Raw genomic sequence first — 144,179 nt, 5'->3', positions numbered from 1 at the left:
GCCACCGCGTTCTCCAATTTAACCTGTGTGGATTTTTTTTCTTGCGGGGTCTTATGAAAAGCCTGATGTACGAGAGTCCCTTCACATCTGAAGAAGATCTAGATGCCCGCGTGTCTGTTGCTGCTGGACATGTGACTGACGGACCTCGAGTCTTTTCTAATGTACGCTGATCCTTGCTCCGTCGCTGTGAATCGTGTATCGCTGTTGGTGGTCGCTCTTTCGAGCACCTGTTGTAAACTATTGTAACCTTCCCACAGAAATTTGAAAGGACAATAATTAAATGTTAATGGGAATAGAGCCAAGTGTAACCTTCCCACAAAATTGAAAGAAAATAATTAATTAAATGTTAATGGTCATCGTGCTAAACGTAACCTCCCACCAGAAATAAAAGAAAAGTCTATGATAATGAGAACGAGCCAAATATTTGGTCCCCACAAAAATTATAGAATAATAATGACCCAAATGTAAACTCGACACAAAAATTGAGAAATGAAATTTAATCACTAAGCCCACAATAATAGGGCAGCATCGCTGACATTAGGCCCTGTGCAATAACTAATGTGATAAATTGATTCTGGGATGAAAAGCATAGGAAATATTGTTTCAATTGGAATGATTCTTTTCTTAAAAAAGATTGCTTTGAAAACAAAATTATTATTGGGGCATTTCTTGAACAAATTAATTACAATTAACATACATTACATTATCAGATGTGCGCAATGCTGCTTCATTACCTTATTTAACAATATAGCTCGTCCCGAACCTTGACCAGAGACCCATGTCGACGCCCGCCGACTCCTCACACACAACTCCGACTCGCAACTGCTAATTAATTAACTTTACAATTACAGCATATATACAGATATAGAACATGAAGTAAATATGGTGCACATGCACCAAGTACAAAACATATTAAGCAATGACAAAATGTGAGTACAAAACATATTAACAAATGACATAAGTGCACACGCACTGAAAAAACATAATGGCAAAAAATCATGTTGACAAGTGACATAAGTGCACATGCACCGCAGTTCAGAACATATCAGCAAATCGAAATGTACCTACAACGAGTAGTAATCATGTTATAAAATGACAAAAGTGCACACCCACTGAAATTCAGAATATATCAGCAAATCACAAAATGTATATACAATAAGTAGAAATCATGTTAGAAAAATGACAAAAGTGCACATGCACTGAAATTCAGAATATATCAGCAAATCACAATAAGTAGAAATCATGTTAGAAAAATGACAAAAGTGCACACGCACTGTAGTTCAGAATATATCAGCAAATCAAAATGTACATACAATGAGTAGTAATCATGTTAGAAAAAGTGCACACGCACTGAAATTCACAATATATCGAAAAAAAATTTATAGGCCATGAATACAAATGATGTTAGCAAAAAAAAAAAAATTATTTTCGCTATGTGACAAGAATTAGGATAGGAAAGGGAAGGATTGCATCATGGTTGTAGCACTTTAGGTTGCACGCAGCTGCGCTGAAAGTCCATATCTTTCCACAGAAGTACAACACCAAGTGAGACAATCTGAAGTTCTTTTCCCAAGAGTATTAATCAGCGTACCCAAGACATTTTGGCAGTACATCAGGTACACCAAACAGTGGGACCATAGTAACGTCTCCACCGCTCACGGTGGTGGACAGCATGTCGTGTCAACACCACGCTCTTACAAGGCACACCAACGTAGAATTAGTGCAAAAACCAAATATAGTGCTCCATGATGAAGAGGATATACAGGACAAATGGATAATACAGTAATTCAGGGTAGTTAGGTCAGAAAGTGAAGGACATTAAGTCACATACTAGTCTTCATTGGGAATTACATTAGTAGTTTGCGGCATTCATAGCCCAGTTATTGAACATTTCTGTACCATGTATGTAGTATTACAGAAAAATGTTCATTAATTGATTTACAGACAACATTGTCATTGGTCATTTCAATACCGTAATCAGTAGCATTCATTTCCCAGTTACAAAGCATAATCAGTAGCATTCATTTCATTGTTACAAAGCATAATTAGTAGCATTCATTTCCTAGTTACAAAGCATTATTAATCATTGGTCATTTCAATACAGTAATCATCTTAATACAGTAATCAGTAGCATTCTTTTCCCAGTTACAAAGCATAATCAGTAGCATTCATATCTTTGTTACAAAGCATAATTAGTTAATCATTGTTCATCTCAATACAGTAATCAGTAGCATTCATTATTCAAGTGACATATTATTCATAGCTGATCAGCATTACTCAGAACTCTCTTAAACTGGTATCATTATTTGGGACTGGTAATACATTTTTTTGTTAGCAATGCACTGCTTTGGGTAATTATAGGGGAAAGCAAGAAGAAAAAAAAATTTTGCTTCTGGGTTGTTGCTGTAAATGAAAATGTGTAACGTCATTCGTCATGAGTCCGCTGTTGCAAGATTATGAAACAAGTAAAGTATATGTAATCACATTCATAAATGACATAGATTTAATGAACAACTGCTTATAGCACATTAATTTCATAAATAATTTCTCCTGCAAAAATATACAAAAAATGGATTATTAAGCTGAAAGAAGAAATGCATTTTATGCTGAAAAGTAGTGAACTTCGAATTAACAGGTAGTGAAATGTGTATAAAAATGTGTTCCATAGCTGTCCTTTCCAAAACCTTCCGTCATTATACTATGCAATATAACACCTGCTGTCAAAGCAAACTGCAACAAATACTTAAATAACTACATAGCATAAATACATAACTTCAACAATATCCTCATCTGTAAAGAAAAAACTTCATTATCCATCACTTCATTATCATAACTCCATTATTATCATCACCTGTAAAGAAAAACTTCATTATCCATAGTAGCATATTCTTCATCATTATTCATCAGCATTCATTATCATCTGCAAAAAAAATATCACTTCATTACTCATTATATAACTATTCCTTATCTCTAGCATATTCCATCACTAAAACTAAGATGTGTAGTTCTGTCTGACAGCCTACATCAGTCGCCTTGTATTCTGAAAGAAAAAATTAGTTAAGACTGCTATTCTACGATGTGTATAGTATATTCTTGTTAATGCTTGTTAATCCTGATCCATTTACTCTTCATCACGAGGTTTGCATCTTATTTCGTTCATTCCGAAGGTGAAACTCCCATTTCTGTTTAATTTATTTCCTTTACGCATCATTTCGTTCTGAAATTGATGAACAAAGATTAATGTCTTGCATTTACATCATATACTCACTAAATAATGTCTGGTTTATGATAACATAATTAAGCATACAGCATACCATGACAGAAAACGTAATATGAAAAAAAAGAGACAGTGTTCAAATGCAAAAATATACACAGAATATCACAATGCAGCAGCAAAAAATGTAAAACAGTCACGATGTTGAGATATCATAAGGCAAATGTCAAAGTCAACTGGTGTGTGTTATATCTTAATTATTTCACAGTGCATATAAACAAAATATGAAAACAATCGTATATACATAAAAAAATGATGACAAGAAATGTGACCTTCTTTGAGTTCACCTTGTATGTTGTGTAGTTAGTAGAGGCGAGAATTAAAGACTTTAATGGAGAGAGAATTTAATAAAATTAATATGTCACTAGATAAAATTGCATAATTATTCATAAGATACGTAAGTTTCTCTGGAAAAAAATGTGCACAGTCTGATATGTAACGACAAGAAGAGCGACCTGCTAACCTTACCTTGCCGGGCACTTGCCAAGAAAAAATACGATAATCATCAATAAGTAGTCACATAAATATAATTGCAGAAATAGTCCTAAATGTGCAAATTCATCTGGAAAAATATGCACGGTCTGATGTGTAACGACAAGAAGAGCGACCTGCTAACCTTACTTTGCCGGGCACTTGCCAAGAAAAAATACGATAATCATCAATAAGTAGTCACATAAATATAATTGCATAAGTGATCATAAAAATTAGTAAATGGCATCATAGTATGTTAAATCATAAAGTGTCTTCATTCAATAAAGGGTTTAATATTGGAGACATGGTGGTTCCCCTTGCTTTTTCTGGTTCTCAAAGTTTCGACGTGTACAACATTGGGGTGAGGAATGCTGCGAATCCGATATGGACCTGCGTATAGAAGTTCAAATTTACTGCACTTACCTTTTATTCTGCTAGATAAATAGTGTGTACGTACTAATATCTCCTGTCCAATGTGAAAGTCACGGCGTATACAAACTTGTTTTTGCTGTCTTCTCCGGCGCTCTGCGGCACGTTTGATGTTGTTCAGCGCAATGTTAATTATTTCATGGTGTCGTAGTCGACGAGATGTAGGAAAGTTTACTAATTCTGTAATTTTGTTAGGTGGTTCTACATTTTTCAGTATAACAGACGGAGATAGCATAGTGGATTCATTTGGTATGGAATTAATTACTTCCTGGAATGAGAGTATGTGTGTGTCCCAATCAATATGTCTTTTATGGCAGTATATTCTACACAGTTTACCAATTTCTTTCATTAATCGTTCACAAGGGTTCGAAGAAGCATGGTACCTGGATATATAGATCGGAGAAATGTTTCTAGTTCGTAACATACGTGTCCATATAGCAGAACGAAATTGTGATCCATTGTCAGAAATTACTTTCAACACATGCCCTACATGAAATAGAAAATGCTTTACAAATGCTTTCGAAACGGTTTTAGCAGTAGCCTTGCGTAACGGAGTGAAAGTAACAAATTTTGAAGTGAGCTCAACAGCGACAAAGATGTAGCAAAAACCTCTATTAGTTCTCGGAATTGGACCAAAACTGTCTACAGCGGCCATATGTCTCAATTCAACAGGTACAATTGGATGTAATGGAGGAATATGTGAAGTTGTGTCTGACTTAGCTTTCTGGCAGATTTTAAATGACGCTAAAACTCGTCGTATACGTTTCTCCATGTTGGTAAAATAACAGTTCTGTCTCAGTATAAGAAAACATTTTCTGGCTCCGTAATGTGCATAACTTAAATGAGTATACCATATTAATTTGTTCACCAGTTCGTCAGGAATGCATAATAACCAATTGTTGCTATCAGGATGAGAGCGGCGAAACAGAATGTCATTGCGTACAGTGTAATGGTTTCTAATCGTAACATTATTCTTATCTCGCCAAAGGTACTTAATTTCTTTCCACACGTTGTCTTTATTCTGCTCTTGTGCTATGTCCTGTAATGACGACGAAATAAAATTTTCAAATACAACTTGTTGAATGTACATAACGCTGAAATTTGCTTTGCAGAAGTTGGTTGCGATGTCTTGCTGATTGTTGCTGAGAGAACGAGATTGTGCGTCTGCTACAATATTTTGTGTGCCGGGAATGTGAACAATTGTGAAATTAAATTCCTGTAAATAAAGTTTCCACCTGCTTAACCTGTCGTGTGTAAATTTAGCTGAAAGTAAAAATTGTATAGCTCTGTGATCTGTGTAAACGGTGGTATGTCTGCCGTAAAGAAAATACCTGAATCTCGTAAAAGCCCAAACAACACATAATGTTTCCAGTTCTGTAACAGAATAATTTCGTTCAGCAGGTGACAGAATGCGACTTGCAAATGCGATGTTTTTAATTACTGTTGAGCCATCTTCTTCAATTTCCTGAAAAATGTGTACGCCTAAAGCGGTGTTAGAACTGTCGGTAGCAATGGAAAAATTTCTGGTAAGATCTGGGTGCGATAAAAGTGGTGCATTCAACAAAGCATGTTTCAGGTTCATAAATTCAGAATCCCAAGACCAAATAGTGTTTTTACCTGTCAGTTGGCATAATCTAGGTGTGTCTAAAGCAGAGTGATGAATAAATTTACGAAAAAAGTTAATTAAGCCCAAAAAACTGCGTAGTTGCTTCTTCGTTGTAGGAACAGTAATGTCACGTAAAGCTTGAAGCTTTTCCGGATCAGGCGCAATGCCTTCTGCTGAAATTACATGTCCAAGAAATTTTATAGAAGTTTTACCAAAGTGCGATTTACTGAGATTAACTGTGAGTCCTTGTGCACGAAAAGTTTGTAACAGTCGTTCAAGAATCATATTGTGTTCATACCAGTTAGCTTCTGCAATAAGAATGTCGTCTACATACGTCGTGATAATGTCTTTCATGCAAACGTGTGTCGGATGGCGTCAAAATTAATAACATTTTCGTGAACAAGATTCTGCATGTCAAAATTATTGCTTACGTTACTGGAATATGCAACCTGTACTGTATCTGGTCAAATTCTATCGTACGTGCTGTTATTTACGGGAGGATGCGGTGGCATATCCACTATTTGAACTGTTCTGTTATTTCTTCCTGACGTATTACGCTCTGGATGATACCTACTGTCGGGTTCATTCATAAGAATATGTTGTTGCTGATCATTTTGTTGTTCGTAAGACTGACTGTTATTGAACGTACGCTGAAAATTGTGCTCATTATTTTTACGTCTGTCATGGTAGTCATTTCTATACGGTGCATTGCGATAGGAATTGAAGTACTGTGTTTTCTGCACGTAGCTATTTCCTTGCTGTCGTGCGTTACTATTTGTTGGACCTGAGACTATACGTGCACGCGGCGAAACATTAAAGTTTGGTTGACCTTGTAGACCACATTGTTGGTTAGGTATGCTAACCGGCTGGCTTTGATGCTATTGCGGAGAAAACGTCTATTGTTATCAAAATATGGTTTGCTATTGCTGATAATTTTGACGATATTGATAATTAGAATTTTGTCTGTTATTAAAGTTCTGTTGGTTGTCATTCCTAAAGCGTCTATTACCTTTACTATTGAAATTACGTGACTGATCGTAATTACTGTGAGTTTGTTGGCCTTGGTTATTATATGAAAAATTTTTGTTTACAGAGGAATAGTCCGATTGCTGTACTTCCAAAAGCTGTAACAGATCTCTGAATGCCGAAATATTTTCTTTTTGCTGACTCTTAATGATCGTGGTAATTTAGAGATACATAATTGAATAAGTGCAGATTCACTGTACAGTTCACTTAGGTACTGGTTTTGTTGGACCATATGTTCAAAAAATTGTGTGACACTGGGAAAATTTGCGTTCTCATAATTTGGTAAACTAATTAGTTGATCTTTAATTCCACACTGTATCGTCTTCGACCAATACGCTGATAGAAAAGCATTCTGAAACTCTTCTACCGAATAGCATTGTCTTGCGATCGGTCTCATACGAGTTGCCGGTTCGCCTTCCAAAAAACTGCAAATAAATTCAAGTTTACGCATTACAGGCCAAGTCGGTGGAAAAGCAAAGCTAAATTGTTGTATCCAGTCCAGTGGGTGAATCTGTGTTCTGTCATTATTAAACACTTTAAATTTTCTCACTGACAGAAAATGTTTGTAATCAAAATTATCGTCTCTGTATGATGGAACAGGTTCAGGATTGTAAGAGAATCTATTTGTCTGTGTCTGTTCGGAATCTAAGTCCCGTACTCTCTGTAGATTACCCAAATTATACGCGCTGCATGAGTCTGAGAAATGTTCACAAAGTGGCGTCTGCTGTTATGTGTTAAACGCTGAAACATTTTTTATCTCTGTTACCTCTTGCTGTAAACTTGACAATTTTCTACGTAATGTGTTATTAGATGAATCGATCTCATTGATTGTCTGTTGTAGATTTTGAAATTCCGGTGTTTGATTAAATGAAACCGGTGAAGTATCGTCTGATTTGCTGTCATTATTACTTTCAATAACGTCAATACGACTGGTCAATTCATCATATTTTCAGTCAGTATTTTTACCTGATCATCGTTCTTAGTGTCAGAAGCATTAATCTTTTTTTGTAATTTACGTGTGGTTTCGTTCAATTTTTTAACGTCATCTTTGACGACATCGGAATCCTGTGTTAGTTCTAATTGTTCGAGTCTGTCGGTCACCGTTTGAAAATCTACTGAGTGTGTATCTGTTTTTGATTTAAGGTCAGAAATCTCATCACGTAATTCGGTGTTCAACTGTTCGATGGTATTAATTTTGTCCGATACTGTAGCAATATTGTTGTCTACATATGTTTTTCCCTTCGCAAACATTTTACGTTTGTCTTCTTGTCTCTGAGCAGTGATTGTTTCCATGACTTGACGTTTTACTTTATTTTGATCCTGAATAAATTTGCGGAAACGCGTATCACTGTTTTGTATGTGGTGATTAAAACATTCGTCAATCTGAGTGTTCTGTTTGTCGAATTTCGCGTCTATCTTTGCATCCATTGTACGCGAAAGTTCTGCTGTCATTAATTTAAACTCATCGCGTAATTGTGTAGCCTTTTCAGAGCATTGTTTACCGACTGCGCTAATTTCCTCTCTAAGTGTTTCTGTTGTAGCTGTTTGCATATCCCTTAATTCTTGAGCAACAGATCTAATTTCTTCGCTACTTTTTCTTGAACAAGCCTCAATCTCGTCGCGTAACTGTTCCTTAGTATCATGACACTGCGCGGCAACGTCTCTAATTTGTTCACTAAGCTGTCTGGAATTGTTGTCTAATTTTTCATTTAACTGTCTGGAATTGTTGTCTAATTTTTCATTTAACTGTCTGGAATTGTTGTCTAATTTTTCATTAAAGTATTGTTTGAGTTTTTCGTTATCTTGTTTGTTATCTTCACTCTGTTGTCTGACCTGTTCACTAAGCTGTTTGAAATTTTCATCATTGTTGTCTAGTTTTTCATTAATTTTATTAAATTTTTTCTTCTGTTCACTAAATTGTTGTTGTAGCAATCTTGCCATAATTTGTTCCAAGTCAATATTACCGGCTCTGTTCTCTGTGCTGTTCGATGACGTACCTGCAATTGTCACGTTTTGTGTAACCATTTGGTTATTCTGTGATTCTTGAAAATGTTTGCTAATCGGATGTGCACTGTTAGGCGCTACACCGGGATTAAATGAATCTGTCGTATTTTGGTTATCCTGTTCACTTTCATTAGAAAAATTTGTCTGTTCGTCACGTAAATTTAGCAAACCGGGTGTGTTAAGCTGGGCAGCGCTCATTACAACAGAACGCCCCGCGTCATCGATTGTCGTCAAATCAACAGAGGACATAACCGAGTTCGTTTGTTCATCATTAAGACAAAAATCATCATTAGTGGGTGGAACGCACTGATTGTCAGTGAACGCATGATTGTCATCATTACATTACGTGTCACAATTACTATCGATCAAGTTGTTTAATTCGGTTATTTCACTCATTATACCTCGCGATGCACTATTAATAGTCTTTCGCGGCATTTTTACAATAGTCACAATTATTCACAAATGAAATAAGCACAATGCAAAAAGCAACATACACAAATACAACAGAGAGCAACGAATTGCCGATGATCTGTGGAAAGAAAGTCACAAAATTAGTAAAAACGTTGTGCCAAATGCTAATTATCTTTTAGTAAATAAAAGCAGATATCTGGCTACTTTTCAGAAGATTCTCAAAGAAATACGATCCTGGACCGGATGTCGCCAAGTGTAACCTTCCCACAGAAATTTGAAAAGGACAATAATTAAATGTTAATGGGAATAGAGCCAAGTGTAACCTTCCCACAAAATTGAAAGAAAATAATTAATTAAATGTTAATGGTCATCGTGCTAAACGTAACCTCCCACCAGAAATAAAAGAAAAGTCTATGATAATGAAAACGAGCCAAATATTTGGTCCCCACAAAAATTATTGAATAATAATAACCCAAATGTAAACTCGACACAAAAATTGAGAAATGAAATTTAATCACTAAGCCCACAATAATAGGGCAGCATCGCTGACATTAGGCCCTGTGCAATAACTAATGTGATAAACTGATTCTGGGATGAAAAGCATAGGAAATATTGTTTCAGTTGGAATGATTCTTTTCTTAAAAAAGATTGCTTTGAAAACAAAATTATTATTGGGGCATTTCTTGAACAAATTAATTACAATTAACATACATTACATTATCAGATGTGCGCAATGCTGCTTCATTACCTTATTTAACAATATAGCTCGTCCCGAACCTTGACCAGAGACCCATGTCGACGCCCGCCGACTCCTCACACACAACTCCGACTCGCAACTGCTAACTCGCAACTGAACTACATGCTCTCGCGACTCGCTACGTACAACTACTGCACTCACGCGCGGTCAAGCGCAGACTAGCAACGATAAATAACTCTCTGGTCAGAGATTCTGTCATGCCTCGCCATCGCTGGTTGAAACGTACGCGTTTCACTATTAAAAATTTCTGATGTCATTTGTCTTTACATCCCTTTTCAGTTTCCTGAGATGAATACTGCTGCACAAGTTAGCGCTGTAATGCCATTACCGCAGACAGATTCTTGTACATTTTTGACGTGTAGTTTAGGACCACACCGTAGATGAGCTACACTGTCCTGAAATTCTTCCAATAAACTAAAGTCTACCATTCACCTTCCCTCTTTCCAACCTCAAGTGCTCGATCCATGTCACATCACTTTGCAATGTTACGCCTAGATATTTAATCGTTGTGATTTTGTCGAGGCAGTAAACCACCAATATTGTATTCTGACATTACAGGATTGCCCCTTCCTACCTATTTTCATTAATTTTCATATTCCTATATTTAGAGCAAGCCACCATTCATCACACCATATTGTAGTCCTCTCCAAGTCATCCTGGAGGCTCCTAGAATGGCATCCACCACTGCATCATCGGCAAACAATCGCCGATTGCTGCTCACCTTGTCCATCTATGTTTATAGAGAACAAGGGACGCTACTGGGGCGCTACTGACGAGACAAGAATATCGTCATTCTGTGTCCTTGTCTCTGATGAACACTTGCCGTCCAGAAAAACGCGCTAGGTTCCTTTACTTAAGAAGTCATCAACCCACTTACGTATCTGGAAACCAATTCAGTATGCCAGGACCTGTGTTAACAGGCCGAAGCGGGGCAGTGAGTCAAAACTTTCCCGTTACCGGGGAATATCGAATCTGCCTGTTGCTGTTCATCCATTGTTCGTAGGTTCTTTTTCTTTTAGTGTTCAACCCTGAGGTTCGTTTGCAGCAGAGTGCCATTCCTCTCTTCTGTCTGCCTTCCTCTTCATTTTCACGTGTGTGTTACATCCAACGTCATTCATGATCCGTTGCATGTATGATATCGTTGATCGCCCCCACCGATTCATTCCTTCAATTGCTCCTTCTTCTACTGTTCCAATGATGTTGTTATGTCGTAGGATGTGCCCTACAAGCTTGTCTCTTCTTGTTTGGATGTGTCTCCACAGAGATCTGGTTTCCTGTACTCTTCTAAGCACCTCTTCATTTGATACTTTGTCTCTCCAGCTGATCTTCATCATCCTTCTATAACACCACATCTCCAGGGACTCTAGCCGTCTCCTCTCTTCCAGTTGTCCAAGTTTCACATCCGTACAGGGCCACACTCCAAACGAAACCTTTCATGATACGTTTCCTTGTTTTCAGACTGATGTTGTTGCTGGTGAGTAAGTTCCTCTTCCGATTAAATGCAACTTTGGCCTTTTGTATTCTACTCGCAATTTCTTTCCGGCTTCTACCATCCCTTGTGATTTTATTTCCCAGGTAAGTATATTCCTCTGTCACTTCCAGCTCCTCTCTTCCCGTTCTCATTCTCAGAGGTTCATATTCTGCTCCTGTACTGCATACCATCACTTTAGTCTTTTTCTTGTTTAGTTTCATTCCACACTGATTGCATAGAATTTTTTCCATTGTTCTGATGACTTCCTCTAGATCTTCTTTTGTCTCCGTGACTATAGCAATATCATCTGCATAACGTAGCATGACTATCTTCTGCCCATTAATTTTGATACCCACCTCAGTAGGTTCTCGAACGTGGTCTATAGCTTCCTGGATGTAAGCATTGAATATAAGAGGAGAGAGAGCACATCCTTGTCTTACCCCTTTTCTAATATTTGCTTCTTTCTCCTGGTGACAGTTCCTAATCACTTCCACCTCATTCTTATAGAACCTGAGTATCGCACGGATGTCTTTGTACTTTATTCCATTTTCCTCAGCGCTCTGAACACCTAGGCAATATAAGTTGGTTTATTTTTCTGTAATTACTTTTAGATAACGAGTCTCAGTGCCATAATCGCCTCTCTTGTTCCCAATCCCCTTCTGAAACCAAACTGATCTTCACTCAGCATATCCTCCACCCTCTCTTCAATTACCTTCAGAACTATTTTTATGAGAATTTTTGATGCATGTGATATTAGGCTTAGAGTTCGGTACTGTTCACATTTTGTAGCTGCTGGTATAGGAACAATGATACATTTCTGGAAGTTTGTCGGTATCTCTCCTGTGTTATAGATGGACCTCATAAGTTCAAGCAGCATCATTTTCATGCTATCACCAGCATTCTTTATTAGTTCTGCAGGGATGTCATCAATACCCGTACCCGTTGCTTTGTTGTCCCATATTACTTTTAGAGCTCTGTCAAAGTCTTCTTGCAGAATGTCATCTCCCTTGTCATCTTCGTCTACTTGGTCTTCCCTTCTTATTACTTCCTCCGAAAGAGGTGTTCCGGCATACAACTCCTCTATGTATTCTTTCCATCTCTTCACTATGTCTTCTCCAAACAGCATTTTCCTCTCTTTATTTTCTATTGTGCATGAGACTGTTGTTTTACGTTTGTTAAAAAATTGATTTGCTGTTCTGTAGGCTAAATCAGTTCTTCCGTTTTGCATATTTTCTTCCACTTCCCTGCACATTTCTTCAAGAAAATTTTCTTTTGCTTTCCTAGCTTCTCTATTAAGTAATTCCTTATTCTTCTGTATTCAGCTTTTCCTTGTCCATCAGTTGCATTTTTGTTTAATCTCCTGTTTTCTATAAGCTCAATAATATTTCCTCTTGTTTTTGGGTTCAGTTCTTCCAACTATATTTTCTGCTGCTTTGTATACCAGATTTAATTTGATCCCAGTCTTTATTTACTCCAACATGTTGAAAATTCTTAGCTAGGTTGTCTGTTTCATGAGCATAGCGCTTTGCCAGTTCCTCAGTTTGCAGCTTTTCTAGTTCCCATTTAAGTTTTACTGGTTTCTTCTTCAAATGTTTGAATCTCAGTGAACTTTTCATCAGGACCAGGTTATGATCACTGCCTATGTCTGCAGATGGATAACTCCTGCAGTCTTATACCCGGTTCCTAAAACGTGCTTTCGCTAGAATGTAATCAATCTGTTGTCTCCTCAGGTCTCCAGGGGCCTTCCATGGGTATCTTATTCGTTTGTGATGTTGGAAAAGTGTGTTTGCAACAACTAATTGGTGCCTCGAGCAGAACTCGATTAGTCGATCTCCTCTTTCATTTCTTCTTCCAAGTCCATATTTGCCAACAATTCCTTCCTCCGGTTCTTCACCCACAATCGAGTTCCAGTTCCCCATGGCAATCAGGTTTTCATCTCCCTTAACATTTCTCATCGCATTACTTATTTCTTCGTAAATTGCGTCAATGACTGCATCTTCTTCTTTGGATGTTGGCACTTATATTTGTATTCGTAGGTTATCGTGTGAGAAAAGGGCAAGCTGGCTTTCAGACGACTGATGCTTTCCAAATCAGTCCTCATTTGTGGCCACAAGCTTTTATAAATGACGTAATATTAGACGTCGACTGTACTATTTATTAGAGAATTCACTATTACAGTGTTGACGTCATGTAATTTTCAAGTGTGTACAGGTGCTGAAAACACAGCAGTAATCACCATTTAAAAGAATAAAAATGACGTGAGCCTCTGTGACTCGTGCATGCCTTTATCACAAATGCCATCGGTATGTGACGGATGGCAGTACCTGTACCCATTTAAAAAGACTTAAGGCAGAAATTACGATGGTGGATATTGCAATAAATATTACAATCGATGGCGAGCAGGAAGTCATTTAAAACATTCTACGAGACTGTGATCCCACAGCAAATATAACCATTGGAAGCTTTTCTGCCTCGAGGAAATTCATTATATTCGAACTTGGTCAAAAATTCTGCAGCAAACGATTTCAAAATTCGCAGACAGGGTAAACACAGCGTAAAGAAGTCAGCAAAACGTTCACGCCTGTGCACTCACAAGGACTCCACGTGGCAGACTAATGATTGAAAAGAAATACTAGTGGCGCCTGGAGGCAGAAGTTTTACTGCTGATTGTGCGCAACATTCAAATCTCGAAAATTTTGGGCAGCCACTAATATCTCCACTGAACTTGCTACATGATGTCCCAGCGTTTCTACAGCGCTCATGTGACTAACTAGATCATAAATGATAACAAACATCAGGCAAAAGTCTGTGGATACAAAGGCCTGCATCACAATGTTTTGTTTTGACTTACGACAGGAGTCTACGGTTCACATTGTGATCGTACATGTTACGCAAGAGAACACCATGCTTCCTTTGTCTCTGCTGAAACTGAAGTACGTTTTCCTTTAATCGAAGAGTTTTACATCAGTAAATGTTTTTAGTCTCGCTTATTAAGTTAATCCGGTAAATGAATTGCTTAGCGTAACGCAGTTTAGCGGTCTAGAAGGTAATTAATTAGAAGGGTAAGGTTTTTACCGCGGTTTGGGAAGTTTAATAGCCACATTTTCGAAGTTTATGAAGATTATCGGACAACTTTAATGCGGCCTCTGTAGCTCCACGAAGGTAATTCGATTTATTATTTACATTAATTTCCTAACCGATGAAGGGAACAGCGGTAGCTGTTTCCACCCACGACAAAAAGAACACTTTCGGCTGCACTTATGGCCAAAGCGGATTAGGAAGACGCTTTAAAATATTCGTTCGCTTTTGCGGTAATTAAGCTGGTTAAAGCCTCGTAGCCGGTGAATCACATTAAAAGTTTCAGTACCTCAAAAGCAGTTTGTTTTAGCACTTGCCGACAGCTATACGTATCTCCATCATACTTAAAATTTGACGCGTTTTCATTCGGCTTCACTCTGTCTCGACCTAATTAGTATCACATGACAGCAAAGGGGTACTGCTAGAAGAGAAGGCCTCAGCACAGTGTACATTTCATTTAGTATAAAGATGTTTGTTTCCCTCGTCGTCTCCTGTCACTATACGCGGTGTTAGGGGTATAAGTGCAGATAATTCTAATGATGACTGGGATCAGTGTACTCAACAACATTACATCACTGTTCGCTTGCAAACTAATAGTTACAGGTATCAGATGTAGTATGTTTTTAGGTTGATTAGTACCTCTAAGCATGCATGCCGAGAGCAAGCCATTAGTGTTGTTCTTCCCTGGGTAGCAGGTCAGATATTGAAGTGCGGACGCGTGGATGCAAAACGTACAGTCTGTACTGACAGGCATAATCCACTTCGCAGCACAGCTACGACTGTGCAGAAAACATCAGCTACTAAATTATGTGATGTATTTGCGGAAAGACTGTTAGACGAAGAGAAAAAATAACTGAAGCACTGAAGTGGGTACACACTATACTAACGCACCAATGATCACAGTATCTCAACCTATACCCCTAAAACCCTATAGAAGAACCAGTAAAAAGACATCCATAGGCGATCTCAGTTAGTCGGTGTTCTTGGTATCGGCTAGTATTTCACTCTTTTATTAAACTAGCCTTTAAAAAATGTTTAATTTCATATTTGATACTGAAAACGAAATAGCACAAGGAAAAGTCAGCTAAAATATATTTATTGGAAAGAACCTTGACGATCATATTCGGTTCCCATTTCGTGTACCGCAACTTACCATCTGCTTGCCCGTAAAATTGAGTTAGCAACGCTCCGTAGTGGATGAGATGTCTAACTCAGAAAGAGGATATCGTGTGAGTATTATCCGTTGATTAACTTTACTGTAAGGGGTTAAAAAGAACGTTGTAATGTGAAAAACTGATGTGGGTGATAAATATTTTATTATTATTTTTATTTGCGCTGTATTTCTTACCAGACCCTAACTTGTTTAGGACTGCGCATGACCAGTATGTTCCAGAAACCCGAGTGCGAAAATTAGATTTTTCGGTGGGTCCTATTGATCATAGTGACAATGGTTCATGTGTTTTGGATGCCCTTGGCCTAACCTACGTTTGCATACCTATCAGAACAAACTGTAGCTATCCTACAGAACTGGGTCAAAATTTAAAAAAACTGTACACTTTTTCCAGCCCAGGCAAACTGACTAAATCGGTGTGGTGTAGAGTGGGCCTCAGGTGACTTTAAAAGCATCATTCTTCATGAGTGGTTCCTGAGAAAACCCCGAAAAACCATGATTTTTGGGTAACCAAAGTAACAGTTGCATTGATGGACAATCCTATGATTTCTATTCATGACTGATCGTAGAAACATTCACCGTATGTTCTTAAGATGATATCCTCGTAGAATTTCGTAACATTTTTAGTTGTCATTATCCGTCACCGAGATCCAGAAGTTCGAAGTTTACTTATTCAAAAAACAGCAAACGGCAAAAACAGATTTCACACGTTTTTCCACAGTGGACCACAATTATCTAAATAATTAACTATATCAAATGGCTCAAATGTTAACAGAACGTTCTTTGAGGATTTATCTAGAAATACCATTTTCCCGTTTTCGAAAATCTGTATCAGTTATCAATATGCACCAGAAAAACCACGATTTTTGTGAACCTGTTGTGGGGACGGCCTCTTCTGTAATTTCTATTCATAGTAAATAAACGGTCGAAATTTTTACCATATGTTCTTAAGATGATGTTCTCGGGGAACCGTGATACTTTTTCGGCATCATTATCCGTTACGGAGATCCAGAGGTTCGAAGTTACCCTACTTATCCACGTAAAAGCCGACCAGAGTGACCGAGCAGTTCTAGGCGCTGCAGTCTGGAACCGCGCGACCGCTACGGTCGCAGGTTCGAATCCTGCCTCGGGCATGGATATGTGTGTTGTCCTTAGGTTAGTTAGGTTTAAGTAGTTCTAAGTTCTAGGGGACTGATGACCTCAGAATTTAAGTCCCATAGTGCTCAGAGCCATTTGAACAGTTTTTTTTTTTTTTTACGCACGTAAATTATGCCTGTAATATCCGATCTGAAGTGTCGGTATAATCTTAGCTGATCTAGTGGAAACATCACAGCGGTTCAAGAGTCGTCAAAAGGGTCACCAAACTATGTTTATAATGCGAATAACTCTCTATGTACATACTAATACTTTTCCACTCAGTCCTCATGTTAACTGATCTATCTAATGCCTTTTGAACTTTGTGGCAGTTCGGGTTATTCTCGTTAACTTTACCTCAAAACTCTTATTGCATATGACTGATCTGCAATATTTCTCCTTCCGCGAAAATGGTTCAGAACCGAAGCCGGTTGCAAATATTATTATAGACAGCAGAGTGCTACGAATTTTTTGAAGTTTGTACGTGCTGTTGATTTTCGCCAAAGCAAAATGCTCAGTATAGAAATATGCCCAAAGCGGTATTGCAGTGACATACATGGGCTTTAACGTAACTGGAAAGAACTTAACAAAACTGTCAAAAATCATGTAAAACTGGAAAGACAGCAAACTCAGAAAAATGGTTCTAACAACATGTTTACTCCTTAAAATACAAATCGTAATTCGGACATTTTCGATGAGACAGCATCCAGAAAAAAATGTAAAGCAAACGATTTTGTGAAAAATAAAACACCTTGAACGGCTAGAGATAGGACGTTCGTATTCACAGGACACGTACATTTGTACGTTCTGCAGAAATGATTAGCCTTTCAGTCACCTCGGTTCAGCATGTCCTGCTACCCAGTAGGCACAGGGTTCATCATGGGTCCTGATAGCTTGTTCCATGCGTGATAGCATGGATGCGTAATCACCCGGTTGTGAAGTTCATCTGTGGTGGTTGGTATTGTGTCACAGATCTGTACCTGCCGTTTCACCAAATTTTCGGTTGGCGACAAGTCTGGTAATCTGGCGGGCCAGGGCAAAAGGCTGACATACTGTGAAACCAAAAAGACATGTGTTCGTGGAGCAACATGTGGTCGTGCACTGTCTTGCTAAAAAATTGCGTCTCTGGCGTTGTGCAGAAAGGGTATGGCTACGGGCGCAGGATGTCATCTGCGTAGGTCTCACTGGACGCAGCATACTGGACACACACCAACTATGATTTGTGGTTGCACCCAATAGTACCCTACACGATAAGGCCTCGAGTTGGCGCTAATGTCTTGTGCGAATGCAGTCACTGTGATGCCGCTTCCCCTGTCAGCGTCGAACCAAAATCTGGCCATCGTTTTAAAAGAAATGGAACGTGGATTCGCCCTAAAACTCTATCTGATGCCATTCCTGGCCCAGTGACGTCGTTTCGTATACCATTGCCGCCTAGCATGATTATGCACATTCGTCAAGGGTGGGTGCAGAAGTGTACGACGTGCACGTAACACAGCTCGCAATAAACGGTGACGGACTGTCAGCCATGATAGTGTGCGATGTGTTACAGTTTTCCAGTGTTGTGCCAGAGCTGAGGAGGACGCAAATCTGTCCTGTAATGTCATTCGGGTGAGGTGTCGATCTTCTCGTGGGTGGTGCGACCTAATCCATTTCGTCGTGTTCTACGGCCTTCCATTCTGCACACACCCTTGGCACTGCCGAAACACTTGGTCCCACATGAGCAGCAATTTCCCTGATGGATGTACCACATTCTCTCTTGCCAATAATGCACCCTCTTTCAAAGTCACTGATCTGACGGTACTGTTCGCGCATCGCATACACACTGATTCATTACCTTCGGTTTATAGCGACAACGAGAGCCGCAGGCACATTTTAAGGTAGGTGGTGCTGCGAAGCGATATCTCTGTTGACCTTGAACCCGCGGGCCAACATAATTCAAACGCTATCATTTCTGCATAACATACTAACGTACATTTTCTTTGAATATGAATATTCTATCCCATTTCTTCAAGGTATTCTGCTTTTTATGAACATGGCTATATTTAAATCTGTCGAAGTACGTAAATAAACTGTCAAAACTTTACTGACCGATAAAATTCGTTTTACACTACTGGCCATTAAAATTGCTACACCAAGAAGAAATGCAGATGATAAACGGGTATTCATTGGACAAATATATTATACTAGAACTGACATTTGATTACATTTTCATGCAATTTGGTTGCATAGATCCTGAGAAATCAGTACCCATAACAACCACCTCTGGCCGTAATAACGGCCTTGATACGCCTCGGCATTGAGTCAAACAGAGCTTGGATGGCGTGTACAGGTACAGCTGCCCATGGAGCTTCAACACGATACCACAGGTCATCAAGATTAGTGACTGGCGTATTGTGACGATCCAAGTGCTCAGCCACCATTGACCGACGTTTTCAGTTGGTGAGAGATCTGGAGAATGTGCTGGCCAGGGCAGCAGTCGAACATTTTCTGTATCCAGAAAGGCCCGTACAGGACCTGCAACAAGCGGTCGTGCATTATCCTGCGGAAATGTAGGGTTTCGCAGGGATCGAATGAAGGGTAGAGCCACGGGTCGTAACACATCTGAAATGTAACGTCCACTGTTCAAAGTGCCGTCAGTGAGAACAAGAGGTGACCGAGACGTGTAACCAATGGGGCCCTATACCATCACACTGGGTGAGACCAGTATGACGATGACGAATACACGCTTCAAAAATGGTTCAAATGGCTCTAAGCACTATGGGACCTAACATCCATGGTCATCAGTCCCCTAGAAGTTAGAACTACTTAAACCCAGTCATCACGAATACACGCTTCCAATGTGCGTTCACCGCAATGTCGCCAAACACAGATGCGACCATCATGATGCTGTAAACAGAACCTGGATTCATCCGAAAAAATGACGTTTTGCCGTTCGTGCACCCAGGTTCGTTGTTAGAGTACGCCACCGCAGGCCCTCCTGTCTGTGATGCAGCGTCATGGGTAACCGCAGCCATGGTCTCCGAGCTGATAGTCCATGTTGCTCCAAACGTCGTCGAACTGTTCGTGCAGACGGTTGTTGTCTTGCAAACGTCCCCATCTGTTGACTCAGGGATCGAGACGTGGCTGCACGATCCGTTACAGCTATGCAGATAAGATGCTTGTCATCTCGACAGCTAGTGTTACGAGGCCGTTGGGATCCAGCACGGCGTTCCGTATTACCCTCCTAAATCCACCGATTCCATATTCTGCTAACAGTCATTGGATCTCGACCAACGCGAGCAGCAATGACGCGATAGGTAAACCGCAATCGCGATAGGCTACAATCCGACCTGTATCAAAGTCGGAAACGTGATGGTACGCATTTCTCCTTCTTAGACGAGGCATCACAACAACGTTTCACTAGGCAACGCCGGTCAACTGCTGTTTGTGTATGAGAAATCGGTTGGAAACTTTCCTCATGTCAGGACATTGTAGGTATCGCCACAGGCGTCAACCTTGTGTGAATGCTCTGAAAAGCCAATTATTATTATTATTTATTTTATGGCCTTCATTGGACCACTGTAGTCAAAAATACAAAGTTCTAAACAATTTGTTAACATGGATACAATTTGGTTCGACAATAACTTAATATATTTAGGTAATATAATTATTAGAGGCTATTCTTATATGAAAGGTGTTTTGCTCTTCTGTCTGCCCAATATTTCTTCATTCTTTCAGATATTTTCTTTCTTTCTTCATCTGAGACAACTCTTCCTGTACTCCTTTTATTGATTTTCATTTGTAGTCTGGTTTGCGGGTCTTGTAGTATTCAGGTTTTCTCTGTCTTGTTTTTTAGGTCATCTACTGTAATTTGAAGTTCTTTTATATCTTCCTTAATTTCTGTGATCCATTTAATGTCGCTCTTGCTATTCCACAATTTTTGTATTATTTTTTTACTAATTCTGTTTTCTGGAGTTCTCATCAGATGTGCAAAGAATGAGATGCGTTTCTTCCTGATTGTGCTCATGACTGGTTCTATTTTCTCATATACTGTTTCATTTGATGCTATTCTCCAATGTCCATTTATTTTACGCTGTTTATTTATACATGTCCTAATTATTCTTCTTTCTATTTTTAGTATTCTGTCAATTTCTGCTGTATTAGTTGTTTTGAAGATAGTTTCAGCTGCATATATTATTTCTGGTTGTATAACTGTTTTATAGTGTTTTAATTTTGCATCTATAGATAGGTTTTTTTTGTTGTATGTAGTTTTGGTAATGTAATTTGCATAGTTCAGTTTTTTTATTCTATTTTGCCATGATGGCTTCTCATTTAGATTGTATGTTATTATTTCGCCTAAATATTTAAATTTATCAACAATTATGATTTCCTGTTCTCCTATTGTAATTCTGTTTGCAGGTGGTGGATCAGTTAGCATAATCTCCGTTTTCTCAAATGATATTCTAAGGCATACTTTCTCTGCTATTTCTTATAGTGATTTCACTTGTTGCCTGGCTTCTTGAACGGTGTTGGCTAGGAGAGCAAGATCATCAGCGAATCCCAAGCAGTTTAAGCTAATATCATCTTTTGCACTTCCAATTCTTATCCTCTTTGGATTGTCCTTGTACCATTCTCTCATTATGTATTCCAGTGCAGAGTTGAAAAGTTATGGTGATAGGCAGTCACCTTGTCTTAAGCCTGTTTTTATGAGGAATGGTTCCGAAATTTCTCCTCTAAACTTCACTTTTGATTTGGTGTTGGTTAGAGTGAGTTGTATTATTTTAATTAGTTTTGGATGGAGTCCTAGATTTCTTAAAATTTTTAATACCGAAGGTCTGTGGAGACAGTCATATGCCTTCTTAAAATCTACAAATGTTATTGCCAGAGATTGTTCCGTTTCTTGTATTACGTCATAATCAATTTTAAACTAATTATCTGCTCTGCACAGCTTCTCCATGGTCTGAAACCTCCCTGATATTCCCTTAAATCCTGTTCTAATTGCTCCTTGATTCTTTCTTATAGGATCTTGGATAGAATTTTATATGTGCAATCTAGGAGAGAGATGCCTCTGTAGTTGTCTGGGTTGCTCTTATCTCCCTTTTTGTGTAGTGGGTGGGTGATAGCTGTGGTCCAATGTTCGGGAAATTGTTCTGTTACCCAAATTTTTGTTAGAGCCATGTGTAAGGAGGTCTTGACTGTGTCACTTGCATATTTCCACATTTCAACAAAAACCTGATCTTCTCCACATGCCTTATAATTTTTTTGTTCTTTAAGAATTTCTTCTACTTCTTGGAAAGTTTGAGGGTCTAGTTTGTTAGGTTTGGTTTTTATTGGGGTATTTATGTTGATTTGTAAGGGTTCTTTGGGTTCCTCGCAATTCAGAAGTTTGTAAAATGCTTTTGCCATGATTTCTGCATTTTCCTTGTTACTGTGTGTCTTTCTTCCATCTTCATCTTTTAGTATTAGTGTAGGGGCCTCATATTGTTGTAGTTGTTTCCCAAAGATTTTGTAGTAGTTCCTGGAGTTGGTTTTATGATAATTACCTTCTATAGACTTTGTAATATCTTTATGAAATCCTCTCTTGATTCTTCTAATATTTTGAGTGAATATTTTCTTTCATTTTTTAGATTTATGGCATTTCCTTCAGTTTTATGTGTTTGAAACTTTAACCATGCTTGGTGTCTATCTTCATGGAATTTGTCACATTCTGATGTCCACCATGCATGTTTCTTTCGTGGATTCAAGGGAGCTAGATTCTCTGCTTCTTTTTTAAAATTAGGCACTAGTTGATCTAGATCATCTGTTAATTTGATGGTTTGTGTTATTTGTTGGTACTTATTTTTAATTAGCTGATGTGGGTCAAACCTCCTTTTTATTTTATTAGTTTTTCTGGTCCTATTCTTTAAAGGTGTGAATTTGATTTTAATTTTAACCATATAATGGTCTGAGCCTGTGTCTACTCCTCTCAGTACTTTAACATTGTGGATCTCCTTATGAAAATTTTTGTCCATACGGACATGGTCTAGCTGCCACTCGCCCTTCCTCCAATCTGGATGTTTCCATGTTTTAGGTTTACTTGGCTTCCTCTTAAAGTATGTTGATTTAGATATAAGGTTGTGTTCTCTGCAGAGTTCTACAAGCCTTTGACCGTTTTTGTTTGTAAATTTATGTGGACTCCATTTTCCAATTATATCTTTATATTTCCTTTCTTTTCCCAACTGAGCATTGAAATCTCCCAATAAGATTTTTACATTCTCTTTATTTACTCTGTTCACAGTTTGTTCTAGAAGGTCCCAAAATTTATATACCTCTTCCTTTATTTTTATTAGACAATTTTTTTCATTTGTTGGGGCATGAGCATTTATTATTGTACAGGTTTTATTCATTGTTATTTGCATATCACAGCATCTTCTTCCTGTCGGTTAGATTTCGCGTCTGTAGCATGTCATCTTCGTGGTGTAGCAATTTCAATGGCCAGCAGTGTATATAAGTAGCACACCCTGGTGTTGCTGGAAAGAGAAGGGAATCAGCAGAAAAATGGTTCTGTCGGATCACAAAATGAGCGAAAATGTTTCTTTTTTAAAGACTCTGACAGAAAAGGGACACCAAAAACTTCGGCACTCGAACACAATCACGCTTTTCTAAATGAAATATACAGATGAGTGGAAACCACTCATAGGCATGGAGTGTGGGGTGGGGTTGTCTAGAGCCTCCCAGGTCGGGGAGCTTTAACGTATAGGTATAGGGGTGGGCGCATTCTGGACTGAAATTTTAAATAAACACGTGAGCATAGGAGAAAAATAGGTTAGCGTCCCCCACCCCCAACCCCCTAGAATTTTTGAACTGCCAAGCTCTGCCAGAGACAGTGCCAGTGGGAAAGAAAAACAATAGGGAGAAAAAGTGGTTCAATAATGGTTCAAATGGCTCTGAGCACTATGGGACTTAACATCTTAGGTCATCAGTCCCCTAGAACCTAGAACTACTTAAACCTAACTAACCTAAGGACATCACACACATCCATGCCCGAGGCAGGATTCGAACCTGCGACCGTAGCAGTCCCGCGGTTCCGGACTGCACCGTCTAGAACCGCACGGCCACCGCGGCCGGCGGAGAAAAAGTGGACTGTAGGAGACTGTAATATACGGACAATGGCTGTGAGAGGGAGGTGCTGAGTGCGGAGGGTTAACTACAAAGTGAGGATTTAGGATCTTCTGTGTTAAATGAACTTAAATATGTTCGCATGTCAAAATTTTTGGTGAGGAGGGCGAAATGAGGATTCAGACAGCTGGTTCCCCACTGTCCTGTGAGAGTCTTTTAATACCGAACATATTCGCTCTTTTTGTGCTCCGACAGGATCACTTTTCCAAATGTCATCTAATGCTTCTCTGTATAAAATGTATTTTTAATTGGTAAATGTAATTGGCTATTTAAATAAGTTTTCTTCATTAATCTGATTAATCCCCCTATGTAGACTGTTCAACAATTTTATTACTTGGTAGAAAAGTTGTTATGCATTTTGTGTTCATTCTATCTTAGTAAACGTCTAGATCTTGTTGCATGGTGTAAGTAGGCTGTTTAGGTTTTTTATTGGTAACGCCACCTCTGTATGAAAATCACTGGCTGTGCTGTGTGCAGTCTGTGGCTGCTTTGCATTGTTGTAATACTCGCCATTGTAGTGTTAGGCAGCTGGCTGTGAACAGCGCATAGCGTTGCACAGTTGGAGGTGAGCCGCCAGCAGTGGTGGATGTGGAGAGAGAGATGGCGGAGTTTTGAAATTTGTCATGAACTGCTATATTTATATATGATGATATCAAGGTAAATACATTGTTTGTTCTCTATTAATATCTTTCATTTGCTAACTATCCCTATCAGTAGTTAGTGTCTTCCATAGTTTGAATCTTCTATTTAGCTGGCAGTAGTGGCGCTCGCTGTATTGCAGTAGCTTGAGCAGCGAAGATTTTTGTGAGGTAAGTGATTTGTGAAAGGTATAGTTTAATGTTAGTGAGGGCCATTCTTTTGTAGGGAATTTTGAAAGTCAGATTGCGTTGCGCTAAAAATATTGTGTGTCAGTTTAAGCACAGTCATGAATAATTGTTCAAAGGGGACGTTTCAATGGTCCTGAACGGAGCTGTTCGTGTAGGAACTACCTAGTGTTTTCTTTATGTAGATAAATGTACTCATATGAATATGTTAATTCCGCCAGTTTTTTTTAAACATATCTTTTCAAGGACTCCAAATACCATGGTTTGTTATTATTTTTTGGCCTTTTCCTGTAATTTTTTCCTGTGTTTATTTCATGTAGATACTTCATATTAGTTATAGTTATTTAGACGAAGTGAACGACTCAGTAAGTTTGTTGCAAATTTGTGGTAAGTTCCTATGGGACCAAACTGCTGTAGTCGTTGGTCCTTAGGCTTACACACTACTTAATCTAACTGAAACCAACTTACGCTAAGGGCAACGCACACACCCGCGCGGCTACCCTGCGCGGCCAATAAGTTTATAATTCGTCTTGTAATGGGATACTATCGGATTCTTCTCCTTTGTTACGGAAACTGCGTTTATTCACATTTAAAGAGAGCAGCCAGCCGAAAATTTGTCCAGGTGCATTTTATTAAGATTATCCAACGACGCTATCTTTCTGTCGGCAAAAGCAGCGTCAGTTTAAAGCCATGCCGACTGATAATCTACCGTGGTTTTTTCAAAAATATAAAAAAAGCTCTTTTAGAGACTGCTACGTCACGAAATTTGTTGACTGCTTAATCATTTAATGAAGCAACATGTTTCAAGGTATAAACCTCATCTTCAGGCTACAATGGCAATACAAAAACTCTCAGCAACGCTACGCATAGATATTAAGATTGTTTTGTACCCTCTTGGCGTGTGCTGTGGTCACCCTGTGGAGAAACATAACGATAAACCACTTCACATTAGAAAAATTAAATGATCGCTCACCTCGTTCACTGTTAATAAACTTGCAAAGGATGCTTCAAACGATGTATCACGTTGTCAGTTTTATCAACCGGTAATTTGAATGCGGGGTGTTTGAGAACAGTAATGAGACTGATTTTTTTATCTACCAGAGTTTTAATTTTTCAAACAACAGTGTTGTCCCCTTCGAAGCAGGTATACACCGGCGGAATCGTTGTTCCCAGAATTGGCAGTGGCGCCTAAAGGTTTCCACTCTTGGGGTCTTCAAACTGGCCACCTTCTTTTAAATGTTCCAAAGTCCCAAAATGAGACGTTTTTCAATTTCGGGAAAAGGAAAAGTCACAAGGACTCAGATCAAGTGTGGAACAAGAGGAATGCTTTTTGAAGTCCGGGATGGAAGTGGCCATGTGACACGGGGCGCTGTGTTGATGCGGCACCACTAGTCTGCAATGTATGGTCTCACTCGATTCAACCTTTTCCTGAGCCTTTCAAGGACACCTCTGTAAAACACTTGGTTGAGTGTTCGTCCTGGAGGAACAAATTCTCTATGCACGAGACCCCCCCCCCACTGTCAAAAAAGCAAATCAGCATAGTTTTGATTATTGTTTCGCTCAGTCGAACTATTTCGGTGAAGGAGATATTCCAGTGTACCACACCTGTGATCAACATGACTGAACCATTCGTACTCATTGTCAGTCCTCTCAAGGGATACGTTTCTTCAACTGTGTTGCTGTTCATCTACGAGATTTTTTTCGGCACAATTTTTCAGAAACCTCCCGCATGTGTAAATCTTCGGTCGAAATTTTATGTACAGAGAAAGTGCTTAACAGGTCAGCCATCATCCTTATTGTTAAACGTCGATCTGATCTCTCAAGAGAACACACACGTTCGATATTTTCATCAATTTTAAGTTGAAGACCTCGGTGAGCAAGGTTCATCTTCAGTGTGTTCTCGGCTTTCCAAAATTATTTGTGCCAGCAAAAATCTGTTCTTGATAAGGAATGTTCCCGATAGGCCTGATTTAACTTTTCAAAGATCACACTCGCGGATTCCTCAGGTTTGACACAAAGCTTGAGGGCATAACGTTGCTGTAAATTCCGCTGTTCCATTTTCGCGACACACAACAAAAACACAACTTCACTGAGGGTGCTCTGAAAAAATCACTTTATGTGCAAAGTATTTCCCATAAATACGTCCACCTGTATCTGGCTCTTCAAGACCAGTGCTTGGGCAACAGTAGCCCCCAACACTTTGCAATTCTGAACTGGCAACACTCGCAGTTTGTGCATTTGGCACAATTCCCTATAGAAACCATAACTCATCACATTAACTGTAGCTCCTGTATCAATCGTGATATTAACCGGTATACTAAGAACTTTAGCCTGAATCACAACCTGTATCCACTCACTGTCTACTTGGTTACATCTCTTATTCTCCGATAAAAGTTCCTCCTTCTTTCCAACACCATTATTATACACTCCTGGAAATTGAAATAAGAACACCGTGAATTCATTGTCCCAGGAAGGGGAAACTTTATTGACACATTCCTGGGGTCAGATACATCACATGATCACACTGACAGAACCACAGGCACATAGACACAGGCAACAGAGCATGCACAATGTCGGCACTAGTACAGTGTATATCCACCTTTCGCAGCAATGCAGGCTGCTATTCTCCCATGGAGACGATCGTAGAGATGCTGGATGTAGTCCTGTGGAACGGCTTGCCATGCCATTTCCACCTGGCGCCTCAGTTGGACCAGCGTTCGTGCTGGACGTGCAGACCGCGTGAGACGACGCTTCATCCAGTCCCAAACATGCTCAATGGGGGACAGATCCGGAGATCTTGCTGGCCAGGGTAGTTGACTTACACCTTCTAGAGCACGTTGGGTGGCACGGGATACATGCGGACGTGCATTGTCCTGTTGGAACAGCAAGTTCCCTTGCCGGTCTAGGAATGGTAGAACGATGGGTTCGATGACGGTTTGGATGTACCGTGCACTATTCAGTGTCCCCTCGACGATCACCAGTGGTGTACGGCCAGTGTAGGAGATCGCTCCCCACACCATGATGCCGGGTGTTGGCCCTGTGTGCCTCGGTCGTATGCAGTCCTGATTGTGGCGCTCACCTGCACGGCGCCAAACACGCATACGACCATCATTGGCACCAAGGCAGAAGCGACTCTCATCGCTGAAGACGACACGTCTCCATTCGTCCCTCCATTCACGCCTGTCGCGACACCACTGGAGGCGGGCTGCACGATGTTGGGGCGTGAGCGGAAGACGGCCTAACGGTGTGCGGGACCGTAGCCCAGCTTCATGGAGACGGTTGCGAATGGTCCTCGCCGATACCCCAGGAGCAACAGTGTCCCTAATTTGCTGGGAAGTGGCGGTGCGGTCCCCTACAGCACTGCGTAGGATCCTACGGTCTTGGCGTGCATCCGTGCGTCGCTGCGGTCCGGTCCCAGGTCGACGGGCACGTGCACCTTCCGCCGACCCCTGGCGACAACATCGATGTACTGTGGAGACCTCACACCCCACGTGTTGAGCAATTCGGCGGTACGTCCACCCGGCCTCCCGCATGCCCGCTATACGCCCTCGCTCAAAGTCCGTCAACTGCACATACGGTTCACGTCCACGCTGTCGCGGCATGCTACCAGTGTTAAAGACTGCGATGGAGCTCCGTATGCCACGGCAAACTGGCTGACACTGACGGCGGCGGTGCACAAATGCTGCGCAGCTAGCGCCATTCGACGGCCAACACCGCGGTTCCTGGTGTGTCCGCTGTGCCGTGCGTGTGATCATTGCTTGTACAGTCCTCTCGCAGTGTCCGGCGCAAGTATGGTGGGTCTGACACACCGGTGTCAATGTGTTCTTTTTTCCATTTCCAGGAGTGTATCTTAACACATTCACTACATCATGTTTCTCCTTACTCTCTTGTGTGCTCTCCCTCCGACCCACGGCCGACAGCGGAGAGCTAATTGCGGCCGTCTTAAGTTTGTCGAATCGGTCGATGTAGGACGATTGTCATTCGTCACATCAATTGTTCTCACACTTTGATTCTGATTCTGCCAAGCCGGGTTGTTTGAAGTACCTACTTGACAATGTTCGTTCCTATTGTTGCTATTGTTCGGATATCGTTCTGTGTTATTCTAACTATCCTGTCTCGGATACCACGGCATTGCCAATCTATTCTTCCACTGTGGCCCTGGGTCTCGCATCTGCTGTTGATTGCCACCTCCTGGGCCAAACCTTTCCTCGTACCTTCGTTTCCGTCTGTATTGGGGTGAACTGTTTCCTCAAGCCTGTCTATTGTTATTATCTTTGTCATTATTTGGATGGCTGTTAAACGACTGGTTTCCGTTCACAGGTTTACTATTGTCGTTTCGCCCATTAGAACAGTTCCCACAATTATGCCATCCATTTTGTCTATTATTGTTCTTTTCCTTATAATCGTAAGTATTTCCATTGCCACTTTGCAACTTTAAGTCTTCCAGTATTAAATCTATTGAATCCAAGACAGACAAGAAGTTATCTAGATCATTGTCTGGAACATGGATTAGTTTCTCTCTAATATTTGGGGGAAGTCTGGCCTTTAATAGCCTGATTACATCACGTATTTTAGATCGGTTCGTCCCAATATCGCATTTTGTTGATGTACTTGTCAAAATATTTTCTTAGGCTTCCTTGTTTAGGACTATATGCTTCTGGGCTATATACTTCTTTTCTAAGTCTTTCCTGAATACAAGGCGACCAGTATTTATTTAGATATGCCTTCTCAAATTGTTCACAGATGTAGCTGGTTTCAGCTGCATCTGTCGCTCATAGAGCAGCATCTCCTACTATGTGCGAAACAATAAACTGCATCTTTTGTTTCTTTGTCCATGCTCTGGGCAGTACGTTTCTAAAACTATAAATACAACCGGGTGGATATTTTTCTCGTCGGTAGAGAAGGTTTGGAACTGTCGGTGTTTACTTAAACTCTCTTCCATCATTATTGAAGATGCAGTGGGCACAGCCCTCGCACCGTTCAATGGTTCACTGTTAGGACTACACGTTCCTACCTGTACCCCACGAATTGTATTATAGGTGGCAGAGAACGGCGGATTTTCGTGTGAAACATGGGAAGTTGGTACATAATTGTCCTCCATTCTCATGTTATTTACTCTTTCCTGTTCTGTCTGATTGATCTGACTAGTCGAGTGAACTGCGCGAATTGCGCGTATCACTTCAGTTTGTATTTTATAATCTATCTGTTCCTCTTTATTAGTCATCCATTTTTCTACTTTTTCTTCGACTTTATTAGTATGTTGCGCGATGCAATTCTGTATTCTTTCCTCATTTAGTAGCACTATATTTTCTACCCTCTCGGTTATGTTCTGAATATCTTCCTTCATGCTATTCTGCTCTAGTCGCAGATTTTGCACGTCTGTTGATAAACTAGCTACCAAATCTGGCAATTGCTGGTACGCTTGTTTCAAACTGGCTATGTTTGCTTTCATGACTTCTAAACGTTTAAGTTGTTCACATATTCTGTTCTCCCTCTCTTTTTTCCTTTCTTCCCTCTCTCTTGCTCCCTCCTCCTGCTGTTTCTGGAATTGATCTAGCTTCATTAGAATTGCAGTTACGGCGTCGTAACCAGGCGCGGCGCACGTAACTGTTTAGTTATGGGCGCGGATGTTTCACCCCCAACAGTTGGCAACACGTGCTATCACCGCTTCGCTCAATTTCTGCGCGCTGATGGGCAGTTTCTTCTTTTTGATACGTAATATTTTCCTATATATTTCTACTGGATATTGATCCCATGGGGACTTCCTCCAATTCGTTGTCTCTAACCTCTCGTGGATCTGCTTCCATATCAACTTCTCTCCTAGTCTTACTAGGTAATCTCATTGACTCTGCACGAGACACTGTTCTATCACAACTATTTTCACACGGCAATCAACACAAAAAATAATAATAATACAATATAAAATTTCTATTTATACAAAAATTTACAGCAAATATAAATTTTCTTGTCTACTTGAGTTACTGTTTTGCAAGACACTATCACACGGTACGAACCCTGAATAATGGCAAACAACACAACACACGAAAGCAAGAGATATTTTCAGAATCCTTTACCTTCGTTTTTATTGTCGGCTTTGTTCTTATTCAAATCTGTTGTAGTTTCCAGTTCTTCCGTTTCTCTTAACATCAAAAATAATAATCCTAGTCCACATGAAACAGATTACATATTCAAGCATTAATTTTCTTATATTAATAACACATTCTTTCCACATACATAAATTTCCCGGAACTTCGAGCCCCACGTTGGGCGCCAGTTATGGCGTAATTTTAAATGATAATAAATGATTGATTGAATATTTCGTGCAACGATAACTGTGCAGTTATTCTTATTGTATGAACTAGTTTTTGAAAATAGAAATAATGAATCTTTTCTTTTTTATGTATGTTAAAAGCCACGTTTGATTTTTCTCAGTGTGCTATCGCCAACAATAGCATACATACCCCAACGTGAAGAGATCCGTCCTGCTCATGATGGATTAAAATGCTTTTTAATCATTACGAGATAATACATTTAAACAATTCTTAATTTTTTTTCTGAGGGGCTGGATGTTCCAGGATAGCTGCCTATTCGCAATGGCAGTGGAAGCATTTATTGATATTGTTATTAATAAAAACTGTTCCTCTGGTCTAATATGAATTGAAAAATATTGCAGGACGCCGTTTCCAGATTATTAAAATAATTATTTTTACACTTTTAGTATTATATGACCGTAGGAAGAACTTATGTAATTTTTGTCATTAATGGCTCGCTACAACATTGAGCCTACACAGAAATGGCCAGGGCACTATTTAATTATTACGCACTGAATCATATACAGGGTAGGTACTAGCTACTCACAAAAATACACACAACAATTATTAATCTCAAATGTATTCAACAAAATTATATTCCTACTACAAATAATTGTATCAGTTACAGATCGTGAAAATTTAACGTCCGTCAGTGATGACCGCAGAATCGACAAGACACTGAAACAAAAACCACTCATCCCTCTTCTACACAAAAAAAAAACAAAAAAAACGCAGATAATAATATTTGTAATTCTGATAGCACAGACAACTCTTTTCCACTGTTAAGGCTCTGCAATTTATTTCCACTATTTTTTACCGGAGGCAATGCTATAAAATCCAGAGCAGGGACATACAAGTTATCTTTCTTCAACAGTCTGTGACGAAATAATAAAGCTTCTTTCTGAACGAATAAAAAGAATTATTATAAGTGAAATAAAACAAGCCAAATATTTCTCTGTAATAGTAGATTCTACTGCAGACATTTCACATGTTGGTCAATTATCCTTAATATTAAGATACGTGAGTGTGAATGGTGAACCCGTTGAACGTTTCCTTCTGTTTTTACCAAACCTGGAACACAAGTCCGAAAACTTAGCTGAGCTCGTACTGGAAGTCCTGTCTACAAATTCCACTGATATTACTGACTAGAGACTAGTCATATGACAACGCAAGCAATATGTCAGGAACCTACACTGGTCTGCAGGCGCACATTACAGAATGAAATCCGAAAGCGCATAATATGCCTTGAGCAGCAGATTCTTTGACTTTAGTCGGCACTACTGCTGCAAGCTGTTGTGGGGAAAAATGTCTGTTTTTCAATGCAGTGCAAAATCTTTATAATTTTTTCTCTGCTTCTACACAGCGCTGGGATAAACTTCTTTCTTTCATGAACCCAGCAAGCAAAATGGTAAAAAGTTTATCGAAAACACGTTTGTTAGCATGTAAGTCTATATGAAAACTGGGAGAGCGTTATCAATGCCCTGACACATATTGCCAATAATACGTTTCAAAAACCACTTGTGCGAAATGAGGTCTCAGGTTTATTGAATCAACTCAGCAGACTAGAAACAGTATTCATGATGACAATTTGGAAGAACATACTCTAGAAATTTAATTGTGTAAATCTGAAAGTGCAAAGTGTAAATATTGATACTAAAATAGTGAATGAATTATATGAATCACTTGTTGGATTTATTGCATCTATTCGTGGAATGTTCCACTATTATGAAAATTAATCCATGGAGATGGTGACTGATATAGACTATGAGTGCACCTATAAAAGATCACGAAGACGCAAACTTCATGATGACGAAAACCTCTGAAGAGGTTTTTCTGACTAGAAGGTAAAAATTTAGAGTCGAAACATTTCTCCCAGTACTCAACAACTTGTACGCCGAATTGATGAGGAGGAAGGAAAACTATAGAACACTTTTGGACTCCTTCACAGTTTTCAGTAACCGTAAGAACAGTTCACCTAACGATATTGCTAAAGGTGCAGAAAAACTCCAAGCGTCATATGACTAAGATTTAGGGCCTTCCTTCCTTAGTGAATGTTTACATTTTGCAGAACTTTTGAAATCTTCTGAGATTAGTGATATACCAGTCGAAATGAGTAAATTTTTCCGAAAAGAGAGGTTACAGTCCGTGTTTCCGAATGTTGACATTGCTCTTAGAATATTTCTATGTTGTTCTTGTTGTTATGGCCTTCAGTCCAGAGACTCGTTTGATGCAGTTCTCCATGCTACTCTATCCTGTGCAAGCTTCCTCATCTCCCAGTACCTACTGCAACCTACATCCTTCTGAATCTGTTTAGTGTATACATCTCTTGATCTCCCTCTATGATTTTTACCCTTCACGCTTCCCTCCAATTATAAATTGGGATCCCTTGATGCCCCAGAATATGTCCTACCAACCGATCCCTTCTTCTAGTCAAGTTGTGCCACAAATTTTTCTTCTCACCAATTCTGTTCAATACCTCCTCATTAGTTATGTGATCTACCCATCTAATCTTCAGCATTCTTCTGTAGCACCACATTTCGAAAGCTTCTGTTCTCTTCTTGTATAAACTATTTATCGTCCACGTTTCACTTCTATACGTGGCTACACTCTATACAAATACTTTCAGAAAATACTTCCTGACACTTAAATCTATACTCGATGTTAACAAATATCTCTTCTTCAGAAACGCTTTCCTTGCCATTGCCAGTCTACATTTTATATCCTCTCTACTTCGACCATCATCAGTTATTTTTCTCCCCAAATAGCAAAACTCATTTACTACTTCAAGCGTCTCCTTTCCTAATCTAATTCCCTCAGCATTACCCGATTTAATTCGACAACATTCCATTATCCTCATTTTGCTTTTGTTGATGTTCATCTTATACCCTCCGTTCAAGACACTGTCCATCCAGTTCAGCTGCTCTTCCAGGTCCTTTGATGTCTCTGACAGAATTACAGTGTCATCGGCGAACTTCAAAATTTTTATTTCTTCTCCATGGATTTTAATTCCTACTCCGAATTTTTCATTTGTTTCCTTTACTGCTTGCTCTATGTACAGATTGACTAACATTGGGGAGAGGCTACAACCCTGTCTCACTCCCTTCCCTTTCACCCTCCTCGACTCTTATAACTGCCATCTGGTTTCTGTACAAATTGTAAATAGCCTTTCACTCCCTGTATTTTACCCCTGCCACCTTCAGAATTTGAAAGAGAGTATTCCAGTCAACATTGTCAAAAGCTTTCTCTAAGTCTGCAAATGCTAGAAACGTAGGTTTGCCTCTCCATAATCTTTCTTCTAAGATAAGTCGTAAGGTCGGTATAGCCTCACGTGTTTCAACATTTCTATGGAATCCAAACTGATCTTCCCCGAGGTCGGCTTCTTCCAGTTTTTCCACTTGTCTGTAAGGAATTCGCATTATTATTTTGCAGCTGTGACTCATTAAACTGATAGTTCGGTAATTGTCATATCTGTCAACACCTGCTTTCTTTGGGATTGGAATTATTATATTCTTCTTGAAGTCTGAGGGTATTTCGACTGTCTCATACATCTTGCTCACCAGATGGTAGAGTTTTGTCAGCGCTGGCTCTCCCAAGGCTACCAGTAGTTCTAATGGAATATTGTCTACTCCCAGGGCCTTGTTTCGACTCAGGTCTTTCAGTGCTCTCTCAAACTCTTCACGCAGTATCATATCTCCCATTTCATCTTCATCTACATCTACATCTACGTCCATTTCCATAATACTGTCCTCAAGAACATCGCCCTTGCGTAGACCCTCTATATACTCCTTCCACCTTTCTGCCTTTCCTTCTTTGCTTAGAACTGGGTTTCCACCTGAGCTCTTGATATTCATGCAAGTGGTTCTCTTTTCTCCAAAGGTCTCTTTAATTTTTCTGTAAGCAGTATCTGTTTTACCCCTAGTAATATATGCCTCTGCATGCTTACATTTGTCCTTTAGCCATCCGTGCTTAGCCATTTTGCACTTCCTGTCGATCTCATTTTTGAGACGTTTGCATCCCTTTTTGTCTGCTTCATTTACTACATTTTTGTTTTTTCTCCTTTCATCAATTAAATTTAATATCTCTTCTGTTACGCAAGGATTTCTATTTGCCCTCGTCTTTTTACCTACGTGATCCTCTGCTGTCTTCACTATTTCATCTCTCAAAGTTACCCATTCTTCTTCTACAGTACTTCTTTCCCCCATTCTTATCAATCGTTCCCTAAAGCTCTCCCTGAAACTCTGTACAACCTCTGGTTCTGTCAGTTTATCCAGGTCCCTTTGTGGGGCGGCGGGTGGAAATAATTGTTATTTAAATGTGCCTATTATTTATTTATTTAATGCTGTATTTGCCGTTCTCAACACTGGCTCTCTAACTACAATTTTGGCAACCAGAAAGTGATTAGCAAAACGTGAAGCCTGTAATTAGAATTCCTAGTGCCCACTTCATCTGAGAAATACATTTATAGCTACATAGCTCTGAGGAATTAGGAGATTGTCTGGGATTCACAATCAAAAACCATTTTCTCTAAAATGTTCACTATATTCTGAAAGTCACAGACCAAAAAAATCCACACAATTCAACTACCAGAGCAGTTCAGAGACTAATGCGCTGATGCAACTATAACTGCTCGAATTAAATGTTTAAGTGAATGCTCGCCATAATTTGATGATAATGTTCATCAAACGCCACGCTAAATAATGGTAGAATGTCTGTCCTGCGGCGGCACGTGAAAATACGACATACGCAAACTGAAGATAGATCATTAAAGTCATCCCAGAATTAACACTTCATTCGAAAACGATTTCATGGTTACGCGTAGCCCTAGTAACTTATTACGGCATCCGAGGCTGTTTATAGCAATGATACCGACGCGACGCGACTCCCTGCACAGGTGGTGCACTAATCAGCGTCTGGAGAGAACTGGGGCCTTTTTCCTCGCGCAGCGTTCTTATATATAAAGCCGCGGTGCGGACGGCTAAGGGAACGCCTGATCAAATCCGCTCTCCCGACTAGCCGCTGGGCTAGAAATGCACCACTTTAAGTAATCAAATAAATCATTGCTTCCTTTGCTGATGGCCGATGAAGCTCTCAATTTAAATGTGCAATCAGCACACAGGTAAGTAATCATAATATAAGTCTGACGTGGCTAAGTCAAATATTTTGGGCGAGAGAATTAATTTAATTACACTACACACAGTAGACGAGCTCTGAACTAGCCCTTTGGAGATACGCTATCGCTATAGTTTTATAGTTATTCGGTTGAAACTTCTCACATCTTTATGATTATAGCGGATCTCTATTCTACTTAAATTTAAACATCCTAGCCTTATTTATTCGCCTACTTAATCTACCTTGCTTCCCTAATTTTTAAGACAAAAACCAGAAAATCATGAATTTCAACTAAAATTTTAATTTGTAAGATCCAGAATACTGTTTCTACTAAATTATTATGCAAAAGGAATCTAAATATAAATTTTTAAGTTTCTAGCTCTTTTCTGTTGCGCCAATGATTTTTACAGAAAAACGTCCAAATTTCGAAAATGGTTAAAGTTATTGAACTGATATTCAACACATATTGATTTAGTATTACTCCTGACATGCTAGAAACGTTTCAGGTTATTTACTTGATTTTTAAAGTATTGCGCAACATTTATGACGTCAGAGCTAGTTACAGCGGACTGGCTGGTACACAATGGAAAGACTGTTTTGAATTTTATAAGGCGTGAGTATGCTGCTTCCCTACAACATCTTCTTAAATTCCCACCTTTTTGCAGTTTCTTCAGTTTTAATCTACGATTCATAACCAATAGATTGTGGTCAGAGTCCACATCTGCCCCTGGAAATGTCTTACAATTTAAAACCTGATTCCTAAATCTGTGTCTTACCATTATATAATCTATCTGAAACCTTCCAGTATTTCCAAGCTTCTTCCATGTGTACAAACTTCTTTCATGATTCTTGAACCAAGTGTTAGCTATGATTAAGTTATGCTCTCCGCAACATTCTACCAGGCGGCTTCCTCTTTCATTTCTTACCCCCAATCCGTATTCACCTACTACGTTTCCTTCTCTTCCTTTTCCTACTATCGAATTCCAGTCACATACGAATATTAAATTTTCCTCTCCCTTCACTATCTGAATTATTTCTTTTATCTCATCATACATTTCATCAATTTCATCTGCGGAGCTAGTTGGCATATAAACTTGTACCACTGTGGTAGGCGAGAGCTTCGTATCTGTCTTGACCACAATAATCCGTTCACAATGCTATTTGCAGTAGCTGACCCGCATTCCTATTTTTTTATACATTATTAAACCTACTCCTGCATTACCCCTATTTGCTTTTGTATTTATAACCCTGTATTCACCTGACCAGAAGTTTTGTTCCTCCTGCCACCGAAATTCACTAATTCCCACTATATCTAATTTTAACCTATCCATTTCCCTTTTTAAATTTTCTAACCTACCTGCCTGATTAAGGGATATGACATTCTACGCTCCGACCCGCAGAACGCCAGTTTTCTTTCTCCTGATAACAACGTCCTCCCTGAGTAATCCCACCTGGAGATCCGAATGGGGGACTATTTTGCCTCCGGAATATGTTACCCAAGAGGACGCCATCATCTTTTAACTATACAGTAAAGCTGCATGTCCTCGAGAAAAATTACGGCTGTAGTTTCCCATTGCTTTCAGCCGTTCGCAGTACCATCACAGCAAGGCCGTTTTGGTTAGTGTTACAAGGCCAGATCAGTCAATCATCCAGACTGTTGCCCCTGCAACTGCTGAAATGGCTGCTGCCCCTCTTCAGGAACCACACGTTAGTCTGGTATTTCAACAGATACCCCTCTGTTGTGGTTGCACCTACGGTATGGCTATCTGTATCGCTGAGGCACACAAGTCTCCCCACCAACGGCAAGGTCCATGGTTCATGGGGGTGGGGGTGGGGGGATTTCTATGCATGGCACTTACAAATTGTTCAGCAGATCGCTCGTTTTCGACTCTTAAAAACTGAAATCGTACCTACGTTCTACGTTCTCTGAGGAGAGATTGAACGCCCTGTCTGTTCTTCACATCGAAGCCGACCTCTCAACAGACAACCGTCTGAATTATGATGATATTATCAACGTGTTTTCTTCCGTCAAAGCCAGACACAAACTTTGCTGACTGGTTAGTTTGTTTATTCATTCATATTAGTTTTAAAAATTTAGGATTATAATGTGATTTTTATTATAACTTAGAGCACATTCATTGGATTTACAAACTACATATTACCCGTTTGTTTTACAATTGCCAATGGCAGAACGCGTAACTAAACCTCGTTTACCGAAGGCGCCTGACAATTCTATACAATACCCGAATGACCCAGGCCTCTCGGCGCTGCACAGTCAAGTCTTACTGATACTGTAGTATATTACAACTGATGTGTGTTCTTGGCGTCTGCTGAAATGTATACTTATCGCGGAAATATACGTTATCGGAGAACACCCTCAGATGAAAAAGTGTTAATAAATAACGTAGTTCAATTCTGTCGACAAATACGTAAAAGCTTTGCTAATACCGTTAGAAGGAGCTATGGTGAGAACAGTAGCTGCAGTATAAAACTGTTCAGCCCTTACATGGATTAAAGATATTGTGTACACTTACTGTGCAGCATCTAGCTACACACTACCCTAATGGTTTACACGTTAACTATTAAATTATGAAACAAATTTGATTTTTCCGCACTAGTCTGTAAAATTTCATAATAGCAAATCCAGTTTTGTGTTAGTTCGTCTGTATTTAGTTATTAGTTCGTGCACCGAAACCTCTGTTCCATTTTCATTTCTTACACTTTCCTATAGATTCACATATTAATACCGAAAGTAGGCTTTTTTATCTGCTACACATTCGAGTTATTAGATGGTAAAACGACAGTTTAATTTTAATTTTGAGCGCATCTCTGTAAAAGTACGTATTAATTTCTAATGTATGACACTTTCGCCTCAATTTTTAGATCGTGACACAACTTATTTATTTTAATTTTCAACAGTTTCGTGTAAAAGAACATATTAAAAGTTAATGTATAAAAAAATCCATTGTGTGCTGAATTTTTAGGCCATAAAAGAAAAGTTGTTTTCCTTGTGTTCGTTTCTGTTGTCTTTCGACAGAAGAATGTGTTAACACAATGCAGTTTTATGTTTTTTTTTTATCCGCTGCCGTACACCAAGTGCAGTTCAGGAGCCATATTACGAGGGTTGACTGAAAAGTAACGCCTCCACCTTCGCAACTGTTCAACGGTTGGCAGCATTGGTATGCGGCAGGTACTTGCTTGTTCCGTAGCCTCTTCTCTACAGCTCCAGTTGGCAGGAAGCCTTAGTTAGCATCGAACGGTTGTGTTGTTACAGTGTATAAAGTATGGAACCCCGCGCAGACGGTCGGTCAGTGCGAGTTAAGCAACATGCAGTCATTGAATTCTTGACAGCAGAAGGTGTCACCACAATGGAGATTCCTCAGAGAGTGAAAGCAGTTTATGGTGACTGTGTTGATGTGAGTACTGTGCGTCATTGGACGAGTAAGTTTAAAGATGTTGAGGCGGGAACATTTGACCTGCGTGACAAACAAAGAGTTGGAAGTACTGTGACAGCAACCATCGAGTTTCACAAGCAAAATATTGACCGATTCATTCAGGGCCATCGTCGTATCACTCAGAGAAAAATTGCAAGTACAGTCAACGTTACATTGAAATGAACAGCCTTAGCTGCTGACAGGTGTTGACATACGTCAACGGGGACAGATGAAAATGTGTGCCATGTAAGCAGGAGATCCCGGGTTCGAGTCCCGGTCGGGGCACACATTTTCATCTGTCCTCGTTGACTTATGTCAAAGCCTGTCAGCAGCTAAGGGTGTTCATTTCATTGTAATTTCATTCTAACGAGCTGTATGGTCACCGATGGTATCTGTTCTTTCAGACATGTCCGAAAGAACAGGTACCATCTTAGTATATACAATCAACATTTACAAGAACGTGTGGGTCACATTATTGCTTTGCTTGGCTATCGGAAGATCTGTGCACGATGGGTACCCCAGATGTTGACTCTTGAAATGAAAGCACAAAGACTTGAAATTTGCCAGGAACTCTTCTCGCGTTACGAGACTGAAGACGTACAGTACTCACATCGGCACAATTACCATGAAGTGCTTTAATTCTCTGATGGCACCTTCTGCTGTCAAGAATTCAATGACTGCACGTTGCTTGAATCGCATTGACCGACCGTCTCCGCAGGGTTCCATACTTTACAATGTAACAACACAACCGTTAAACGCTAAGGCTTCCCACCAGCTGGAGCTGTAGAGAAGAGGCTACGGAACAAGCCAGTACCTGCCGCATACCAGTGCTGCCAACTGTTGAAGAGTTACGAAGGTGGAGGCATTACTTTTCAGTCAACCCTCGTACATTTTGATTGAGCGTGACTAGACCGCTATCGCGTCCCTCAGAACAATGAATAGCAGAGTACGGAAACAGCTCACAGCGCTCCCACCCAAAACGGCAATTGTGAAGTGATCAGGTAATAGTTATTATTTAAAACACGTTTTTTGCGGGGGAACGCATATAATATGGTGTGTCCAGGGGCACAAATTTTTTGAATTCACCGCTGGGTGTAGACTATGGTTCATTGACAGGATGCTACTAAAACTGAAATGTGTCTACGGAGGAGACTAGTGAAATAACTACCGTACGACCCATCCAAGAATATTGCTCAAGGCTTTTTTTTTCTTTTTTTTTCGTCTCCACGGGAGAGTACCGGGGAACGAGCCGACAGGCGTGAAGTATACCGCGAAAGCCTGCCTACAAAATTTCAAGAAATAGCAGTACGTGAGAAATCTGGGAATATACTAGAAATTGTCACACCTATAGGATCTGTGAAGACAACATTATATACAGAACTGGGTAATTGAATAGTTTATTGAATGAATGGACAGAGTACAATGGTATTTGCATGTACTATCTCGTTGCCGTGTGGAATGCGTCAATTGATTGAGAAAATAATACATTAGCCCACTGAATATATGGATACACGCTGGCCATTTACAGGCGTCTCCTGTGTATGTTTGCATTAAATTTAATTCTAGATTTAAATATATTAATTAACATGCAATACTCGCGCTCCGTACTCACTCTCTATTTCTCTCTTTCTGTTTTTTGTGGCACTCTCCATCGTGTTCTCTCTCTCTGTCTCTCCCTCCCCAAAACACACACGCACACACACACACACACACACACACACACACACACACACACACACACACAAACGATTTAAAATTTCCTCTGTGGAGCAGAAGAGGTTGTGAAGCAAAAAATTGTTTTAGTTTCGATTTAAATGCATTTTTTTTTTACCATCCGTGCCATTAAATGACTTGGAGGTGATCAAATACTTTTATGTCTGCCTCATTTCCTCCTTTCAACGCTACTAAAAATTTATTCGTAATTGGTGACAACCATCTTGTTCTACAGAACTGTTGTTTTTGAATTCTCTGCGAATGTTAAATAACACGCTTCATAAGTGAGTGCTACCTATGTGCTGGATGCTGAGGCGGCTGGTTTCCACAAGAATTTAAAGCCTCCACCGCCTACTGTGTCCGCTCAATGAGTACCTTTTTACTACATATTAGCCTAACATAAGTGTATATTGTCACCAGAGTCTTTTCCTTATAACTTTAAACATGGCATCGGAAATCATGCCAAAACAGTTGAAATAACATCTATATCTACATCATACTCCGCAAGCCACTAATCCACTCAATGAGTACTTTGTACTACTTATTTGTCCAACATAAGTGTAGATTGCCACCAGGATCTTATGATTTTAAACTAGCACCGGAAATAATGTTAAAACAGTTGAAATAACGTCTATATCTACATCATACAACACAAGCCACCTAACGGTGTGTGACGGAGAGTACTTCTGGTACACAAACTGATCCCGCCTGCCCTGTTCCACTCATGAATGGCGCGTCGGAAGAATGATCGTCGGTAAGCCACTGTACTGGCTCTAATGTCTCTAATTTTCTCGTCGTGGTCATTACGCTGAATGTATGTGGGACGCAGTTGTCCGACTCTTCCCGGAAATTGTTCTCTCGAAATCAAATAGTAAATACCTGAGTGTTGCACAACGCCTCTCTTGCAACTTCTACCAACGGAGTTTGTTGAGCATATCGGTAACACTATCGGACCGACTAAACGATCTCGTGACGAAACGCGCCGCTCTTCGTTGGATCTTCTCTATTTCTACTAACAGTCGTACTTGATAAGGATCCCATATTTCTGAACAGTACTCAATAATCAGTCAAATAAGCACCTCAAATCCACTTCCTTCATGGGTGAATTACATTTCCGTAAGATTCTTCCTATAAATCTCAGACTGACGTCCGCTTTTCCTACTATTTGATATATGTGGTCTTTTCACCCAAGGTCACTCTGGATAGTAACCCCTAGATATTCTACGGTAGATACTGTTTCCAGCAGTTTCTCTCAATAGTGTAGTTTTACAGTAGTGGCATTTCTATTTATGAGCAATAACTTAAATTTATTTTCTTTCAGGGTCAATTACCAGAACCTGCACCATTCATCAATCCTCTGTAGGTAGTTCTGAAAATCGATACTGTCTTCTGACGTTGCTAATTCTTCTGTTCTCTGCAAATCGTTCTGCAAACCGATAGTCATCTGATGTTATTACTTTGTTGTAGGTAACCGCATCATCTGTGAACAGACTTAAAGAGCATCCTATGCTTTCTATTAGATCATTTGTACAAGTTGTTTCAGAAGTGGTGGTAAATATTCAGGGATATGATAGGAATGATAATTCGAAATAAAGAAGTCAAGTAAACATGGACTCTAAAACATATACTTTTAGAGCTAAGCGCAATTTTTAATCTTCGAGACTGTGAAACAAATCTCTTCCACTGCAAGCTCTTTGCTTTCCATATTTTGGGAAGTGGTAGTGTGGACCAAAACAAGAAAAAAAGTCCAGTAAACAAGGGCTCCAAAATGCACACCTTAAAAGTTATGAGCACTTATTCATTAGAAGAGTTGTGTCTCAAAGTAGCGAAGATGAATAAATGCTCATAGTTTTTAAGGTATGCATTTTAGAGCACATATTTACTGGACACTTTTCCTTGATTTGGTCCATACTACCACTTCCCAAAATATGGAAAGCAAAGAGCTTGCAGCAGAAGAGATTTGTTTCAGAATATCGAAGATCACATAGCTCTTAAGGTATGCGTCTTAGAGTCCATCTTTACTTGACATTTTCCTTTCGAATGATAGTTCCTGTCAAGTCCTTCAATATTGATCATCACTTCTGAAACACCCTGTACACATTGTAAAGAATAGCAGTCCTATCACACTTCCTTGGCATACTACGGAAATCACATTTACATCTGCCGATTTTGTACCGTTAAGAGCAACGTGTTGAGCTCTGTCTCAGGGAAGTCTTCAAACCAGTCACAATTCTGGTCCGTTACACGATAGGCTCTTTTTTTTTCACGAAACGGCAGCACTGGACAGTGTCAAATGCTTCCCTGAAGTCAACGAGCTGAAAGAGTCAAGTACTGTATTTTGTCCAGTTTCGATTCACAGAAATATGCAAATCTAGAGATTTTCAACTTTGCCTTTTCTTATTTGTTTTGCTTCTGACTGTTACTGAAATTACAGCCATCTCGTTTAGAAATTTCAGCTGACTTTAACGGTTGTGTGTTGCCAGGAAACAAGTAATACATACCAAGTTGAGAATACTTCGATTAGCATTTCCCCCATTGGTAAATCTCTGGAAGGCATACGTATCAGGAGAAGAAAAGTTTATTTGAGCTCTATTGATGTAAGATAGTCTGTGATTCGAGTTTAATAGAAATGTATAGTACTGAGTAGGATTGCTTCCTTTCCAAGGAACGCGAACGATTTGCTTTCGTAGCCGTTCCAGTCTCAATTTCTGTTCCTCCTATCTTCTGGTGACTTCGCCTGAAGACGGTGAGTATGACAATCGTCGAAAGATCGCGATATTCTGACACTGTCTTCCGGTTGGAAACCCGAATAGTTTTCACCAGTTTTGACTCCATACGGAATCGTGCACAGCGATTTTGTGTTAAAGTGGACAGCGATTGTACGTATATTATAATAAGGATGAATAGGAATACAGCAATCAGCCACAATCCGATTGGATTATTTTTGTTCTTGCATATCCAGATTTTAGCAATAAATAGCCATCATCAGCGCAATTGTTTGAGTTGTATTCCAACAAACTCTCAGCAGTAGAAGTCACAATACGGCTTTATTAGTGTACAGCCAGGAGGAAACTGAAGTCGTTGTTGCTTTTGCGAGTTTGTTAGATGACAACTCATTCAAATGCACCGAAGATGGCTATTTATTGCTGAAATCTGGATATGCAAGAATAATAAAAAAGCTGAGAATTTTTTTAATGTCCCATAGATGTCAGAGAAGTTTATTTTCCCTTAAAGCAGTGGTAGAACTTTTATATTCATGCTCCTCTCCTCTTCATTTGAGATTGAGTGGTACTTTGTAAAATAACGCCTAGCAAACGTTGAGCTGTGGCTGTTATTTCTCCTGGTCCAGAAAACCGGCATCAGCAAATAGGACGTCTTCACTGTTTTATCTGTTTCTCTCAGTTGGGTAGTCGAGAGGGTGCCAGACCCCCTCCTTTTAAAAAACGCCAAGCACAATTGCTAATGGCGGAGCGGAGGCTGATTTTTAGAGGAGTCGTGCAGCAGACTATGGCGAGGATGACCGTTCCTTGGGAACATAATGTCAGTATCACGCGGGATGCGTTTACTGAGCTAGGCCATTCCTAGATATTATCGGCATATCATTAATTAACTGGTGAGTAATGCTCGATCTTGTGTTCAGGCTTTGTCCGTTCATGGTAATTATCCATGTGGTGATATTATGTTATTTGTGGCAACTTTCACGTGCTGCGTCTTGCATTAACCATCCAATGGTATTTCATTTAACTAAAGTAAAACTCAGTCCGAACAAGTCTCGTAAGCACCAACAGTACCGTCCGCCCGCCATGTCATTCTCAGCCGATTGGTTCAAAAATGGTTCAAATGGCTCTGAGCACTATGGGACTCAACATCTGAGGTCATCAGTCCCCTAGAACTTAGAACTACTTAAACCTAACTAACCTAAGGACATCACACACATCCATGCCCGAGGCAGCATTCGAACCTGCAACAGTAGCAGTCACGCGGTTCCGGACTGAAGTGCCTAGAACCGCACGGCCAGCAGATTTGTGTCGTCGCGGGATGCAGATATGGAGGAGCATGTGGTTAGCACACCGCTCTCTCGGCTGTTTCAGTTTTTGTAACTGGAGCCTATACATCTCAGTCAAGCTGCTCCTGAACTGGCCACACAAGGGCGGAGTGCACCCTGCTTACCATCAGCGGTCGGCAGACCCGGGCGGTCACCTATCCAAGTGCTAGCCAAGCTCGAACAGCGCTTAAATTCGGTTATCTCAGTGGAACCAGTGTTACCACTCCCGCAAGGCCATTGGTTGTTATTTCGTTTACCGCAGTATAATCTGAATGAAGTTCCTGACTGGAAAGAAAATTTAAGGGGCTCCGGAAAGGCTCAAAATCATGAAAAGTTCAATTTTTACTTTTTTGCGCTTTCTGAATCTGCAGACTATTACCTTTTAATAGATATATAATTTATTCAATTCCGAAGACTACAACTATTTTCAAATTTTTTTTGAAATGTGTTCTACATGGGCGTGACCCACTGTGGAGCTGTTAAACTGCTGTCAAATGGTGTTATTATTAACGTCCGTGTTCATCAGGTATATTTTAGTGATGTGAGATAAAGTATGTGTTGTGGCTAACCTGTGATGGTTCAATATATATCGCTGGTGTGATTGTCGATTGTTTCATGTTTATTTACTCCTTCGTTATCTCGAAAATATTCGTAATTAATTCTGTTTCTTGAGTCTCTGTTTTGTTGAAGTATAATAATGAGTAAAAGTAAAGTTATTAGAAATCCTCTGAAGGCTTTTAAGAAAAGGAGAAATGTTGGAAAGCCAAAGGTATGTGATATTACTGTAAACAGTAAACCAAGTGAGTGAACCTAACCTCTCAAGTACACCTGCCCATAGCAGTCAAAGTGGGAAAGAAAATACTTCACAGAAGAAGCTTGGTTCAATGAGTGAAAACTATGAATGTTTTATGGGCGAATCGGATGTGAATGAAATATTTGATATGTCGGTTCTCAAAGGAATTTTTTCAAACTGTGTAAGATGTATTCATTGTAGTGAAGTTGGTCTGGAACTCTCCATAATAAAGCACGTAGGACTTGCTAGTGAAATACAACTGAAATGTGATAAGTGTTCATACATTACCACCTTTTGGAACAGTGTTGCAGTAACTGCAACTGAAGAAAATGGTAGCAGAATCTACGAACACAACAACGAGCGATGCTTGCTTTAGACAAGGAACGCCTTCGGGCTGCAGACCGAGCTGTAAAGAGTCTAGAAATACAAGCAAGAGTAAACAGGAGGAGGAACAAGAGGAAGCTGGAGGAGGAGTTTGCAGAGGATGAAGATAATCCATCCTATGGACCTGGAATGTACTAAAAAGTTAATCCAATCTTTGTCGCTCGATTCCCAAAACTTTTATTTTCTCATACTAATTACATGTTTTCTAAGGATCTTCCAAACATATTTGTTTCAAACTTTCAGTAAATGTTACACAGTACCTTCTGCATAATTTAACACAGCCTTTTTCCAAAAAACTGTATATTTTTGAATATATAAATAAAAAAATTGCAAAAAAATGTTGTGAATTTTCATTACAATTGAAAAAAATTATCTTTAATAACTGAACTAAAATTTTGTAAAATCCCTGTGTTAAGTTGTAGCCCATATTCTAATAAATAATCTGTAAAAAGTTCAACTTCCTACCTCAAATACTTTGTGAGGAAAGATGTAATTTATAGCGTTATTTTAACATTGCAAGTATAGGGCGTTCCGGAGCCCCTTAACAGTAAAGTAAAGTTCAGCATTTTCGTGCCTGCCAGGTATACAAGTGTCCCTTTGTAATCTTCGTATCGGTTCATTATTCTTGACTTTAATCGCCCTCAGCGATTCTTATCATTTGAATTCTGGCGTGGGCAGAAAAATTCTGTTTCCAGTAATGTAACATTTACCATAATCGAGACCAACTTATGCTTGTCAGGTAACTATTAACAAGCTGTTTTAATGGACGGAACTCGTTCGTCCGAGTACAAGAATACTGATGGTTCAAATGGCTCTGAGCACTATGGGACTTAACATCTGAGGTCACCAGTCCCCTAGAACATAGAACTACTTAAACCTAACTAACCTAAGGACATCACACACATCCATACCCGAGGCAGGATTCGAACCTGCGACGATAGCGGTCACGCGGTTCCAGACTGAAGCGCTTAGAACCGCACGGCCACACCGGCCGGCACAAGAATACTGGTATCGGTAGCCGAGTCTTATGATGAATTTAGTCGAATTTAACGCGTTTTGCGTCTGCGACATGCTCTTCTCTGCCTTATTTTGTGGTATCTAATGAAACTGCATGATTCTAGCTATTGAGAATATAATTTGCGTGTACATGGATCGCTTTTCCCTCTCTGTAAAACCGTTGTCAATATAACTAAATCTTAACGGAAATGCTCGGCTTGTGCTTCCCTTTCCTCCAGTGTGACATTTTTATCCCACGTCCTATCGAGAGGCGTAGTTGCTGCTTCAGTCCTTTGATATCAATCTCATTATCTGTGTTTTTACGGTAATAGTTAATATATCATCGCTAATCCTGAGTTTATTATCTTGAGTGTTGAGTTGTGATTTGTATAATGAATGACAGTTTCCAAGGGAATTATTTTTCTATTAGATTCACCGCCAGAGAATTGTGCAAGATATGATTTTGGGCAGATGAGTAATCAAATATGCGTAAAATTGTTAACCGCCTAATGATCGTGCCGAATCATATGTACTTTCCTTTGCGGTTCCTTTTATTCAGTAAAGGTCGGATAGTAGGCCCTAAAGCTCTGGTTCTTTAGGGTTCGGTCCGATCCTTGCGGTGGGTGGGATTTCGATACCAACGAAAAAAAAAGAACAAGCAATTTTCCTTTTATCAATAGGATTGTTTCGCTAATCGGGACGAAACCAGAACCCACTCAAAGTGGTGAAAGAGGAAAGACTCCCAAACAAGGTAGAAGTGAAGCAGTAATTACGCAAACCTAACGTTAAAATAATTCCCCAGTCAGTGATTAAGGAATAACGAAAGATGGCAATCATTTTATCGCAACATAACTGTTGATGCGCACGGTTGATTCAGTGCACATATTACAGTAACTCTTTTCTTAACACAAAGAGCTCCTCTTTAAATGTATGGCACATGAAAAGCAAAGAGATTCATTACTGTCCCATTACATTATCAACCAGTAACAATAGTAAAATACCTAAAGAGGGACGTCGGTGACAGGCTGAGATTTACTGAAAGATTCTAGAAGAAATGCCATTCATCCACGAAAGAAATGCCTACGAAACACTTGTTCCACTGGTTCTTGAGTATCGCTCGTTATCATTCTATCTTTACCAGGTTCTGAGGTATAGAAGATACAACGAGAAGTAGCACATTGCATCAGGAGTAAGCGCGAGAAGGATGCCAACTGTGCAATTTGGGATGATAAGCACGCCTCCTACGTACTTCCCCAAAGAAGATGAAGCCTAGCAAATAGTAGATTTTCTGGAGAAAAGAGAATTTTCGAATTATGTGGTGCGCAGAGATGGCAAGCATGTTAGATTAAAGAATCCACGTCATTCGGGTAGTATGTTTAGTGATTATAAGCAGTTTTATATTCAGCTGTTTTACTTGCAATAGCTGATCCAGAATATAAATTTCTGCCGATGCATTTAAGGACATATGGCAAAAGGAGGACGGTGGTATTTTGCCACATTTGAGTGTTTGTAAGTTGGTGTTGGAAATGCCTACCAAACACGTTCCACTGGTTCTTGAGTATCGCTCGTTATCATTCTATCTTTACCAGGTTCTGAGGTGTAGAAGATACAACGAGAAGTAGCACACTGCATCAGGAGGAAGCGCGAGAAGGATGTCAACTGTGCAATTTGGGATGATAAGCACGCCTCCTACGTACTTCCCCAAAGAAGATGCACTCTCCTAGGAACAAAATTATGACATCTTACATTCTCTTGGCTGTTGAAGGCCATCTGTTAAAGACTTACCTGATGAGATCATTACCAATGTCAAAACTTGGACCAACGCAAATTTTCAGTTAGCGTCTTTCTAAGATTCGGTTAGTGACACAATGTGCGTTTGGAATAATGACTAGTAAATAGAGACTGCTGCAAATAAATACTGAAGTCGAAAAGCCTGATAATGCTGACATAATAGTCAGAGGTACAGTGCATCACAAAAGTATTCGACCACCCTCACTCACTGTTCTTGAAACGTGAAGTTCTCTTCGAACACTTGAGGCCCACGAGAAGCAATTGCCGGACCATTCTGTAGTGTGAATATTGTCTCACAGTGTATCACAAGCAGGTCGCTGTATAATATAATTAACTACGCGCAAAGTATATTAGCATTATAAGACACCACAAGACGCAGTCACTTTATTAGTCGGGCTCATGTCGTATAGGCGGCGGTGTGCCGCGTTTCCTTTCAAAATGGTTCAAATGACTCTGAGCACTATGGGACTTAACATCTGAGGTCATCAGTCCCCTAGACTTAGAACTAATTAAACCTAACTAACCTAAGGACATCACACGCATCCCTGCCCGAGGCAGGATTCGAACCTGCGACCGTAGCAGCAGCGCGGTTCCGGACTGAAGCGCCTAGAACCGCTCGGCCACAACTGCCGGCTGCGTTTCCGTGTTGTTAACACCCATGGTGCACAGTACGATGGGGCGGAAAGGAAACAATGCGTCATTTGAAAATAGACAACTTGTTATTTTCCATTACGCTAAAGGACGTTCCTAAAGACAGATTGCCGCATTGTTACAAATGAGTAATGTGACGTTATACGAAGATTCAACAGAGAAGATATAATTGAAGATAAACCAAAAACAGGGCGACCAAAGAAACAGAGTAGAAGAGAGAAAACCGGAGTAATAAGAAAAACTAAAATGCACTCCTGGAAATGGAAAAAAGAACACATTGACACCGGTGTGTCAGACCCACCATACTTGCTCCGGACACTGCGAGAGGGCTGTACAAGCAATGATCACACGCACGGCACAGCGGACACACCAGGAACCGCGGTGTTGGCCGTCGAATGGCGCTAGCTGCGCAGCATTAGTGCACCGCCGCCGTCAGTGTCAGCCAGTTTGCCGTGGCATACGGAGCTCCATCGCAGTCTTTAACACTGGTAGCATGCCGCGACAGCGTGGACGTGAACCGTATGTGCAGTTGACGGACTTTGAGCGAGGGCGTATAGTGGGCATGCGGGAGGCCGGGTGGACGTACCGCCGAATTGCTCAACACGTGGGGCGTGAGGTCTCCACAGTACATCGATGTTGTCGCCAGTGGTCGGCGGAAGGTGCACGTGCCCGTCGACCTGGGACCGGACCGCAGCGACGCACGGATGCACGCCAAGACCGTAGGATCCTACGCAGTGCCGTAGGGGACCGCACCGCCACTTCCCAGCAAATTAGGGACACTGTTGCTCCTGGGGTAACGGCGAGGACCATTCGCAACGGTCCCGAACACCGTTAGGCCGTCTTTCGCTCACGCCCCAACATCGTGCAGCCCACCTCCAGTGGTGTCGCGACAGGCGTGAATGGAGGGACGAATGGAGACGTGTCGTCTTCAGCGATGAGAGTCGCTTCTGCCTTGGTGCCAATGATGGTCGTATGCGTGTTTGGCGCCGTGCAGGTGAGCGCCACAATCAGGACTGCATACGACCGAGGCACACAGGGCCAACACCCGGCATCATGGTGTGGGGAGCGATCTCCTACACTGGCCGTACACCACTGGTGATCGTCGAGGGGACACTGAATAGTGCACGGTACATCCAAACCGTCATCGAACCCATCGTTCTACCATTCCTAGACCGGCAAGGGAACTTGCTGTTCCAACAGGACAATGCACGTCCGCATGTATCCCGTGCCACCCAACGTGCTCTAGAAGGTGTAAGTCAACTACCCTGGCCAGCAAGATCTCCGGATCTGTCCCCCATTGAGCATGTTTGGGACTGGATGAAGCGTCGTCTCACGCGGTCTGCACGTCCAGCACGAACGCTGGTCCAACTGAGGCGCCAGGTGGAAATGGCATAGCAAGCCGTTCCACAGGACTACATCCAGCATCTCTACGATCGTCTCCATGGGAGAATAGCAGCCTGCATTGCTGCGAAAGGTGGATATACACTGTACTAGTGCCGACATTGTGGATGCTCTGTTGCCTGTGTCTATGTGCCTGTGGTTCTGTCAGTGTGATCATGTGATGTATCTGACCCCAGGAATGTGTCAATAAAGTTTCCCCTTCCTGGGACAATGAATTCACGGTGTTCTTATTTCAATTTCCAGGAGTGTACATCCATGGTCGGCAACGCAAATTGCTGCCGCAGTGCAGCGGGAATATGGGAAGCAAGTGCACCCTGAAACAGTCGGACGAATTATCAGACGAGAGGGGTATAATGGTCGAGTAAGCAGGAAGATGCCTATGATACACGATAGGAATAAAAGAAACGACTGGACTTCGCGAAGCAGCACGTAAATGTGTCAGTTGGTGCGACAAAGTAATTTTTGCTGATGAATGTCAAGTGCCGATGTTCTCCTCAAAGGGAAGACCTATGACTTGGAGGAAACCACGTGAAGAATTTCAATCGAAGCATCTGCAGCCCACAGATGCCATGATTTAGGTGTCATGATTTAGGGTTCCATGTCGTCATCTGGAATAGGCGAATTAGCATTCGTTGAAGGTACAATGATTAAGCATTAGTACCTGAACATTCTAAAAGAGAACTTACCGCAAAGTGTTACAAGTTTCGCGCTTTCGAGGACGTTCAAATTATATCAAGACAATGATCCGAAGCATAAAGCGGATATTGTGAGACTATGGACGCTGTATAATTGCCCTATGGTTTTGGACACCCTTCCTCAGAGTCCAAACTTGAACCCAAGAGAAAATCTTTGGAGTGAATTGGAGCGAAAAGTACGACAAACGCCAGTGACATCAAAACAAGCTTTAAAGGAACGAATACTGGAAAAATGGGGACAAATAAGTCCTGATTATACGCAAAAGCTCGTTCACAGCATGTGTAAAGGCTTGGAACAAGTGATTAATCAAAAAAGAATGCATGCAAGGTGTTAAATGTACAAGATTGTGACTGTTATACCTGCTGCCCGAAAACTTTAGTGGCTGTTATAGTGGGCATGTTTCTTTATGTATTATAGTTTATGTCGTTTGAGTTAAGTTTGAAAATAAATAAATGCTGTTCTGTAATTTTTTTATTTTTTATTTATGAATTTGGCCAGCTATGGACCGCATACAACTTAAGACTTATGGTGTTTCTTTTTCTTCCTTTTTTCCCAGTACTACTTCATTTTCTCTGCAACTGCTCGTCTTTGTTCATCTGTCCAGACTCTCTTGGGTCGAGGTTTTGGCCCATCTTGTTCATAGTTTGCGTTTTCTATCAGTAGCCTGAAGTGATTCCTGTCATGCATTATTTCTTCTGTAACACCTATTTTGTTGGCATCTTTCTTTGCTGCTTCTATCCATCCTACAATTTCTTTCAGCTTACGAACCTAATTAAAAATTTTCTTTGTAATTCATGTTTCTTCCATTCTTGATAAATGTCCATAAAATTGTAGCCGTCTCTTCTTCATTGTACCTGTGATCTTTTTTGTATTTTTGTATAAATCTTCATTTCTCCTTTTAATCCACCTATTTTCGTTGTTTTCTCGGCACATAGACTTTTTCTTAGTATTTTTCTCTCTCTTTTTTCTGTTTCTCTTAATTCGCCTTTCTTATTCAGTATCAGGCACTCTGATCCATATGCTGCTTGTGTCCTAATAACTGAATGGATACTGACTTCTTATTGTAGTAGTTTTGTGTTAATTTATATGCAAATTCTAACTTTTTTATTCTTTCTTTATTTGTTCTGTTATCCAGTCCATTGGCATGGATCCACTCCCCAAGTTATTTGAATTTATCGACTCTTTTAATTTTTCCATACTTTGTACTCGGTTTTTTCATAGGATATTTTTAGCCCAGTCTTTTCAGCAATCTTGTGTAACAGATCAAGCATAACTGTTGCATCTGTTCGGTTTTCAGTTATGAATGCCATATCGTCCGCAAAGGCTAAACATTCTATAATTTATTACATAGTCCTATACGTTTTGTGGCGAGACTACTCCTGTAATATGTGATATCTGTATATAATGAAGTAAAAATAAAACATAACATTGGTGGCCGAATACGTTTGTGAGTCACTGTATAAGCTTGTTATACACCATCGGAATTGACAAGGAAGGGGAAGAAGCAATTGCGACTCGCGGGATTAGCGGAGAAACGTTCGCTTCCTCAGCGAAAGCTATCATGTCAGCGCAGCGTCTTCCACACAACGCAACACTATGCGCATCTTCTCCGCCGAGAAATTGCACAAATAAAAGGGTTGAGTGCTTTACAGAATAGTAGTTAAATACATTGGACGTATGGTTGAAGGCGTTCTCAATTTCGTTTTATAATACAGTAATAGAATTTCTTTAGCAGTCTTATTGAATGATACTGTACGTCACGTATGTCTGTACTAGTTTCTATAGCCGGATTAAAATTACTTGATAGCTGATCCTTCACGCATTGGAGCTTCTTTCCTCCAATCCAAGCACCCAACGTTACGCCCGAAACGTTCGTCGTTTCCAAACGACCGCAACAATATTGGTCAATTCACTTTCGCTTCCATGTCCGGCTTTCTTTCTTGTCGTGTTTAGATTCTCAATCAAGGGTACCAAAAACAAAACACACACACACACACACACACACACACACACACACAGAATGATGCTAATGAAAACCAGTACACATGTTTCATACGCAGCACTAACTACTGGATACTTACGAACAAGGCGTGATTCACTGTCACATATACAGTTATCATAGTCACATAGATCAGCTTACATTAGTTAACCTTCGCACGACATTGCGTGAAGCCGAATTTTTGAAGGCTCACTTTAGTATTGCGATTGCATCACCACAGCTATAAAAATAATTTATTAACCTAATGGTGTGGCATAGCGCAATGGTTAGTGTGTGAATCTCTCGAATCGAAGAAGATTATAGGTTCGGTTCATCAAATGGAGCGAATTTTATTTTTATTTCCAAGTCTAATCAAATGAGTTTGATTATTATTTTTATTAAATTAATTGGCTTCAATTTAATTTCATTATTTCTAATACTTTCCACATCATTTTCTACATCGTACTGACTTCTTTATTTGCTCTTTTTTTATATTTTCGTTTGGAATCTCCTTGATTCCCTATCATCTGCACTAAAGTTACAGTTTGCTATTAGCACTGAAACTTTTTTTTAGTTGGATTGAAGAGGATAGCTTTAACCGCCTTGAACAAGGCGATCGTGATTTCAGTCCTGCCGCAGATCGCTGATCGCAGATTTCTCGGGTACATAGTACATCACGAGGTTGTGGTTAGTTTACGACATCAGTTTAAATGTAGGCTACAAAATGGGTCGGTTGCCGCAGTTTTAGTCATCGGTCACTTAAAATCAGCTCTCGACAGAGCATCTCGTATTTCCGACAGACCTCGCGGCGCCCACTTCCAACAATGCTCCGCGTTGCACATTAACAGGATTTATGAAGTGACCCGTCGTGTTTGTGTGTTATCTGCATATAACCGAATAGTAGCCGGCAGCCGATGTGACAGACGTGAACAATCAAGTAATTTTAATCGGACCATAGTAAAATTATGTCACGTATTCATAAAGTCTGGTAGCACAATGTTATTATTTTTAACTAAGTTATGATTGTATTTTCCACTTTACTTCCATCTCACGTTCTCTGTAACTTTTAACGAAAGCTTGTAACACGACTTGTCCTCCATGTCCCACAGTGGTTTGTTCTCATTCACAAGACATATAAAATTCTTTACGTCTGTAGTAGGTAATTGAGAAAGAAACAGAGCCAAACACAAGCAGGAGCAGGCGGCCACTTGCACTGAGTGCATCCGACCGATCCCATTTGACAGGGAACCTTCCGTCAGCTAGCCGTGTAAGGCCGCACGCAGCCGACTTTAGTGTGCAGTGGACGCGTGCCATTGGCGCTACATGTCTTGGGATTAGTAGGCCGTCTGCAACTGTATATGGCCGTCCATCTAGTCGGACGCATATGGTTCCAGTAGATATCCAGCCTTCGAAGTTCGTATGATTGCAGCTGCCGTCCGTAGCCAACATACTGTGAAGTAGAAATATCTCTTCAGTTAGCATTGCTTTCTACGCTTGTTGTCAACATTAAACTGTGAATGTCACGTGATCTCGGTTTACCGACATTTGTTTATGCTTCCCGAAGAGTTCCAACCTATAACAGTGCACGTATTTGTTGCGTTTCGACTACTCGTAATAACAACGGTGAATTACTGCTCAAATGGTTCAAATGGCTCTGAGCGCTATGGGACTTAACATCTGAGCTCATCAGTCCCCTAGAACTTAGAACTACTTAAACCTAACTAACCGAAGGACATCGAACACATCCATGCCCGACAGAGGATTCGAACCTGCGACCGTAGCGGTCGCGCGGTTCCGGACTGAAGCGTCCAGAAACGCTCGGCCACACCGACCGGCAATTACTGTTATTGCTATGGGTGTAAAGAGAAATATGTGAAAGGAGAAATGTTCGTGTTTAGTATTGTATGAAAATTTTGACGCAATGTGCAATTTTGGTTGCATTTTGAAAATATCTTTTAAATCAGTTGTTATGTGTGCAAATCACGAGGGTTGGAACTTAAATAATGGCAACTGTTTATTCACAACCGATAGAAAAGAGCTGCATGTTTGCATCTGTTGCTGTCCTTCAAAGTAGTCACCAGCTTTGTGTAGAACCCGTTGCCAGCGATGTGGAAAGCGTAGGATACCGGTACCGTTAGCAAGGCCTGTTCTGTTGATGTTCCGAATGGAGCGGTCTTCTGCCTAACGAATCTCAGAAACAGTTCTGAAGCGAATGCCACGAAGTGGTTCCTTCATCTTCGGAATCAAATCAGAGTCACAAGGACTTAAGCCTGGGGAGTACGGTGGATGGTACAGTACTTCCCAGTCCCATCGATCGAACAGAGCAGCTACAGCTTGCGCTGTATGCGCCCGTGCATTGTCGTGCAAAATTTTCTGTACGGCAATGCCGATTCCCCGCACGCCTCTTGAAGATCTTGATGATACTGTCGTGCTGTACGACCTCTGGCACACTCCATCTTGATCGAACTCCGTTGTTCGTGTTTCGAAAACATAGTGATACTGTTACGTTAGACCGCTCGCCCCTTAGTGACTGTGTTTCCCTCGATTGAGCGCACGCCGGTGACGTGGGACGGGCGAGTCCATTTGCTCGGAAGTAAGGTAGGTATGTCAACAACGTGTGCTATCAGCAACAATAGTAGATTCCATTGCATAGTGTGTCCACAGCGGTGTTGCCACTATTTAACTTTCAACCTACGTATGTAGGATTTCTGAGATAAGCCTTTCTTCATATGCAGCACTAATTTCTTGCGATTCATACACATAAAAGACTCGATAAACTGCCATTTCTCTTGACAATGATGAACCTCAAAATAGATATAGAAGGTAGGTCTTTTTCCTAACTATACATTTCTGTAATCTTACATCTGTGTACTGTACGGTCATTTTGATTTAAACTGAAATCTGCTTCTTATATTGTACTACGTGACACAAAGAAACAGTTTCGCGTTTTATTCAAAAAGAAAATTTCCTTGAAAAATTCCACTCTTGGTCGTATAGGATGTTTCGCAGAATGGAGATGAGAAACAACGTAATCAAAGTACAAATTCAGCTGCTTTGTTGGATTTTACTTTCGATTTATTGTCTCTACCATTTGGTTAACAAGCATAAAATATTAGTACCTGAGATACCATTGAAGTCCTTCGTGGGCCGGCCTCTATGACCGAGGGGTTCTAGGCGCTTCAGTCTGGAACCGCGATGCTGCAACGGTCGCAGGTTCAAATCCTGCCTCGAGCATGGATGTGTGTGCTGTCCTTAGGTTAGTTAGGTTTAAGTCGTTCTAAGTCTAGAGGGCTGATGACCTCAGATGTTAAGTCCCATAGTGCTTAGAGCCATTTGAACCATTTGAACTTACGTGTATGTCATTGCGCACTTCTCTTTGTGTTACATGGTCTACACATCAACAGACGACAATGAAGAGCTCAAATAAGTGTTACAGTGGTAAATCTATTGTAAATCCATGCCATCTTCTGTGTTTTCAGAGGCGGGAGGGGGAGGCAGAGGGGTTGAGTGTCATATACTGTCTATTTATAATATCTGGGACGCATCTGGATTTGTAGTACATTCAACCAGCGGTCGGAATTTTTTCGCTCTTTGCTTATTCTGTGATGCAATGCGAGCATTTTTAATAAGTACGTCAGAGTGTTGCCAGCTAGCAAAATTGAGCGCTAGTCTACAAGGAAGAGGAAAACAAATACACAGAAAATGGAGAAAAAAACGACGAAGAAGCAGGAGGTATAACCGCCAATGTGCAGCAAATTCGGAGTGTTTCAAAAACTTCCAAAGCCACTAACTTGCTATCAAGTCGTTTTGCAATGTTACCACAGCAAACATTTACTACAACAGACTCGGCGATACGATTAAGCGCCGTATAATACCGAAAGATAGCGGTGGCTGACCCAAATACAACAAATGAGTGCTTCTGAGATGTGACGTTTGTCGCAAAGAACGTCTTGAAAGTTAGAGTCCGGTTTATTCCAGGTATCGAATACGAACTGTTATGATGCTGCGCCATGTCCACAGCAGCCACGAAGACAATCTGTCTGTACTAGTGATGTACTGGCATTCTACATATAAAGGGCGCTTTAGGGACCAACGTATAGCGCTCCGAGATCAGGTGACCTGGTGGGCAACGTATATTGACAACACAAAATGTGTTCTGCAAATCCGAATGCTCAAAAAAATGGTTCAAATGGCTCTGAGCACTATGGGACTTAACTTCTGTGGTCATCAGTCCCCTAGAACTTAGAACTACTTAAACCTAACTAACCTAAGGACATCACACACATCCACGCCCGAGGCAGGATTCGAACCTGCGACCGTAGCAGTCGCGCGGTTCCGGACTGAGCGCCTTAACCGCGAGACCACCGTGGCCGGCTCCGAATGCCCACTCCAGATGTATTTCTACTCTATGGGAGTCAACGTGGAAAGCTGTCTGTGACGTAGAACGGAAAGCTGGGTACCACCGAGAAGAAAGTTGACCACCAGAAGGCAGAACGTTGTCGAGCAGTCAAATAGGAAGCATTGGAAGACTGGGCTGAGTATCCGTCGTATGGCGGATGGCTGACAATAAGACTGTGCTGTTCGATGAACGCTAGTATGCCACATCCGGTGCGGTTTCAGTAAGGCAGTCTGTGCTGTCCGCATACTGGAGTCTGTGAACTAGATTAGTCTTTGAGCTGTCTTTGTGTGTGTGTGTGTGTCTGTTTTGCATACAGCTCTCTCCAGACTCCGGTGTATGTTTTAAGTCTACCTGGCAGTAAGTATCGTACATACAAAAGGCAGATGATAGTATTCTGTGCGTATATGTGTAATAGCCGTGCGCCAGTGTGACTATATCAGTTTGCGCTATTGTCAGATGGTTATATGACTGACTGTTCACATCTGATTTTTAGCTCAAGGTTTAAGATGAAATTACAGTTTACATAATGATACTCAGTGAATCAAAATATGCTTGTCTTGCTGATCCATATGCATCTGGGTAATACACTGTTCGACCTACATCGGGTATTGTGGTAATTCTAATTACTGGTCAGTGTCTAATTCAGCAAGGCTATGCCACCATTAAATCTGAACTTCTTGTTTGTTGGAAATTTTCTATAGAGCAATTTTAGTTTGCATTGCGTGTAATAGTGGGAATTTACTCTCTGCTTTTAACATTTTTTATTATTATTGTTTTTATTCTTCTGGTTGGTCGCTCACCTTGGGGCTTTAATTATTCGCTAGTGGCTCATTTGGCTCCTATTGAGAAAACGTTATCTTAGCAATTCTATGTTGTTATATTGGCTACCCAGGTGTTTGATTTAAAATTAAAGCAATTTTAGTGAAGTTCTCGTAAACTGTATTTTATGTGGTTGTTAAATAAAACGTTGAAAATGTATTTTCACACACACTGTGGGCCGACCGCACTATAACTCTGGGTTCGGTGTGGGGCGGCGGTGGGGTGGGTGGACTGCTGTGGCCTGTTGTGGCGTTGTGAACCACCGAGGGCTACGGCGGGACGAAGCCTCTAGGTCCCCAGGTCCCCCGTTTAATACACAAACACACACTATTATACAGGGTATGGAGACAAAGAGTGTAGAATACTCTGTGAGGTGATAGTACCCATCGAAATAAGTCCAATAAACATACTTTCCGAGATAAACACCTGTACATAGGAAGGGCTGCCCGACGCTTGGTTGCAGATATTAGCACAGCCGTTGCATTGACGCTCCGTCAAATGAGCCGGCAGGTTGTTTTGATGTTTTAATCGCAGTACTCTCCCTACCATTAGGTGATCTGCAGTCAGTCCTGTTGTAGGCTATGTTACCTTTAGTCGTGTTTGTGCGCCTTATTGTACTGTACTGTCAACCCTAGGTACGCATTCACTTATGTGTTTACTTCAAAAAAATGCGTGTGAAATCTTATGGGACTTAACTGCTAAGTTCATCAGTCCCTAAGCTTACACACTACTTAACCTAGATTATCCTAAGGACAAATACACACACTCATGTCCGAGGGAGGACTCGAACCTCCGCCGGGACCAGCCGCACAGTCCGTGACTACAGCGCCTCAGACCGCTCGGCTAATCCCGCGCGGCTTGTGTGTGTTCTGTTATTGTGTAGGTACAAACGGTGTAGTACATTTACATTTCCTCTCTTCCGCCACTTGTTTGCAATGGAAGCCTACTACTCGACAAGCGAAATGGCGGATGTGATATTCTGCTATGATTTAGCAAATGGACGTACCCTGCAAGCCCTTGCCCTCTACGATGAAAACTATCCCTCTGAGAAGCTGTTCGACATACTTTTCCAGGGTCTGATGGCACAGATATCCTTGCACAACGGAAGACGCACTGTCCACACTCCTGACATGGAGGAGCATGTGTTCCGTTCGGTGCAAGAAATCCCTGGGACCAATGTGCGACGATTAGAAGCACCAGAAGGAGTGTCTCACTTTCTTACTTGGGGAGTACCTCATGAACAGTTGCTGTACCTATATCATCTACAGCTCGTGCAGACCCTAAGACCACAGGATCATCATGTCAGACGGCGGTTCCGTCAATGGTTGTTGCAGAAGTGAGTCGCAGATCCACAGGTCACATCCAAGATGAGGCAGTGTTTACAATAGATCGTGTTGTGAATTTCCGTAACTAGCATGTATGGGCAGATGTAAATCCCCAAACTGTTTAAAAAAGAGGGCCTCAACACCGATTCTCAATCAACGTATGTGCAGGCGTACTTGACGATAGATTAATGGGGACATACGTTCTACCACACAGGTTAACTGGGGGGGCATTATCTGGACTTTCTTATTAATGTATTCCCTACCTTGCTGGAGGCTGTGACATTGCAGCAACGAATACAATGTGGCTTGTGCATGATGGCGCACCAGCACACTTTCGTCACAATGTGCGCGAACATCTGATGAAGACATTTCAGGACTGCTGGATCGGTCGTGATGGCCTCACACCTTGGCATGCTCGTACCCCAGACCTCAATCCCCTAGAATTTTGGTTGCAGGGAAACTTCAAGGAATTGGTCTACGCCACGCTAATCAACGCTGTGCGGACACTACAGGGTAGCGTCTTCAATGCGTGCCAGCAGTTACAACAACCGGGTAATCTTCAAAGGGTGCGTGGAGGAGTGCATTTCATGAACGGAGGCCACGTCGAACACCTCCTGTAAACAAGTGTTTATCGCAGAAAGTATCCAGTTCCGGACCCATATTTATTGGACTTACATAAGAAACAATGCATTTGCGGACCCGTGTTTATTGACATATTTTTCTTGTTTCGATGAGTACTGCCACCTCTAAAAGTAGTCAACACTTTTTTTGAACACCCTGTTGTTGTTGTTGTTTTTGTGTAGTATTCAGTCCTGAGACTGGTTTGATGCAGCTCTCCACGCTACTCTGTCCTGTGCAAGCCTCTTCATCTCCAAGTAACTGCTGCACCCTACATCGTTCTGAATCTGCTTGCAAGGGAACCTCCCCATCGCACCCCCTCAGATTTAGTTATAAGTTGGCACAGTGGATAGGCCTTGAAAAACTGAACACAGATCAATCGAGAAAACAGGAAGAAGTTGCGTGGAACTACGAAAAAATAAGCAAAATATACAAACTGAGTAGTCCATGTGCAACATAGGTCACATCTAGGCTAACGTAAGCCGAGGACCGCCGTGGTCCCGTGGTTAGCGTGAGCAGCTGCGGAGCGAAAGGTCCTTGGTTCAAGTCTTCCCTCCAGTGAAAAGTTTAATTTTTTTATTTTCAGTTTATGTGACAAACTCTTATGTTTTCATCACATTTTGGGAGTGATTATCACATCCACAAGAAAACCGAATTCGGATAAGGTAAAAGAATCTTTTTACCCATTCGCCAAGTGTACAAGTTAGGTGGGTCGACAACATATTCCTGTCGTGTGACGCACATGCCGTCACCTCTGTCGTTTAGAATATATCAGACGTGTTTTCCTGTGGAGGAATCGGTTGACCTATGACCTTGCGATCAAATGTTTTCGGTTCCCATTGGAGAGGCACGTCCTTTCGTCTACTAATCGCACGGTTTACCGGTGCGGTCGCAAAACACAGACACTAAACTTATTACAGTGAACAGAGACGTCAATGAACGAACGGACAGATCATAACTTTGCGAAAATAAAGAAATTAAACTTTTCACTGGAGGGAAGACTTGAACCAAGGATCTCTAGCTCCGCAGCTGCTCACGCTAACCACGGGACCACGGCACTCCCGAGCTCATCTTAGCCTAGATGTTGCATATCTTACACATGGACTACTCATTTTGTATATTTTGCTTATTTTTTCGTAGTTCCACACAACTTCTTCCTGTTTTCTCGATTGATCTATGTTCAGTTTTTCAAGGCCTATCCAGTGTGCCAACTTATATCTAAATCTGAGGGGGGTGCGATGGGGAGGTTCCCTTGTTAGTTTATTCATTTCCCTGTCTCCCTCTACGATTTTTACACTCCAATTGCCCTCCAGTCCTAACTTCGTGTACCCTTGATGCCTCAGCCTGTATAAAAACATTAATGTACGCTGACGACCAGACTATAATACCTACTTCAGAAGAAAAATTACAGCGAAATATTTTTAAATTAAATCTAATATCTCAAAATTATAATGTCAGAATATCTATAGAAAAGAGATAAGTAACGGCAGGCCTATAAAAACAGCAGGTACCATCAAAGACAGTCATATAAAATAAAGCAGTTGAGCAAGTAAATAATTTTAACTACCTCGGCTGCGACATTTGGTTCATCATAATCAGAATTTCAGGGTATTTGTGAAAAAATATTAAAAAACAGTAAAAAAAAGGGAAGTAAAGAAAGGCAATTGAATTTCTATAAATAACTAACTCTTCAAGTGCTACTGTACGGATCTGAGGATGGCACAGCAAGCAAAGAAGACATAAATTGAACATTGACGTTAGAAATGAAATTCCTCTGATCAGTTAAATTACCATGGTGGCCCGCCTGGTTCCTACCGCCTACTAGAGGGCGTCCCAGCTTTCATGGTGAACGGTAAGCGGTAGGGATTCCAAAAAGAGTTTGGTTAGATTTTCGTAACATTTTGAGATAAAGCATTTGGTAAGTAATTATTATTATATAATTTAACTTGCTTTAACTCTACGTTATAAATTTTGTATAATGAAGTTACTTTACGACTTTATGGACAACCATTACTGTGGAACCGGTGGGTGGTTAGGAAATTTTGTTACTAACAAAAATTCAAAGTGGGCGGAAAGTAAGAGAGGCTGACTACCCCTGAGTTAAAAGCTATAACCTTGAACCTAGATTAAAAACAAAGATATTAGAAATGAGCTTAAAATATTTAAACTGAAAATAAATCGACACTTATAATCAGAAATAGAAGAAACATGTAATCAGAATGCAGCAAGGCAGATATCCTAAAGATGTTTTGCAATATATACCCAAAGAGATAAGGGACATTGGTCGACCCAGTGTAACATCCACGAGATAAATTTTAGCTACAGTGCGACGAGAGAAAATTATGCCTGTAACAGTTATGAACATTATCTATTCGACATACAAAAAAATAGTGAAAACAATGATAAATATTAATTATTTATATAATATTCTATGATGTAATTGGATATATCGATGTGTATCATACAAACACAATGATAATTGTAAATTCCTTTTATGATCTGCGTTTGTCTTCCTTTGTTTTTACCTTTTGTTGGTTGGCTTTTGTAGGTTGCGGATGCATATCACTGAGGTCTGTTAAGATATTGTAATTATTTGTTAATTATTACTTGAAAATAGAGTTCATTATTATTATAAATATGAGTGAATAATTATTTTTAACTTTAATTCCTCTCTCAGTAAGCATTATCTGTGTTAATTATTTCTTTCCGCTGCAACGAGCGCAGCCATTTGTATCGCGTTTTTGTCTGTGTTTTCCTTAGAAACAAATCAAATGTTTGCTTGATGAAGTCTAAATAGTGCACAATACGAAAGTAGAGTTTATAGAGTTTAATAAGCATTTCAAATAATTACTTATTTGTTCTAACAATAGAAAGTCTGTAACAATTGTCTGCCGCCACCGTATCAATTATCTCAGCGGCAAATTCAAATTACGCAACTCTGCAGACATAAATGCTTAAGGTAATACAAATGCGTAAAAATAAATGTGCACCGGTGGTTCCGAACTCATTTTAATGAAAATAATTCGAATCAGATTGGTTCTTTAAAAACAGTGCTCATAGCACGATCCTTATAACAAACTTTTCTAGCTGATGCATGGAGCCGAAATTAATTACGCACCAGTCGCGAAGAATATTGTTTCAGGTAACATACGTCAGTGTTGTTCGCGGCTGATATTCGGTGGTTTTAATGATTATTTTGCTCAAGATAACTATTTCCAACATAATCAATAGATGTATAGAATCTGTTGTATGAACTGTGATTTAGTGACACTTACACAACTTACAGACAACACTTTAACTCAACGTTAACTTGGAGTTCTTTGGCAGCTTGACCAAATCTTTAGCCGGGAGAAAATTTATTTAGTAATTACTCAGTGTAATAAAATAAGATTATCATTTTCATTTACAAATTAGTTAAATACCAAACCACTGAATAACACAGCGAACGCCACACCAGGAAACGACGGAGCTCAGAACATTAAGGCGGGATAGGGTCCTCGAACTAGTCAATGAATTGTGACAAAATAGAACACCTACAGCCGTCCTTATGATTTTATTTTTTTGCAGCCAGTTGGCATTTGATGGTTGGAGTGCTGACACATTATCTGCGTATCCAGTTATGCTGGCAACTGATGTGATATATATATATATATATATATATATATATATATATATATATATATATATATATACATATGGGGATCATATCAACCTGTACCGCATCAACAACAGCCTGAAGATGGCGCATTGAAGGGTTGAAAATAGTTGCAAAAAAAAGTTATATAAAATCATAAGGACGGCTGTAGGTGTTTTATTTTGCCACAATAGTATATGGCTGTCGTCCCAAAAACCTAGTGTCAAAAGGATGGACATACAGAAACCTAATCTATGAACGTAGATGTTACTGATCATACAGTCACGGAAATAAGAATATATATATATATATATATATATATATATATATATATATATATATATACCGTGCAAACATATAAAAGTATCAAATTTCAGCTTAATATGTAATTTGCCAAAACGCTACAAAACTAACGTACATTATAATTAAAGTAAACAGGTTGTCTAAATGTAATATAAATTAAGTCTAAGCTTCTAAAAGAGGCGTACATTACGTAACCGAGACTATATAACTCTCAATAGAAAGATTAATGACCACATAGTAAAGAGACTACTATTTATATTGTAGTTTTTCCACTCGCTGCAGGCTAAATAAATCTGCTTAACTTCCAGTGCAATTAACTCCTACTGTCGGGTTTGCGTGGTGGGACAGATGTCTTGGTTTGTTTTCTGCACACGCAGCAGAACGTATCCTTGCGGGAGATAGCGAGTAGGAGCGAGGGTGGAAGGGAAAAAAAAAAGAACGAAGTAAACGGACGACTGCAAAGTTGTTTACCAGAGCAAGCGCCGGTAGTTACGTCTGATGAGGTCGATAATAAATTGACCGCGATCTGTTTTCCCCCGACGCCTCGCCACTCCTTTGCCGCCAACCCCCCCCCCTCCCCCGCCCGCCCCCTGATCCAGCTCGGCCCACCCTCCGGCACGAAGCCAACGCCTGGGGGGCAGTGCGACCTGTGCACTGGGGCGGCTTTTTCCCGCGGAGCACTCGGTCTAATGCGGCCTGGGTGCACTAAATCAACGTGTCGCACCCCGCCCAACCCCCCACTCCAACCCAACCCTCAGCCACCCCCCTGCACCGCTAGCACCGGGGCTCTCTCGCACAGCAGACACTAAATCCCGCAGCGAAAAAAAGAAAGAAAGAAGGAAGAAAAAATGAATTAGCCATTTGGCGCGAAATATTCGATTATAAAAACCGACTAGCGCCCGCCTGGCAGGGTCGTATTTTACACCTATTTTCGGGAGAAGATTTTTATGTCCACCCGCGGCGCCGTTGCGTCTCGGGTAGTTGGTTATAAGGTGTTGGCTAAGAGCTGGATAGAGTTTATAGCCGCATCCCCCGGCAGTTTGCATGTGAAAATAGGTTTCTGCGCTCATAACGTCGCTATAACACGCTGCCGCTGTACTGCGTGCCTCCAGGATATTTCGCTTGGTACCCAGGTTCTTCCCGGATTCGTCTTTATTAATTATTCTAATAACTTCCTTTAAGGCTGCTCTGCTGAAATATTGACTGCCATACAAAGGCACAACTGTTGCGGGTTAAATAACATCTGGGTGATTTAAAGTTTGCAAACTTAAACTAGTAGCCCGTTTTCTGTCTATATATTGTTGTACCTTCCAGGTTGTAAGGTCGTGCATTAAGATATTTCTTTGGTCCTAACGTTTCATCCACAGCTGCGCTGGACGTATACACACGTGCTCGTGATTCCGCTTAGTCTTGCCGACTGTCCGCCCCGATAGCTGAATGGTCAGCGTGACGGACTGCCCTCCTAAGGGGCCTGGGTTCGATTCCTGGCTGTGATTTTCTCCGCTCGGGGACTGGGTGTTGTATTGTATTCATCCCCAGGCGCGCAGGTCGCCCAATGTGGCGTCGACCTGCACCAAGGCGGCCGGACCTGCCCCGTAAGGGGCCTCCCGCCCAATGACAAAAAAGCCGGCCGTTGTGGCCTAGCGGTTCTAGGCGCTTCAGTCTGGAAGCGTGTGACCGCTACGGTCGCAGGTTCGAATCCTGCATCGGGCATGGATGTGTGTGATGTCCTTAGGTTTAAGTCGTTCTAAGTTCTAGGGGACTGATGCAAAAAATGGTTCAAATGGCTCTGAGCACTATGCGACTTAACATCTGTGGTCATCAGTCCCTTAGAACTTAGAACTACTTAAACCTAACTAACCTAAGGACATCACACACCTCCATGCCCGAGGCAGGATTCGAACCTGCGACCGTAGCGGTCACGCGCTTCCAGACTGAAGCGCCTAGAACCGCACGGCCACACAAGCCGGCGGGACTGATGACCTCCGATGTTAAGTCCCATAGTGCTCAGAGCCATTTGAACCATTTTTTTTCCTTGCCGATTGACAGGTCGGACGACGAATAGCGACGTTTACAGTGTGTTCGGTAGTTGAGGTTGCAAACTTCTAGGAATTGTAGAGGGGAATGAGTGAATCGTTGCGCGATCCATAGCTCGCGCCACGCCAATCTTTGGCTTGAAAGGGACGTGGCACGTTTGGCCCGAGAGACGTTGAGGGCATTTTACCAAAGACAGGCAGTGAGTAAAACAGTACGGGCAGCGCACGTCTTCGGCGCAACGGGCCGGCCCTTTGTACCGTACGTGTGACTTCCAAGTTTGTCTGGCTGAGTATGTTCGGGACACGAGGGACGTGACTGGTTCGCTTCATGCGCGTGTTTGTGTCTTGCTGCTTCTATGTCGGGCTACGCAGAAATCATTTATGGAGATCGGCTTCTCTAAAACTGATCTGCGTTCAGTATTTCGCTAGGGTTCCACAGCTTTGGGAGACGGAATGGCATAATCTCAGTTCGCACAACAAGGCGCGTGACATTAAGGAAACTACGAGTGTATGGAAGACCTCCGTGCGAGCCTCTCGCAGGGACTGTGGTTCTCTGTCGGCTCCGCATTGGCCATACGTGGCAGACACATGGTTACCTGTTCCGCTGCGAGGACCCACCTCTGTGTCGCTGTGGCTCACGAATGACGGTCGTCCATCTCTTGCTGGACTGGCCACTTTTAGCCGCTCTGCGGCGGACTTTTAACTTCAGCCTCCTGTTGTTCTTGTTCCCTGTTCCTGTGTCTGGCCAGACGATTTGAGCAGGGCTTCGATCTTTTGAAAACACGATAGCTTCTGTTCGGCAACTGTCATCGAGTTGTGGTTTGATGTGTGTTTTAAGTTATTGGCATTTCGTAAATTTTTTCGTGTTCAATTTGTCATTATTCGTGATGATGATGATGATGATGTTTGGTTTGCGGGGCGCTCAACTGCGCGGTTATCAGCGCCCGTACAAATTCTCAACCTTTGCTCAGCCCAGTCTCACCACTTTCAGGAATGACGTTGAAATGATGAGGACAACAGTCATCTCGAGGCAGGTGAACTCATTATTAGCTGGACGACGTGGCCGAGCGGTTCTAGGAGCTTCAGTCTGGAGCCGCGCGACCGCTACGGTCGCAGGTTCGAATCCTGCCTCGGGCATGGATGTGTGTGATGTGCTTAGGTTAGTTAGGTTTAAGTAGTTCTGAGTTCTAGGGGACTGATGACCTCAGATGTTAAGTTCCATAGTGCTCAGAGCCATTTGAAGTCATTATTCGAATTGTTCAATTTATTTATTTATTTATTTATTTTCTTTTTTTGCTTAGTACGTTGTGCAGTAAGTCGCCAGTTGCTTTCTTTAGATATCTGGAGCCCACAAGCTTGCATGTCTTACGAGGCAAATATTGTTCGTGTATTTTAGTGGGTTATACTTACGCTTTCCATCCCACATGCAATTAAGTATTTACCGTTGTAACCTCCCCACAAAAATGAAAGGATATTACTCAAATGTAAATGGACCTAGAGCTAAGTGTAAGCTCCCCAGAGAAATTTTGAAACACAATAATTGAAAGTTAACTAGAATACAACTTAATGTAACCTCCCAGCAAATAAATTTAAAGACAATGACAATTAAATGAAAACTAGCTATCTGACCCAAGTATAAGTTCCTCACAAAAAATGAAAGTCAATTCAGTGATAATAAAATCTCAGTGACAATGAAAACACAAATAGACCGAAATGTCGATCTTAGGCCCTGTTCACTAATTAAACTGTAATTCTTACCTTAGTAAAACTGCATCTGCTCTTATTTTTCGCCATAGCTTGGAGGAAATTTATTGCAAAAATTTTGAATTTAAGGGAAACTTTTCTTTAAGGAATAGCAAGGGAAATATTTCTTTCATTAAAGGATTCTTTGTTAAAAAATTGCTTTGAAAACAAAATTATTATTGGGGCGATTCTTGGACAAATTAGTTACAGTTAATTTACATCATTAGCTGAGCGCAATGCTGCTTCATTACCTTATTTAAAAATAATATACCTCGTCCTGAATCTTGACCAGAATGCCATGTCGACGCCCGCCGACTGCTCACACACAACTGCTAACCCGCAACTGAACTGTCTCGTAACTCGACTGCCACAGAACTGAACTCTCGCGCGGTCAAGCGCAGACTAGGAACGACAAATAGCTCTCTGGTCAGAGACTCTGCAATGCCTCGCCATCGCCCCCACACAACATACGTGTTTCACCGTATTCAAGTATTTGAAGCTGAATATCGGTTGACCGCTGAACTACCTGAGTTTGGACGGTTGCCGCCTTGGCCAGTTACCTAATTATATTTTAACGACTTATCACAACTGTTTGCGTGTCGTCTGAGGATTTAAGTTTTTAATTGTTTTACTCGAAAGTTACTTCTCTGTTCATCAGGCTGTCACTGTATTTTTGTGCCTTGGGGCGTGTTCCCACTGGTTGTTTAGAAAAGGAGGAGTGCGGGAGCAGGATATCGGGCTTGTCCCAAATAGTTTTGGGGATGTTTGTCCGGACCACACTTCCTATATGTGAGGGATTCATAGCAAACAGCGTTAATTGTTTTTCTGTACTTTTAATGATCTCCCTTCTACGTGAACCTGAATTATTTGTTGTAGCCTATGTTAGTCAAACACATTCCAGAGATATTTATTGCCTGCCTGCTTTGAATGTTTTTCTATCACGTTATACTTATTGTAAAACATTGTTGTTTGGGGCATTCTTCAGTTTTGCACGTGAGCCTTAAGAACCTTTGAAGACATTGTTTTATCGATTATCAATAATTGTTCTTAAATTTTCTTATCTAATTGAATGGTTTTGTCTTAATATGCCAAGGTCCTGTTGACCTAACTGGGACAGTCACCTTTCCTGAGGAGTGTAAATAAAAATCTTGGCCGCTCGGAGTAGCCGTGCGGTCAGAGACGCCATGTCATTAATGCGCGGCCCCTCCCGCCGGAAGTTCGAGTCCCCCCACGGGCATGGGTGTGTGTGTTGTTGTTAGCGTAGGTTAGTTTTAGGTGAAGTAGAGTGTAAGTCTAGGGACCGATGATCTCTGCAGTTTGGTCCCTTAAGAACTCAGACACATGTGAACAGATGATGTTCAATCCTTGTTTTTCCCTGTCCTTCCACTCCCAGACAACGTTACACCAGCAGTGTGCATCAGTCAGTACATAATACACTCCTGGAAATGGAAAAAAGAACACATTGACACCGGTGTGACAGACCCACCATACTTGCTCCGGACACTGTGAGAGGGCTGTACAAGCAATGATCACACGCACGGCACAGCGGACACACCAGGAACCGCGGTGTTGGCCGTCGAATGGCGCTAGCTGCGCTGCATTTGTGCACCGCCGCCGTCAGTGTCAGCCAGTTTGCCGTGGCATACGGAGCTCCATCGCAGTCTTTAACACTGGTAGCATGCCGCGACATCGTGGACGTGAACCGTATGTGCAGTTGACGGACTTTGAGCGAGGGCGTATAGTGGGCATGCGGGAGGCCGGGTGGACGTACCGCCGAATTGCTCAACACGTGGGGCGTGAGGTCTCCACAGTACATCGATGTTGTCGCCAGTGGTCGGCGGAAGGTGCACGTGCCCGTCGACCTGGGACCGGACCGCAGCGACGCACGGATGCACGCCAAGACCGTAGGATCCTACGCAGTGCCGTAGGGGACCGCACCGCCACTTCCCAGCAAATTAGGGACACTGTTGCTCCTGGGGTATCGGCGACGACCATTCGCAACCGTCTCCATGAAGCTGGGCTACGGTCCCGCACACCGTTAGGCCGTCTTCCGCTCACGCCCCAACATCGTGCAGCCCGCCTCCAGTGGTGTCGCGACAGGCGTGAATGGAGGGACGAATGGAGACGTGTCGTCTTCAGCGATGAGAGTCGCTTCTGCCTTGGTGCCAATGATGGTCGTATGCGTGTTTGGCGCCGTGCAGGTGAGCGCCACAATCAGGACTGCATACGACCGAGGCACACAGGGCCAACACCCGGCATCATGGTGTGGGGAGCGATCTCCTACACTGGCCGTACACCACTGGTGATCGTCGAGGGGACACTGAATAGTGCACGGTACATCCAAACCGTCATCGAACCCATCGTTCTACCATTCCTAGACCGGCAAGGGAACTTGCTGTTCCAACAGGACAATGCACGTCCGCATGTATCCCGTGCCACCCAACGTGCTCTAGAAGGTGTAAGTCAACTACCCTGGCCAGCAAGATCTCCGGATCTGTCCCCCATTGAGCATGTTTGGGACTGGATGAAGCGTCGTCTCACGCGGTCTGCACGTCCAGCACGAACGCTGGTCCAACTGAGGCGCCAGGTGGAAATGGCATGGCAAGCCGTTCCACAGGACTACATCCAGCATCTCTACGATCGTCTCCATGGGAGAATAGCAGCCTGCATTGCTGCGAAAGGTGGATATACACTGTACTAGTGCCGACATTGTGCATGCTCTGTTGCCTGTGTTTATGTGCCTGTGGTTCTGTCAGTGTGATCATGTGATGTATCTGACCCCAGGAATGTGTCAATAAAGTTTCCCCTTCCTGGGACAATGAATTCACGGTGTTCTTATTTCAATTTCCAGGAGTGTATTTTGAATAGGAACCAATGTCCTGAAAAGTGCCGTTTCCGTTCTACAGCGATTGGAATTCAAATGTGTAATCCGTCCACGTCTGCTGTAGGAAGGAGAAAAGCCACGCAGTTGCTTGTCCTGGTATGCAGTAGCGTAAACAGGATGACGTTTACTACGTCAGACTGTCATCTGACGTCACTTAACGGTTTCGTTGTTAGACCTATTCAGTGGCTACGCGTCTCCGATGAAGTGAACTTGGTTCGGTACACTTTTTCGGAATACGCAGACATGCTCTTTGAGTGGGGCGAAGCTGGACGTAACGAAAGAGCTGCTAGTCGCCTGTATCACGAACGGTTTCCGCAACGGAGGACGCCGTAGCACAAACATTTTGTCAAAATTACGCAGCAGCTCCAAGAAACAGGCACCTCCACCGTGTGAAGGCAGAGCTGCGGTGCACTACGGCAACGCCGCACGCTCGAATTTGAAGATGTACTGCATTTCGTTGAAGACAACCCGTCAACGAGTACTCGAATAACTGCGCGTGCAATGGGTGTTAGCCACGGTATCGTCTGGGACGCTCTGAGTGAGCAACAGTAACATCCGCACCACTTACAAAAGTGGAAATGAGCATACGGCATCGTTGGCCGTGAGGCCCCATGCGAGGGAAGTTCGGTCGCCAAGTGCCAGTCTTATTTCAGTCGACGCCACATTGGGAGACTTGCGCGCCGATGGTGAGGATGAAATGATGATGAGGGCAACACAACACCCAGTCCTAGAGCGGAAAATCTGCAACCTGGCCGGAAACCGTATCCGGGCCATTTACATTGGAGGAGAGGACGTTACCACCCACCTATGCAGGTGGACTCCACTTACAAAGGGTGCGCTCTGTGGGTCCAGCCGATTTTCCACAACGCACTATCTACTGCACGTGGTTCCTACACTGCGCGTTGACACACCCTGTCTCCACGCGAAGTTCTGTTCACAGAGGAATGTGAATTCACTAGAGACTGTGTTCTGGATTCGCGAAACAGCCATATCTGGGCAGACGAAAACCCTCGTGTCGTGCATGTTCAGGGATTACAGCACCGGTTTGGTATTAAAGTGTGGTCAGGTATTCTGGACGGTCATGTGATTGGGCCTACCTCCTTCCTCTCAAGCTAACTCGTCCTGCATACATGGGCTCCCTAAAAAACTTTTTTAATTCGTTCTTGGAAACTGTGTCACTGAATGACCGTCGGGAAACGTAGTTTCAGCATGATGGTGCACAACCTCACTTCTGAAGTGCGGTCAGAGACACCTCAATAGACGATATTGTGAAAGATGGACAGGCCGAGGTGGTCTAACCGCTTGGCCGACGCGATCGCCGGATTTAACTCCTACGGACTGCTTCTTATGTGATATGCCAAGTTTAATTTACGAGAGTCTTGTTGGGACAGAGGAAATCTGGTGGCATGCGTTCTGGCTGCTAGAAACTGAAGAGACAACAGGTGGGACGGAGTGTGTGTACCAGATCATGCTTCGTAAGTACAGTATCTGTAACAACGTTGGTGGTTGCCACTTCGAGCCGCTGTTGTAATGCAGCGGCTCTGTTCTGTATGTAAGGTGTGTTGGGTTCCTTCTTGTGTCGGAATAACGCAAACATATAATGTTGAAGTGTGAAGACAGACAAGCACTTAAGTGTTAAACAGATGTTCTGTTATGTTTCCTTTCCGATTGTTACCTAATAATTGTATTGCGTCATGCCTAATTCACTCTTTGGAGCAGAAGTGAACGAGTTAAACGTCTAGAACGTAAACAGCACGTTTCCTGAGAGGGATTACCATTCAAAACATTATTTATTCACTCACCTCTACAAGTCGTAGAAGTTTGTTACAGAAATTTCCTAACATTCTGCAGACTGTGAAAATGGGGCGTTATAGCAGTTTATACGTTATTGGCAAAGACAATCCTTGCAGTGAAAAACTCAAATATTGAACTGTCGTATTTGAAAAACAAAACAAAAAAGAAGTTGCCTTCGTGATATATGGACAGAAGCTCTAGAGAATCCGCGCTCGGCCATCCTGATTTAGGTTTTCCGTGATTTCCCTAAATCGCTCCAGGCAAATGCCGGGATCGTTCCTTTGAAAGGGCACAGCCGGCTTCCTTTCCCGTCCTTCCCTAATCTGATGAGGCCGATGACCTTGAAGTTTGGTCTCTTCCCCCAAACAACCCAACCCCTCTAGAGAATCGATTGATATGTTGACAGAAAAAAATGTTTAAATGTGTGTGAAATCTTATGGGACTTTGTAACCTCCCCACAAAAATTTTAAAAGAAAAATATACATGACAATACTTAATACAAATGGGAGCCAAGTGTAACCTCCCCTAGCAATTAAATTTAATGACAATAAAAGTGAGAATCGCAATCTGACTCAAATATAAATTCTTCACAAAATTTAAAGTCCATTCAGTGATAAGAAAATTCAATTGAACCGAAATATCGGTCTTTGGCCCTGTGCAAAACAATCAGAATTAAAGTCTTACCTCAGAATAAATGCATGTCACATTTCTGCTCTTATCTTTCTGCACGGCTTGGAGGAACTGCATTGCAAATGATAATATTCCTTTTTTTTTTTTGTAATTTTACTGAAAATTTTCTTTAAAAGAAGTGGAGTGAAATGGGAAGTGCAACGAAATCTTTAGTTCAATAAAAATTAAATTTTTGAAAAAATGCTTTTGAAATAAAAATTATTATTGGGGGACTTGTTGGACAATAATTACAATAAATAAAATTTTTCATTATCTAATGATTATATTAATTAACAGTATACCTTATTCACCATCTTGACCAGTGTTGCCGACCGCCTACATCACCCGCACTGGACTGCTACTACTGACCGACCGCTCTGCATGACGACTATTAGCGTACTGCACGCGACGATTACTGACTGAGTACTGCGCTCAACTAGACAGAGCTACAGACTCGCAACGACTGACCGACTCGCAACGACAGACTGACTGACAGACTCGCAACGACTACTTGACAGACTCGCAACGACTGACTGACAGACTGAGAACCGCTCGCAACACTCGCGCGGTCAAGCGCAAACTCTCTGGTCACAGATGCTACAATGCCTCGCCATCGCTGCTTCGTTACATACGTGTTTCATAACCCTCCACTGGGGGGGCAAAAATTTGGCAGCGATGGTGAGTCATTTGGACTTGGCAATCGCGGCAAAATTTTTCTTTAATTAACAAAATCCTACAACTTACAGAATATTTAAATGTTGTGCACACGCACTAAGTACAAAATATATCAGACAAAGACAAAATGTGAGTACAAAACATAGTAGCAAATCAGAAAAATGTATATACAAATTATTTGACAGATAACAAAGTGCAGAGGCACTGAAAAAATTCTTTAGCATATTCAGAACAAATAAACAGACTGGCAAAAAATATTATGTTGACAAGTGACATGAGTGCACATGCACTGCAGTTGAGAACATATCAGTAATTGATGAAATGTATGTACAATTAGTAACAAATGGCATAAGTGCATTCGCATTAAAGTATTGAATATACAGAATAGTAGAAAACATATTGAAAAATGAGATAAGTGCACAGGCACTGAAGTTCAATAGAAAACATATTAACACCTATCATAAGTGCACATGTACTGTAGTTCAGAACATATCATTACAATAAAAAATGTATATACAATATAAAAGACAAGAGTGTACATATACTGTACTTCAGAACAAATCGAAAAATGTCTTTAGCATTTTCGCAATAAATAAACATAATGACAAAAAATCATGTCCAAAGTGCACACGCACTGAAAAAATGTCTTTAGCATTCTCACAACAAATAAACATAATGGCAAAAAATCATGTCGACCTGTGCCACAAGTGTACTCGCACTGGAATTCAACAAATCGAAAAATGTATAACCTATGAACATAAATGATGTTACAAAAAAAAAATTTTTTTTTTTTATGTGACAAGAATCAGGATAGGAAAGGGAAGGATTGCATCATGGTTGTAGCACTTTAGATTGCACACAGCTGCTCTGAAAGTCCATATCTTTCCACAGAAGTGCAACACCAAGTGACACAACTTGAAGTTCTTTTCCCATCAGAATTTATCAGTGTAGCCAAGACACTGAACTGTCGTAGTAATGTTCCATATTTTCATTCTGGCAGTACATTAGGTACACCAAACAGTGGGACCATAATAATGTCTTCATCGCTCATGGTGGTGGACAGCATGTCGTGTCAACACCACACTCTTACAAGGCACACCAACGTAGAATTAGTGCAAAACCAAATATAGTGCTCCATGATCACTAGGATAAACAGGACAAATGGACATTGCAGTAATTCAGGGTAGTCAGCTTATGAGGTGAAGGACATCAAGTCACATAATATTGACAATTACAGTCTTCATGAGTAGTTTGTGGCATTCATAGCCTAGTTATTGAACATTTCTGTACCAAGTATGTAGTATTACAGAAAAATGTTCATTAATTGTTTTACATAGAATCAGTAGTCTTCTTTTCCTAGTTACAAAGCATTATGAAATAACCGCATTCCTTTCAGTTACAGAGTGTAATTAAGAATCATTAACCTTCTCCTAATTACAGTTAATTAATCATTTGTCATTCCAATAATAATCATTAGCCTTTTCCTAATTACAGTTAATTAATCATTTGTCGTTAATTAATCATTTGTCTATTCCAATAGTAAGAATTATTAGTCTTCTCCTAATTACAAAGCATTATTAAACAGTACCATAGTTAATTAATTATGTGTCATTCCAATCTATTAAGAATCACTAGCTGGCATCATGGGTAATCGTATTACAATAAACAGTGGCGGTCCTTGACCAGTTACAAAGTATATTTAGTATGACAGAATAATGTTCATCAGAAGTCTTAGTTGAAAAGGAGAGTCAATTATTGGCCTAGCATTAACATAATACATTGAGTGATACAAATTATTGGCACTCATTGGCCATTAACCAAAACATGAAAACTCAACATGGGAAAAAAAGGGCTAATTAATGGCATAATTAATAACAATTCTTCAAGTGACATTAATTATTGGCACTCAGTGGCCAGCAAGTATTGAATAGAATCATCATTCAGTATTATTCAGATTATTACGAAGTCATTATTAAAAATCAGTTAATTACAGTCATAGCATTAATAATCACAGGCATTATAAGTAGTCTCATTACAATAAACAGTGTTTCTCCTTCAGTAGTATTCAGATCATTACAAAGTCATTATTAAAATCAGTTAATTAGTCATAGCATTAGTAATCATAGGCATTATAAGTAGTCTCATTACAATAAACAGTGGCAGTTATTAACTAGTGACAAAGCATTATTTTAAATATATACTTTTTTTTTGTCTCATTAAGAAGTCATTACTCAAGTGACATACTATTCAGAGCTAATCAGTATTATTCAGAATTTTTCTCAAACTGGTATCACTACTTGGGACTGGTAATACATTTTTTTTTGTTAGCAATGCATTGCGTTGGGATCGATAATTAATTGCTGAAACATAACACTATTTGCTTTTGACCTATTGCTGCAAATGAGGATAGGTAACGTCATTCGTCATGAGTCAGCTGTACCAAGGTTATGTAACAAGGCAGTATATGTGATCACATTTATAAATGATAGACACAAATGGGTAAAAAAAAAATAAAAATGCAAGTACTAGAACAGGTATAATAACTAACAGGTTTAGTAAGTATCATGAAAAGCTTCTCCTGAAAAAAAAATACAAAATGTATTATTGACCTGAAAGAAGAAACGCACACTATGCTGAAAAGTAGTGAACTTCGAATTAACAGGTAGTGAAATGTGTATAAAAATGTGTTCCATAGCTGTCCTTTCCAAAACTTTCCGTCATCCTACTATGCAATATAACACCTGCTGTCAAAGCAAACTGCAACAAATACTTAAATAACTACGTAGCATAAATACATAACTTCAACATTATCCTCATCTGTAAAGAAAAAAAACTTCATTATCCACATCATTTCATTATCCATATTATCATTACTTCATTATTATCATCACCTATAAAGAAAAACTTCATTATTCATAATAGCATATTCTTCATCTTATTCATCAGTATTCATTATCATCTGCAAAAAAAAAAATCACTTCATTACTCATTATACAACTATTCCTTATCTCTAGCATATTTCATCACTAAAACTAAGATGTGTAGTTCAGTCTGACAGCCTGCATCAATCACCTTGTATTCTGAAAGAAAAAATTAGTTAAGACTGCTATTCTGTGATGAGTATAGTATATTCTTGTTAATGTTTGTTAATCCTGATCCATTTACTCTTCCTCATAAAGTTATTGCATCTCCTTTCGTTTATTCCGTAGGTGAAATTCCCATTTCTGTTGAATTTATTTCTTACATGCATCATTTCTTTCTGAAATTCATGAACAAAGATTAATGTCTTGCATTTAAATCCTATACCCACTAAATAATGACTGGTTTATGGTGACACAATTAAGCATACAGCATAACATGACAGAAAACGTAGTATGTCAAAGACATTGACAGTGTTCAGATGCAAAAATGTACACAGAATAATACAATGCAGCAGCAAAAAATGTAAAACAGTCACGATCTTGAGATGTCATAAAGCAAAAAATGTCAAAGTTAACTGGTGTGTGTTATATCTTAACTATTTCACAGTGCATATAAACAAAACTGGAATACAATCGTACATAAAAAGACAAATGTGACGTTCGTTGTGTTCAGCTTGTATGTAGTGTAGTTAATAGAGGCGAGAATTAAAGACTTTAATGGAGAGAGAATTTGATAAAATTAATACGTCATTACATAGAATTGCATAATTATTCATAAAATACGTAAGTTCATCTGGAAAAATATGCACGGTCTGATGTGTAACGACAAGAAAAGCGACCTGCTAACCTTACCTTGCCGGGCACTTGCCAAGAAAAAATACGATAATCATCAGTAATTAGTCATGTGAATAGAATTGCATTAGTGAATAGCATCATAGTGTGTTGAATCATAAAGTGGTTGCATTCAATAAACGGTTTAATGTTTGAGATATGGTGATTGCCTTTCGATTTTCTGGTTCTCAAAGTTTCGACGTGTACAACATTGGGGTGAGGGATGCTGCGAATCCGATATGGACCTGCGTATAGAAGTTCAAATTTACTGCACTTACCTTTTAATTTACTGGATAAATAGTGTGTACGTACTAGTATCTTCTGTCCAACGTGAAAGACGCGGCGTGTACAAACCTGTTTTTGCTGTCTTCTCCGGCGCTCTGCGGCACGTTTGATGTTGTTCAGCGCAATGTCAATTATTTCGTGGTGTCGTAATCGACGAGATGTAGGAAATGTTATTAATTCTTTAATTTTGTTAGGTGGTTCAGCATTTTTCAGTATAACAGACGGAGATAGCATAGTGGATTCATTTGGAATGGAATTAATTACATCTTGGAATGAGAATATGTGTGTGTCCCAATCAATATGTCTTTTGTGGCAGTATATTCGGCACAGTTTACCAATTTCTTTCATTAATCGTTCACAGGGGTTCGAAGAAGCGTGGTACTTGGATATATAGATCGGAGAAATGTTTCTGGCTCGTAACATGCGTGTCCATACGCTACTACGAAATTGAGATCCATTGTCAGAAATTACTTTCATTACATGCCCTACATGAGATAGAAAATGTTTTACAAATGCCTTCGAAACAGTTTTAGCAGTAGCTTTGCGTAATGGAGTGAAAGTAACAAATTTTGAAGTGAGCTCAACAGCGACAAAGATGTAGCAAAAACCTCTGTTAGTTCTGGGAATCGGACCAAAAATATCTACAGCGGCCATATGTCTTAATTTAACAGGTATAATGGGATATAATGGAGGAATATGTGAAGTGGTGTCTGATTTAGCTTTCTGGCAAATTTTACAAGACGCTAAAACTCGTCGAATACGTTTCTCCATGTTTGTAAAATAACAGTTCTGTCTCAGTATAAGAAAACATTTTCGTGCTCCGTAATGTGCGTAACTTAAATGAGTGTACCAAATTAATTTGTTGACCAGTTCGTCAGGAATGCATAATAACCAATTGTTGCTGTCAGGATGAGAGCGGCGAAACAGAATGTCATTGCGTACAGTGTAGTGGTTCCTAATCGTAACATTATTCTTATCTTGCCAAAGCTGTTTAATTTCCTTCCACACGTTGTCTTTGTTTTGTTCTTGTGCTATGTCCTGTAATGACGATGAAATAAAATTTTCAAATGCAACTTGCTGAATGTACATGACACTGAAATTTGTTTTGCCTTGCTGATTGTTGCCTAGAGAACGCGATAGTGCGTCTGCTATAACATTTTGCGTGCCGGGAATGTGGACAATCGTAAAATTAAATTCTTGTAAATATAGTTTCCATCTACTTAACCTGTCGTGTGTGAATTTAGCCGAAAGTAAAAATTGTATCGCTCTGTGATCTGTGTAAACAGTGGTATGTCTGCCATAAAGAAAATGCCGAAATCTCGTAAAAGCCCATACAACACATAAGGTTTCAAGTTCTGTAACAGAATAATTTCGTTCAGCGGGTGACAAAATGCGGCTTGCAAATGCGATGTTTTTAATTACTATTGAACCATCTTCTTCAATTTCCTGGAAAATGTGTACGCCCAAAGCGGTATTGGAACTGTCGGTGGCAATCGAAAAATTTCTAGTAAGATCTGGGTGCGATAATAGTGGTGCATTCAACAAAGCATGTTTCAGGTTCATGAATTCAGAGTGTGCTTGCTTATCCCAAGACCAAATACTGTTTTTCCCTGTTAATTGGCACAATCTGGGTGTGTCTAAAGCAGTGTGATGAATAAATTTGCGAAAAAAGTTAATTAAGCCTAAAAAACTGCGTAGTTGTTTCTTCGTCGTAGGAACAGTAATGTCACGTAGAGCTTGAAGTTTTTCCGGATCAGGTGCAATGCCTTCTGCTGAAATTACGTGTCCAAGAAATTTTATAGAACTTTTGCCAAAGTGCGATTTACTAAGATTAACTGTAAGTCCTTGTGCATGAAAAGTTTGTAACAGACGTTCTAAAATCACATTGTGTTCAGACCAGTTAGCTTCTGCGATAAGAATGTCGTCTACATACGTCGTGATTCTGTCTTTAAGTTCTGTCGGAAGTATTGTGTTCAAACCGCGAATAAAAGCTGCAGAAGAAATAGTTAAGCCGAACGGTAATTTGCAAAATTGATAACAGTCGCCGAAACAGAGAAAAGCTGTATATTTTCTGCAATTTGGATGAAGTTGAATTTGCCAAAATCCCGATTTCAAATCTAGTGTAGAATAAATAGCTGTACCATGAAATTTCTGTAAAAGTTCCTCTAGTGTCTGTGGTCGATCTGTTTCATTAATAATAATGTCATTAATGTGACGTGAATCAAGTACAAGGCGAAGTGAGCCATCCTTTTTCTTAACAATATGTAGCGGGTTTATGTACGGACTAACTGCTGGTTCAATAATTCCTTGATCGAGCATATCCTGCAATTCTTTTTTAACTTGTTCTCTGTGAATATACGGAATGGGATAATGCTTTGCTTTAAATGTGTCGTGCGGTTTGACTTGAAATTCATACATAAAGCCGGACATAGTACCAGGAATGTTGTCAAAAACTGGAGCTTGCTGTAAAAGAATTTTATGTAATTGCGTTCGTTCGTCGTCTGTAGTTGCACTGCTTTGTCTAACTTTATCGGAAATCATTTGTATTACGTCGTAGTCCACTTCGTCTGGAGTATTATAGTTGTGTACGTACGTATCCGTGAACAATGTGGGATTACAGTCTATGTCACGTGTTGCGGAAATGACCTCTGTGCGGTTAATTGTTTGCTCTTCCGCAGATAGTGAGTGCTGAAATTCTAAAGCAAGTTGTACATTTTCATCCTTTAACATTAAATAAGAATTCTGAAAATCAATAACTGCGTCGTGTTGTACCAGAAAATTCGTACCTAAAATAACGTCTGTTGTCAATAAAGGAACAATCCAAAAATTAGAGTGGAAAGTATGACCTCCAATACAAAATGATAAATGCGTCTGTAATTTAACGTCTACTCCTTTACTCGGTACTGCTCCTTTCACTTTTGTTTTGCCTAAAGGTAATGTCGGATAGGTATTCTCTTTGTTGCACTCATTAAAAGTCTCCTCATTTATTACTGATATTGGTGATCCGGAATCAATTACTGCTGAGAATTTCGATGAACCAATTTTAATTTCGATAACAGGATGTGAAATGGTTTTCTGAATAACTGGTCTTTCCTGTAAAAGAGTGTCTCTGATGTCGTCAAAAGTAATTACATGTTCGTGAACAACATTTTGCGTGTCTAAAGTAGTGCTAGTATTATTGGAAGATGCGTCCTGTACATTATCTAGTCAGATTCTATCTGACGTGTTATTATTATTAGGAGGGTTCTGTGGCATTTCTACTATTTGAACTGTCCTATTACTTCTTCCAGGCGTGTTACGCTCTGGATGGTACCTACTGTCGGGTTCATTCATGAGAATATGTTCTTGCGTATGATTTTGCTGTTGGTGGGACCGACTGTTGTTAGATGTACGCTGAAAATTGTTCTCATTATTTTTGCGTCTGTCGTAATAGTCATTCCTATACGGTGCATTGCGATGGGAATTGAAATACTGTCTTCTTTGTACGTAGTTGTTTCCTTGCTGCCGTTCATTACTATTTGTTGGACCAGGGACTATACGTCCACGCGGCGAAACATTAAAGCCTGGTTGACCTTGTGCATTCCATTGTTGGTTAGGTATGCTAACCGGCTGGTTTTGATGTTGTTGTTGTGAAATACCTCTATTGTTACTAAAGTGCGGTTCCTGTTGCTGAAAAGTTTGACGATATTGATAATTAGAATTTTGGCTGTTATTAGAATTTTGGTAGTTGTCGTTCCTAAAGCGTCTGTTATCTTTCCTATTAAAATTACGTGTCTGATCATAATTGCTGTACTTTTGTTGACCTTGGTTATTATAAGAAAAGTTTTTGTTTACAAAAGAATAATCAGATTGCTGTACTTCCAAGAGCTGTAAAAGATCTCTGAACGCTGAAATATTTTCTTTTTGCTGACCTGTTAGGAGTGACACTCGTAATGACCGTGGTAATTTGGAAATGCATAATTGTATCAGTGCGGATTCACTGTACGGTTCACTTAGGTACTGGTTTTGTTGTACCATGTGCTCAAAAAATTGCGTTACACTGGGAAAATTTGAGTTTTCATAGTTTGGCAAACTAATTAGTTGATCTTTAATTCCGCGCTGTGTCGTCTTCGACCAGTACGCTGACAGAAAAGCATTCTGAAATTCCTCTACCGAGTAACACTGTCTCGCGATCGGTCTCATACGAGTTGCCGGTTCGCCTTCCAAAAAACTGCAAATAAATTCAAGTTTATGTGTTACAGGCCAAGTCGGTGGAAGAGCAAAGCTAAACTGTTGAATCCAATCCAGTGGGTGAATCTGCGTTCTATCGTTTTTAAATATTTTGAACTTTCTTACTGACAGAAAATGTTTGTAATCGAAATTATCATCTCTGTGTGATGCAACAGGTTCAGGATCGTAAGAGTATCTATTGAACTGTGGTTGATCAGAATCTAAGTCCCGTACTCTCTGTAGATTACCCAAATTATACGCGCTGCGTGAGTCTGACACATGTTCATAAAGTGGCGTCTGTTGTATGTTATTATTAACTGAAATGCTTTTCATCTCTGTTACTTCTTGTTGTGAATTTGACAACTTCCTACGTAACGTGTTGTTAGATGAATCGATCTCATTAATTGTCTGCTGTAAATTTTGAAATTCAGGTGTTTGGTTAAATGAAACCGGTGCAGTATCGTCTGATTTATTGTCATTAGTATTTTCAATAGCATCAATACGACTGGCTAATTCATCATATTTTTCAGTCAGTATTTTTGTCTGTTCATCGGTTTTAGAATCGGACGCATTAATCTGTTTTTGCAACTTACGCGTAGTTTCGCTCAGTTTTTTAACATCAGCTTTGATCACATCGCAATCCTGTGTTAATTCTAATTGTTCGAATCTGTCTGTCACTGTTTGAATATTTACTGTGTGTGTATCTGTTTTTGATTTAAGATCAGAAATTTCATCCCGTAATTCCGCGTTCAACTGTTCTATGGTATTAATTTTGCCGGACACTGTAGTAATATTATTGTCTACATACGTCTTCGCTTTCGCGAACATTTTACGTTTGTCCTCTTGTCTTTGTGCAGTGATTGTTTCCATAACCTGACGTTTGACTTTATTTTGATCTTGAATAAATTTGCGGAAACGTGTATCACTGTTCTGTATGTGCTGATTAAAGCGCTCGTTAATCTGAGTGTTCTGCTGTTCGAATTTCGCGTCTATCTTTGCGTCCATTGTGCGCGAAAGTTCTACCGTTATTGCTTTAAACTCGTCCCGTAATTGTGTAGCTTTTTCAGAGCATTGTTTAGCGACTTCGCTAATTTCGTCTCTGAGTGTTTCTGTTGCGGCTGTCTGCATTTCCCTTAATTCTTGCGCAACAGACTTTATTTCTTCGCTATTTTTTCGTGAACAAGCCTCAATCTCCACGCGCAACTGTTCCTTAGTGTCATGGCACTGCGCAGCAACGGCTCTTATTTGTTCACTAAGCTGTCTGGAATTGTCGTCTAATTTTTCATTCTGTTGTCTGACCTGTTCACTAAGTTGTTTGAGATTTTCGTCATTATTGTCAAGTTTCTCATTTAAGTGTTCGTTATCTTCCCTAAGTTGTTTGAAATTTTCATCAATTTTATTAAATTTTTTATTCTGTTCACTAAATTGTTGTTTGAAATCCTTACTACTGTTGTCTTGTTTTTCCATCATTTGGTTAATTCGTTGCAGCAATAGTGTCATAATTTGATCCGAACCAAAATTAGCATTTCTATTCTCAGTACTGTTTAATGGTGTACCTGCAGTTGTCGCGCTTTGTGTGACCATTTGGTCATTTTGCAACTTACAAAAAGGATTATCAGTCGGATGTACACTGTCACTCATTATTTCGGAATTAAATAGATCCGTCGTACTTTGAGTATCCTGTTCATTTTCATTGGACAAATTTATCTGTGCGTTACTTGAGTTTTCCAAATCGGGTGTGTTAAGCTGGGCAGCGCTCATTACAATAGAGCGTTCTGCGTCATCAATTGTCGTCAAATTAACAGACGAGACAATTGAGTTCGTTTGTTCATCATTAAGGTGAAAGTCATCATTAGTGGTTGGAATGCACTGATTGTTAGTGGACGCAGGATTGTCATGATTACACTGCGTGTCACTAGTATTATTGGTGAAGTTATTTAATTCGCTTATTTCGTTCATAATACCTCGCGATACACTATTCACAGTCTTTCGCGGCATTTTAGAATAGTCACAAATATTCACAAAACAAATAAGCACAAATGCAAAAGCAACACACAAATACAACAAAGCAAACGAATTGTCGTTGATCTGTGGAAAGAAAGTCACAAGTTAGTAAAAGCGTTGCGCCAAATCCTAATTATATCCAAACAAATAAGAGCAGATATCTGACTGTTCCTCAAAAGACTCTCAACGAAATTCGATCCTGGACTGGGTGTCGCCAAGTGTAACCTCCCCACCGTAATTTTATAAAAAAGAAATATACATGACAATACTTAATAGAAATGGGAGCCGAGTGTAACCTCCCCACAAGAATTTTAAAAGAAAAATATACATGACAATACTTAATACAAATGGGAGCCAAGTGTAACCTCCCCTAGCAATTAAATTTAATGACAATAAAAGTGAGAATCGCAATCTGACTCAAATATAAATTCTTCACAAAATTTAAAGTCCATTCAGTGATAAGAAAATTCAATTGAACCGAAATATCGGTCTTTGGCCCTGTGCAAAACAATCAGAATTAAAGTCTTACCTCAGAATAAATGCATGTCACATTTCTGCTCTTATCTTTCTGCACGGCTTGGAGGAACTGCATTGCAAATGATAATATTCCTTTTTTTTTTTTTTTGTAATTTTACTGAAAATTTTCTTTAAAAGAAGTGGAGTGAAATGGGAAGTGCAACGAAATCTTTAGTTCAATAAAAATTAAATTTTTGAAAAAATGCTTTTGAAATAAAAATTATTATTGGGGGACTTGTTGGACAATAATTACAATAAATAAAATTTTTCATTATCTAATGATTATATTAATTAACAGTATACCTTATTCACCATCTTGACCAGTGTTGCCGACCGCCTACATCACCCGCACTGGACTGCTACTACTGACCGACCGCTCTGCATGACGACTATTAGCGTACTGCACGCGACGATTACTGACTGAGTACTGCGCTCAACTAGACAGAGCTACAGACTCGCAACGACTGACCGACTCGCAACGACAGACTCGCAACGACTACTTGACAGACTCGCAACGACTGACTGACAGACTGAGAACCGCTCGCAACACTCGCGCGGTCAAGCGCAAACTCTCTGGTCACAGATGCTACAATGCCTCGCCATCGCTGCTTCGTTACATACGTGTTTCAACTTTACTGCTAACGTCATCAGTCCCTAAGCTTACACATTACTTAACCTAATTTATCCTAAGGACAAACACACACACCCATGCCCGAGGGAGGACTCGAATCTCCGCCGGGACCAGCCGCACAATCCATCACTGCAGCGCCCTAGACCGCTCGGCTAATGCCGAGAGGCGATATGTTGACAGACGACTGTTCGGTAGTTCGATTTTCTTTCTGACAAGGATTATCTTCGCTGGTCACGTGTGAACAACTATCATGCCCCTTTTTCGCAGTATTCATGCCACTCTCCGACGTCCGAATCGTCAGTAGGCAGGACTCAGTGGAACCACAACAATATCTGAAGAGGTCTAGCTCAGATCTGGACGAAACGTTGGGAATAGAAAAGTTTCATGGACCACGATGATGCAACCCACCAGATCTACCAGCAGCAAAGATATCCGAGGCCCAAGCCGCCATTTTATATGTTGCTGACTGCTCGTTTGATCTGAAACTCCTCTTTCGTGTAACAAAAGTGTCATTTTTAACCCCAAAGCAAAACACTAACAGCGGAACTGTAAACTAAGTTTTTTTCGAAAATAATTTTTTCGTGAAAACAATTAACTTTCAAAAGTGATGATGAGATCAGCGTGTAGGGGTCACTACACTTACACGCCATAGACAGTGATTATAATTAAACTTTCAAAACGCTGTAGAAATAATAGCACTGGTCAGAATGACGTCAGATTGCAACGGAATGTTATCGGAGAAGGGGAAAACAGTATGGCAGAAGGAAAAAAAAGTGTGGAAATTGATCGGTAGATGTATGTCAGAATACGTAAATGAAAACACATGTCATGCGCACGGCCCATTGGGGGTGGTATAAACACGCCGGGTACACGGCTTTTCTTCCTTTCGCGTCTGTTTCAATTCAGGATCGCGCTCTGCTTATAAAGCAGTATTACAAGATTGATGACTGTGCACACATCGCCTGTAGAAGTTCCCCGCACTGAAAGATTTGAAAAAAAAAATGCATTGGTCCGATGACTGCTTTGGGTCTGGAGAAAACGATTCGGAAATTCGAAAAGACGGATTCTTTTGGTGTGCAACCTGGTAGAGGGAGAAACGAATTGATTCGACGTCAATGGAAGCAGTGTCCACAGCAAAACCTTTAGTGCACGAAGAATTGCCCGAACAATGGACATGCCCGTGAGCACGGTGAGTAAATTGCTACGAAACATTCTTCTTTGCTATCCATTCAAAATTACCCAGGTGCACGAGTTGCTCCCTATTGACCTGCCAGCAAGAGAGGCTTTAGCTTTACAATTTCTTGCTCGCATTTAAGTGGGCAATGATTAGCCATGGAAGATTTTGTGGACAGAAGAATCCCTCTTCCATCTGACAGGATATGTCAATACACAGAATTGTCGAATATGGGCAACGGAAAATCCACAGGCAAATCAACCAGTACCACTTCATCCTGAAAAAGTCACTCTGTAGTGCAGGTTTACGACATCATTTACCATAGGGCCATATTATTTCGAAGAGACAGGTATTTCCGGTCCTGTTACCTGTACCGTTGCTGGTAAGCGCTATGACTGTCTATTGCGCAACCACGTCATTCCAGCTCTCCAACAGCGTGGATGACTGGATGGGATCATTTTTATGCAAGATGGTGCACCTCCGCATATTGCAAGCAGCTGCTGAAGCGCCATTTCGGAAATGCTAGAATTATCAATCGCCATTTCCCTACAGCCTGGCCGTCCCGATCACCTGATCTTAATCAGTGTGACTTCTAGCTGTGGGGCTATCTGAAAGTTGTTGTGTTCAGTGTTCCGACTGCAAACTTAGCTGCATTGAAGGCACGCATTGCGCAACACATCCTGAACGTGACCCCGGAAACACTTCGATCAGTTGTGGAATACGCTGTTTCTCGATTTCAACTTGTTGCAGAAACAGTGGACTGCATACTGAACATGCTTTGCTCCACTCACATGGAAATTAATAATCCTATCTGATTTAGATTGATGCTTTTTTTGCGGTTTTTGGCCTCAGGACAATTAAAAACCGATGCGATTGATGCTTTTTATGCGGCTTTTGGCCTCAGGACATTTACAAACCAATTTTTTCCCATCCGATGTGATATGACCTTGCCGTGTTGGATGGGCTTACGTAACCAACAGTATCACGCCTGTACACCCACGCACATTAATTAGTATAGTTTATTTAACGTCAAACGTACATCTTAGGCACTGTTGTATGATTCATATATCATTTCTGGTCTACCACTATTCAATTAGGAGACTTACAGCGCCATCTATTGCTACATTCTATAACTCTTTATTTTTCTTCTGCCATACGTTTGTCCCCTTCTCCGATAATATTCCGTTGCACTTTGACGTCATTCTGATCAGTGGTGTTATTTCTACAGCGGTTTGAAAGTTTAACATTTATTATAATCACGCTGCATTTTCATCTGACGTTAGTTACCGTTGCATTTCTTATTTTTTTATATAGAGTCTGAGTGGCTATCAATGACAAGTATGCAATAGCAGGTCAACAAACATCTAGCTGTTGAAAAAAGAAGGAAAGTACATCCCTGATTGCTAGCAATGAGTCACCGAGATATAGCAGTAGAGTTGTTCTTAATTCTTCGTTATTAGTGGCGGTCCTGGGTAGTCGTGGAGAAAAGTAGTTGAGCCGTGGTAAAAATTGCTGTTTTGAAGAGTGCGCCGCAGCGCGTAGTGCGAAGCAGTCGCCCTCCCGTTTCTGGCGGTGGCGCCGCTATGGCAATCGCAGCTTTGGTGTCTGCCTCTGATAGGAAAGGGGAAAGGTTGCCTGTTCATGTGCATTTAAGGGGCGCTATGACTTCGCTAGGTGGCGAGTCTGGTCAGTTGGTCACCCGGGTCAGTGTGGGGCAGTCGGTGTCTGTCGTCCGGAGTGCTGGTATGTGTTAGGCCGCCAGTCTGCTCGAGTTTGCTCAGGCAATGGTTATTGGCGGTTGGATCGATCGGTTGGTCGGTCGTGCACCGGGACACAAGATTACTTGTCCGTCTTGAGCGTCGGCGCATGTGAGGTCGCCACGTCAGTCCAGTGGGCCGCGCCGTATAGCGAGGGGTAGTGGCTTCGCAGCCGACACGAGAGCAGCAGGAGCCAACCCACGACATCGGTCTGGCCAGTGCGAGCTGCGACGCCGTGAGACGGGAGATCGGCGCGCCTTCCTGCGTCCGTTGAAGCGGCTGGCAGCGGATGGTTCGGGAGAGCGTTTTCGGGGCGCTGCGCCAGGTCTCCGCCAGGCATCGCAGTTTTTTTAGAAGTGATTCGTGATATGTTGTTTCATTTACTTGTTAAATTCTACTTGTTTTCTTGGTCAGTCTCTCGTCCCCAGCTTGCTCGTCTGTCTCCCGTCCGCATTTGTTAGGCAGTTAGTGTCTGTCTGTCTGTCGGTCTGCCGTACGTTAACAGCTGCCTCTGTCATGTGTGTCGGATTCGGTGTTAACGAATTTATTTCTTGAGGTGTAACGGCCGAATTCCTGAAATATGTTTTTATCTTGCCTATCATCTTGAGAGGCGGTAATGTGTAATGTAGAGCATGTTTGTATATTTTATGAATGACTGCATTTCATGGGTTTTTATTTAAATGGTCGTTTTAGTATATAAAATTGCCACCCTTCCACCGTAAGAGTATTTTTTAAAAAAAATTCGAGTTACACTTTCGGTGGCACGGTAATTTTTTTAATGTTAGTGTTTTGTACCATTTCCATCTCTCCTATGGGGTGCATAGTTTATTTGTGTGAGTTGTTAAAATTTTAGTTTAAAGTAATCTGGTGTGTTGCAGATTTGCACCAGTGCAGTCTTTCAGAGGTTGTTGTGAGCGGTCGTGACTACGGCCGTGTCAAAAGGGAGCGGCAAGGTTCTCAGCCCGAAAGCTCATACTGTCAATATTTGTTCTTTCTGCCTCTGAATAAATTGTAACTTGATATTTAGAGGGTGCTTTCTGATTATAATATTAAATCTGTTTAAAAAAAGGGCTTTTAGGAATAAAATTTCCATTTGTTGAAAGAAATTTAATTTGTTTTCATCAGTTACCCACTGGCAGCTACTTCCACGCTCACATAGTGTGATTAAATGTGTTGATGTTCTTGATGAATCGCTAGTAAATAAAGTAAATTCTTAAGAAAAGGTTTTGAAAGTAAATTCACAGTTCAGTAGTTCCAATGTTTCGATTAATATTTTAACACAGCGCTAGAGAAATAGAGGGCTACTGTAAGGGATTCATTACTTTCCAAAGTTTTGTACTTTCCAATGTATTACACGTAGAAATACGACTGATGCATGAATAGAGCCGTAAACTAGTCGAATTAGCATTGTGGATGGCAGCTGGCGCTTCGAGTGTAGTGCCTTGACAAAATGGTGACAAAGCAAGAAAAGTTTCTGTGCGTTGGAATCTGCGAGATGTTTATCTGTTACAAGGGTGCAGGAGGAATTAACTAAGTATGCCCACAAGATAGTTTAAAACGGGGGGGGGGGGGGGGGGCGGGTGGCTAGAACTGGGGTATGGAGTATTTTTAATATTTTGGAAGATGAATGGCGACGTGTAAGTAGCCATAAAAAAAGAAAGAACAACACCGGACTACACTATATTTTTTCCTTTCCTTGAGAGGCCGGCGGGAGGGGGTGGTGAGGGGAGGTCTTACCCACTGCCACGAGTATGGGCGCCCTTGATGTAAACTGAGCATTGGGGATGGACAATTTTTTGGGAACCGGATTTTGTCTGTAAATAGGAAAACAGAGGTCGCAGAAGTGAACCACATGCAACCGTGGAGAGGACGATGAAAGGTTTGGTATGCAGTCCAAAAACCACCGTCAGCGCAAGCCACCAACTTGAAATGCCGCAGCAAACTGTGTGAAACACTTTTCGACGGTGGTAACATTTCAAACCTTATTGTCTGCTGCTCGCACCACAACTAAAACCATAAACTATAGACGACACCTTTAATTTTGCATTGCAGTTCAGGAAGCACTTGAGGATGAAATTTCGCCTCCCAATTGATATTGAACGAAGAAACAACCTTCCATTTATTTGGGAAGGTTGATTGCCACAGTGTGAGAGTTTGGGGCAGTGAAAAGCCTCATGACGGTATAGCGTAGGAACGAGATCAGCCGAAGGCTAATGTTTCCTGTGCACTGCCACAGACGAAGCTGTGTGGGCGTTTTCTTCTGTGAGAAGACTGTGACGGGTATCTCTTTCCTCGATATGTTGCAGTTGTGGTTGTTTCCACAACTCACTGCTGATCCGAGAATTTCATCTTCCAACAAAACATGACACCCCTCTCGTTGGAGCGTTGTTTTTCGTCTTTATCCAAAAAACGAACTTCCGCATTGCTGGATTGGGCAGAGTGGTGATTCTGACGTGTTGTCTCCCCCAGGTCGCCTGACCTAACGCCTTGTGACGTTTCCTTTTGGATGTACTTTAAGGACAGTGTTCACGTACCCAACTACCAATAACACTGGAAGAGCTCAGAGAAAACGTGTTATGAATGTCTCGAAAACGTTCCTCTTCGTATGGAATTTGACGCATAAATGAAGAATGACTACTTTTACTGACTATGCTGTAGTGAACCCACGTTCAAAGCGCAAAGCATAATGAAATAATTAACATACGATGCTTTGCAAACAAAATATCCATATGAACACAACCTACATTGTTCGTCTACCACTCTTTATGAGAATGATATGTACGGTGCAGATGTTACTGCACATTGTATTCTACGATACCTAACGCACGGAAGATGATTAGTTTGCAAGCAAAGTTTCGAAATTTTGTCGCAGCAGCACGTGTTTCGAAGATCCAGTATTAGCCATTCGTACCTGATTTCATTGAAAAGTCAATGAATATTTCAAATAGATTGCACGTGTACATCGTGCTTATGGAAACAAAGCCACATGTTCGGGTGAGCATTGACGATCAGACGTTTACAAAATAACTGCGAGAAAAAGAATTCTTGAGGGAGTTGAATGTAAACTGTTATTCAAAAGTTCATGGCAATGCATATAATGTCCTCCTACCCAGCACGTGTTCTTACAGAACCACACATTTATGAAAAACATGAAAATAATTACATATCCATAAAAATCCCAATAATATCATTTAGCCTGCCCGGTTGGCCGTGCGATCTCACGCACGGCTTTCCGGGCGGGAAGGAGCGCCTGGTCCCCAGCACGAATCCGCCCGGCGGATTTGTGGCGAGGTTCGGTGAGCCGGCCAGTCTGTGGATGGTTTTTAGGCGGTTTTCCATCTGCCTCGGCGAATGCGGGCTGGTTCCCCTTATTCCGCCTCAGTTACACTATGTCGGCGATTGCTGCGCAAACAAGTACTCCACGTACGCGTACACCACCATTACTCTACCACGCAAACATAGTGGTTACACTCATCTGGTGTGAGACGTTCCCTGGGGGGTCCACCGGGGGCCCAACCGCACAATAAACCTGGGTTCGTTGTGGGGCGGCGGAGGGGTGAAGTGGACTGCAGTAGTCGTCGTGGGGTTGTGGACTACTGCGGCTGCAGCGGGGACGGAGCCTCTCCATCGTTTCTAGGTGCCCGGTTAACATACAATACAATACAATACAATACAATATTCCAGAATGAAATTTTCACTCTGCAGCGGAGTGTGCGCTGATATGAAACTTCCTGGCAGATTAAAACTGTGTGCCCGACCGAAACTCGAACTCGGAACCTTTGCCTTTCGCGGGCAAGTGCTCTACCAACTGAGCTACCGAAGCACGACTCACGCCCGGTCCTCACAGCTTTACTTCTGCCAGTATCTCGTCTCCTACCTTCCAAACTTTACAGAAGCTCTCCTGCGAACCTTGCAGAACCAGCACTCCTGAAAGAAAGGATATTGCGGAGACATGGCTTAGCCACAGCCTGGGGGATGTTTCCAGAATGAAATTTTCACTCTGCAGCGGAGTGTGCGCTGATATGAAACTTCCTGGCAGGAGAGCTTCTGTAAAGTTTGGAAGGTAGGAGACGAGATACTGGCAGAAGTAAAGCTGTGGGGACCGGGCGTGAGTCGTGCTTCGGTAGCTCAGTTGGTAGAGCACTTGCCCGCGAAAGGCAAAGGTCCCGAGTTCGAGTCTCGGTCGGGCACACAGTTTTAATCTGCCAGGAAGTTTCAATACAATGTTATTTAATGAGTGGGATGGCAAACGACTCGTATGTTGGAATAAAAGTTGATACCAATCCCCATCCACTGGAACAAAGCCGCTAAACAAACAGAGAGGGGGCATTGCTCACTCGAAATACAGCGGCAAAGCAACTCCTGTTAATAACCCTAAAAACTCAAAGAATATAAGCAGGGGGTGGATTAAATATGGAAACACCAAAAACACAACCCATTACAATGCTTAGTACGTTGTAGATATTCCACTGGCATTCAAAACAGCTTCCCGTCGTCTCGAAATGGACAAATGCATGTCTTTTGTGGTTATCAAGGGAAATCTTGTGCCAGTCTTCCTGCAAAGCTTTAACAACTTCAGGTAACGATGATGGATAACGATCACGCACGCTTTCTTCGAAGTAGACCACAAGGGCTTAATAATACTATGACCAGGTGACTGGGTTGCTGGAGGAGATGCTCACAAAATCAGTGCTGGACGATGAGATCTGTGTGAACAGTCGTCCTGTCATCCTGGAACGTAGCATCACGACTGGGGAACAAACGTTGTACCATGGGAAGGACCTGATCAGCGAAAATGGTCACATAATCATTGGCAGTAATGCGCCCTTGCAGAGCTACAATGCGGCTATAGAATACCAAAACATTACCGAACCCCTGCCGTGTTTCACTCTTGGGACAAACTCGCCAGAAGTTGGATACAGTATGGAACAAGACTCATCCGCCCAAATTACTTTCTTCCGCTGCTCTATAGTCCAGGTTTACGAATTCGGCGCCACGTTTCTTGTTGCGGGAATTTGCATCACTAATGGGTGGTTTTGGAATTCAAGTTCGCGCTGCAATTTCCTGCTTAAGGAGCTGCGTACGTTTTGTTCGGGAATGTGACATTCATTTCTGCAGTGACTTTTTGCAGCTGTGTTCCTCTTATCCATCGTGAAAAACCTCTTCAGTGACTACCTTCCGCGAATACTCACACAATTCTGTCCGCGTTGTGACTTAGTGGGTGGAAAATGGCAATGAGCGTTTGGCGTCATTGGCCGGAAGGCCCCTTGCGGGGCAGGTCCGGCCGCCTTGGTGCAGGTCTTATTACATTCGACGCCACATTGGGCGACCTGCGCTCCGGATGGGGATGAAATAAGGCTGAAGACAACACAATACCCAGTCCCTGAGCGGAGAAAATCTCCGACCCAGCCGGGAATTGAACCCGGGCCAGTGGGACGGCAATCCGACACGCTGACCACTCAGCTATCGCGGCGGACCTTAGTGGATGATGTGTTCCACTTTCCCTGTATGAGTATAAATGTTCGATACGGAGCCTATTGAAACACCAGACACTTCATGTACGTTGGCTGAGCAACCACCAGTCTTATGAGCACCTACAATTTGCCCACGTTCAAACGGACTTCGCTCCGACGTAATGCACGCTCAACTACAGTACGTAGAACACTGTTCTGACGACGCCTTACACTTGCAGCGTATTGAGCATATTGTACAGGTGCTATTTGGGGTCAAATAAAACAGCGCAACCTGTGAGCTGGTGTAGCAACTGCATTTATATTCAAGAAAACATACATTGTCCAGATCCTGTAATTACGTCAGTGCAGCGGAAGCAGGCAGCTGTCTCACCAATAATCCCGGACGGTGTGGTCTTAATAAGCCGACATCAGTATTACAATGCAAATGTGCGTCCTTCACAAACCGTCAGCAGATGGGGGAAGTTCACCGCTCCAAGCGGAAATCAGTAGAATAGTGTCCATTCGACCACACTGCCCTAGAGATTTCAAACCCCAGCGCCAAGCAATATGATTCGCTGGCTGGACTTAGCGGTTAAGGTACTGAGTAGGCGCTTGCTCTGCTGTAACCAACCAAAGCTAAAGCTTGTAGTGATGGAAAAAAGTCGACACTGTAGACAGTAGTACTAAGCCAAAGTTTATTTCTCTAGGAGGTCGAGCGGATACTACAACACATACAAAATATCAGATGACTTTATTATCGTTTGAAAAATTTAAGATGCAGTGTGTTTCAAAATGAATAAACGGGTTTTAAGGCATTGTAGTATTTATTACGTTCATCTTACAATTATAAATAATTCATCAATTGAAAGAGCAACTCGGACACTTTTGTTTGTATACCTGTACGCAAAGGGAAGAGACTGGAACGACCAAGAGTGACTGAAGAACGTGCTGAACGAGTGAGAGCTTTCACGCGTAGGACCAAGAAATCAGTTTGGATGGCTAGTCGTGATTTAGCATCTCCAGTGATTTCTCTGTGGAGACCTATAAGGAGACGCTTACTACTACGTCCTTACCGTCTGCAGTTGTTACAAGCTGTAAAAAACCTACAGCGTACGGCCTATGTGTTAACTTTGCAAACGAAACGTTGCTGCATGACGATGAGGATATTCTGGATCGTGTCGTCTTCGGTGATGACATTTCACCTAAGTGGAATGTGAACACACGTAATGTGCGCATCTGTGGTCAACAAAATGATACAGCTGGAAAGAGATTATCATAAGCTGAATTTTTCTGTGGCATATCCCGGCGGAACATCTATGAGCCCTTCTTTTTCGGTGAGGCATCTGTAACTGATGTTTCTTATCTTGATGCGCTAGAATTCTGGCTCTTACCTCCTCGACTGGCAGAAGCTAAACCACAGAATTTTATTTGGCAGCAGGATGGTGCGCCTCCTCGCTTTCATAACTCACTGTGCTATTGGTTAAACGACGTTGTATCTTACCGCTTGATTTGCCGCAAGGGGCCGAATGACAAAGTTTGTTTTACACGATCTCCGCCTTCACACACGAGCTGACTCAATACGACTTTTACAATTTTGGGATGCATAAAGGATCTTGTGTATGTGCCTTTGCTACTATCTGAGCCACCCGACTTTAGAAACAGCATCGTTGCAACAGTTATATGAGACCCACTGATAAAGGTTTGGGAAGAACTCCCATATCGACTCGATGTCAGACGAATGGTGGTCGCTTTGAACACTTGTAAGAAAATCTGTTTCAGCTACTTCTTCATTTTAAGTATTATTTAAGTTGAATGGACGGCTGGAGTGGTCGAGCGGTTCTAGGCGCTACAGTCTGGAGCCGCACGACCGCTACGGTCGCAGGTTCGAATCCTGCCTCGGGCATGGATGTGTATGATATCCTTAGGTTAGTTAGCTTTAAGTAGTTCTAAGTTCTAGAGGACTGATGACCTCAGCAGTTAAGTCCCATAGTCCTCAGAGCTATTTGAGCCATAAGTTGAATGCAATAAGTGCTACAAAGCCTTAGAATCAGTACATTGATTTTTAAATGCCCTATACGTATCTTGCAAGCAATCCATGTACACGGGAATGACAAACTGTGTCTGTTAGTCGCTGAACTCTATGACTGTTCTCACTTGATACAATACAGTCTCAGTGCTCAATTGAAAAATAAACTGATTCACGTGTCCGGCTAATAGTTCTGCTAGGTCACCGCCTGTTCTGACGAGTTAAGACGGTGCTGTTGTCATATGCAACGAGTGAGCGACGCTACACTCTGGATTAAGTAATATCTTTGGTATGTGTTGCTGCCGGTTAGATAAGAGAGAGGGTCTTCAGGCCCTAATATGGTCAGGCTAAAGAAGCAGTAAACAAATACTCTTCCGGAAGCGGCAGCGTATGGAATTTCTACGCCGACGTCTCTCTACATTGCTGCGTCAGGCAGCGATTGTTCTTGATATGTCACAACAACTAGGCTTGAGGAAAAACATGGAAGGTGGACCCACATATTTCGTCATTTGTTGTTTCGTGTAATAGACTTTATTACTTAATGACAACATTAACACTACAACTTATTAATGGAATCAGAAGTCTGATCAACACTTGAACAGGCTCAAACCATTTTAAAAAAATCTTAACAATTGTATCATTAAGAGCAAGACATGACAATCGGAAGTGCAAATTTCACAAAAACAAGAAAGTTACGTCAGCTGAGAGTAGCTGCAAGCAAGTTCGACAAACAGCTTAATCGACCAAATGAATTATAATAACAGCCGATAAATATGCTACCAGTTGCTCAATTCATTTACAAAAAAGCAACTTTAACAATTGTATGATTAAGAGCAGGTCATTAAAATCAGAAGTACACAGTTCTCAAAACAAGAAAAGTCACATCAACTGGGCGTGTGTACAAGCAGGTTCAACAAATAATTTCATCAACCAAATGAGTTACAATAACAGCCGTTAAATGCGCTAACAAATTGCAAGCTTAGGTAACAGTTACACAATCGGACAACACTCATTCAAATACGGGAATAATCAAATAACACGCCACTGATTGTATCTGTTGGAAGGCCGCTTAGGCATGCATAATCGTTAATAAGGAAATCGTTTAAGTAATAAGATACACAGTCTCTCAAACAGACCAACTGGGAAGATATAAAATTTAAACAAAAACGCCCAGCTGTATATCGCAATCCAACATTAACAACAACCCTTAATAAATATACAATTGAATAATATTCACGATAAGTTGAAGTACATGCAATTGAAGTGTACTTCAACTGCTACACACCAGCAGAAACTTTGACGTAAGGTCTAATAATTATATAATTGACCATAATTCCACATAAGTTGAAGTGCGTGCAACTGGAATGTACTTCAACTGGTACATGCCAGCAGCAACTTTACCACAACATTTAATAACTGCACAATGGCCCAAAATTCAAAGTAAACTCAGAGCAACCACTGCCAAAAAAGGAATGAGCAGCAAAATTTGACAGCCAGTGTAGTACCTAGTGACTGTGGACCACGGTAATGCTCGGGAGTATATATTGACACGTAACAAGTCTTAAACTGGAAGTACTGAGAAGTAGTAATAAGGGTGCCAGCTTTAGAAATACAGTTACAGAGGCCCAAATGTCGAAGAACCTGAGGTTTGGAAAACAGTCCTTAACCTCGTGGGCTTTTTCAATTCACCAAACAGATCTAACAACTGGTTCCCGCATAATCGCCGCCGTGGCACGCATGAAACGATCGACTTTACTTGATTTGAGCCATCATGACGGTACTGGTAGGGGTGGCTGACTGCCGGTCAACCCGGAAGCCGTGTGATGACGGGAGTGTCACCGCGCCGACAAACAAACACGCCTACGCACCGGGGCCAGGGAACAGGAACGCGTCGTTTGCCGCCAAAGCTGCCCTGCCAACACACATCGAAACAGCAATCTGCGCAAATAAAGCTTCGCACCAAAATGGCCAGGGCGCCAAGAAAAATTTAAATTAATGACAAAGCGGATACCTACACGGTTAAACTTAACACTGCTTATAATTGCTCGTATTCACAAGTGAACATGTCAGCGCCTCAGCGCCTGCTGGTGCAATACCACAAACATACACGTGTACCACCTTGCCTCCCACACAGATCCAGCCACCATTTATTCGCTTCACGAAACGTACCACAGGGGATATTCGCACACTTGCGGGAGGTATGTCCTACAACACAAATAACAATCATTAGCACTGACCGATGGTGATGCACTCAGCCACTGGAAAGCGCGTTAATATAACAGGTCCAATTCCATATAACAAAGGCATGGTCTTACAATATCAAGTACTCAAGAAAACAACACTTAACCCTAGGACGCCCAAACCTTTTTTTTCTAACTTGGATGACTAAGGGGGGGGGGGGGGGGTGGTTCGGCGAGCCCACAGGTATTAAATAAGTTTACTGACGAAAAATTACAACTTTCAAAATGGTTTACGTATTTTAACTAAGGCATCGGTTTATAGATGTTGTTAATTGTTATAAATATTGGATTGAGTGAATAAAAACTTGACATATTGAAACGTCCCCTTAGAAAAATTAATGAATTACTGTGCTGATAAAACTCTTACGCTATTTGATTTTCAAACAGCTGAGCAAAACTGAACGTACTCAGACATTTCGCTCTTTACCTATTCTGATCAACACTAAACTGACGCAATGTTTTTAGCGCAACGCAATCTGACTTTCAATAATCCCTACAAAAGAATGGCCCTGACTAACATTAACCTATACCTTTCACAAATCACTTACCTCACAAAAATCTTCGTTACTCGAACTACTGCAATACAGCGTGAGCCAATACTGTCAGCTGAATAAAAGATTCTAACTACTGAAGGCACTAACTATTGATAGGCATAGTTAGCAAATGAAAGATTTTGATAGAGAACAAACAATGTATTTACCTTAATAGTGTTCAAAAGTCATAATATATATAGCAGTTCATGACATCCAGTCTTACAAATTTACCGTCTTTGATGGACACACCTCCAGATCATCAGCTCTCAAAACTCCGCCATTTCTCTCCCCACATCCACCACTGCTGTCGGCTCACCTCCAACTGCGCAACGCTGCGCGCTGTTGACAGCCAACTGCCCAACACTACAATAGCAAATTCCAACAATGCAAACCAGCCACAGACTGCACACAGCACAGTCAGTGATTTTCATATAAAGTGCTACATGGCGTTACCAACATAAAAACCTAAACAGCCTACTCACAATATTACAATACAAAGTACAGATGTGTTCGTATACAATAGACTACTCTGAGTCCTCAACTTCAAGGCAAGAGCCGCGCGGGATTAGCCGAGCAGTCTAAGGCGCTGCACTCATGGACTGTGCGGCTGGTCCCAGCCGAGGTTCGAGTCCTCCCTTGGGCATGGGTGTGTGTGTTTCTCCTTAGGATAATTTAGGTTAAGTAGTGTTTAAGCTTAGGGACTGATGACCTTAGCAGTTAAGTCCCATAAGATTTCACACACATTTGATTTTTTTTCAAGGCAAGAGACACACTTCACAATTTTTTCTGAATGTGTGTTACACACATGTTTATGACACTGTCCACAATACTGTTTTGGTTCACTTAGATTGTTGTACTTCCGCTTCTTTGTTTTAGCTTCTCTTACACAAATATGGCACCGACCTTTCCCTGCAGGGGGCTGACATGCTTCTGTTGTCACTTCTTTGATTTTCATTTGTAGATTAGTCTCCATTGACTGAACAATTTGGTTAGATAACCCTCTTGCATTGACACTTCTTTCTTCTACCTGCAATTTCACTAGTTCCATCCCAGCTTGCAGAAGATAAAGTTTCCGTTTCTTGTGTTTCTTTTCATTCCATCTTGGATGTTGCTGGATGAATATGGTGGTTGCATTGATAGCACAAATGTCGATGAGAGAGTAAAATACAGATACAGGCCATCTCTTTGTTCCCCTCTTGCAGGTGTACATACGCGCCATTTGATCAATGGTATCAATTCCACCTTTAGTGGAATTATAATATGCGTTTATCTCGGTTTTATTCTTCTCTCCTCCAACAGTGCCTTTATCTTGGGGCATTGTTGACAACATCAGTAAGTTTTTACTTGGTTTCGTTTTTGCTATGTAGGACACCAAAATTACTGGAGGCCGACCTGTTGACGGGTCTGTGAACAAGAACATTGATGAATATGGCTCTCGACCGAGCTTCCTATTTGACTGGAGAGTTCCTACTGTACTAACTTTGTAGTCTTGGTATAACTCTTCCGACAAATCCACCGATGTGTAGTATCGGTCTGTAGTAATATTTCGACCAGTATTTTCCACAGGTGCTATCAGACGTTTGACGACAGCTGCTGAACCCCGTTCTTCTTTCGAGAGATTCTGAACATTACCTGCATAGGGTTCCATGTTCAAGACGTATCTGTCAACTGCATCGGAGATGATGCGTATAGGGATGCCATACTTGCCCGGTTTATCCTTCATAAATACTTTGAAGGGGCAGCGCCCTCTAAACAAGCTGAGCATCTCATCAATGGTGAGGTGGATCCCTGGTTTATACAGTAGTGGAAAGCTATCATTCACTTTGTTGAAAACATCACGGATTGCTGTGAACCTGTCTGCTTCCCTTCTTAGTTGGCGGGTACTTTTGTCATCAAACCTTATGATTGCAATAAGTTCCTTGAAACGTTCTCTTGCCCGGTGAGTATCGCCAGTATGGCGATGACGAATACACGCTTCCAATGTGCGTTCACCGCAATGTCGCCAAACACGGATGCGACCATCATGATGCTGTAAACAGAACTTGGATTCATCCGAAAATATGACGTTTTACCATTCGTGCACCCAGGTTCGTCGTTGAGTACACCATCGCAGGCGCTCCTGTCTGTGATGCAGCGTCAAGGGTAACTGCAGCCACGATCTCCGAGCTGATAGTCCATGCTGCTGCAAACGTCGTCGAACTGTTCGTGCAGCTGGTTGTTGTCTTGCAAACGTCCCCATCTGTTGACTCAGGGATCGAGACGTGGCTGTACGAACCGTTACAGCCATGCGGGTAAGACGGCTGTCATCTCGACTTCTTGTGATACGAGGCCGTTGGGATCCAGAACGGCGTACCGTATTACCCTCCTGAACCCATCCATATTCTGCTAACAGTCATTGGATCTCTACCAACGCGGACGGCAATATCGTGATACGATAAACCGCAATCGCGATAGGTTACAATCCGACCTTTATCGAAGTCGGAAACGTGATGGTACGCATTTCTCCTCCTTACACGAGGCATTGCAACAACGTTTCACCAGGCAACGCCGGTCAACTGCTGTTTGTGTATGAGAAATCGGCTGGAAACTTTCCCCATGTCAGCGCGTTGTAGGTGTCGCCACCGGCGCCAGCCTTGTGTGAATGCTCTGAAAAGCTAATCATTTGCATATCACAGCATCTTCTTTCTGTCGGTTAAATTTCGCGTCTGTAGCACGTCATCTTCGTGGTGTAGCAATATTAATGGCCAGTAGTGTATTTTTTCTTTCAAATCAGGAATTTTCTATAAAAGATATTGACACTAACGTTTCATAAAATAGCCAACAAACAATAACTGAAAGGGAATATGTAGTATGAAAGTTACTTGGGCAAAAGCAGGGGACGTAAAAAAAATTGTGGTTTCAACGAACCCTCCCCCCCCCCCCCCCCCCCCCTTAGGCGTCCTAGGGTTAATTCCACTTAGGTGAGAAGGAGCCGCGACTTGCAGGATTCCAGCCAGGGCGTTATTGCCTCAAATCAACACAGGCGATTGTCGAGGTGCCGTAAGCCTTACGGTTACAGAATAAGCCGGGACCTAGCCGACCGTGTTGTACGGTACATCCGTCTGTCTTCGCGCCGCCCGCCGCTACCAATTCTTAAGCGAGCCGGCCCGGCTTGCCGCCGACCGATTTAAAAAGGCGACGGACAGCCGGAGTCCCGTGAAGCCACAACTCGTTAGCCATGTGCCCCTCAGCCCACCGGCCTCTCGAGGCCCCGCTAAAACCCATAACACACACACGTCGACCAAGACCTTAGCTCGCTACACATGATCGAATCGATTTAGGCAATCTGTTAGTGGCGCCAGTGGGATGCCATACCACCAATATCAGAGCTGCCACGGCTCAGTACTTACTTGTGGTTCCATCGTGAAGTGCCAACTTTGACATGGGACCTCGTTTTTCGGACGAAAAGACAAAACTAAACGTACCGAAGGGAATATTAATTTTATCGTGTCTGAGTCATCAAGTGGTTAAAAACTCTCGAATGAACACATGACATAACAGTTTATGGCAGACCGTTTTCATTGCTCTTCCAATTATATTAAATTACCTTTCCGAAAAATGATATGCAACGAAATGGTTCAAATGGCTCTGAGCACTATGGGACTTAACATCTGAGGTCATCAGTCCCCTAGAACTTAGAACTGCTTAAACCTAACTAACCTAAGGACATCACACACATCCATGCCCGAGGCAGGGCTTCGAACCTGCGACCGTAGCGGTCGCGCGGTTCCAGACTGAAGCGCCTAGAACCGCTCGGCCACACCGGCCGGCCGATAAGCAACAGCCTTTGATGAATCGAAGTTGGAACAGAAAGGGGCGAAAGGAAACAAAAGGTCTGACAGATAAGAGAACTTTTACAATTGTAGATTAAAGATATTTCCTCTTAATAAATCCTCCTATACTATAGGGGAGTGCTTGAATGCAGGTAATTAATTAGCCGATAATACAGAAAAAGCCTGTAAATGACCAGCATGTAGCCATATAAATATTTTTTCATCTTACATTATGCTCCTCACTTGTAAGAATATCGTATTTCGTATGACTTTCTCCAACAATGTGGTGTCTTTTCATGATTACAGACTTTCCTCGTGTTTTAGATTTCTGATTTTTGGACGTTTTTGAAATATGGTTCTATTCATGTCGTTAGTTGGTCGGAGGCTGAGTCTTCTGCATACGTTACGTGCAGCACTTGAACATATTTGTTGATTTGTCACGTTACATTCCACGGCGTTCATCGTGAATCAGTGGAGGAAAGTACGAGATAGAGGAGACGAAAGACCACTTTCTTAATGAACGAGAAAAACGACATAAATTCAATCATCTCTGCTGATAATAAAGATAAAATGTAGCACTGTTTTTCGTACGATAATCTTCTAGCGCCTGCCGCGCAGGTAGAAGGTTTTTCTTCCTTACACTACGCTGGCGAAATACGTGCCTTGTTTCAGCGTTGTTTGTGAAACGCTGTACCGCTCCGTAGATGGAATAAGCGTGCAATATAGGGCATCCTAAAAGGGCGAATCTAATTTTTATAAAGATTAAACGTAACATTCTTATTTTACATTTTGCGTGGCCCCTTTGCTCCATATCTTATTCCGCTCCTTCTCCATTTTGCAGCGTAACGGGGCTTAATATTTTATGAAGTCTGCCAAGAAAAATGCGCCCCGCGAGACAAGGCGAGGTACCACCCCAATTTGCCTGCCGCTCCCGCCCGGGGAGATACACCCAAGCGGGGGGGTCCTGTCTGGCTGCACGCAAATCCTACCACATTCTGCTCTCCGCTACTATCCGCCGGAATACGCCGCCTACTTCACACAGTCGCCATTCACACTTAACCCTATATTTTGCAATCCTTTTTTAACATTAAAATTACAAAATGACTTCTTCGCTAGAATTAAAAAAAAGAGCATTCGACGATCCAAATCATCTACACTAAAGAGCCAAAGAAACTGGTACACCTGCCTAATATCGTGTAGGGCCCCCGTGAGCACGCAGAAGTGCCGCAACACGACATGGCATGGACGACTAATGTCTGAAGTAGAGCTGGAGGGGATTGACTCCATGAATCCTGCGGGACTGTCCAGAAATCCGTAAGAGTACGAGCGGAGGGAAATCTCTTCTGCACAGCACACTGCAAGTCATCCCAGATATGCTCAATAATGTTCGTGTCTGGGGAGTCTGGTGTGGCCAGCGTAAGTGTTCAAAGACATAAGAGTGTTCCTGGAACCACTCTGTGTGGAGTGTTCCACTGTTTGCCGGCCGCTGTGGCCGAGCGGTTCTAGGCGCATCAGTCTGGAACCGCGCTGCTGCTACGGTCGCAGGTTCGAATCCTGTCTCGGGCATGGATGTGTGTGATGTCCTTAGGTTAGTTAGGTTTAAATAATTCTAAGTCTAGCGGACTGATGACCTCAGACGTTAAGTCCCATAGTGCTTAGAGCCATTTTTTTGTTCCACTGTTTTTCTGGAATTGCTCAAGTCCGTCGGAATGCACAATGTACATGAATGGATGCAAGTGATAAGACAGGATGCTTAAGTACGTGTCACCTGTCAGAGTCGTATCTAAACGTATCACGGGTCCCATATCACTCCAACTGCACAGGCCTCACACCATTACAGAGCCTCCACCAGTCTGAACAGTCCCCTGGTGATACGCAATGTGCATGGATTTATGAGGTTGTCTCCACATCCGTACACGCCCATCCGCTCGATACAATTTGAAGCGAGACTCGTCCGACCAGACAACATGTTTCCAGTCATCAACAGTGCAATGTCGGAGCTGACCGGCCCAGGCGAGGCTTAAAGCTTTGTGTCGCGCAGCCTTCTGCTGATGTTTCGTTGAATGGTTCTCACGCTGACACTTGTTGATGGCCCAGCATTGAAATCTGCAGCATTTTGCGGAAGGGTTACACTTCTGTCACGTTGAACGACTCTCTTCAGTCGTTGTTGGGACCGTTTTTGCAGAATCTTTTTCCGACCGCAGCATTGTCGAAGATTTGATGTTTTATTGGATTCTTGCCATTCACGATCCAATCGTGAAATGGTCTGAAACGTCCCCTTAGAACTATTTATACATGACTGTGCTTAACCTGACACACAATATTTTGTTAGCGCAACGCAATCTGACTTTCAAAATTCCCTACAAAAGAATGGCCCTGACAAACATTAAACTATACCTTTCACAAATCACTTACCTCACAAAAATCTTCGCTGCTCAAACTACTGCAATACAGCGAGCGCCACTACTGCCAGCTAAATAGAAGATTCAAACTATGGAAGGCACTAACTACTGATAGGGATAGTTAGCAAATGAAAGATATTAATAGAGAACGAACAATGTATTTACCTTGATATCATCATATATAAATATAGCAGTTCATGACAAATTACAAATCTCCGCCATCTCTCTCCCCACATCCACCACTGCTGGCGGCTCACCTCCAACTGCGCAACGCTACGCGCTGTTCACAGCCAGCTGCCGCTGCCCAACACTACAATGGCAGACAACAATGCAAACTAGCCACAGACTGCACACAGTACAGCCAGTGATTTTCATACAGAGGTGGCGTTACCAATAAAAAAACCTAAACAGCCTACTTACATAGCCCCCATGCTCCCCACAAAAATTTTTACAAATTGGATTGGGCAGTGGCCAATACAGATTTGAAAAAAATTTTACATAATTACAATAACAAAGAAATCAAATGCACACACTTATTGATACAATGTTGGTCAAAAGCTAAAAATTTCTCACAGTCCATAAAGACAGTCCACATTGTTCATCACAGTAAAAATGCAGAGTTTTTCTCAAAGTCTGAGCAGTTAAAGAAAATGCACATAGAAGTAGTGGATTTCCATGCAGTCTTGAAGAAGTAGTGTTGTCCTTCCAACGGAAAGACAGTGCTGACTCTTGACATGCTGACAGGTAATGGGCCACAACAGAGCAAACCCACAGCAGAGTCATTCGAAGTTCTGACGAATATTGGTAGGTAGGTCATCACAGAGCAGACCAACTGCAGTCCTGGTAGAGGTTACGGTATTGGTGGGCCACCAGAGGCGCAGACCCACTGCAGTCCTTGTAGAAATTGTGGTATTGGTGAGTTATCACAGATGCAGACCCACTGCAGTCCTTGTAGAAATAATGGTACTGATGGATCATCAAAGATGTAGACCCACTGTAGTCCTTGAAGAGATGGCCAGCAGCCATCTGTTGTGACTGTGCAGGTGCACAATCACATATGAAACGTCCCCTTAGAACTATTTATACATGACTGTGCTTAACCTGACACACAATATTTTGTTAGCGCAACGCAATCTGACTTTCAAAATTCCCTACAAAAGAATGGCCCTGACAAACATTAAACTATACCTTTCACAAATCACTTACCTCACAAAAATCTTCGCTGCTCAAACTACTGCAATACAGCGAGCGCCACTACTGCCAGCTAAATAGAAGATTCAAACTATGGAAGGCACTAACTACTGATAGGGATAGTTAGCAAATGAAAGATATTAATAGAGAACGAACAATGTATTTATCTTGATATCATCATATATAAATATAGCAGTTCATGACAAATTACAAATCTCCGCCATCTCTCTCCCCACATCCACCACTGCTGGCGGCTCACCTCCAACTGCGCAACGCTACGCGCTGTTCACAGCCAGCTGCCGCTGCCCAACACTACAATGGCAGACAACAATGCAAACTAGCCACAGACTGCACACAGTACAGCCAGTGATTTTCATACAGAGGTGGCGTTACCAATAAAAAAACCTAAACAGCCTACTTACAGGTCGTACTGGAAAATCCCCACTTCATCGCTACCTCGGAGCGCCGTGTATAACACCACGTGCAAACTCACTTAAATCTTGATAACCTGCCATTGTAGCAGCAATAACCGATCTGACAAACGCGCCAGACACTTGTTGTCTTATACAGGGAGGTCCATTGATAGTGATCGGGCCAAATATCTCACGAAATAAGCATCAATCGAAAAACTTACAAAGAACGGAACTCGTCTAGCTTGCTTGAAGGGGGAAACCAGATGGCGCTATGGTTGGCCCGCTATATGGTGCTGCCATAGGTCAAACGGATATCAACTGCGTTTTTTTAAATAGGAACCTTCATTTCTTGTTACATATTCAAGTAGTACGTAAAGAAACATGAATGTTTTAGTTGGACCACGTTTTTCGCTTTGTGATAGATGGCGCTGTAATAGTCACAAACGTATAAGTACGTGGTATAACGTAACATTCCGCCAGTGAGGACGGTATTTGCTTCGTGATACATTACTCGTGTTAAAATGGACCGTTTACCAATTGCGGAAAAGGTCGATATCGTGTTGCTGTATGGCTATTGTGATCAAAATGCCCAACGGGCGTGTGCTATGTATGCTACTCGGTATCCTGGACGACATCATCCAATTGTCCGGACCGTTCGCCGGATTGTTACGTTATTTAAGGAAACAGGAAGTGTTCAACCACTTGTGAAACGTCAACCATGACCTGAAACAAATGATGATGCCGAAGTAGGTGTTTTGGCTGCTGTCGCGGCTAATGCGCACGTCAGTAGTAGACAAATTGCGAGAGAATCGGGAACCTCAAAAATGTCGGTGTTGAGAATACTACATCAACATCGATTGCACCTGTACCATATTTCTATGCACTAGGAATTGCATGGCGACGCCTTTGAACGTCGTGTACAGTTCTGCCACTGGGCACAAGAGAAATTACGGGACGATGACAGATTTTTTGCACGCATTCTATTTAGCGACGGAGCGTCATTCACCAACAGCGGTAACGTAAACCGGCATAATATGCACTACTGGGCAACGGAAAATCCACGATGGCTGCGACAAGTGGAACATCAGTGACCTTGGCTGGTTAATGCATGGAGCGGCATTATGGGAGGACGGATAATTGGCCCCCATTTTATCGATGGCAATCTAAATGGTGCAATGTATGCTGGTTTTCTACGTAATCTTCTACCGATCTTACTACAAGATGTTTCACTGCATGACAGAATGGCGATGTACTTCCAACATGATGGATGTCCGGCACATAGCTCGCGTGCGGTTGAAGCGGTATTGAAGAGCATATTTCATGACAGGTGGATTGGTCGTCGAAGCACCATACCATGGCCCGCACGTTCGCCGGATCTGACGTCCCCAGATTTCTTTTTGTGGGGAAAGTTGAAGGATATTTGCTATCGTGATCCACCGAAAACGCCTGACAACATGCGTCAGAGCATTGTCAATGCATGTGCAAACATTACGGAAGGCGAACTACTCGCTGTTGAGAGGAATGTCGATACCCGTATTGCCAAATGCATTGAGTTTGACGGACATAATTTTGAGCATTTATTTAATTAATGTGGTATTTACCGGTAATCACGCTGTAACAGCATGCGTGCTCAGAAATGATAAGTTCACTAAGGTACATGTATCACATTGGAACAACCGAAATAAAATGTTCAAACGTACCTACGTTCTGTATTTTTATTTAAAAACCTACCTGTTGGCAACTGTTCGTCTAAAATTGTGAGCCATATGTTTGTGACTATTACAGCGGCATCTATCACAAAGCAGAAAAAGTGGTCCAACCAAAACATTCATATTTCTTTACGTACTACACGAATATGTAATACAAATGGGGGTACCTATTTAAGAAAAGGCAGTTGATATCCGTTTGACCTATGGCAGCGCCATCTAGCGGTCCAACCATAGCGCCATCTGGTTTCTCCCTTCAAGCTAGAAAAGTTTCGTTCTTTGTAGTTTTTCCATTTGACGCTTATTTCGTGAGATATTTGGCCCGGTCACGATCAATGTACCACCCGACAGCAACGCCATATGGTGACTGTCGTATATATCTCTGTATTTTAATACGCACGCTTGTATCAGTTTCTTTGGCGCTTCAGTGTAGGTTGTGATCTTGTGTTTGTTTCTCTGACAAACGTTTCGCCTCTGCTGGAGACATGATCTGAGTGTATATCAGTCAGAAGTCCCAAATTTATACAAGCTCAGCAAGCCGAACCGTTTACACCTCACACTACACATCGCAAACGACGTCACTATATCGAAACCAACATCTCTAGCAACTAAATGGTTGCGGCGGCCGTTTGCAGGCGACTTCTGGAATATTGTACAATTTGTCACTATTGCTGATATTTGTCCTGAGAGAATCAGCAGCTGTATTGATATTTAATGTGATTATTATTTTTTCAGTCTCAGTTGCACATTTTTATTTACATGAAATGTTCCTATCACTCTGAATCATCTTCATATCTATCAACGAATCCCTCGGCGAGATCACAAGTTCAGTCGTTAGTAAGGCTGATTTGAAAGTGTTCTCTTAACAATGATGACAGGAAAAATATTAGCTGCTAATAACGCACCATGTGCGACAGGAAATGAGTGTCCGGGAGATTCAGAGTTCAACCTTCTGTGGGATGTATGTATTACGCTTCAGAAAATGGACGTCTTCGCCGTTCAGGAAGTGTTCAGAACAAATCATCCACTTGTCCTTCGAGCACCGAAAGAAAAATGGCACGCCACAGTGATCACATACGTTCGCACCATCGAGATCGAAGGCAAACTCCTTGGGAGATATTAACCGTGCAGGGCGTTCAGCTAGGTATCCACTCTTAAGGAATGCATAGAGAATCAAACTGGCTATCACCTAAGGCGTAGTTGCAAATAGAGCGATAATATGTTTTATAGGCACAGGAAAAACAAACATCCAGAGGCTAAATTCGTTCAATGGTTCCAGATGATATGAACTGCAATGTCAACACTTTTCGGGAGGAACTGTTTGCTCTAAGGAAGTATTATTTTTATACGCAGACCAGGGATCAAACAAAAGCAAGTTATTTTGACCAGATGGTGGCCAAAAGTGGTGCTCATGCCGTAGCTGTAGTTCTCTTATGCCCTTTTCTCCCCCTCTTGCTTGCCGTGAACCTAAGGACATCACACACATCCATGCTCGAGGCAGGATTCGATCCTGCGGCCGTAGCAGTCGCGCGGTTCCGAACTGAAGCGCCTAGAACCGCTCGGCTACCGTGGCTGGCTACTGCCGTTGCAAGTTCACACCTATGAGAAACGTAGAGGGCAGAGCACCTCCCAACTTCTCGCACCACAATAAGAAAAGCTTTCCAGCCAGTTTACCATCCAGGCTAACAGTCGGCATAATTCTGTACGAATTCGTTAAAACACTGATGTTAGTTGACCTTGGAAAAACTCTTTTGGTACTACTAATTTGTAGGGTGGCAAACGGCCTTGCCGCAGTGGTAACACCGGTTTCCGTCAGATAACCGAAGTTAAGCGCCGTCGGGCTGGACTAGCACTTGGATGGGTGGTAGCCATCCGGTCTGCCGAGCGCTGTTGGCAAGCGGGGTGCACTCAGCCTTTGTGAAGCAAACTGAGGAGCTACTTGATTGAGAAGTAGCGGCTCCGCTCTCGGAAACTGACATACGGCCGCATCCAGTGACGCCTATGGGCTCAGGGTGACACGGCCGCCGGTCAGTACCTTTGGGCCTTCATGGCATGTGCGGGAGGAGTTTAGAGTTTTTAGTTTTAATTTGTAGGGTTTCTTTCATATGGATTTCCCCTTCAAATCTCGATTGGTCGGAGCTGAACGATGGGATAACTTTGTTTATTTCCTCTACAAATTTTCGGGCCGCTTCCGCAGTTTGCTGTGCATCGTTGACGCTTTGTTTGAAATTTCATTGTTTTACGTCTTCCAATTCTGTAGCATTTTTTGAAGTTATGCAACCATGCACTGCTTCCCTTAAAACTACAGTAACCTAAGTCGCACGCAGTGTGATACGCATATCATAGTGACTATCAGGCACATTCTGTAAACTTTATCGAGCAAACACCAGTTTTTGTAACTGCCTTGTCCTCTCTTGAATATCCATAGTTTTTCTTATGCGCTACACCGCCTTATTGTTGCGGACTTATTCGAAGTCTGTTCATAATTGTTTTTTTACTATGGTGCGGATCATCTCCCATTTACATAATTATGTGTAGTACCCCCTCCTTGGACAACGACTGTCCTTCACTACGTTTCACTGGAGCGAGATTTGTGGCTCGCTGACCGTCAAGAATGATAAACTACATGGCTCGGCACGTGTTTTAATATCACTTTAAGTTGTTAAGCACGCATGGTCATCATTGTATTCCTCGTGTAAATTGTCTAACAGTTGAGCGTATACGACACCACACATTCTACTGATTCATCATGCAGAAACATTAATATTTCATCTGCCACTTCTTTCTCACTCTGCACAATTCCTTGGGTTCCTTTCTGACGAAATGTCAACTTCGGTAACTGTTGTTGCAGATACAATGAAATATTTTCTTTGTTTATTGTTGCCATTGCTCTGCTTTGTATCAACACCACTATCACTGTAGCACTGTTGTGAGTTACTCGTCGACTAAGCAGTTAAACTACGCTCCGTAGCCTCATGTACCCTGTTGCCGTTAGTAGCCAATATTGTAGTTGCATGGCAGACAACACGTGTATCTTCGAATGCCGCAAACATTATTGGCCGTTTGCGACCTCACACTCAAAGGATTCCTTTTAAGTAGCTGCGTCAGCAACCCGTCTTGCTCGTTCAGAACCTCGTATCGGTGTACAGTACTCTGAAAGCAATGGCATTTCAGAGTTACGAAATCTAAAGTAATCACGGATAATAAAATCTTTGAGCAAGTTAAACATTTTAAATAACAGGATGCGGCATAACATACGAATATAACCACGACAGGGACCAAAAATTGAATAAATGTAATTCCATATGTGGAACGTTCCTTAAAAGTTTGCAGAATAAAGCCAGAAAGGCACGCAGCAAAAACCTAGCATTATCAACTCTTTTTTATGGGAGTGACGCTTGGACGACACCAAAGGCCAGGAAAGTAGAATACAGGCTCAAGAAAGGAGGTTTCTAAGAAGAGCCGAAGGACGTACAAGGTAATACCGTAAAATAAACGAGGATGTAAGGATCGCTACAGAAGAAAGAACTGAATAAAGGAGAATTTTACATATATTAGAAAATAATGGAATAATTTAAATAAACGAGAGTATGATGTATTCAATAGTCTACTATTTGGATGGTTTAATGAAAACACGATTTTGTAACAAGTGCCTCGAAAGATAAATCCCTCACTACCTAGCGAACGTTATTTCTGAACACAAGATAAGGCACATTAAAGAGCTGAAAATGTTGCAAAAAACATTACGCCAAGCTGCCTAAATGGAAGCCGCAATCTGACCAAACGTTCGTAACTCGTTGCCTGAGAAAGACCACTAGAAAACAATTTCAGAGGAAGTTACTTCATGAGTTGTCCTGAGCAATAACGTGAAAGAAATAGTCGGAACCGTTCACGGAAGACCCGTTGAAAGAACAGGAACGAAGAGGAGCAATGAGCGTCAGACAGACTGTAATAGGTAAAGCCTTTTGTGCGATAATTATAGTAAGAGAGAAATTTGGTATTCTAAATCTTCTAGCCGATGATATCTCAGGGAAAACTGTGCGTAACTTCAGTCAACGGACCACACAGCACTGACGAGAGGGACGAGTAAATGTGCCTAAGGAAGCAAAGGAAGCAAATAGCTCTACGGTCTCTTGCCCAGTCACAGAACAGAGAAGGGAGGAGTGAATATGAGTCCCCGAGAACGACAAAAATCATGCGTTCTGATGCGTCACCATGTGGTCTGGTAGGAGCAGGGTACTGCTGAATCGGACAGCATGGTCGATCTAGTACACGACGTACAGTCCAATAATGGTAAATGTGTGTGTTTATCTCAGACCACATTGAACTGAGTGAAACAACACGAAACATTACTTAAATGTGATCGGAGGTTTGGCGACCCAAAAATTATCACTGTAATGGAGATAAAGTATACATTTAATATTAGTACTTCTAACACAAGCTTTAGTAGTAATATCTTTGTAGGAAAATCAAGGTAGTGCTAGGAGTAACATGGCCCATCGGAATATGTAGTATTATTACTTGTTGCTATCGGTTCCCGTCAGATCATCGAAGTTAAGTACCGTTGGGCTGGGCAAGCACTTGGATGGGTTACCGAGCGCTGTTGACAAGCGGAGTGCACTCAGCCCTTGTGAGGCAAACTGAGGAGCTACTTGATTGAGGAAGTAGCGGCTCCTGTCTCGTAAACTGACAAAACGGTTGGGAGAGCCATGCGCTGACCACATGCCCCTCCATATTCGCCTCCAGTGACGCCTGGGGTCTGAGGATGACACGGCGGCCGGTTGGCACCGTTTAGCCTTCATGGCCCGTTCGGGTGGAGTTTCAGTTTGGTTGTTGCTATAGTAGTAAAAGTAACTACTAATAGTAGTAGCAGGTTGCTATAGTAGTAAAAGTAATTAGTAATAGTAGTAGCACCAGTGGTAGTAGTAAATAATAGTAGTAAATGTAGCTGTAGTTTTAGTTTTTGTAACAGCGCTAATAGCAGCAAATAACAAAGATAGTAGTAAAGTTATTTAAAACAGACAGAAGGTATCCAAAACCTCTGGCTCTTTTTTGTGACAGTAAAGCAAAATCGACTGACAGAGGAAAGAGATGCTTCAGGAAGCTGTACAGAGAGTAACTAGTAAAGTTATTTAAAACAAGACAGAACGTATCCAAAACCAATGGCTCTTTTTTGTGACAGTGAAGCAACACTCGATTGGTGGAAGAAAGAGGTGCTTCAGGAAAGCTGTATGTAGAGTAACGTATGGGTACCCATCGCAATGTTACAGTAGTAGCAGCAGAAATAAACACAAATAAAGAAAAATAGTAAAATTGGTATAAGATTTGGTGCAAAAAAAAAGAGAAAATCGCTCTAAAATAATTATCATAATGGTTTACATAAATATAGTTTGATCACTCTGATTACCAAGAAAATCTACTAGAATTAATAAATGAATAACGTGATTGATACCATGTCTTGATCTCCTTTTTTGTGATACAGGGTGTATCAAAAAGAATCATCCGTTTAAAAAAATCATAACTATTATGCCGACCGGAGTGGCCGAGCGGTTCTAGGCGCTGCAGTATGGAACCGCGCGATCGCTACGGTCGCAGGTTCGAATCCTGCCTCGGGCATGGATGTGTGTGATGTCCTTAGATTAGTTAGGTTTAAGTAATTCTAAGTTCTAGGGGACTGATGACCTCCGCAGTTAAGTCCCATAGTGCTCAGAGCCATCTGAACCATCATAACTAGTATGCTATTTTTATGTTGGACTGAACAAACTCGCATTTTACATAGTTCCCACTAGGTAGCAACAGTCTGCGTCCCCTTCAGTTCTAGTAAAAATGGTGTCGTGACAACAGAAAGCGTTTTGTGTTCTACGTTTTGCGCAGTGCGGGTCAGTAATAACTGTTCAGCGTGACTTTCGTACTAGGTATGCTGTGAATACTCCTACAGCACAGAGCATTAGACGATGGCATTAAAATTCCGAGAAACAGGTTTTTTGTGTAAAGGCAAATCGCCGGGCCGTCCCCGAGTGTCTGGCACAGACTTCGAAAGCATCCGCCACAATTTCACAGAGTCTGCAGAAATCCGTTCGCCGTGCAGCTCGACAGATCAACATGCCCCCGATGTGCATGTGGCATTTGTTGCGTCGACGTTTACACATGAAACCATACAAAATTCAGCTACTGCAAGCTCGCCGTGAAGGTGACAAACAGAAACGTGTGGAGTTCTGTATGTCTTTCTTGGCAAGATGGAGGATGGCAGTGTTTAGTAATGATGCAACATTCCATTTAAACAAAAAGGTGAACCGCCATAATGTGGGAATGTGGGATACGGAACAACCACATGAAGTTGTACAACATGATAGGGACTCTCCAACATTCAATGTGTTTTATATAATTTCACAGGAAAAGGTGTGTGGTCCATTTTTCTTTGCCGAGAACACTGTTACAGGAAGCACATATCTCTATATGCTTGAGAACTTTCTTTTCCCACAGTTGGAGACTGATTCGAACAACTTCATTTACCAACAGTGTGGGAATTTTTGAATATAAGGATTACTCAACCATGGATCGGTCGCGCTGGACCAAATGATTCAACCTTACATTACTGGCCTCCAAGGTCACCGGACTTGACTGTATGTGATTATTTCTTGTGGGAGTTTAAAAAAGACTCTGTTTATGTGCCTCCGTTACCAACAATAATGAATGAACTGAGACATCGCATAGTGGCAGCTGTGGAAGCTGTAACGCAAGACATGCTCTCTGTAGTGTGGGAACAACTTGGTTACCTCATTGACATATGCCGTGCATCTGAAGGGCGGCATATTGAACACCTATGAAAAAGTCTGAGGAAAAACTTTTTGAGTTTCCTGTTCATCAAGAAACAAAATTCATTGTTTATCAAGTTTGTTTGTGTGGCCATCCTCCGCAGCAAGCATATAAATACTTGTTTTGTAAATAAAACTGCATTTTCCTGCTGCTAGTTACTTTATTTATCCCACACGCGTTTCGCCTTCTCCTGTTCTAAGGTATCATCAGTGCGAATATAACGATACAGTTTCGTTAGTTATAGATTATCGAACAGTTCACTTCGCGATTTTTTGTAAAAAAAGTAAATACTTACGATTTGCTGATCTGCGTTTCCTCACATCCGGTCTGGAGGTCGCACTACCACTTTTATCGCTGCCATATAATCACATCTTTGTGTTCTCGCCTTCCACACACTGTTAACCATGTTTCACACTCTTTTTTGTGGTGGACTATTGCTCTTTTGTCAGTCGATACAACTATTTCATAGTACACTGCTTTTCACAGCGTAAATATTGCGACTCCATTACGTATTTCATCTTCTTTAGTGTGTTTACGTATGTGTTGCCAACCTAACGAAGGATATGTTCGTTACTACTATTTATGATGTTTATACCATGTGTGTGTGTATGAGTGAGAGAGAGAGGGGGACAGAGCTGACTTTTTTTTTGGGGGGGGGGGTGTACCAGCTGTTAGCGAGTGGCTGAAAACTTTGGTGACAGCGGCCTGCGACCTCACTCTCAAGCTCAAAGACACCTCAAACAGCAAGGTGTCGACGAATGCGAAAAAAATCACACCTGAAGATTATGTGGGGTGAAATGTGGGCTAATAATGTCACAATGGATTTCACAAGAATTCTGTTCAACGCCACCGTGTACGCATTATACGATGGGAAGGTTATACGATGAGAAGGTCGTCACAGCCCCTCTCACCCACATTTCAGAATTTCATTTGACGCCTCTGCGATGGTGGTCAGAACCGCCAGCCAAGCTTTGAAATCACGCCATCTTTTTATGAGTGGCAGCCACACCGCCGCTCGCAATCGGCACAAAATGGCCTCAGGGGTGATATAGAGGACGTCGATGAAAACAACGCTTTCCCTGGTGCGTTGATTCGAAGTTGGAAACGACAGCAACAACGTCTATGAGCAACAAGGCAACGTTCTTACGGCGTTTGACACTCCTGACACCCTTGCCCTCTTCGGACGTTTCAACCCTTCTCTAATAGCATCGTAGGTCACCAGGCCATTAAACGTAATCGCACCTGCACTGATAAGTCAAAACGTTACGACCATCTCCTTAATAGCTTGTTTGTCCATCTTTGGAACGAAATACACCACTAATTCTGTCTATCAGGGATAAGACAGTGTTGGTACGTTTGCAGAGGTATGTAGCATTAGATGTCTACGCACAGGTCATGTAATTCGCCTAAACAACGGGGCGCTGATTTGCGTAGTGGTGATGGCGCCCGACAGCGACGCAGATGGATTTCGTAGGATTTACATCAGGCGAACTGGGTCGCCGAGACGTAAACGTGAGTTCACTGTAACGCTCCTCAAACCACTGTAGCACGCTTCTGGCTCCGAGACACGGACAATTATACTGGTGAAAGACAAATGGCTCTGAGCACTATGCGACTTAACTTCTGAGGTCATCAGTCGCCTAGAACTTAGAACTAATTAAACCTAACTAACCTAAGGACATCACACACATCCATGTCTGAGGTAGGATTCGAACCTGCAACCGTAGTGGTCGCTCGGTTCCAGACTATAGCGTCTAGAAGCGCACGGCCACTCCGGCCGGCTGGTGAAAGACAATATCGCCGCCGGATAAGACATCAAGCATGAAGGTATGAGGTGTTTCGCAGCTGTCAGCGTGTCTTCGATTACTACTACAGTTCCCAAACAAGCGCAGGAGAATGTCCCTCATACCTTAATAATGCTCTCACCAGCCTGCGTCCGCGGCGCTTCACGTTTCGAGCTGTCGTTCACCTCGATGACGACGTTTATGGAGAAGATCATCGACTTAGTGTAGTAAAAACGTGATTCACCCGAAGAGCCGACAGGTTTCCATTGATCGAAGGTCGAATCCCGATGGTCCCGTGCGCACTGCAGTCGTAATTGTCGATGTGGTTGAGTCGACATGTGAACACATAGGGATGGTCATTGTGTTATTTCGGCACTTTACAGAGCAGACAAACCTCCCAACCCCAAGTTCTGTGAATAGCCGTGGACGTCCAGCCATTTAGCGCCAAGTGATGCCGGAACGGTAGCTCCGCGTGTTCGGTCAGAGAGCTGGTTGGCCTCTGTAATAAAAAACTGAGTGGAACGATCAACAAACGAACTTTAACGGATGTGATGCGACATCCGCAACGACCAAACACAACGATCAACAAGGAACTAAATGCGAAAAAAAGTGGTAGTTTCACTGTCCTACCTACTTTCATAGATGATCACGACAGCAGCACGTGAACATTCGACCAGCTCCGCTGGTTTCGAAATACTCGTTCACGGGTTATGCGTAATAATAATCTGCCCTTTGTAAAAGTCTCTTATCTCAATGGATTTCCCAGTTTGCAGCCCATATCTTCACTAGAGGCATCCCCCGTCCTTGTCTGCTTCGCTTAAATACTTTTGTTACTGCATCATGAGGTCGTAATGCCACCAGATGGCATCCAATGCCGCTGTGGGTTGTGGTCATGTTAGTTTGGCTTGTCAGTGTATGTGGAATGCAGTGCGACCTCAATTTTTGCTCTCGTGTGCAGGCTGGAACAATTATTGACAGTTAAAAATCATTCGACGAAGTTTGCATGTGATATGATTCATCACAGGGTACTTATGATTTTTCAGCCATCTTGTTTTCCGCCCTTCTGCAGCGTGACCACAGAGAGGTGCGACAATGACACATGCGTGAATACAGTGGCAGACGATCCCTCTAACAGCCTCCAGTTGGCCTAAACGCTCGGTGGGACCCACCCACATTTACTGAGTATTTTAAACATTTTCTTTACAGAGAAAACCTGCGAAGTAGCCCCAGGCACCTGCAGGTAGCCGACCACTTGGCACCCCTGCGATATCAGTTGTCTGCCAGCAAGCTCGTGGGACTACTGTACAGGTTCTCTCTGTACAGGGCTATTACAAATGATTGAAGCGATTTCATAAATTCACTGTAGCTCCATTCATTGACATATGGTCACGACACACTACAGATACGTAGAAAAACTCATAAAGTTTTGTTCGGCTGAAGCCGCACTTCAGGTTTCTGCCGCCAGAGCGCTCGAGAGCGCAGTGAGACAAAATGGCGACAGGAGCCGAGAAAGCGTATGTCGTGCTTGAAATGCACTCACATCAGTCAGTCATAACAGTGCAACGACACTTCAGGACGAAGTTCAACAAAGATCCACCAACTGCTAACTCCATTCGGCGATGGTATGCGCAGTTTAAAGATTCTGGATGCCTCTGTAAGGTGAAATCAACGGGTCGGCCTGCAGTGAGCGAAGAAACGGTTGAACGCGTGCGTAGCCCACGGAAGTCGACGAATAAAGCAAGCAGGGAGCTAAACGTACCACAGCCGACGGTTTGGAAAATCTTACGGAAAAGGCTAAAGCAGAAGCCTTACCGTTTACAATTGCTACAAGCCCTGACACCCGATGACAAAGTCAAACGCTTTGAATTTTCGGCGCGGTTCCAACAGCTCATGGAAGAGGATGCGTTCAGTGCGAAACTTGTTTTCGGTGATGAAGCAACATTTTTTCTTAATGGTGAAGTGAACAGACACAATGTGCGAATCTGAGCGGTAGAGAATCCTCACGCATTCGTTCAGCAAATTCGCAATTCACCAAAAGTTAACGTGTTTTCTGCAATCTCACAGTTTAAAGTTTACGGCCCCTTTTTCTCCTGCGAAAAAAACGTTACAGGACACGTGTATCTGGACATGCTGGAAAATTGGCTCATGCCACAACTGGAGACCGACAGCGCCGACTTCATCTTTCAACAGGATGGTGCTCCACCGCACTTCCATCATGATGTTCGGAATTTCTTAAACATGAGATTGGAAAACTGATGGATCGGTCGTGGTGGAGATCATGACCAGCAATTCATGTCATGGCCTCCACGCTTTCCCGACTTAACCCCATGCGATTTCTTTCTGTGGGGTTATGTGAAAGATTCAGTGTTTAAACCTCCTCTACCAAGAAACGTGCCAGAACTGCGAGCTCGCATCAACGATGCTTTCGAACTCATTGATGTGGACATGCTGCGCCGAGTGTGGGAGGAACTTGATTATCGGCTTGATGTCTGCCGAATCACTAAAGGGGCACATATCGAACATTTGTGAATGCCTAAAAAAACTTTTTGAGTTTTTGTATGTGTGTGCAAAGCATTGTGAAAATATCTCAAATAATAAAGTTATTGCAGAGCTGTGAAATCGCTTCAATCATTTGTAATAACCCTGTATATGTTCGCTTTTTAAATACTCAAGAAATGTGTGCGAGTGCCGGGTATTGCCGAATTGGGAGGTTTTAGAGGGAGGGAAATTTGCACATGTCAATGTCGCACCCTTCCGTGGAGAGTGGAAAAGTGAAAGCACCCTTTGCTGCTTCGAATTACTTTAAAATTTTGTCGAAAGGTTTTGAACGGCGGCGCTGCGCTTCAAAGGAGTGGAATGACTTTTAATGTAGGTGCAACACCCCAGTGACCTTATAGAAGGTATGAAACGTCCGACGGTGTCAGTAGCGTCGAAGATTGCCTACAATATATTGCTGCGATTCCTACAATATATTGCTGCTGTTCGTCGCACTACAAACTGTCGTTTTCAACCGCAAAATTTGTGGAAATCAACGCCCAAGGAATAGAGGTGGTTCCATTGACGTTCTTTATGCCACCCTCTGAGGCCTTTTTGTGCCGAATCTGAACGGCGGTATGCCTTGGGCACTGATAAAGAAAACCGCGTGATTGTAACGCTGGCTGACGCGGTTCTGACCTCCATCGCAGAGGCGTCAGAAGAAGGGGTGAAATGTGGGTAACAGGGAGTGTGAAGATCTTGCCATCAACAGACACGTCCACGGTGGCGTTGGGCAGATTGTGGTGATATTTGATGCTAATGTGACGTCACTGAACCACCTTAAACATCACATGAACTTCTGAGCTGTGGCCTGCTTTTCGCATTCGCCGACACCTTGCTGCTTCAAGCTTCGTCGAGCCCGAGGTTGACGTCATAGGTGGCCACGCTTCTGCATCAGTACAAAGGACGGTTGTACGCACTTCTGAGCCAAATTTCTAACTTATTTGTAGCAATGGGACGCCGTTACCAGGTTTCGAAAAGAGATCGTTTAATTTTGCTACGCAGTATACGCTACTGACCATTAAAACTGCTACACCACGAAGATGACGTGCTACAGACGCGAAATTTAACCCACAGGAAGAAGATGCTGTGATATGCAAATCATTAACTTTTCAGAGCATTCACACAAGGTTGGCGCCGGTGGCGACACCTACAACGTGCTGACATGAGGAAAGTTTCCAACCGATTTCTCATACACAAACAGCAGTTGACCGGTGTTGCCTGGCGAAACGTTGTTGTGATGCCTCGTGTAAGGAGGAGAAACGCGTAACATCGCGTTTCCGACTTTGATAAAGGTCGGATTGTAACATATCGCCATTGCGGTTTATCGTATTGCTGCTCGCGTTGGTCGAGATCCATTGACCGTTAGCAGAATATGGAATCGGTGGGTTCAGGAGGGTAATGCGGAACGCCGTGCTGGCTCCCAACAGCCTCGTATCACTAGCAGTCGAGATGACGGGCATCTTATCCGCATGGCTGTAACGGATCGTGCAGCCACGTCTCGATCCCTGAGTCAACAGATGGAGACGTTTGCAAGACAACAACCATCTGCACGAACAGTTCGACGACGTTTGCGGCAGCATGGACTATCAACTCGGAGACCATGGTTGCGGTTACCCTTGACGCTGCATCACGGATAGGAGCGCCTGCGATGGTGCACTCAACGACGAACATGGGTGCACGAATAACAAAACGTCATTTTTTCGGATGAATCCAGGTTCTGTTTACAGCATCATGATGGTCGCATCCGTGTTTCGCGACGTCGCGGTGAACGCACATTAGAAGCGTGTTCATCAGTAAACACTTCCGGGCTAAGTTGCCGTGGTCGATCTGTAGAACTTCTTCTCCCTGAAGTTTCGTTCTCAACTACGGAGAACATCTCGGAAGATGCTCCCCGTAGTTGAGAACGAAACGTCAGGGAGAAGAAGTTCTATAGATCGACCACGGCAACTTAGCCCGGAAGTGTTTACTGATGAAGACGCCGGCCGTGAAAGCCTACATGGAATGATTAGATGCGTGTATTCGTCATCGCCATATTGGCGTATCACCCGGCAGGATGCCATTGGTTACATGTCTCGGTCACCTCTTGTTCGCATTGACGGCACTTTGTACAGTGGACGTTACATTTCAGATGTGTTACGATCCGTGGCTCTACCCTTCATTCGATCCCTGCCAAACCCTACATTTCAGCAGGATAAAGCACGACCGCATGTTGCAGGTCCTGTAAGGGCCTTTTTGGATACAGAAAATGTTCGACTGCTGCCCTGACCAGCACATTCTCTAGATCTCCCACCAATTGTAAACGTCTGGTCAATGGTGGCCGAGCAACTGGCTCGTCACAATACGCCAGTCACTACTCTTGATGAACTGTGGTATCGTGTTGAAGCTGCATGGGCAGCTGTACCTGTACACGCGATCCAAGCTCTGTTTGACTCAATGCCCAGGTGTATCAAGGCCGTTATTACGGCCAGAGGTGGTTGTTCTGGGTACTGATTTCTCAGGATCTATGCACCCAAATTGCGTGAAAATATAATCACATGTTAGTTCTAGCATAATCTATTTGTCCAATGAATACCCGTTTATCATATGCATTTCTTATTGGTGTAGCAATTTTAATGGCCAGTGGTGTAGATAAACATACGAAATCCGGATCACAACTTTTTATTAGCTACTACCGATTTTAGTTAGCTCTGCGGATCATCTATAGGTCTGACGTGTCGGAGTGCAGTTTGTCAACAGTGTTGTAAAGCAGTGGTTAGTTTTATACCACTGTTGAGAAACTGCAAGGTGATGTACAGCGCTGATTGAAAGCGGTAGTCGGCAATGATGACAAGCTGTGAAGCAGACGGTGTTTGTTTATTCACTATACAGGAATTAGTTTGACTCCCGCCTTGATCTCGGATGTTGCTTTGCGTTGCTTCTTGTGAATCGTCTGAAAGTAAAACAGACCAGTTGTGGTTGTTGCGAGCTCTCACAGTTGAAGACTGCCTGGTTTATTCCACAGTAGGTGCGGTGATACGCGGGCGCACCACGTGCTCTGTAGACACGGGAGCTAGCGCCGGGACACGTATCTGGCGCATTGCATCTCTGTTAATTGTCGGAGCGCGCATCCACTTGCCGGTTAAATTAACAGCGGCGTATTGTGTTTAAAGTATTAAGCTTATAAGAGAGGCGATTACCGGTATCGCCTTAATTAATCTAATGAGCGTGTCCGGTCCGGTCCCGCCCGGGACGTGGCACTGCCGAGGGGCGCCGTCCGCCCGCCGCCCGCTCGCCTTGACTGCGTCTCCACACACCAGCACCAGCTACCGTGTCACGGTCCTCTCACGATAGTCCTACCACATTCAGTTTGCACGAAGTCGGAACTTAGCGACTGATGGCTTAAAAAATCGGCCGGACGACGACATAAAGATCGGGACAAACACTGCCAATAAAACAAGTGGAGCACTCAGGAAATTCGTACATGAATGCAGCATCGGCGCGTATACAGGGTGTTACAAAAACGTACCGACAAACTTTCAAGAAACATTCCTCACACACAAAGAAAGAAAATATGTTATGTGGACATGTGTCCGGAAACGCCTACTTTCCATGATAGAGCTCATTTTATTACTTCTCTTCAAATCATATTAATCATGGAATGGAAACACACAGCAACAGAACGTACCAGCGTGACTTCAAACACTTTGCTACAGGAAATGTTCAAAATGTCCTCCGTTAGCATCCACCCTCCGTCGTATGGAATCCCTCATGCGCTGATGCAGCCCTGGAGAATGGCGTATTGTATCACAGCCGTCCACAATACGAGCACGAAGAGTCTCTACGTTTGGTACCGGGGTTGCGTAGACAAGAGCTCTCAAATGCCCCCATAATTGAAAGTCAAGAGGGTTGAGGTCAGGAGAGCGTGGAGGCCATGGGATTGGTCCGCCTCTACCAATCCATCGGTCACAGAATCTGTTGTTGAGAAGCGTACGAACACTTCGACTGAAATGTGCAGGAGCTCCATCGTGCATGAACCACATGTTGTGTCGTACTTGTAAAGGCACATGTTCTAGCAGCACAGGTAGAGTATCCCGTATGAAATCGTGATAACGTGCTCCATTGAGTGTAGGTGGAAGAACATGGGGCCCAATCAAGACATCACCAAAAATGCCTGCCCAAATGTTCACAGAAATTCTGTGTTGATGACGTGATTGCACAATTGCGTGCGGATTCTCGTCAGCCCACACATGTTGATTGTGAAAACTTACAATTTGATCACGTTGAAATGAAGCCTCATCCGTAAAGAGAACATTTGCACTGAAATGACGATTGACACATTGTTAGATGAACCATTCGCAGAAGTGTACTCGTGGAGACCAATCAGCTGCTGATAGTGCCTGCACTCGCTGTACATGGTACAGAAACAACTGGTTTTCCCGTAGCACTCTCCATACTGTGACGTGGTCAACGTTACCTTGTACAGCAGCAACTTCTCTGACGCCGACATTAGAGTTGTCGTCAACCGCACGAAGAATTGCCTCGTCCATTGCAGGTGTCGTCGTCGTTCTAGGTCTTCCCCAGTCGCGAGTCATAGGCTGGAATGTTCCGTGCTCCCAAAGACGCCGATCAATTGCTTCGAACGTCTTCCTGTCGGGACACCTTCGTTCTGGAAATCTGTCTCGATACAAACGTACCGCGCCACGGCTATTGTCCCGTGCTAATCCATACATCAAATGAGCATCTGCCAACTCCGCATTTCTAAACATTGCACTGACTGCAGAACCACGTTCGTGATGAACACTAACCTGTTGATGCTACGTACTGATGTGCTTGATGCTAGTACTGTAGAGCAATCAGTCGCATGTCAACACAAGCACCGAAGTCAACATTACCTTCCTTCAATTGGGCCAACTGGCGGTGAATCGAGGAAGTACAGTACATACTGACGAAACTAAAGTGAGCTCTAACATGGAAATTAAGCGTTTCCGGTCACATGTCCTCATAACATCTTTTCTTTATTTGTGTGTGAGGAATATTTCCTGAAAGTTTGGCCGTACCCTTTTGTAACACCCTGTATATGGTTAGAGTTGTAATTCGCTGTGACAGGTAGAACGGCCACGAGCATGCGTTAGGATTGTTTGAGTGTAGTGTTGTTACTAACCCTGGAAGAGTATACAAGGGCACGAGCAGTGGTTGAGCCGTGCTGCGACTCGCGTTGGTGCTGTTTGTAGGTTTCCGCCCTCTGTTGCAGGCCAGACGGTATCGTTTAGTTGGCTTGGTTGCGGTTGTTTGTCTTCTTCTTGCGTTGACTGGTGCCACTCCTTTTAGCAAGCGTTGCTAGTCCACTGGTGGCAGCAGCGGCGGTTATCGATATGTAGTAACTTTTGCCCTATCTTTGGGGCGACGTCGTTGTTTTTTTGGGTCGTGTGAGTGGGCCAGTTCGGTTGGGGACTCAGGAGGAGCCAGGTCCGCGCAGTGCCAGAACACGCCGGAACTGCTGGCGGCATGCATGGACTGCCGGATGGAAGGGCTGTGGTCACGAGGGTGCACGACCTCGTCGTAAACCGGATCCTGCAAGCTTTAAGATGAGTGCATTTTCAATCCAAGTAGAGCGGAGTCAGTCACCCGTGTGGGCCCCGTAGTACGTATGTGATGTTGTGACAGATTATCATTTCACCGTCATGTGCAGTTTGGTGGATCTGTGTACCGTTTCGTACTTGAAGACTCTACTGTGTTAGAAGCACTTGGCTCAGTGATTAGATAGTGTGGTTACTCAACTGTGATTTAATAAAACAGTGAAGAGATTTGTTTCATTCTGCCAACCGTCGCCAGAGTTGTCACAGCGAGATCAGTGTGCGTTTGTGTGCCTAATGAGTTTCTGTGAAATCTTATGGGACTTAACTGCTAAGGTCATCAGTCCCTAAGCTTACACACTACTTAACCTAAATTATCCTAAGAACAAACACACACACCCATGCCAGAGGGAGGACTCGAACCTCCGCCGGTACCAGCCGCACAGTCCATGACTGCAGTGCCTTAGTTAATGAATTTGATGTCGCTCATTTCGCATTTGGTTTTGGCTCGGTGTGCGATTGTTTCCGCAATGACGCGTGCTTGCTGATTATGGTTGGTTAGATTTCGGTTTTGCCTCGCACGCAAATCGAGTGGGGTTTTGGTTACTGTTAGTTTGTCAGGTGTTCTGTACTGTCACTTGTTTGTCCAGATTTTCGGGTTTGTGGAACCGGACAGAAATTTAGTAGTGATTCTTTTCTTGTTCCGGGCGCTCTGAACACAGTATTCTGGGGACGTAGTGCAGATCGCCGGTTCCGGCTTTGGCGTATTGTTCCATCTTTGCATTTGGTTTATCGGACGTCAGGTAGCTTCAGCAAGATTATCATTAGTCATTCATTACACTGCCACTAGTCTGAGTGACCATCTTGTGAAGTGAATGCATCTCTTGGCTGCCTATATCATCGCTCGCGAAAGTGTTCGTTGCCGGATCTTCTCAGAGATCGATTCCTGGAGTACCGTCTGGGTCAGTTGCTTGTTTTTTTGATTAACTTTTGCTATTGTATTTGCTGTTTTACAGCAGAGATCAATTTAAAAAAAAAATATTATTGCTGTTCCTGGCGTGTAAGGCCTTCAGCCGTGATTGTAGTCATTTGCTTTAAAATCCTATTTGTTATTTGTATTTTAGCAGTAAGAATTAAAACCTTATTTAATGCCATTCCTGGCATCTGATGCCTTCTGCGGTGTTTGTGGCGACTTGCCTTTAATATTTCAGTACCTGTAATTTGTAAGTTGCACCGAGTTTTAAACAATTCTTAATTTATTGCCATTTCTGGCGTGTAAGGCCTTCTGCCCAGATCACAGTCGCTTGCTTTTGAAACATTATCTGTTGTATCTGAATTTAATGGTGATTTGCTAAATTGTAACTCACTGAAAACAATATTATTTATATTTTTTATTCCTTCATTAATAACGTGTGGTATTTTTTTTAATTTACTGTTGAGTCTGGAATTACTGATTTAAAATAAATTGTGTGTAACTGTAAAAGGCAACCAATAGTAACTGATTACGGCACCGTCCACAATCGTTACCGAATCCTGCCTTCCCCTGACCACCAGGTCTCAGTGGTGTTGAATGATCACTACAAACGACACAGTGATGACGCACGCTTGTGTGAGACAACGTTATCAGCTCTTAATAGTTTTAAAGGGGGTCACATGTGGGTGTCCATTTGGTCAGCTGGTGGAATCGTGCAACATCCAGATTCGTGGGGCATTTGCATGTGACTGTTCCCCGATGTTAGACTGCGTGGGAAGGTGATGACAGGCATACTCGTCGTCAAGATTCCGGTCGACCGCGCCTGAGAACATCTGCGGAGGATCGCCGCGTTGCGTACCAAGCACATCGTAGCCCTCTTACATCTGCGACTGCCATCCGGGAACAAGCAACTATTGGACTCCTTCAACAATGTCAAGCTGCACCGTTGGTCGGAGACCAGATGCAGCCAAACTACAGTCAAGAAGGTGTAAGAAGATCCCTGGCAGCTCGTAGCGCTATTGCAGCTTACAAATCCGAAGCGCTAACGGCTGCAGGCAAAACAATGGCCGTCTACAGAGGTGTGTCTACACCGTGACGTTGCCGTATCGCATTACGAAATTTGTTGAGGTAGGAACGCGAAGCCGTTGCGCCCTGCCCATTGCAACTGTCAGGGACCAACTAACGGCGACTCAACTACGTTCCTTGCGTGAGCTGCCGTTAACACTTCAACACAAAACAGACGGCTGCTTTTGAGGTGGTGCCTTGACCAACAAACACTGTCTCCTGATGAATGGCATCACAATGTGTTTTCGACTACCGCGGATGACTTACGTTGACGGGTATGGCTGTTACCTGGAGCGGAGTCCCATTCTTCCAGTGTTTTGGAGAGGCACAGCGTTGTTACTGCTGGTGTGATCGTGTGGGGAGTCATCGAATATGACCTCAGATCACAGCTGGTAGTGTTTGAGGGAAATCCGACGGCAGAACAATACGTCACGAACACCCTACATTTTCATGTTCTTCCTGTCATATAGCAATATTGTTGTACCATTTTTCAACTGGACAATGATCGTCCGAACATTGCACGTATCTCTATGAGGTGTCCGTGTGATGCGGAGATACTCGCATGGTCATCAAGGTCCACAGTTCTATCTTCGATACAACATGTGTGGGACAATCTAGGCCAGTTACAACAGTTGGGATCGTCTTTTCTCAGTAGTGTATATAACTGCTGACATAACTGCTTTGTCGCATCTTCCGATCAGAAACAGTGCAACGATCCAACTCAGATGGTGAGGGGTGAGGATTGGAAGGGGGGGGGGGCGACGTCGTATTGATAAGTGGGCTCTTACTGCCAACTTCTTTGTGATTTTGGATTGATGTCGTAATCACTGAAACAACATTACATTCCCTCTCAAACTGTGATATTTCATTTCGTTTCTTCCTCGCCTTCTGGATGCTCTACTATTTTTGTGACGCAGTGTATATGTTGCTGCTGTAACCTCCCCACCACATTTTTTTCTATATGAAATTTGGCCAACCTTTACGTCCCACTTTCTAAAAGTCTAAGTATTACCAAATCTTTGTACCCGCAAACTGTTATCCAACTTAAACTCGTATGCTTACCTTTGACATAACAGAAACTAATTAGAATTGAATTGTAACTTTTCTGATTGCGACTTGTCTTTATATTAAATGTGCAATTGAAGTTAATTATCTGGCCTGATAAAAATTTCCACTTACCTCACACCTCTTGAAAGCACAATAGCAAGCAGGCAGCGGCTAAGCTAGATTTCTATTTCTAAATGAAAATTTCAACTGCTTCATACCACATGTGGTAATGTGTAATGGTAAACAGTGGGGTCGGGAGAGTAACTATTCCTATGAAATGATATTCCAAGACAACGATTTTATAATGAAGTATGTATTCAAAAAGACAGAGTAAAACTTTATATATAACATTGGTCTGAACAGTACTACGCTTAAATCACTGAACAATGATTGAAATAGGGTACAATATTAACAGGGAATTTCTATAAAAACCAAACAGCTTAATCAGTTAATGTGTTCATGAATGACTCAGGGAAGTGGGGTGCCCTTTCTCTCAGCTCTGAACAAGTGAACAAAGTTAACTAGCTCCCAGTAGTGCGCAGTGCCGAAGTCTTACCTCAAAATTGTAATTGTAATCATCTTTGCTGTCCTTTACAATAAATCTTTCTTCATCTAATAGATACAATCACAAGTCAACACAGCACTACGGAATACATCCATCACCACACCACAACTGAAACAGTATCAGACTGAGCAGGGGCAAAGACTGTGCCACGACAAGACCAAAGATAGTTTAATAACTTTCACTCTCTCTGACGTGCACATCGATAACATACAAAAACCAAAATGATATGACCGTCTTACACCGTACAGAGCTTTACTCAGAGTGTACTGCGAAACAGATACGTATTCTGTGAACTGCTTACCTGTCCTATTTTCAACCACTGAACGAGCTGAGAACGTCGACGTCTATTGAGTACACGCCTGAAAGTCACCTGCCTCCTGCGTTTCATTTCTTATTACAAACGAAAGTACGAAACAAACTAATGGGTGTGCCTGATGGTAGATTCCGTTGTGGAATGGAAGTACAATACTGACTGGCCCACCAAGAGAAGTCGCGGCCAGTCAATGGGCGAGAGCGATGTGACGAGGACGAAATATGGGGGTGGGCGGCAAGCGGAGGGAACTATGTTGAAACACTGTCAAGAGAAAAGCGACGTGACGGTAGTAATGCAGCAGCAGAAGTCACGCAGCTGTTTCCAAAATGTACAGTTCAGGCATACACTCAAATGGTACCGCAATTCATCGGTGTTCATCGTCTGATTGCTATATCCTGGCGCAAAGCGTTCTAACTTTTTTGGTTACCGTCATCGACGCTTTCAGGAACACATTTTGTAACTATCATTTATTCCGCTATTCATTAAATGTTTGGGTACTGTACATGTTCCAGTCACGTTACTGTGACCACAGCCAATGTTCAACTTCAGCGTTCAATAACCATTCACGGACGGCAAGTGGAAACACTAGCAATGGAGCGTATATAAAGAGCTTCGTGGAGAGGCTAGGGTGACAAGGAAATCAGTTCAGTCGTTGCTGCTGTAAAGTGGAAACGGAGCCATTTATCCGACGTCATTGGCTTTCGGGCCAAGGGTGGAAGCATTTCCGAAACGGCTAACTTTGTAAACTGTTCACGTGTTGCCGTGGTGGAAGAACACCTTCCATTGCAAATGGCGCTATCCAAAACCGGCGCCAAGGCAACTGTAGTGCAGCACGGGCCATGGATGATGGGGCTGAATATCGGCTGCGGAGATGTGTATGAGCGAACATAGGTGCTACTCTTGACCAACAGACCGCCGAGATCAACCAAGGTGCTACCAATAATGTCTCGTCAACGAGCGTTTAGAGAATGTTGCTGCTAATGAACCTCGTCAGTGCCGGCCGCAGTGGCCGAGCGGTTCTAGGCGCTTCAGTTTGGAACCGCGCTGCTGCTACGGTCGCAGGTTCGAATCCTGCCTCGGGCATGGATGTGTGTGATGTCCTTTGGTTAGTTAGGTTTAAGTAGTTCTAAGTCTAGGGGACTGATGACCTCAGATGTTAAGTCCCATAGCGCTTAGAGCCATTTGATCCATTTGAACCTCGTCAGTGCGCGTCTGGTTCATGCGCCCACTGCTGTTCATTGGCTACGAAGGCTGGAATTTGGACGCCAATACCGCAACTGAGCGTCCATTGAGTAGCGACAGGTAGCCTTTGGATAAATCACGCTTTCTGCTCCTTCGGACAGTAGGCCCTTGGCTTGTACAGCGTAAAACACCTGAAAGAGAACAACCTGTGAGGGTCGTCGGAATGGTCCAGGCCGGAGGAGGGAGCTTTACGGTCTGAGGAATATTTTCGTGACATTTCCTGGGTGATCTAGTCGTTCTGGAAGGTACATTGGATCAACGCAAGTACTTATTTTGGGGCCATGTCCATTTCTACACGCAGTTTGCTTTAGTCTCCTGGATGGTATCTACCACAAGGGCATTGCAACGTGACCGACAGCTCACGGTGTGTGTGGGGTGTCCGAAAAGCACCAGGATGAGTTTTCCACACTAGTCTGGCCACCAAACTCCCAGGAATTAAACCCATTCGAGGATATGTGGGACCATCTCGATTGGGCTGTTCGCGCCATGGATGCTCAACTGAAAAATCAGCTGGCCGCGGTACTGGGGTCGACATGGCTCCACATTCTTGTCCCTACCTTCCAGAACCTCACTGACTCCCTTTCTGCACCTCTCTCAGCGGTCCACGCGATATAAGTGATTATTCAGACTACTGACAGGTGGTGACTGGCCTGGACATTGTATTTTGAATTGATAGCAGTGCGCAAAACTAAGGAAACTTGGCGTCCCGCGTAATGCTTAAACGGAAGGAGGCACGTCTCTCCTTGACATCGACCACCCCACTAACATTGGATCACTTAAAAACACTATCTTATGAGACTATCAAAGTGTCTCATTGGAGCAAACTATTATGTTTATGAACATTATTGTGCCACGTGTAGTGTCGGCTGTACGGGTAATTTCTGGCCTCGTCCTGGGACACCAAGGAGAAAGGTTTCTTTCGACACACACACACACACACACACACACACACACACACACACACACACACACACACACACATTCACAGTCATATACACATACATAGAGGACTACAGCACCCCTTTCAATTATCGAACAAACGCAGGGATGGGTAACATAGTGTTTAGTGTATCTGGGATTGTAAAACAGTTAAGATCCTTAGACGCCAGGAAGGCATCTGGCCCAGACGGTATCCTCGTAAGATTATATGTTGACTCTGCTACAAATATAGCACCATTCTTATCCGTCATCTATGAGAGATCATTGGAATAGCGGAAAGTTCCACGGGACTGGAAGAAGGCCCAGGTCATAGCAATCTATAAAAAGGGTAGAAAATCGGTTGCACATAATTACCGGCCAATTTAACTGACATCGATTTGTTGTAGAAGCATGGAAAATATTTTGTGTTCAGACATAATGATCTTTCTAGACTCTGAGAAGCTCATTTGCAGAAACCAGCGCGGTATTAGGAAACAGCGGTCATGCGAGACACAGCTGGCCCTCTTTGTGCATGATATACAACAGGCTCTAGATACCGGCTTCCAGGTTGATGCCGTATTCCTCGACTTTCGAAAGGCGTTCGATTCAGTTCCGCACTGTCGCTTGCTCAAAAAAGTGCGCGCTTACGGTCTATCCTATGAAGTATGCGGTTGGATAGAAAGTATTCTAACAGACAGGGAGCAATATGTCGTCCTGAACGGGGAGACTTCAACAAAAACAAGCGTAACTTCAGGTGTGCCACAGGGCAGCGTAATAGGTCCGCTGCTTTTTACGGTTTACATAAACGATCTGGTTGATAGTATTGACAGCGGCCTTAGACGGTTTTCCGATGATGCTGTAGTCCACAGGAAAGTAATATCACACGAAAGTTGCGAACAAGGATTTGCAGAAAATAAATGAGTGGTGTAATGACTGGCAGTTGTCTCTCAATATTAGCAAGTGTAACCTACTGCGTATAACAAGGCGAAATTCCCCTTAAATGTACGAGTACAAAATAGATGCCCGGTATTTGGATGCGGTAACATCCGTCAAGTATCTGGGTGTGACTATTCGAAATGATCTCAAATGGAATGACCAGATTACACAAGTAACGGGTATGTAAACTCTAGATTGCGGTTTATTGGTAGAATCCTAAAGCGATGCAGTCCTTCAATACGTATGTTCGTTCAGTCTTAGATTATTGTTCGTCTGTATGGGACCCTTACCAGTTGGGTCTGATTCAAGAGATTGAGAAGGTAAAACGAAGAGCGGCAAGATTCGTGACTGCTACATTTAGCCAAAGCGATAGCATTACAAATCTCATAGAAAGTTTGAAGTGGGACACACTTGCAGATAGACGGCGCGCTAAACGAAAGGGGCGGCTCACTAAATTCCGAAATCCGATCTTCACCGAGGGTGTAGAGCATATATTATTACCCCCAACTTTGAAATCGCTCAATGGTCATCTTTCAAAGATAAGGGAATTAGAGCTCGTACTGAGGCGTTCAGACAGTCATTTTTCCCTCGCGCGATCCGCGAGTGGAGCAGAGAGGGGGGGGGGGGGGGGGTTAATATGACTTTGGCGCGAATTGTGCCCTCCGCCACACGCCTCATGGTGGCTAACGGAGTATATATGTAGATGTAGATGTAGATACACACACACAGACTTACACGCACTCATACAATTACATGTAATTTGACAATTTGGAATGTAAGAGAACAGTACTGTAGAGTAGTGTTTGTGAAGTTTCCTGGACTTGGAACGCTTCCGCAAGAAACACATGAGCGTGTAGTTCACCCTCTATTTTTAAGAACACAATGAATTCAACACAAATAGTCTTCGTTAATCGTCACAAACAAGTAATAAACTCTGTGACTAGTTCCTAAGGAAGTTCACGAGCAAACGCAAGTACCGGGAACACAAGCCCTGTTTGAGCAAACAATACAATGAAAGCTTCTACAGCCAGAGTTCTTTCTCCACTAGTTTGACTACCAAATGTTTGAGTCTTTGCTCTCCTTAAGTGAAGCACACTGGAACAGACTAACACGCAATTTAAGATCTCTACGAGTTCACCGTTTGTACAATCTTGCCAAATGAGTCTGACGGAATTCCTACAGGTCCGTGAGGACGTTCCTGAAATCCCTTGGCGGCAAATGCGCCGTGCGGTCGAGGCGGCGCTGAATCTATAGCTTGTTCTCTTGGTTGGCTGAGCTGTAACTGCCGTGATCAGCGTGGGCGCGGTTCTAAGTACAGGCATGGTGGAGGTACACTTCCTGCTGATTGGCTGCACGTGACACTGGCGGCTGCACCAAAAGGTTCGTGACGGAAGCGACCTCTCTTGCTGATTTACACGCCCTCTGTGATTTGGTCCAGTGTACGCGAAGGTCCGCTGCAGGTCACGCTGCAAATGGTGGAGCCAGAAGGTCGTGTAATCGCAAGGGCTGAACAGGCAACCAACCCGCCGGCAGTGTGTCGCAGTGTGGCGTTGGCACCTGATGGCTTTTGCGACTCGCCATTCGTCTTATCCTTTCCAAAGTTATAGAGGCAAGGCGAAGACAGGTGTCGGAGTCCTCGATGAGGTCACTGGTGTCTTCCTTCTACGGTCTAGGAGGTGAAGGCGAAGGAGGATCGACTTCCATTGGAGTGTCAGTCTGTGACATTGGAGGCCTCCCACCCCATTGGAGAGAAGCGTTGAGATTGGCGTTCCCAGGAAGCCCGTCGACATGCTGGGTGCCTGGAAGAGAATAAATTTTCGATAGGTGGAATAGAGCCACAAACGGACCAGATTGATGTGTTTGCGACTGCAGGAGCCGCCTTGTAGGATAACTTCCATCATTGTGAAACGTCCCCTTAGAACAATTATACATGACTGTGCTTAAACTGACACACAATATTTTTTTAGCGCAACGGAACCAGACTTTCAGTAAGCCGTACAAAAGAATGGCCCTGACTAACATTAACCTATACCTTTCACAAATCACTTACCTCACAAAAATCTTCGTTACTCAAGCTACTGCAATACAGGGAGCGCCACTACTGCCAGCTAAATAAAAGATTCAACCTACTGAAGGCACTAACTACTGATAGGCATAGTTAGCAAATGAAAGATTTTAATAGAGAACAAACAATGTATTTACCTTAACAGTGTTGAAAAATCATAATATACGTAGCAGTTCATGACATCTAGTCTTACAAATTTCAAAACTCCGCCATTTCTCTCCCCACATCCACCACTGCTGGCGGCTCACCTCCAACTGCGCAACGCCACGCGCTGTTCACATCCAGCTGCCCAACACTACAAAGGCAGACAACAATGCAAACTAGCCACAGACTGCACACAGCATAGCCAGTGATTTTCATACAGAGCGCTACGTAACGTTGCGAATAAGAAAACATAAACAGCCTACTTACATAGCCCCCATGCTCCCCACAAAAAATTTTACACATTGTTTTGGGCAGTGGCCAGTAATGATTTGATAAAATTTTTCATAATTACGATAACAAAGATATGAAATGCACGCACTTATTGATACAATGTTGGTCAAAAGCTAAAATTTTCTCACAGTCCATAAAGACAGTCCTGATCATTCATCACAGTAAAATTGCAGTGTTTTTCTCAAAGTCTGAGCAGTAAAAGAAAATGCACACGGAAGTAGTGGATTTTCATGCAGTCTTGAAGAAGTAGTGTTGTCCTTCCAACGGAAAAACAGTGCTGACTCTCGACGTGCAGACAGGTAATGGGCCACAACAGAGCAAACCCACCGCAGAGTCAGTCGAAGTTTTGAAGAATATTGGTAGGTAGTGGTAGGTAGGTCATCACAGAGTAGACCCACTGTAGTCCTGGTAGAGATTACGGTATTGGTGGGCCATCAAAGATGCAGACCCACTATAGTCCTTGTAGAGATAATGGTATTGGTGGATCATCAAAGGTGTAGACCCACTGTAGTCCTTGTAGAGATGGCCAGCAGCCAACTGCTGTGACTGTGTAGGTGCACAATCACCATCGAAGAGTCTTGCGGACAATATAGCAAGTCCATAACCACCACTTGTGCACTAACAAAGTTTTTAGAATTGTCCTTAGAACCAGCAATGCTGTTATCCAGTCCCTTGCTGAATTATTAACACATGTGCAAACACTAACAGTCCCTAATTCTCACATATTGTCCATATACTATGACCAACAGAAACGTGTGCAGTGAAATGGAACTTACAAGTTAATAACATGATGAACTGGTGTCGATTACAATTTTATAACATAAGAATACAATTATAAAGGTACAAAATACAACATTAAAGAACATAACAATATAGATAACATTTGTAGTACAAGCTTTACAAAAGAATTGAAATAGCATATACATCAGTGTTACAGGAATTATGACATGAGTACATACATAAAAGATCAGAATAACTTTCGAAACATCAACTTCACACATGAGCAGTAAAACAAAACAGAACAAATAATGTTTAAACATCTTTACAAAGTAAATAACATAGTATTAGAAAAATTCTAAAACATAACAACATCAGCTAAACACATAAAGACAGGAAATACACAAGGGAACACAAACACATAGTGGAATAACACAAGGAAAGGACAGGGTTTCTTTTACTGCAGTATTTTGCAAAAAAACTTTCTTTGCTTCTCGGAGATCTCCCTTCGTTCTTCATTATTTCCAAAAAGTCCTATATATACCTGCTTTCTGTATTTTTTTCGTATGACTTCTCAATGCATTTCTTCCAATTCATCGCAACTCATTCTCTTATATAGTCTACCCCCTCTTAAGCTAACTTAAATCTACTGAGCTCACATGCTAAACTAAGGGACGAGGCAATGCAGCAGCACAAAACAATTAATACAAACAGCAATGAAAAAAATGCTAATTGGCAAAGCTAGAAGCAGTAAATGTAATAACTTATTTCTAAACATTACAAACCCACAAGCAGAAAAAATAGTACACTAAAGACAACAACACAGATAAGGGAAATGTATATCCACATCTTAATGTCTATGTAATTGAAGTGGTGCACCACAAAAACTTATTCTATGAAATAAATTACCAAGTATTGTAAAGAAAATTATGTATGCAAATCCTGTGAAGGGAAATGATTATTTGTGCTCTTTTTTCTAAGAAAGTACATCATAAACATTTTCTTTACTGGGTCTGAAGACAGAAAATAGTGATATTAGTACATCTATTAAATTTTATTTTAACCTATGCTGCAGTGCAGCTAGTAACTTGATATTAAACAAAATGAACAAATATATGTATAAAGCAACATATAAAACGCCATTCACTAGGCAAATGGCGTCTCCAAAGGCAAAAAAATTCTCTCAACTAGAAAGACAATAGATGTAAAATGTTTCTCACCATTTCATTAGGCATTTTAATAAATATCATAAATTAAGAGCTCCACAGTGTAATCATATGTCTTCAAGTTTGAGTGTGTTGTATTTGCGATGCTTTCTACAAACGAATGTCAATAGCGAGGATAATGGCCCCTTTTTTTTCTCCACCTGTGCCTCTGAAAGGCACACACTAATGGCTTTTTTACAGGCAACTGTCGTGCAGTTGGGTGCCCACGACTCATTACGTGAAGGTGGTCACTTAACTTTCTTACTGAAATATTTACGACACCGGTTTCCATTAGAGTGACAGTCTCATATAAAAAATTTCACAGGTTGAGAGTTTGCGTTGCAAATGTGTAGAAACAAAATCCTATGAATATAACAGTGTTCAAAAAGTTTTCGTCGGCATTGTGATACATTCGCGCATTTACACACATTTCATAACTCTTAAAGTACGATTCTTGGTTTCCAACATCCTTCTCCACAAATCAGAGTCCCTAACCACAACTCATTATTCATATACGTATTCGTCGACACTTCTACAATATTTCATCATAACAGATACGTAGCATAATGAAATTCCTCATATAGCATCAGCTTATTGAACATAAACATACCTCAGCAGCATAATACACATCGTCGTCCTAAAAATAACATCATAACACCTCAGTCAAATCTCAAAAACGTCGTAGCTTTCTGCAATAATTTAAAAACCTAAAAAAAAAATTCTCTGCTCATCTCAATAGTGTCATCTACCTCAAGCGTACTTTAAAAATCATGATCCCACACCAAATACATCATTCAAAGCACTCATAGCATCACAATGGTTCCGAAAAAATATGAACAGTTCACAAAGTACAGACAAAATACAGTTTCATAAGTATGAAATTATCCAACTGTGTAATTGCGTAAACATGTCACTGATGTAGTAAAAAAAAAAGTATGTTTCTCTGTTAAATAATCAGGTAGCTGCGTATTTTGTGTTGGAGAAATATGGTACCGATGTGTAAAGTTGTATAAGCAAATACGATATTAGCTAGGGCTCCTTGTGCTTGCCACACACATGGTACACAAAGTAGGCGTGTACCCCCCTGAGGATTAATGTAATTATACCCTCAGGTGTTACGGATTACAGCAATGGAATGAAATGTATCACGGAAAACTTTCTTTGTAATTCAAAAATCTTAAAAAATAAATGGTTTAAGTACAAAATTAATCACTCAAATTCGTGTGCTGTAGCGTTAAATGTGCGTCTTGCTGTAAGATAATTCTGTGGAAGTGTCGTAGTTATCGTCCTCTGTGAGCAAAGTTCTGCTGAAGTCAGTGTACTTACCTCATCATAAACGAAAGTGAAATGCTTTGCGTATATATATCGTAGTTATTATGCTTATTGGCGTGATGAAGAAAGTACTGTTCAGTAACGTATTGTTGTGCTACGGAAAAGGCTCTCTCATTGTAGCTATACCACAAAAGTTACTACTAAAACATTTTTTACTTTCCGGAATAATGCAGAAAAACTGTGCAGATATAAAACAGGAACACCACAAAAGCAACATTGTAAATTGTCACTCATTAGTAGCGTCGTGATAAAATCGTGTAGCTGTCACATAAACTAACCACTGTGTCATCTGGTATCTCACAAAAAGTACTTTAAACCCAGAATGTATTTTCAAGTAAACCAAAATGTTGCATTAAAATCTCATTAGCAGTACTGGTAAATGTTCTAAGTATGTGAGCCTTATAGTCGTTACGTAATCGTGCAACTACCAAGCAAGAATGTACACACATAATAGCACTGTGTCGTCTGTTCACAATAACAATGCATTCGTAATTTCTGTTTAAATAAATTCTCTTGGTTCTTGACTGGATATTTAACTTGAAACATTGTTGCATGTTAACAGACTCTAAGTCTGACGAAGCATACTAGTAATGTAAAGAGAAAAGTTATATGGCAAAGACAAAGTTAAAAAGCAGATTATCTTTCAATAAACGGTTTTACATGTGAAATGTGGTGTAAACCTTTACCCTTTTTAGAGCACAGAGTTTCAACTTCAAAGTAACTATCATGTGGTATACGTCGGTAAGGAATGGTAAAATTTTTCTCAAGGTTAGCGTCTATGTTAATTTTCTCTGAGCCAGCCGGCGCACACGGCTGCCTGCAGTGCGAGTCATTGTCTGTTCCCTTGTTGGCGCGCGTCGTTATTGGGATTTGAGACCTAACTTCTACAAATTCACCTTGTCGAGAGGGCCCTGTCCCGTTTAAATCCCGCCAGTTCTGATGCAATTCAGTTCTGTCGTTACGATAATATCGTCTGTCGTCATGTCGGTAGATTCCATAGTTTCTTTCTTGTTGGTCACGTGGAGGAGAATTTCTCCCTGAATCGTAACTGCGCGCTGGACCGTTGCGTCTAAAGTTATTCTGTCTCCCTTGATAATATTTATTTTGGTTCCCATATTGTCTGTTTCTCTGATTGTCTCTGTGATAGTCACCGCGGAGAGGTGATCTTTCCCTGTAATTATTCCTACTCTGCCAACGGTTGTCATACGGGTGGTGTCTGTTTTGGTCACGATTTGTGTTGTGAGAATAGCCTTGACGTGTCTAGTTATTATTATCTCTTTCATCGTGGAATTGCGACGGATGTGACCTGTAATTGTTGTGTTCCGGTTTTCGCGTTCCGCGATTGTCAGTGTCAATTTCTAATTCTTGTAAGAGTCCCTGAAAAGCTTCAATGTCGTCTTTGCAACGTCCTGCCAAAATAATATGTCGTAAATGTTCAGGTAATTTGATTAAGCAAATGCGGATGAGTTCTGAGGGGCTGTATGGGTTTGACAGGTACTGATTCTTGTGTAACATGTCTTCAAAATATTTCACAAGACTGGAAAATTCAGGTTGTTCGAAATGTTTCATCATTATGATGCTATGTTTTACTTGGTCTTATGTAGCTTGAGACCAAAATACTGAGAGGAAGGCATGATAAAATTCCCCTTCACTGTGACAATCGTGAATGACCGATCGCATTCTTACAGCTGGTTCATTCTCTAAGTAGCCACACATAAATTCTAATCTGTGTTCTAACGACCAGTTGGGAGGAAAACAATGAGAGAATTGATGGAGCCATGCTTGTGGATGAATGTCGTTGCCAGAATTCTTAAATGTTTTGAATTTACATGTAGTAATGAACAGCTTATAGTCAAAATCATCATGTCGGCGAGTCGCATGTCGGTCATTGTTACGTCGTTTCGGCGGTTCCATCTCAAAATTCGGTGTACCTTGCCAATTTCTTTCATAATTTCCGAAGTGCCCTGTGTTATTATTTTGTGGCTGTTCAGTATTTCTATGTCCCTCTTCCCGTATTGGAGCGCCAGCGTCCTCTGAAATATGTAATTCCTGTATTACCTGTGTCAACTGATCTTGTACTTCCCGGATTTCTCTTTGGTGTTGCGTATTAATTTGATTCTGATTTTGTTTGAATTTCCTAATTTGTTCACACTCTTCTGTGTCATTAAGGACTACCGGTTTTGTGTCATTCAGATTATCATCTACCTTCGTAGATAAATTATTTAGCTGATCCGAAAGTTCAACTACTTTCTCTGATAATGAACTAATTTCCTCCATGTTTCTTTCTGAACCAATTTTGAGAGTATCTACTGTGTCCTTTAAGTTTTCCTGAGTTTTTGTAAGTTGCGTAACCGAATCGGTAGATGCAACTGAGTCAATTTTAGCTTGCAAGGTCTCATGATTTTCATGAACAATAGTTTGCAGTTCTTTTATGGCTAATTCGTGATTCTGTAATGTATATTCATTTGACATTTCGATTCAATGTTATGTAACTCAGTAGTTAAATCTTCACGTGTTTGTTCAAGAGTTTGTTCCAATGAGTCCAACTTTTGAAGCTGTTGCTGTGTTTGTCTCTGATTTTGTTCCATCGTGTCTAACTTTTGAAGCTTTTGCTGTGTTTGTCTCTGATTTTGTTCCATTTGTTGCATTAATTGCAATAATAATGTATTAGTGTCTGGAATCTGTTTCTCTATGTTTTTTGGCAGTGCATTTTCACCGGCAACATTCATATTTTGACAAGCAGAAAATGTGTCTTGACTCATTTGAGAAAACGGTGAGGACCCAAAACCTAAGTCTGCAGTATTTGCCATGTTGTGTTTTGTCATTTCGGATTCCTGAGGTGAGTTGTTGCCGACCGATCGATCGATAATGCTTCCCTGTTCACTATTTGTTTCACTGTCTACACCATTATTTGCCGCCCGCACCATTTCCCTATGCAGAATTACCAAATTACTACTTTGAATGTCTGTTAATTCATTACACAGTGGTGCTGATAAGCTACGCTCGTCGTCACTATCATTTCTCAGTTTACCTTTGGAGCCTAGTGTTACGTTTTTCACACGCCATTATTGTCACACGACAACACAGAAAAGCACAATTTGAAGGGCAAAATAAGAAAACACATTAACATAGCACTGAAAATAATATCTAGTTAATTGCAAGCGCAGCTGCGAAATACTTGGTGCAAATCTACATGCATGCAACAACAATGAAAGGCTGCAACTACAAAGGAGATTCTCTCTACAATTACGCGCTAGAAATAAACAATAGCTACACTAATTACACAAACTACAAGAAAAGATCAGAAGATTCCAGTGAGGTATCCTCGGCTAAGGGTCGACATATGAAACGTCCCCTTAGAACAATTATACATGACTGTGCTTAAACTGACACACAATATTTTTTTAGCGCAACGGAATCTGACTTTCAGTAATCCGTACAAAAGAATGGCCCTGACTAGCATTAACCTATACCTTTCACAAATCACTTACCTCACAAAAATCTTCGATACTCAAGCTACTGCAATACAGCGAGCGCCACTACTGCCAGCTAAATAAAAGATTCAAACTACTGAAGGCACTAACTACTGACAGGTATAGTTAGCAAATGAAAGATTTTAATAGAGAACAAACAATGTATTTATCTTAATAGTATTGAAAAATCATAATATACATAGCAGTTCATGACATCTAGTCTTACAAATTTCAAAACTCCGCCATTCCTCTCCTCAGATCCACCACTGCTGGCGGCTCACCTCCAACTGCGCACCGCTACGCGCTGTTCACATCCAGCTGCCCAACACTACAACGGCAGACAACAATGCAAACTAGCCACAGACTGCACACAGCACAGCCAGTGATTTTCATACAGAGCGCTACGTAACGTTGCCAGTAAGAAAACATAAACAGCCTACTTACAATTGCACAGCCGAGGATACAGAACACTGTAGCAGGAAACAACGTTCATTGCCAGCACTTGATCCTGCAAAGAGAAATGGTGGGGTGGGGAGTCGTACTGTTCCTTGGGGTGAAGGATGGAAAGAGAGGAGAGATGTGGTCGACCATGTAAGTGTCCAGCCAGGGAAGTCCCCTCCTGTGGAGTGACCTTGTATTATGCCAAAAAGTGAATGAGTTCGTCATACAAGTAGTGATGACGACACGGTTTTGCCATTTGGGTCTCGAATTTGCAGACAAACAGCTTGGTGATGCCATTGAATGCTGAATGGAATGGTGTCATATGAATGAGAGAGACTTCATTCATGGCGCAGAAGGAAAAGAATTCGATGAAGGTGAACAGAGGTACATTTTCTCTGACAATGGTTTCAGGGAAAGTATCTGTCTCAATGGTTTCAGGGAGACTCTCTAAGACAAAAATGTGTGTGGGAACTTCGTCCATCTGTGTTGCTGAGGTAGAGGTCATCTTAATTACAAACGGAAACCACATGCCAGCATCAATGATGATGAGCCAGAGTGTATCAAGGAAGGGATAAGCAAAATCGAGATGGATGCAGGACCAAGGTTTGGTCATAATGGGCGAGGGGAGGTATCATCAAGCTGGGGCAGCTTGCTTGCTCTGGCAGTGGAGCAGGGAGCGACCATTTTGGTTATTGCCATGTCTGTGACACTCCAGTAGTGTTGCTGAGCCAGCCGCTTGATGAGGACCACCCCCCAGTGGCCCTCATGGAGAAGGTCAAGGACTCGCTCGTGGAAGGCACGTGGAACAACCACAAGTCCTTGAAGAGGATAAAGCCTTGCAATGTAGACAGTTCCTGTCATCGCCCCCAGAAAGCCTGGAGATCAGGATGTGGCAGCATCTTATGGTTGGAATGTCAGCCCTTGTGGATGTAGTGCTGAACTTCCTGGAGGACAGGATCGCTCGCTGTGTGCTGTCTGATGAGGTATGTATCCAGTGGAACCAGGGCGACTGGCTCTCTCTGCCGCTGTATCTATGTGGAAACACACCTCTGGATCCACATGGAAGTCTGGATCTTATCCAGTAGGCAACCTGGAAAGTAAGTCTGCATTAGCATGGTGTGCCATGCAGCGGAATTTGATATGTGTAGCTTGATAGAAAGAGGACCCAGCGTTGTAAGTGTCACGTTGTCTTGGTGGGGATGGGCGCAGTGGGCAGGAGCAGTGGAAGCGGCGACTTATGGTCAGGGCAAACTGTCGCCCAGAGATGTAGTCATGAAACTTCTTAATTCCAAAGATATTAGCTAGAGCCTCCTCTCGATCTGACAGTAGCTGCGCTGCGCAGCATTGAAGCTTTTCGAAACAAAAGCAATTGGTGGCTCTATGCTATCCACCATATGCTGAGATGAGAGGCTTATCACGGATCATACATGATCAGGCAGGTGGGTTGCAGAAGTCCATGTTGTAGGGCGAGAAATGCTCTGTCACACTGTGGGGACCAGTTATATAGAATATTTTTGAGGAGCAGTTGGTGCAAATGTTGCGCTAGCACTGCAGCATGTGGAATAAATCGCCTGTCATAGTTGAGCTGTCCAGGCACTGACTTTAATAGAGGTGTATATTTGGGCACTGGCAGTCACTGAATAGCCTGTACACAGTGAGGGATA

Source organism: Schistocerca piceifrons, chromosome 2, assembly GCF_021461385.2.
Source record: "Schistocerca piceifrons isolate TAMUIC-IGC-003096 chromosome 2, iqSchPice1.1, whole genome shotgun sequence".
Lineage (NCBI taxonomy): Eukaryota > Metazoa > Arthropoda > Insecta > Orthoptera > Acrididae > Schistocerca > Schistocerca piceifrons.
Note: the sequence above shows the minus strand (reverse complement) of the source record.